The following is a 144,179-nucleotide window of genomic DNA, read 5'->3' as shown; positions in this document are numbered from 1 at the left end:
CGCCGGGATGTCCTTTCGTAGCTTGTTCCAAACTCTTGGTGAATCCAGTTATGATGGATGAATATGATGAAGTATGGGGCGAAATATATATTACGTCATGGGTCGTTAGCCGATGAAGTGTGTACAGGAATTAAGCACGCGCATGATGTTTTTCTTCTCTTTTTCTCTTGCTGCTTCGCAATGTCAATTATTTTCATATATGTCCTTGATGAATGGTTGAACCGGCGAGTCGGGCAAAATGTGGGCTATACGCTGCAACTTTCGGACACGGCCTTAAAGATACCTGCGTGTATCTAAAACTAAGGTGCCAATCGGGCTGCGTCTTTCAGTATAACAGTGCTATTGCACTGACACATTGGACGATTAGTGTGTTGGAAAGTTTTTTTGTTCGAGTTAACAGAATTTTCTTCTTTTTTAAATATTGCCTGTCACAAGTAACGAAATTGTACTCCTGAAGCTAGTTTACCTGAAGAGGCGGGCATTATTTCCGCGATATATCAAAATGCATAATCGATTAAACTGAAAGAAAAAAAAATAACTATTCACTGTTCAGATAATTACCATAGGGCACATTGAAATTCACGACTTGTAGACGGTGTGTTCGTTAGGCATATCAATTTGGAACGAACTGTGTTCACAAAGCGTGCGACTAAATGCATTGGTGTTCCAGGTATTTTTGCCCTGCAATGCATAAAAAGGTGTTACGTTAAGTAAGCGTAACAGCAGCGCATTTTACCCTCAATCTTGACGGCGCTTATCTCAAAACTGGTGCTTGTTTCCTAATTCTGTCCAAGCGGATGCACTTGAGTGCTTACCGACTTCAATTCGTAAATTGCAATGTGTACCCTAAATTAATTAGAGAAAAATTGATTAAATAACGTTTTCTAGTTAGTCATTACGCATTTCAATTTTTTGTGCAAGTTATATTCGCGTTTTTGAGCAATTGAGCTCAATGATTAGAATTGTGCTATCTGCCGCAGACGATAAAGTATATGGAATTTGAGCTCACACTGGCTGCGTTCTATTTTCTGCAGGCCCCAGTTAGAAAATTTATCTTCGCTAGCTTTTAGAGAGAGAAGCAAGTATGCCGTTAATCTCTAGGCGAACAACCTTTCGCATCAGGAAGCACGCTCGCCTACATTGACCCGCGTATGACCTGTTCTCGCGGCTCAGACATTTTTAAGGATTTATTAACCTTCGTAGGGATAATCGCGACACGTATTTACCAGAGGACCGATCGCGTTTTTTTGTTATTATTTGAAATGCTGTGGTAGCGGCTTCGCACATTTATGGATCCATGTTCACAAAAATTTCTTACGCCATGATTGTTCGTAAGAGTACACATACCAGTCATTCCTGTTTGCCGCCTGGCTTCGATAATAACATGTCTTACATTGGTTGGCGATCCCGCCTGTAGCAACATCACGTTTGCCTGACATACGAGCAATTCTAACATAAGGCCCTGTTTCTTGCGCATCCGTTTTCTATCTTGTTCGTTATCAGTCCAAAGAAAATTATCTCCACAAGCCCCCTTTCACCAGCGCACATTTGCACCAAGTTCTATGCGTTGTGCTTCCTCATTTGGCCTCTTCACTGAGAAACAATAAAGTTTTTAGTGTTTCTCATTTCTTTGACGTACACGTTACCGCCTCTAACGGGTATTTAGTTGCGCCGGAGTTTTCTTGAAACGGTGTACTCCTAGAGTACACGCTTTAATCAGCCTTAGCCGCAGGAGCGCTTGTAGTTTCATTTTTATAAATTTCTCCGCGACACCAAACTGCTGTCACGTTAAATTCACAAAATGCTTCATTTCAAATTACTACTCCTCAAATTTTGCCTCGCAATTCTTCTATTAATGTATTAAACCTTTCCTTCTAAACGCTTCACTAACGTGCCGCTTTACTTCGATAGTGCGGATTGTATGTAAGTCAAGTTTATTGCAGCAGTCATGTTCGAGTTGCATGGTAATAGTATTACAGCAGGAGGTTCCAGAGTTTTGAAAAAAAAACTGCCAGGGGGACCTCCTATGATTACATAAATGGGATTATTATACAAAAGCAGCAAAGAAGTACGGTCATGGGAACAACAATAATAATAATTAGACAAGTTGAATATGTATAACGGGAAATTATATAAGTTAATGGTAATGTTAATTATTCAAAAAACATGAAAAATAATCGAAAGCGTGTGAAGAAGCAGAATAACAACGAATATTAACGAGAATAATCAACCTGACATGAGATACCAAACTCGTTTCATTATCAATAATAATTATTACTTATACAAAAACAAAAGGTACACAGCAAAATGACATATATATTGATGGTTAATTAAGAAATTAAGATGAGTCGGTTAATTCCTGAATGAAATATTTCTTGGTGCGCGCGGAGAATGTATGAACGTTGTATGATGATTTTATTTCGAAAGGTAATGTATTCCATATTAATATTGCTGTGCCAGAGAAGAGGGCTGTGAACTTTCCGTAATTCGTCCTTACGACAGGTAAAAGAAGATTATTGCGCAGGCAAAACCGGGTACTGTTGTTAGTAATGTGTTCAGGACCAATACATTCAATGAAGATGTCGTGTGTGATGAACCTATATGCAGCTATGGATAGTTTCTGACAGAATAATTGTCGTAACGGGAGAATGTTGAGTTTGGGTAATAGTGACCTGCAGGACAAATCAAATGGGCTGAAAGTCATTAGTCTCATAGCTTGGTTCTGAAGTTGTTGCAGACGTTCAGGATGCGTAGAATACGTATTGGCTGACGATACACAATACGAAAGATGGCTATAAATATAAGAAAAATAAGTTCTTGTCTTGGCGATAATGTGGATGCCAAATTCAATCTTTTTCACAAGTGATCGGGCGTGTCCATGAAATTTTAGTTCAGTATCTAAGATGACTCCAAGGAACCGCGCTTCGTTCGAAACATGTATGAATCACCAATGTGAACAGAAGATGGGACGTCGATTGAATTTCGCTGGGAATGGAACACCATAAATGTGGTTTTAGTGGGATTAATGTGCAGATGATTACTTTGGCAACATAAAGTAATATTTTTTAAGTGGGTATTAAGGTTAGACTGGAGTGTTGCAATTGGTTTACTGGATGTAGAGATGGTCGTGTCATCAGCGTAAAGTATGCACTTGGTCTTAGCAAGAATAGTGGGTAGGTCATTAATAAACACCAAAAATTAAAGTGGGCCTAAAATTGATCCCTGTGGGACTCCTACAATAATTAGCTTGGATGATGAGAGATGGCCGTTAACCTGTACCGTATGAAACCGCTTACTCAAGTAGTCTCCAATAAAGTTATGTGGAGGACCATATATACCAAATGATTCAAGTTTAACAAGTAGTATCTGATGGTTTATCGTGTCGAATACCTTGGTCAGGTCGATGAATACAGAACCCTCAATTAAACCTCTGTCTATAGCTTGCTTGATTTCTTCTGTTAAAGTAATAAGTGCCAGTTAGCGATTAATAATTTCATTATTTCAATTTTAGTCATCTCAACATTTATACTTAATTTTTTTTTTTCTTACTGCCTGCTTCTTGACCAATCCTACATTGAGGGAAGTGACATTAATGACATCTGCCCACAATAGAACAAGAGGGAACCTGAAAACAGTACTGATAAGTGCGTGAAGTTCCATGATGAATATAGCAAATATATGTCTGCTGGTACATTTACATTTATGTGCGTATATATACGCTATAGGATTAAAACAGCGGTTCGCCTTACTGTGAATGGACATGCCTACCTGGTGAGGGTACTTATAGTTGCAGTGTAGCGCTATTTACCATGCCAATATCTTTGGCACGGATGATGTTATGACACCCAACCGGTGCCACCAGTGTTACGAACTTGTACCGCTGCACCACGATTACGGCTTTGTGGTCCCGTAGCGCTCGTCACCCGTTTCGTGACAGAGCGTTGGTAGCGATGACTCCGAGCCTGGCGTCGATGAGAATAACAAAAGGGACTTTATACATTATATACAGGTTATCATACAGGACATGAACGGGTCGGCACTGGGGCCGAGTGCTCACAACAAACGCGACTGTTCTCGCACGACGACGTCCGGCGAAAACGCGTTACACATCTCACCCCAGTCGGGAGCGACACTCTCTCCCGGTGGGGTCGGCAGATCCTGTTTTCGAGCGGCGTGTCGCTGCTTTTATAATCCCCGAGGCCCATTGTCACTCAAACGGCCCAATACAAAGTCAGCACACGACGGTCGTCCGAGGGGTCCAACCAGCGACCGCGCTGGCCACCCGGTTCAAAGTTCGCGCGCGCGGTGACCTCCAGGCAAGGGAGGTGCGGCGCCGGGCTGTCGGGCACACGCGGACACGTCAAAACACGCTGCTCGCCGAGGCTTCTCCCGCACGACGGCGCAGCATCTTGTCTTGTGAAGGGAGAATTATGGCGCTCGCAGGATAGATTCCGCATCTTGCAGATTCGGAATCCGGGCTTGTGGTAATGGCACAACAATGACCACACGGTCACGTTCTTCGCTCGTCCGTCTCTTTTCCTGATGCATGGTACAACGTTTAGACGCATACCTAGCGTTCGTTTTCTTCCTCTCCCACATGTACGTTATCATCTCTAGCCGTTATTTAGTTGCGGCGGTGTGTTTGTTGCTATATCACCTCGCATAATTACTCGAAACATGTTCCCTTCAGCGCTGTCCGGGACTTTCAGTACCTTACTAGTCGGCGTACATGGCCAACCCCATAGCTAGAGGTTGCGGGTTCGGTCTCGGCCATAGCAGCCACACATGGATGGGGGCAAAGTGCTAAAACGCTCATGCACTTAGATTTAGGTGCACTTAAAGGACCCCAGGTGATCAAACCTAATCCAGGAGTCCCCCACTACGGCGTGCCTCATAGACATATCGTCGTTTTGAAACGTAAAACCCCAGACCCCAAACCCCTTTTTTTAACGTCATAGTCACTGCAGCTACAGCACTTCCTGTCAAACAGTATATACCACCCCTCGAGTTATTTAGATGCTCCAAACGTTACATATATATTCAGTACCGAGAAATTGGCAAATTCCCTGTTCAGGCCGAGTGCATTTGTACTACTGAATGATACGCACGTATTCAGCAGTCCACATTGTTACTATCCTGGGAAGAGAGTGCCACATATTGCAGTGCTTTGCTGACGGACTCACCCTAACAGTCCTGATTAGCACGATCAGAAAGTAACGTCTCTGATAAGCATCCTGCGAAGCAGATTACGAAAATGTTGACGGTGTATGCGGCATAGAATTCGCGCCTGGAAACAAGGCCTGCATACCTTTGTCCCGCACTGTCTTAGCCTGCATAATCGACACAGATATAGTAAAATACACAGCAGTGGAAGAAACATTCACAAAAATAGAGCGGATGCATCGCAGATTCGCTAAAACGAAAACGTGGGCTGTTGCTATAGGTACGCGAGTACATGCTAAAGAGGGGACATCAGATTAGAATATTTATTTCTTGTTAACAATTGTGCCGCTCGTTTACAATCACAAATGGAGCGACAGGCACTTAAACTAGCCCAAGGAAATCAAATAGCGCTTATGAAACCATACTTCCATTTCAGCTACGAAGTTAAACGACCAGAATTTGTCACTAATGGCGCGGTCGTCTCTAAAGCATTGCAAAACGTCAGGTTTCGTTTCTTGACATTGTTCAGTGAGCTATTCTTTTTAATGACGGTGACAACAGCGACGATATTCCTAACCAGCACGACTGCTGCATTGTGCATTTGAATACAAGTTCAACTCGCGCATTCATCTCACCGAACGCCGCCAGAAAGTTTAGATCTTGTATCTTAGACCATGTACCATTCTTTATATTCATTATCGTTCAATATCTGCCGCACTCCCGCCAAATTCTATAACTATACCTGTTCTATACCGAAGCAGATTACCATTTCGTGCTAATTTATTTGTATAGTCACCTAGCGTACGTGCTTCCAGAAGCTGTGTGCAGGCGCTCCCGAACCAGTGACGTGTCTAAAAACCTAACGCCCTCTTCTCCTAGTGTGCCCTTTCCCTCAATGCTAGACCCACCTCGGCCCAAGGTGTCGCTTTGGTGCCTGGGTTGCAAAAGTCCGGCACGTGCGATACACACCGCTACAGCCCAGACTGACCTTTACGTTTCTTGTCTCCTGGAAAGAGGTGAGTTCCGAGACTCGGCTGTAGACACGCCAAAATGTCCCCAACCTATGGCTGCGAAAGGTTTCTCCCTTGAGGCGAAATGCCGGGCTTCATTGCTGCTCCTTTTAGACTTTAGATCGAACCGCAGTGCCGGGGCCCGGCGAGCCCCAACCTTCCTACGCGGTACCTAGATTCCCCGCAGACATGACCACGGAAGCCAAAACTTGAGTTGAAAACATCGACAATTCTCTTTTTTTTCGCGTCTCATGCGAGTCGATGCCGTTAATTTTCGGGCACATAAAAGTTTACCCTTGACAACAAGCTGTGGCAGGTTTGCCGACTCTGGTGTTCAATATACGATCAAAGGTTTACCAAAGTTGTCTCACGTGCGTCCTTGCATTTATTGCAAATGTACAGCTGCACAATTTTTCTTGATACGTCTCCCAATCATTTTGGAATATAAATTTCTTATATCTGGTTTCGCACGTTCTAATTAGAACCGTGTGATTTCACCACTATCGCGGATTTGCAAGGTCTCCGCGGCTCTATGAAACAAGACACTTAGTAGAACATCCGTGTCGTACATTCGATCGTTTTTAATCGACAAGTTTTTGAAACGGCCTCGAGAATCTCTCTGTATGTTTCGTTATCGAAACTAGCTGCAATGGTTGCAACTCGCTTGAAACTCCTGTAGCTGCCTTTGCTTGAGCATCTTGCACTCGAACCACCTTCTACAAGTTTTTCTCTCGTTTCTTTTTCGCACTGTCGTTGCAACTGCACAAAATCACCTGAAAAACGTTTCGTTGTGTGGGTGGTGCATCGCAGGTGCGATCGGACGTAAGGCAGGCCAGTGGAAGGCATTTTCCGTAAACCCTCTCTAAGTTCACTTATTTTGGGGTATGTTATATTTGTAGTTCGAGGAGTACAATATAATTTTTATTTTAAGTGTCAACAGACGAAGGAACACCTATGCACACCACCATTTGAACCACAGCAAGTGGCAACCCGAAAAAAAGGCAAGTTTACATACACGCATACATAAAAAACATATGCCACTAGCTTCATACGTGCATCTATCTTTTGTGTTGTGTATGAAGCAACAAAACCAACCATCGGTGTTCCCAAAAGCAAGGAAAATGAAGGCGCCTTACCTTTCTTCAGCAGCTGAATTAAACAGTTAAGAATTACAGATCATACTTTGACCCCCTTTCTCACTGCACATATAGGCTTAAATAATACTCACGAACCAGTCAAGGCGGCAAATAATTTTCGCTTTTCTGCTTCATGAACGCAGCACATTCACAAATACATGAAACGTGTTTAAAACAAGCTTGCCGATTTGTTTCCCGTTATACATCACAATGTGGCGGGAAGCAGTACAACGCTTGAGATATTTTGCAAGGTCATTCGTACACTTCAGTTAATCCTGAAGTGCAAAATGACAGTTCATGCAGTGTCAGGTCGAACGAGGCGTATACTACAATCAAGCGACAAACAAAAAGCGACGGCAGTGAAGTAAAAACAGCTCTTGAGCATAACACGCCCACGGAGAGGCCTAGACGTGACTTTTGATATCTGTATTCACATTTAAAAATGACAGGAGAAGTATGCGCTTTCCATCATATACGAGGTCGCACTTGAAATATACCACAGTTACATCGATTGAAGTAGTTTTGAATGGTACCATCAAATGCGACCTGGTACAGTGAAATAAACACCACTGACTGCGCGTAAACAAAGCTATGTTGCCCTCGTAGCCCTAGCGCTCTCTGCTCGCCCTGAAGCGCTCTACACAGAAATGGCGGTTTCCTCAGTGGTGCGGGCCTCCAGTGGCTAACCAGGCGTCAAGCGTGCAGCAATCAAAAAGAAAGAATGCCCGTTTTAAGGAGCTGCGAACACCCATATCTAAACGCACGGCCTAGCTTGCAAATGATAAACCCGGAATATTTGTCTCATTCTTAGATTTCCCTACAACGAGTAGCTGAGAATACGAGGCTCGAATGTACCGATCAGCAATAGGGATTTTCGTGCTTGGTTCCTCGCCGGTGAAATCGGCTTTCGCTTGATCGAGGGAGCGATTTTTTAGTTGAAAAATTAACCGATAACGCTGATCCCTTTATTTTTCGAACCACTACAGTGTTTATTTGCCAGCAACGAGTTGCATGGTGTACTGGTAAAGTTGTACTGCGCAATGTCCCCCATAGCGCCATATTGAATAGCCGTCTGGGGAACATCCGTTTCCCTAACTTTCTTCGTCCGTCGCTTTGTCCGCGTCGTAGAGCTAGTGCTAGGTCAAAATCGGTGAATTCTGTCGTTGAATCAATATAATCACAATTTTAGTTTACGACGCGGTATGTTTAAACATTTGTTGACAATAATCCAGCACCACTTATCAGTGTAACTTGTTAGATGGGAGCGGGATCGGGTGTGTCTTGCCGAGCTCGGAGTTTTGTTGCTTCATGTGAAATGTTTCGAGGCGGCTACAACGTGCTCGCGCGTTAGGGCTCATGGTGTGCCTGTGTTCATGTTGCTTTTCTTGTGCATTGATAGTGTTCTTTAATCATGTTTTGATGGTCCTACATCGTTTTAAGCGTCCACTCTAAACGAAATACAGTTCAGAGTGAACGTTGGCGGTGGTTGAACATTAGTGAGCTCGTGGTAAAACCACTGTTATCGTTGACTTCATTGTTATGTTCAACTGCGTAATGCAGCTTTCTTAAACTTCTTTCATGTAGTTTTCAGTGCCACTCGTAACGTATGTCACCCTTACAACGTCTTAAGTACTTTATATATTCTCATTTCTTCTCTTCTTTTTAGTTTGTATCGAAAAGCCCTCTTTGTTTGTTTGAGTTAGCCTGATTTACGTCTCAATCTTCGATATGAATAGCTATATGGTGGGTGAGAGAGTTTTTTTTTTTTGCGTGCATTTCTTTCTTTCTTGCTTGCTCCTGTTTTATTCACTTTAGCTGCCCTCTTATACCTTGTTTTATAAAAACAGAACTGTCTTTTATTTACGCGGTGTTGCTCTGCGGCAGTTAAAAATTTAGAGAAGTTGACATATCCGATAACGATGGCTAGGCGCCTATGTAGTGTAGTAAGATCGCCTTCCGTTACCGGTGTTCCTTTATACTTCCATCATTGTGCGAGAAAGCTGTGGTCAGCTGCTTGAAAGTTTGCCTTTGTACAGGCTCACCCGCTCAGCCGAAGCATAGAATAATTCGGCGCCGTCATATGGACTAGCTGCGATTAGCGAACGATAAATTTCACCTGTTACACTTGCAAAACATTTTCCCTTTCTAATGTGAGTTAAGGTTGGTGATACGGTGATGCAGAATTAACTTGCTTCTTGGAGTAATGCACGTGTTGTGTTGCCATTCGGTGTGTCACATTCTGGCTAAGAAACAGTATTTAATGCTAGAAAGACAAGGACGTGGTGGTTGTGCGAGATCTATATATGCATAAGCACTACTGCTGTGACCGTTCGTGCCATACGCTCGCAGCTCCAAGGTGTTGTCCATGGTGAACGCTCATTTGTCAACAAAACGCGCTGGATACGCTTGATATGTGCAGATTTTTTTGTAAATCTACAGAAGCACGCACATATAACTGGTTTGGTTAAGTAAGCTGAGGCCGTTATTTTTAATGGTTCGCTACATTTTCTATTCTCGCCCCTCGTCGTTGGCTAGGGTGCTACCGCGTCGCCGTTATGGCCGAGATCCATTCGATAAGAATTGGTGAAATTAAATAGATCGTTACGAAATACGGCCTTCTAGTGCCACTGTTTTTTCGTGCGTTGGAGTGCTTGTCACTGCACTATTCAACAGCAGTTATAACCATGCAGCTATTGAGCACACTTTGAGCAATCGTTAATCTAACGGCTTGACGATTTGTGTGTAGTGATGTTGAGGGGCTTCTAATCGCGCTTTTGTGTAGTGTTTTAGGTTATTTCTACAAGTTTCGCTCGTATGTTCAAATGTCACAAAGTTCAATTTCAAACTGTTGCGACGTGTGAGTCAGAGAAGCGTTGTAGTTAGGGTCTTGGTTGCGAATTTGTTCTGGTCATGCTACTAACAGTTGTGGCGGTGCATGAAGACGGTATTATTGTTGCCCAAGCACCTTTAAAGCTGTTCATTCTTATTGTTTATGTATGATGTTTACCGCCTTTTACGGTCGTTGTCGAGATAATCGTAACGCACTATATCGCCGTTCTAGAGATTCTCGTCATTTTACGAGCTAGCGGTGGATATCCGCGTACAGCTAGGCGGTCCGTTAACAAATACCGGCATGTCACGAAAAGCCAATTGTATAAAAGTGCCTCTAAAGTAATTCATGATAAGCGTTTTTCTGTGACGAGTTACTTGTGTTAATCAAATTTCTATCTAAAGATGTTCATGTCCTTATTTTGCAGTAAGTAGTGGATAGTAGTTAGGCTGACCGGCTGCTGCAGAGCGTATGAAACACCAGTGATCGCCCCTGGGTATTTGCGTTATTGGAGAGCACTTTCAGTAGCTCTTAAACTTTTATATACCCGCTGTGGTATTTCTATCTGTGTCAGTATTCATAATTTTTTTTTATACCAGATCGAGCACGCTGCGGAGGAAGCGCGGTTACATACATAGCAGACGACGGTTGTCTTTGCTGCGAAACTGTCGTTGAACGGCGGCGCTGCAGTGATTACGTTTTGCGGATCTGCGACTCGGCTCGGTCTAGCCTGGTCTAGCCACGTTGGGCCGTGAAATTGGGCCGTGTGTAGGCGCCATTTTGTTTTACTTGTTACCGTCTTTCCGGGCGTTGTGTGCCCTAGGGAGTTATGAAATCGCTAGCTCATTATAATCGTATATAATTTTTTGCGTGTGGGCGGGTGTGTCAGGTATGCCTTGTGATGTCACGGAGAGCCGCAAAAACTGCCACTAATCGTGTAAGTCAAACGTTTTCTGTCCTTCCGTTTACTATGTTGCGACTGGACGGATTGATCCAGACTGCGAGGAGCTAGGGAAAAAGTCGCTTTACGGGAGCTTTGTAGGGAATTGCTGGCGATTTTAGCTGCGCGCATGTTGTATGTTGTCACAGAACGTGTGCCAGTACATGGGCTGTGCTCATCGTGTTATAGCTGCACGTTTTCCTTCTTCAAACGTCGGTCATCAGCTGGGAAACTGTTAGTAGTGTTGCACTAAATATGGCGTCGCTGGGGCGGTGCACCGTTCGTTCTCCGCTCCAAGCGTCGGCAGCCTTCGAGCCCACGCATCGGACGCATGTTCAGCACACTTGGCTACTGCGCCGGATGAATTCGTTTTCAATCTCCTTTGCGTTCAGATTTATGTTCTTTCGACTAAGCTGATGGGTCGCGGCCACTTCTTTGCAGAGCCAATGGAGGAACAAGTGACTGCACTCTCGCCGCTGCACAGCAACCAAGTTGCTGAAGTCACGGCCGAGACAAGGACCGCCAAGCGCAAGTCAGGTGAAGCCTCTAACGCATCCCCGGGCATCAAGTGGTACAAGCAGAAGTTTAGAGACTCCTGGCTGCAGGACGAGCGCTTCAAAAACTGGCTGGTTAGCGTGCCGCACGATCCGTACCGTGCCAGGTGCAAATTGTGCAACGCCGATCTTAGAGCGGGCAAGAGCGAACTGGAGAAGCACGCGCGCACCAAGCACCACCGTGATACTGTCAAGGCGGTTGAGGACGTGAAGGCCTTGCTGGGCTTCGCCAACCAAGCCGAAGCGCAGACGCTGCCGGAGATAGTAAACGACATGCAGTCAGCTGATCAGGTGGGTCTTCAATCCATTGCCTCGCTGTTACTACTCGCAGAGCTTCCCGTGGTGTAGGCAGGCTAACGCGCTAGTGCAGTCTAACAATTCGTTCCAGGTGCAGGAGGAAGAACTGTCGCGGCCCGTGACCGCGCTTGTGCCACGGAGGAGGAGAATGTCAACCCCACCACCTAGTGAGTTTCTAATTTCTACTTGGCTTCACCACGAGTGTCGCGCCTGGATCTATCATGCCAGCTCATCCTTCCGCCGATGCCGACGCATTACTGAGGCTTTTTTCTTGCTAACTATAAATAAGGTAGCCGAAAGTAAGCGTTCACTTTGACTTTTCTTAATTCAGTCATGTTGACCATGACACTAATCATTCTTGCTCTTGTATTTTGTAATTTTCTTTTTTTTTTAGCAGAGGCTCCAGCACCAGCCGTCCGGTGTCACCTGCCGCCTTTGGGCATCTTGCCCCAAGTTCAGTGTCGCGCACCTGATTTCAAAGGGATAGCTGTGGTGGACAGCCAGATCCGGGAAATTCAACTGAGTGACTATGAAGGAAAATTCCTGTTGCTGTTCTTCTACCCTCAGGCCTTGTGAGTAAAGCTTGCTTCACAAACACACATTGTGCAGAAATTTCAAAGCCCCTTGCATTTCAAAGCCCCCTTGCATGTAACCACACTTGACATCAGATATCTATGAGATGTTTTATTCAAGTAAAGCCTCACTGGTCATGCTGTGCACCAGCAACGCTATACTCCTTTTCATACCAAAACTGTAATGCTGATGAATCTACACAAGGAGTTTGGTCATAAAAATATGTCGCTCTATGTGCTTTTGTGGTCAGGTGTTTTAGACAGCCAGCTTTGAATTGAAAAGGCATGGGTTGGACAGCTTGCATAGGCATAGATAGCTTTTCTCTCTATTATCTTTAATGGATTTTAATGGAACTTGGATTTTTTTTTTCCTCCAATGAACTTTTTATGGCACCTTTCGGGCATAACAATTGAGATTTGTGAGATCACACACCATACCTTTGCTGCATGTGCACAGAATCAATCATACGTTGCCTCCGATCACAGTGGAAGAATAGACAGGTGTCTTAAGGGCACCCTCTGTCAGAGCTAGCGGACTACGACTGTTTGTGCTTCTTTCCTTGGCCGGCAGGAGCACTACGGTGTTAGGGTTATCATTTTATCATTTTCTGTCCTCTGGTACTGGTGCGAGGCCCTGTGCTTACATATTTCACTGCAGATGCCCTTATAATGCACAATGTTACTTCTTCTGTGGTACTACTAGCTCTTGCCAATTCTGTGGCCGTATTCTGAAACAATCCACTTCGGCGTTAGTCACATTCAATAAATCAACCGGCTGCTTACCCGTGACAGCAGCATGCACTACGGTGCTCTTGAATGCTTCACAGTGCATGAGAGTGCACCGTGTGAGTGCAGAGCGGCTCGGGTATGTTGTTTTAGAATGTAATGGCCGCAGTACAGGTCCTGCGCACCGGGTATGGTTGGCCATGGCCGCTTTAGGTAAAATAAATTTAAAATGGAAGTGTGAAATGGTTTATTTTAATGAATAAATTGTGCTATAACTCACGCAGTTGCGAAACACATTTTTATTTATTTATTTACCCTCAGGGCCTTTGGGGCGTTACAGAGGGAGTGGGTACATGGTTCAACAAGAACAGAACCTAAAGTTGCGGATGAAATCAAGAAAAAACAAAGCACACACATACAAAAAGCACGTAGTGCAGGGCTTTAAAAAAATTTATATGTACAAAGATAAGCTGACGTGTTTAAGCTGCAAATGCAGTAAATTTTTCATCGCACCTTCAAATGCCACAGGACCTTCTACGCAGGCAGTGAAATTATAAAGCGACACACTGTTTCTCCGTCTGTGTGTCAACCATAGTGCACCGCCAGAATGGCATCGTTTGACTTGTCTCTGCTACAGTTCACCACCAACTGGTTACCACCAACCACGCGAGCGACGCCTTGTTTATGGTGCCGCTCCCAGCTGTTCCAAGACACTGTCACCGAAAATTGTCACTTACGCAAAGCAACACAACGCCATGGCCGATGAACAGTCAACAAATATCGCTGCACAAGGCTACGTGCAAACTGCCATCAAAAGATACTATGAACTACCAACACTCTTGTCTCTACTACACTACGCCAGCATCCGACCACCCGAAGATGCAGTCGTTTACTCAATATATTGTCACGTACGAGTTTGTGCCGCTGTGAACAAAATGACGTCGGCAGGTGAAGAGGAGAGTGAAGTGTCTCGAAGATCGGTTGATGGTGTTACCCTTGTCACTGAGCTACACCCTTGTAACTGTATATAATGTAAATACATATATTTTCTCCCCGTAACATTTTGGTGGACGTGCTGGCTAATCTCGCCACAAGCCGGCCCTGGATCTTCGCAACGGGCGTCTCATAGATTGCGCTGTTATGGCTACTGACGCTGCCTCCACCGCTCAGACACCAGCGGAAGTAGTGCTAACCAAGCTACGTCACCTGGGAATCTTCATCGGCACTGGCAAGGCCGACGTCGAAGACTGGCTGACGTTGTATGAGCGCTTCGGTAAGCACAGCAAGTGGGATGCCACACTTATGCTAGCCAACGTGATATTTTACTTTGAAGGAACCACGAAGGTATGGTTCGAGACTCGTGAAGCCAACATTAGAAGCTGGGACTCCTGCAAGGAAAAGCTATGCGATCTTTTTGGAAGACCTGTGGGATGTCAACTGGAGGCCAAGCAAGAGCTAGCATCTCATGCCCAAACATCAACCAAATCGTATGTCGCGTATATTCAAGACGTTCTGGTGCTCTGCTGAAAGCGGACGCGGACATGCTGGAGGCTGATAAGGTCGGACACATCTTGAAGGGCATCGTGGACAAGGCGTTTAACCTCCAGCTTTGCAGGAACTGCTCAACCGTCGAGTCCACATTTAAGGAATGCCGGAATTTTGAGCAAGCAAAGAGCAAACGCATCGTACAACGCTTCGACCGACTTCCAAATACGGCTGCCACTTTCTCCTGCAACGGCCTTCCGGCGTCACATCCGCCTACAACGCCAAGCTTGACACAGGTCATCCATTGCGAGCTTGAGACTATGGCTCCAAGTTCTCACTGTCCCCATACGCATGACCATATGACCATCGCTCATTCAAGCTGTTGTCCGCCAAGAAATTGCGAACATGGACATCCAGTCTGCTGTCCGCCCACGTCCCACCCCTACCGCTCCTGTCATTGCCTCTGCTGCCCCTCGACAGTTGTTCCAGGATTGATATCAGAATCCCTCTGAGTGGCGAACACTGGATGACCCGCCATTGCCAGATCTCCCGCCATTGCCGTAGTAGCCGCTGGTACTCCTTGCCTTGACCATATGCTGATTGCTGCTTCAACCGAGACCCTCGGCCTCTGTCGCCCCTCTCTCAACCATACCATGCCGGCCTTCTCTCTCAGGGAAACACTACAAGGTGCTCGCCCTGGCTGCAATGCCGTCGATCCCGCTCATCTACACCTCTATGTCCCTCGTCCCCGTCCTACGCGGCCCGCTTCTCGGGAAACTAAACAATGCAGCCCCCGGAGGTGAGGCTACATTGATGGCTCGAGCTGCAAAACATCTGCTGAGCCCTGCTGCTTGACCAAACCTTGTTGAAATTTTTGTTGATGATGTACCCGTTCAAGCCCTCATCGATACTGGTGCTCAGGTGTCAGTTATACGATCAGATCTTCGTAGCTGTCTCCGTAAAGTCCTGACACCTGCCCAGTCGCCTGCCGTCCGAGTAGCTAATGGCAGTACAACAGCCATGATGGGAATGTGCGCCGCCCGTGTTACCATTGCCGGCCGTCCAGTGTTAGTCCACTGCTGTACACTGTACAGTGTTAGTTCACTGTACTTACCGAGTGTCCACACGAAGTGATTGTTGGAATTGACTTTTTGACTGCCCATTCAGTACTTATTGACTGTGCGACCGGCACCCTTCGCCTTGAAATATCCCATTACTTTGCCATCCCAACTGACGACCACAAGTCGTGACTTCGTTCTACTAAATTTGTTCGACTACAACCTGATGCTACGAATTAAGTCCTCATGTCACCTTCTCCACCACTTTGAGATAGTCCTTACGTGGTGTCCCCACTTTGCGACGTCCTCCTGGCACGACAAATAGCACTACCAAGCTCAATTGTAACTCTTGCCAACAATCGAGCGTGACTTCCTCTTGTGAACTTTGGTTCGTGTCTGCAAGTGCTTCCTGCGGGTGTATCGCTCGCTATGCTATCCCCTTTGGAAGACTGTGGAGTAGCTGCTCTCACGCTCGAACCACGCTTCGACACTGCTGCAGCTTCTTCCCCTCCTACTTCACGCAACAACAAGTTTACGCCAATGATCGCTACTGATCTATGACCTGCTTACGCTGACGCCCTTCGCTCCATTCTGATGTCCTATGAAGACATCTTTGATTTTGCCAATCGCCCACTAGGTCGAACCCATGTCGTCGCCCATCCAATCCACACTGGTGACACTCCTCCTATACACTGGAGGCCCTAGCATGTGTCTGCGGCTGAACGCCAGGTGGTCCAAACGGAGGTGACAAAATGCTCTCCAAAGGTATCGAGCCATCCTGCAGTCCGTGGGCGTCACGTGCCATCCTGTTTAAAAAGAAGGACAACACCTGGAGATTTTGTTTCGATTACCAAAAAGGGCATGTATCCGCTTCCGCGTTTTGATGACTGCTTACACTGTGCCAGTTATTTTTCGTTGATTGATTTGCACTCTGGCTACTGGCAAATCGCAGTGGATGAACGAGATCGTGAAAAGACCGCTTTTGTCACCCCAGATAGTCTCTACCAATTTTAAGTGATGCCTTTCAGACTGTGTAATGCCCCTGCTTCTCTTTTCTGCGTGAATTCAAATGGACCACATGCCTCTGCTACCTTGATGACGTCATTGTTTTTTCACCGACTCTCAGCTATCCTTGCTGTTTTTCGATGAGCTGGCCTACAACTCAATTCTGCAAAATACCATTTTGGCCACCGCCAAATGTGAGTACAGTACTTGGTCACTTGGTTGACGCTGCCGGCGTCCAGCCTGATCCTGATAAAGTTCATGTTGTTGGTGAGTTTCCTCTTCCGCGTTATTCTACCGATGTCCAATGTTTCCTAGGGCTGTGTTCCTATTTTCGGCGATTTAGCCAGAACTTTGTCGAAATCGCTCACCCTCTCACAAACCTCCTCAAAAAGGACGCTACTTTTCTGTGGGGACCCTACCAGGCTGCAGCATTTTCCATGCTTAATCACTTGCCTTATCAATCCACCCGTGTTGGGTCATTTTGATGTGCATGCCTACACTGATGTTCGCACTAATGCAAGCGGCCATGGCATTGGCGCTATCTTGTCCCAACGACAGCGGAACACCAATCGCGTGATTGCGTATGCTAGCCATCTTCTTTCAGCACCAGACCGCAACTACTCCATAACAGAATGCGAATGCTTGGCCCTTGTTTGGTCCATTGCTAAGCTCCGCCCTTACCTGTTCTGTTGGCATTTCATCGTCATGACAGATCATAATGCCTTATGTTGGCTATCCTCACTCAGAGACCCGACAGGCCGTCTTGGCCGCTGGGCTTTACACCTGCAAGAGTACACCTTTTCCATGTCCTACAAATCTGAGCGGCTGCATAAGGACGCCAACTGCTTCTCCCGTTATCCTGTCGACCCACCCGATGCCACCGAAACCGATACAGACACCTGCGTTCTGTCAATCTCTGACTTCTCACGCATCGCCAACTAGCAGCGTCGTGACCCATATTCGCGATACATCATCAAACACCTTACCTTGGAGCAACAGGACATTTCCCTCCGCATTTTTGTTCTCCAGGATGGGACTTTATACTGACGCAGTGTGCATCCACATGGTGCTGAACTGCTTCTTGTCGTTCCCCAGCATCTGCGCTCGACAATTCTCTCGCAGTTACACGATGTGCCCACCGCTGGTCATTTGGGTGTCTCCCGTACGTACGACCGTGTGTACAGGCGATTTTTCTGGCCTGGGCTATATCGCTCTGTTTTGAAGCTACGTCGTTGCCTGTGAACTTTGCCAACGCCGCAAGAAGCCTTCATTGTCTCCTGTTGGGCACGTTCAGCCTATAGATATCCCCAGTGAGCCATTTTTCCGCCTCAGCCTGGACCTTCTTGGCCCATTTCCAACTTCATCCTCAAGTAACAAGTAGGTGGCCGTTGCGATGGACTATACCATGCGTTATACCATAGTGTGGGCCCTCCCTACGAGCTGCACAATTGATTTTCACCTCCATGAAGTGATCCTACATCATGCTGCCCCTCGTCAGCTACTGACTGATAGAGGCGGCTGTTTTCTTTCTAAGGTTGTCGACGACCTTCTTCGCTCTTGCTCAACGTCCCACAAGTTCGCGACGGCTTACCACCCACAGACAAACGGACTTGCCGAGCGTATCACCGGTACACTCACGGACGTGCTCTCCATGTACGTGTCCGATGATCACCGGGATTGGGACTGCTCCTTACCCTTCGTGATGTTTGCGTACAATTCGTCGCGTCATAATATTACTGCTTATTCTCCATTCTATCTACTATATGGCCATGACCCCCTCCTGCCTCTTGAATCGCTGCTCCCTTCCGATGCCAACACTTCCACGTTCTACGCTCACGACGCCATTGTTCGCACGGCCACAGCACGTCGCATTGCCCATGATCGTCTTCTGGCGTCTCAGACTATCCAAAAGCATCGTTATGACAGTCATCGCCGGGATGCTCATTTCAGCCCTGGGTCACCTGTCCTGCTTTGGTTACCCTCCCGTCGCGTTGGCCTCTGCGAAAAACTGCTGCTGCGATACATTGTGCCGTACCGAGTTCTTTGCCAAGTCACCAGCCTCACGTATGAGATATCACCTGTGACTTCAGCGTCTTCTACCCCACAAAGAACTGATATCGTGCACATTTCGCGACTCAAGCCCTATAACTCGCATGCTGATACGCCGCCCTAAAAAGCATCGAGACGATGCTTCTGCCGCCGGGGGGTTAATGTCACATTTAAGTTTGTTCTGCTGTGGACAAAATGACATTGGCAGGTGAAGAGGAGATTGAAGTGTCTCGAAGATCGGTTGATGGTGTTACGCTGGTCACTGAGCTACACCCTTGTAACTGTATATGTTGTAAATACATATATTTTGTCCCTGTGACATTATATTGGGCGCACCCACTAACACCATAGGCCGGAACTACTAGACGGCGCTATTTATTTTGTGGTTTTGCTAAAAAGCTTGCGGTGTTGGCGGAGGCGTGGCCAAGGTGATAGTACTGGCAAAGTGGATCGTTTCAGAATATGGACCCTGTATTACTATTTCCCATGATATCTGTGAAGAAAAATATGATATACAAGAAATCATCTGCTGAATGCCTTCTTGGACATTGATTTGTAGTGGGGTCGTCCAGCTTCATACGTCTTAGTTAGAATGCTTTTCAGTTAGTTTTCTGCCTGTGCATATCTAGATCTGCTTGTGGTGTGTGTCAGGTGAAAATTGCTGCACTGTTGCCTTGATTGTGCATCAGCATGCAGGCAGTGACGGAGATGTATTGTGTGGTAAAAGCCGTGCACATATTTCTGTTTGGATTACAAGAGCCTTCAAATTCTTGATGTGTGATTACGGCTCCACAGAACAGTACTTTTCTTTATCACAAACCACTCTAACGTTATTCTAGCGTTTGCATGCTTCATGCAGACATATTTATCGTGTTGGGCTTGTGTTTTCTTCCTTTTAGCCCCAGTGCACAGTGTTAACATTCGATAGACAATTTGGACTCTACTCTGCATAAATAAAAAATTAAAACAGAGTAACTTGAAATTTATTCTAAATGTAAACGAGAAGGGGGTTAACCGAGGGGCCCAATTTTATTATTCATATCATGAAAAGGATCTCGAATCCGGCAACATCGATGCCTTCAGGTAGCATGTGTGGGTTTATTGACTAGTTGCCTTCATCCAAAAAAGATCACGTTCTCGTGACGCCTGCGGCAGAAAGGACGTTCTACGTCCGCCACTGAGGTCTGTGAGTGGTGGTGCTGGCTAACACTTCCAGGGTTCTGCTAGGACACATAAATACCCTAGAAAGTGGATGGGAAAACGGCGCCGCAGTAGCTCAATTGGTAGAGCATCGCATGCGAAATGCGAAGGTTGTGGATCGTGCCCCACCTGCGGCAAGTTTTTTCATCCACTTTCATTTCCATTAATTTATCGCTTCTTTATTTCATTTATTAAGCGCGAGTAATTTCCCCTATGTTTTCCTTGGTGTCAGTGTTTGTTGGCTTCTCATGATATGACTAATAAAAATTGCGGCCCTAGGTTAACCCCCTTTCTTCTCGTTTATTACATAACGAGGGTCTCAAATTCGGCAACATTGATGCCTTCAGGTAGCATGTGTGGGTTTATTGACCAGTTGCCTTCACCCGAAAAAGATCACGTTCTCGTGATGCCTGCGGCAGCATGGACGTTCCACGTCCGCTGCCGAGGTCTGCTAGTGGTGGCGCTTGCTAACACTCCCAGGGTTCTGCTATAAATACCTAAGAAAGTGGATGGGGAAACGGCGCCGCGGTAGCTCAATTGGTAGAGCATCGCACGTGAATTGCGAAGGTTGTGGGATCGTCCCCCACCTGCAGCAAGTTGTTTTTTCATCCATTTTCATTTCCATTAATTTATCGTTTCTTTATTTCATCTATTAAGCACAAGTAATTTCCCCCATGTTTTCCTTGGTGTCAGTGTTTGGTGGCTTCTCATGATAATTCTAGATATAAGTAACTTGCATAGTTAGCATGCATGCTAAATTGCACATTGTTGCATTCGGTAAAGCCACATTCCCACACTTTGTTGGCACAGCTTGAGGAGTCGAGCAGTAGCTCTTTTATTCCTCCAGTGCATGCATTTTGTAGAATCCATGCACTTTAATAATTTATTAAATATACCTTATAAACAGCTATTCAGCATGCACTCTCACACTTAAGGAAAGCACACCGTGGAGTACTATTGTAGCACATACAGACGAGGGCGCATGAAGGCACACGGAAGACAGACACGACATGGCTTTATGCACGGCCCTTTTCTTGCAAGCTCCCTAGGATTTTGCCTCTTAATACATGTCTTACAGGACACAGTTTTCATTTTTGCATCGTGCATTCAGTGCTTTCTAAAGCCCATGATATTAACAACAGATGCTGCTCATGTTATGTATTAACAAAAGTGCCAGTTTAAAATTGTGAGCAATCATGCACATGAAAGGGCGTCACAATTCTACTGATCTCTTATTTTCTCAATTTATGGTTTTCATAATTGTAACCATGTGAATTGATTATGTCAGTGAAATCGAATCCTACATGCAAATCAAGAAACAATGAAAAGCACTGAATGCGTCAAGCAAAGGGCGCGGTGTCATGTCCCACCAGTTATTGCATTTATTGCAAAAATTTCTGTGTGCTAGAAGCACTTGCACTTGTCTTAGAGACATGAAACACATTCAGGACATCACCGAGAGTGGCAGATTCAACACGTAAACTCCACTATACAGACAAAAACACTTGCAAGAAAACACGGCATCAGCCCATATCGACCTGCGCAGAGTGGCCATGTCTCCCATCAACGATTTGCCATGCTGTGTACAGGTGGCATGGCGATCTCGAACTTCACTGCCTATGTATTTGTGCAAGAGCCACCTTTTTTTTCCTTTTTTGCAATATTGACAAGCAGTGGCTCTTACTCGTAAATGAACCATTTCAGTCAAATTATTTTGGGCGTGTGTAATTGTTGTCATTCCTCTGTACCAAAAATGTGAATTCTATTGTTTTCATAAAGCATTTATTTGTTCATGCATGCACTAGGTAATGTTCAATAGCCTGGTAAGAAAAGAATTTATGATTAGTAGTCAGCCTCTATAATTTGTGCAAGAGTATGAATATCAGGCCAATTACCCAGAGGAGACACTGACCATGGTAAATAAATTTATGAAAGGGCAAAAAATGGTTTCGAGTGCATATGGCTGGCATTACCAAATCATGACTGGCATCTTACCACTATTCTTTAAAAGTGTGCAATCATTGCATTCTATCAGTACTACCATATTTGGCCGAAACTTGGAGGTTACCAAAGAAATTTTAACCTTAAAGGGACACTAAAGTGAAAAATGATTTCTTCTGCATCAGTAAATTACAGTTCTACAACATCAAAAACACCACTCTGGCAACGATAAGACGTTTGGCAAGCCAGAAAAAGCACAAGAATGAAATACGGGTGGCGACGCCTACTTAAGTTCCCGCACCTGGGGTCTGTGACGTCTTGGATTTTGATGGCATCTTCTAGGGCCTACTTATTATATAAAGCGGTACAGATTGACTACATTGTGTTATAAAGGAACCAAATATTAAACATGGCCAGTTTTGGGAACCTTTATTCAGCCAATGCGGCCCAAATGCGAAAACATACTTTGGAATTCCTGATGTCACGCTGATGTACCGGCACTGGGGTTTCGGCCCGAAATTCAATTACTGGTATTTTGACCTTCATTTTCTCACCTAATAATCAAACTGTTTTTTTGAAATTACTGCCTGCAGGGTTCTCAAACAATGCTTCATTAGTCTAAATTGATTTATTGTTTCGCTTTAGTGTCCCTTAATGGAACAGGAAAACAGTGGTATGAATTAGAAAGCAAATAGGGGTGGCCAATGTTCTAGTATAGTTAAAAAGAAAAAAAAAGGGGGAGCTGGGCAGTACAACCAGTGGTCTATTAGAGTGGGCGCCAAGAGAAGGGAAGCGCAGTCAAAGGCAGAGAATTGCGTGGTGTGACGAAATGAGGAAATTCAGTCATAAGATGGCATCAGCTGATGCAAGACAGGTGTAATTGGAGATTACTTGGAGAGGGCTTCATCCTGCAGTGTACATAAATAGGATAATGATGCTCACGCGCACCTCACGCAGCTGGTACGTGTCTTGCCCTCACCACTGTTGCTCTTGCTGCTTCTCAGGCTTGGTTTGGCAGCGCACTCCTGGATAGTCTTCCTGGTGTGGCATCCACAGCATTAAAGCATTAAATATGCCGGTGCCTGTGACTATAAAGCTTTTCATAATGTCCGAAGACTTCTCAAGCCGTGGACCCAGAATCAGTGCAGCTACACTTCTTTTTTTCCACCTTTTCTTCGTTTCTCTCGCTCGCTCTCTCCCTCCCAATTTGGTGTGCCAGATAGTTTGATGCCAACTTGGGTTACTGGGTATGTGCTACTTGGAATGTGCTGTCTACAGTGGTGGAAAAGGCCCTTAAGTTTCTCTTATGCTGAGCAGAATGAAACCCACGTCACAAGTTCCTCGACAGCAACCCAACATATTAGCAGGCTGCACCACGGATGCACTGGGTATATGCCACTCTTCAGTGAACCTCGTTCCAACTAGGGCCGCTGAGTATGTACCACTGAGTGTGCAGTAAGCAAGGGAACAATTCTAAGCATTCACAGGCACCAGCGTACTGCGCTTCTAGTCTTTGAGGCCACACGATAACTTCTTGGGAGTGCCACTAGGTGAAGTGGCAGTGGCACTAGAAATGAGCACCAGAGAGGAGCCCGGTTGCCACATTACATGCTTCTCGGTGTTCACACGCATCTGCGTGCCATGCATTTTGGAAGCCACGCTCAGGTATTGCAGCGGTGGTGCTAGATGTCCCCGAGTGTTCTTGGGAAAGTGAGAAAGAGGAGTTCTGCTGCAGTACACACATCATACATCACTCATTTTTACAGCGGCAATACATTGTGTCACTATATTGATTAGTGCTAGTGCATTACTGTCGACAGACATTGAAATGGTTTCTGCCACACTTTTTTGTCTATAAATGCAAGCACTGCACAGAGTTGCTGTAGCTTCCACAGCATTGCACCCCAAGTACTAAAGGGCCCAGCACAAGGTTTTGCCATTAAAAACAGACAAAGTGTAGCATGCAGACCATGTAGTGGAAATCAAGTCCGCAAAATATCAAACTTAATGCAAAGCACTAAAACAGCTGAAATTTAAAACAAATGCCTATGCACCCTTCCTTTTGAAGGAGCCGTGCTTCCAGCCCAATCAAGGTCACACACACGAATACCTTTACGTAAAATGCACTGTCTGCAACGTAGTTGCCTATGGCTCGTAACTTTGGTAAATCATCTAAAGCAGGACATGCAATACAGCACGTCCTGCATTGCATGTCCTGCATTGGAATTGAAAGGCATGGAAGGAATGTTGCTTGTGGATGCTAGTCAAGGCTAAGAGGGTTGGCAGTGAAGCTTATTTTTTGGCAACATGGCAACGCACCATTTCAGTTCCTTCTGTCTCTTGTAATAACGAACCAGTTTCAAAAATTCTTGCGATAAGACACTCCCCAGATGGCGCCTTACAACTTCCAGGGTATAACTGAAATTTCCAATGAAGGGGCCTTTAAAGGGAGTATAGCTGCACATGTAACCAGACTTGTGTAGTCCACTGTCAATGATCACCACTTTCTTGTGTGTGAGACATACGTAGATATGACACAACGCTACCGTTAGCATTTTAGTCAAGAATACGACGGAATAGCATCTGGTAAGGTAAAAGCATTGTTAGAAAATGAAGCAGGTCACTGACCAAGGTCAAAATAAATTTAAAATAAAATAAGCTTTGTTTCTATTTTCACCTTGGTCAGTGACCTGCTTCATTTTCAAACTACCATTAGCATTTGCTAGGACCCAGCTTCAGTGCTGTCTTTGGCAACTGCCTGGAATTGCCAATTTAGAAATAACTGCAGGTTGCAATAAAACTTGTTATAGTCAGTACATTTCTGCAGTTCACTCACTTTAAAAGAAATATTTGTTGTGTACGACATTGTTGGTTAGGATTAATTTTGTGTACTGTTTCTAAGACGGGGACTGGAAACCGAATCAAATCCGGTCAGAACTCAGATAAATTCTAAATAAGGTGATAATCCGAGGGAGTAGCCGACATATTCAATTGGCGATATTCTAGGTCTCACCGAAATTGTCCTATCATCTCGGTGATATTGCTGTGCCATGAGTAATTATTGTCATGGAGGGCTAGTCAAAAGATGAGACTGAAGGCCCTCCATACTACTACTGCTGTAAGTTAAATAGCACTAAACCGCTATCCACCTCCCCTTTTCCACCTTTTCAGTCGACGGAAGCGGTAGTGCTGCAATGATGTTTCCGGTGGCCTTTCCACCGCTGCGCCCATGGCCGCGTCACCATCACTTTCTCCGCGACTGTATTGATGGTCATAAACACATAAGCTGAATAGTGATTGTTGTATTGCTTCAATGAAGCTTTGTTGTGCCATGATGGTGCTAAAGGTGTGCATTGTGTGAGGTTAATTCATGCTACATTGGGGGATGAATGAACACTGCGTGAAAAATTAAGATGATGAGTGGCACGTGCACAGCATTGTAGAAGCATAGAGCAAAACTTATTTGCTCCTTTGGTGCTCAGGGACAGCCTACGAATGTATTCACGCTCAAGATACATGGAAGGGTGCGCATTGCTTAAGTTTGCATTTTCTCGGAGAGTGCGGAAACAACATTTAAGGCCACAATGGAAGAATTCAATGCAGAAGCATCCTACTAGAAGCGGCGGCACCGGAAATAGGCAGTTGCGAAACTGGAACTAGGCTGCAGTGGTTCCTCAAAAGTTGGTGCTGCTTGAAGAACCCCTCACCACTCCCCATAGCAAATTTTGGTTATACGCTGGAAGTTGTTACGTGTTCTCTAGGGAGTGTTCTGCCGCGAAAATTTGTCAAATCGGCTCATTAATAGCCGAGATAGAAATATTTCGGTGCTGCGAACCCGTGATTTCAGCAGGCGGGCTCCACTGCCGAGCAAGATGCTCTCTCCACTTGCTCTGTCTAGCCTATGCAAGCGAAATTACTTCCCTCCATTCTCCCATACCGGACCTCTAGGATTGCGTGACGCATACGTCACAGGCCGCGCCTTCAAATTTTTTCCGGCGCTACACATTTCCACCGACAGCATCGCGTGCGAGCTGTTCGTTTTGTTCGTGCAGCACACGATTTAGCGCACTGTGCACAAGGAAACATGACTAGTGGTATAATTCAGTGCTACACAAATACTGAGGCAGAACAAGTGGATTGCAGAGCATGATCATGTGCTGGAACACGGTAGAAAATGGCATAGTTTCGGTACCTGCGCACATGACCGCGCAATCGTGGGAACAAGCAGAGGAAGCGGAAGTACATCTCTCTTGCGTCGGTGCGAAGGAAAACAAAAAATGTGCAGGCATTCCATTTGTGTGTTTTATTAGTTCTCTAAACTTCAATTCGTCAATTCAAGCAAGAGATCGCACAAATAACAGATGTTGTCTTGAATAATTCTCGAAGTCACATGTCACCACGAGCGATGTCACACTGTGGACACGATTACGTCACCGTCCGGTTTGGAGCGTGGCGGCCGCGAGTGAAGAGGGAAATGGCGCGTAGCAATGTAATACTTTGCAGACACGATTGTTATCGTGCATTGTATGCTCTGCACTTGTCAGCTCAAAATGGCCAGACCTGGTGAGGAGCCCTTTAAGAAAAGCATAAGCTGATGAGAGGCTCTAGATGAGACATGACATGGGACACACTATAGCATAGCTTAATGTTACGACAAATTTCCTCCTGATGTTTAGTTACATGTTAAGGAGGCATTGTACAGTCAAATGCCTTTATGAAGAAGTGCTTGGGGTCTCCGAAATAATTCGTTCTACAAGTCACTTCGTTGTAAGGTCACACACTGCACAGTTTAAAGTAGGACCGGGACAGAATTATTCCTTCGTTATACAGATCTTTTCATTGTAGAGGCGTTCGACTGGATATTGCAGGTGGGATATAGGCAGTATGAGTACCATTCCTGGTTAAATAAAGGCTTGAAAAACGAAATGTGGAAAATGGAAATGTGACTAGACAGGGAATCCCCAATGGCAGTGTTGTCATAGCAGGTACATCTGTGTCACCACATCAATCAATGCACGCAAATATATTGCTTTTTCAATGTGTCTTGGACAATGACGTCAGCTTTACTGTGGTTAACACATGGAAACAGCACAACAGAGGCAAGGTTAACCAGTGAGCCCATATAAGAGGGCTTGGCAGAAAAGGTAGCCAGACGAGGGAAACGAATGTGCCCCATCAAGTTGGTGGAGCCCTAAGGTCCAGTTTCTGAAAAGTGATGTCATGGCCTCTCTCATGTTTGTTTCCTGTTTTCATAATGGGTGGCATCTCAGAAAGTTGCTTCTTAATATTGAATAAATGGTTTGTGCTGTGTTTCTTGTTGAGTAAAACTTAAAAATTATTCTTTTTTTCCTTGCAGCTCTCTCGCTTGTCCCAGTGAGCTTGTTGAATACAGTGATCGTGCTGCTGAGTTTCGGACCCTTAACACAGAAATCTTGGCAATATCCACCGACTCCTACTGCACACTCCTTGCCTGGACTAACACCCCTAGAAAGGTAAACTTGATGTCTACGTTGAGCTAAAAGACTTTACTTTGTTATAATTACATATCTTATGTTGTGTAGACAGGTTGGCTGGAATGCTAATATGACGGGTGACTGAAAAGTTCTGTGCCCCTACATAATTCCCTACTAAGGCATTACACATGTTCTAGGGGCATTGCAGCACCCTTACTTCAGTTTTTAAAAAAGTAATTGTAATGTTCTCTCTTAAGAAGACCTCAGTGGCATTGATGTCACCGTCCTTTGGTGAAGCATAGACCACCTTGTAATGGCTCTCTTTGTGAATGTCGAAGATGGGATAATCTGGTAAATGCGGTGGTTAAGGACCATGTTTGAACAGCAGCTGTTGATGTTTGGACTATAATGTTATTTGTTGTGATAGAGAACTCCCCTGTTTAGCATTCCTGGCCAGTCTTCAAATTTTTTCTCAGAGACACTTCATAATTTTCACCTAATACTCCTTGCCGCTGCTTTGATCTCTCTAGAGCTGGAATTCATAAAAAAGTGTCATTATATTACCTTCCCAACTGGAGGTTGGACTTACACTTTCTTCGAGATATGTAATGATACTTGAACTTCGAAACAGCATGACAGATGAGGACGCAGGAGAGGCACACAACAACCACACGCAGTGCTGACTAACAACCGACTTTATTGAGCCGAAGAACATACCTGTAAATATGCTAGAAGAAAGAATGTGAAGATATGGGATTGTCACCCTTACAAGATGCTGTGTACGCATGGTGAAAGCGTGTCTCTTGACAGGTTAGCCAATTAATGCACAATTCCTTTGTCAGATAGTAAAACAGATGGTGCAATCACACATTTTTCATTTAACACTGCAATTCTGTGGGCCTCGGGGATTTTGCGCGTCACTTGGTTTCTGTCTTTTGGCTAAAACGTCACATTCTTCAATTCAGGGCGGCACCCACACTATTTACAATGAATGCCTAAATGGCCACTGACGGCTATAGTTACATTGTAATGGCGCTCTACATGGCTGTTACATTGTAATGATGCATGCTACCATCGCTACTATGTTCCCCCCACCCCCTTCAGCCTCATAATAGTGGTCCTGGCACTTTGCCTGGTAAGATGTCAAGCTAGAGCATTGCCTCTTGTGTCTCACAAAAATCTCCAAATTTCTGAGTGACATGGTGTGCCAAGAGTGCTTCTGATCAGGAATTAGATGACATGGGACACATTGCACAGAAGCTCATCTGATATGAAGATCAGTTCTTACAATATAGTCATCTAGCCTTTATGAGATTCCCTACGTTGGTACATACAGTAAAACTTTAGTGATACGAATCACAAGGGGTAGCGTAAAATATTTGTATCACCTGAAATTAGTATCACCAAAAAACAAATCAAATTAGCATGTTAAAGAGCCAGAAACTCATATTTAGAAATTTACCCCCGTATGCAGAGATGCAACTTAAGTCGAAGCACATGCTTGACTTGTATTAGATGACGCCTGGCGTTAACGTGCCCAAAGACGCTCACTGCTTTTCCTTCGGCGCGTTTCCGATAGGCGTCACTCGGATCAAGTCAAGCATGTGCTTCGACTTAAGTTGCATCTCTGCATACGGGGGTTATTCATGATAGAAGAAGCCCCGGATGTCCTTCTGGGTTTTCTTCTTCGCCAGGTCAACCATCAGCGAATTCTGGAAGTTGTATGCAAACTTCACAAGACCATCTCCGCGAGAACGTTCGATGTTGCACAGTGCAAGTTTCACGAGCGGTGATACGTGGGAGAGACAGCCAGTGCCAAACCGTTTCCACTTCGTTCAGTGCATGCAGTTGCTGCTGTCTTATCCCACCTTCTGTTAGCCTCCCCCACGCTGCGGACATGGAAACGGTCCGCCTGCCAACCCACCTCGCCGTGCTTGGTGCAGCCTCCTCACCATTTTGCTGCTGACGGTTGCGGCCGTTGTGGCTCTCTCATTCGTATCACCCAAACCGGCGTGGGGTAGCACTCGGGACATCCGAAATGTGGCTTGTAGTGTGCAGCGCGCTTCAGCACGGGAATTGTACGAGTTCATATCACCCCGAAATTCATACCAGCTGTGATCAATCACCGAGATTTCACTGTACATTGTGCATTGACATTAGGCAACAATGCATGATCATATTTAGGAGAGTTGACATTTTTTTGCTGGTCTTGGCAGTTAATGGTCTTGCTGATCTCAACCCTTCTTCAATATAACTACCACAACTGAGAGCTTGTACCTAATGTTTGTCTATGGCATAGGATGGAGTATTTTTATGTAATTATATATCATATCTTTGTGCGTTTCATATGGTGGTGATATTGAAATTGGAATGGTGCGATTTATGCATTTTAAAGGGCCTCAAAAAGTAAAACTTCCGACCCAGAAATGTGAACACTGCACATGTTAGTAGCAAAAGTTGCGTATTATTAAAAAGAAATCGGCTTTCAATATTCCAGCGGCTCTCTTTCTGTGTTAGACTCGGAACTTTTCAGTCGCCCTTTGCAATAATAATGCTACAGAAGACAGTCTGATGAACTTGCCTATTAGAGCTGTGCTTGGGAGCAGAGATAGCTGTACACATTTTAATAGTGTAATCAAGTGCAAAATAGTGCATCCAAGCGTCTGGCATGCTCTTGTCACCTTCCAAGTCGTAAAAGTTTTCTGGTGCTGACAGAATGTCTAATCAGAATGAAGAATTTAGGCCTTTTTCAGAAAGCAGAGAGCAGCACAAAGTGCACTGTATTCAGAGAAAGGGATGTGTGTGGCCCATGAAGCATTCAGCGTGTATATATATAAAAGAGCTCGCACTGTGGTGACAGTCAAAGGGGGGCTAAAGAAACGCCTTACACATCATTATTTTAGATGGGCCTTTGCATTTGACTCCCAAAATGTAAACCAACTTTACAATAGCTGGATTTTGTAGATGTCTATTCATCTTGGCTACTAGGCGCAAAAACATGCATGACACAAGGAAGCAGACGGGACAGAGCGCCTCCTGCTCCTGACATTAGATCCTGCCATCCTGCTCCTGCCATTAGATGAATTGTGACCAACTCGCCCAACAAGACATCCTTTTATGTCTATTCATACTTTCCCAAGAAAATTGACACTTGAGGGCACCTGTGCTTAACTAATCTTAGTTTCATCATCTATAGACACTTCATAGTAAGTAGTTCGTGTGACTGAAAGCAGGTGGCACCAACAGTCTTTTGGGCACTTAAGGCCATTTGTGTGTAAAAACCAAAACCACAGGCCTTGGCAATCAGTCGTGTTTTTTTCTACTGGCTGATCTACAGAAGGATGTGTTTACTGAGCTAAATGTGAGGGTAAGCGTGTGCTGGCCAGAAGCTTTGGTGGTTGCACTATAGTGTGAAATTTGTTAGTGTCTGAGAGTGCATTAGCTTTTATTGCATTTTATGCTATCTGCACATTGGTTCACTCAAGGCAAATGAACAAGTTTGTCTAGCAGTGCTGGATTTCAAATATTGAGATAGGACTTCAGTATTGATGCATTGGACTGTTATTGTTATTGCGCGTATAATGAACAAAGCATGTGGCTTCTACCTAAAAGCTGTGTTTCCAAATGAAAATGAGAAAAATGAACTCTAACATAGGTACATTCAAGGTCAAGTAATCAAAAGAAGTTGCTAAATTCTTTCTGCCATTATTGACGCATGATACGTACATACTGCTGTAATGCTGTTCAAGTGCATTAGCAGGGTGTTACCCGGCAGCAGCCTAGGCACTTTGGCAAATTGGTTTGTAATTATATTTGTGAGTAAGCTATAATAACAGTGAACTAGAAAAAGGAGGGCACAGTGAGTCAGAAATAAAAAAGGGGGTGAAACAGTGCTGTTTTGTGTCCCTCGTTTCTGGTTCATTCTCCTCCTGACTAGAATATAGCTTTATCATATGCCAGTGGTTTGGGTAGTTAGGAAAGAAGGTCTTGCACCTTATAATGTGCTTATGATATACCATTATTATTGCTGCACAAAGAATAAACTGCTCCATCACTTTAGGAGGAAGAAAGTCTTCAGGGAAGTAGGATGATGAGTGTGAGAAGGTAGAACTGAGAGGATGTCTTTCATCATAAAAGGCTGAAATGAGTCTTTAACGAAATAAACTATTCTTTCAAAATGCAATAAAAAAATTGTGCTATGAGGTTGATTATCAGAAGAAAGACTGAAGGTAAAAGTTGAATGTCTGAAAAAAGTGCAGTCACTGGTGATGTGGACGTGGTGTGATGAAGTCTGAACTTGTTCTCAGCATGCAAAAACCATAATGCCAGGTCTTCGATTCACCACTACAGTTGTGTGATGCGAGCTGTAGCACTGACAACATTTGTGGGAGGCCTAGAGTGAGCATTTGCAGTGGTGTTGGTGGAGGTAGTTGCCTCTGCAGTGTCCCATAGATCCATGGCCACTTAGGTTCGACATAGGGTCCCCAGTAACTGTGGGCTGGTGTGGTCTACCTGTACCTAGTAGACCACACCCATTCTACACGCTTGTCAGTCAACCATTGCAGTGTTGTGGTTGAACAAATATGAGTTCTATCACCATGGCAATATAGACTGTTCTTGAGGAAAAAAACAGAGTGGTGACCTGTACCACCTTGTACCCTACATGCAGACACTTATGCTGCTCCAGAAGCAGTTTGCAAAGTCTGTCCTAAAATTTCGTGCAGTATGTTTAAAAAAAATCAATTTCACAAACTTTCAAGTGCATCAATGTGTTCACCTTCAAAATACTCTTCATTAGACACTATGCACTGGCTCCACCTCTTTTTCTATAGCTGGAAGCACCCTTGAAAGTCTTCTTCTGTTAAGCGCTTCAGCAGCAATGTCATTTCTTTTTGGATTGTCATCACATCACCGAAATACTGTCCCCGGAGCACCAGTTAACATTTGGGGAACAAAAAGGTTGTAGGGGGAGTAGGGAAGGTGTTGCAGCTCAGTGATGGAATTATGTGGCAGAAACTTGTGCACTATAAATGCAGAGTGCTCAGCAGCATAATCATAGTGCAGAATCTAGTGCCCCACTTTCGACAAATTTGGTCCATGCAGCGCACACAATCTCTCAGGTGGAAGCATGACTGCTCAGTAGTTGACATAAGCAAGAGACATGTAAAAGGTGGAAAAAAGAGAAGCAAAAAAATTGACAGATCTGGTGTCATAACAGGCATGAGTTACTGTGCACTAATAGAGATAGAGGTTTTAACGAAGAGAGAAAGGGTCAAGGAGATACTGTAGGCAAATGCTTGATTGCTGTACATGTACCATATTCACTTGCATAATGATCGCACTTTTTTGTAAAAAAAAAAAATGATGCAAATTCAGGGGTGCGATCATGTATCCCTATGTACCCCTATGTAATACCCCTTCGGGGGCCTTTAGGGGTATTATGAAATAAACAAAATTGCGCGGGTTAAATTTCCTGCAAAAAGAAAAAAATTTTTCATCTCGAATTTGCTGCGGGATGACAACAGGTCAACAAATAGGCGGCTACCGCTGTATGTAGTGTGGGACACCAAAACGAAAATGGCGGCCGGCGGAGCAAGCTGAACGTGCCGAACGCTATTTTTTTTTCTTCTCGTGAGTGCATTACGTGCATTGAAACAGTTTCTTCCGTATCAGTAATGAACAATATCGTTAATATTGGCAAGTTTGCGGCAATAACGTAGCCATGTGCACTTTGAGGTGACAGAAACAGATGGGCGTACTTAGCTGCCAGTGACATAGGAACACATGGTGGGCATGCTGCGGAAACTGCGGCATTTGTCTTTACTAGTATCCTAATACGGCACGTTTCCGCTAAGGGTGGGCGAATAACTTAGCTGTGTTACAAGCATGCGCGTATGAATAGGGTACACTTCTAACATATCAGTGTTAACGTGGCTGCTATCTGTCCGCTCGCGATTCGTTACGTGCCCACGAATGCAGACAAGAAGAATCGAAAAGCTCCTTTTTCGTTGTTGACCACAACCATTATAAAGCCTACACATAATACAGGCAAGTTTGGCTGTAGCTTCTTTTTTGTCATGGGAGTGCGGAAAGTGACGAAAGGAATGAAATGGGGCATCTGCTTAAGAATGTTTGGTGCGTGCAGACCGCTTGGTTTGTCTTGAAGAGTCGTTCATGTAGCATTCGACAGATGGTAAGCGCGATCATTATTAGCTAGACTTGGCACACGACATATCGCTGCTGCTAGTTCGGGGTGCGATCTATACACAGGAAATTTAACAAAAAGCTCATTTTCATGGCAAAATTTAGGGGTGCGGTCATTACGTGAGTGCGATCATTACGTGAGTGCGATCATTATGCGAGGAAATACGGTATATAATAACTGAGTAGCTCAAGCAGGCTAGGTGACTAATTTGTTGCCACGCTGTTTTGAAGGGGATGGCAAGAGACATCACCATCATCGCTCTTCAGAACCTTCACATAGAAAACTGGTTTGAAAGTTTTTTTCAGGCACAATTTGTGGTGCACAATTCTGTGGCAGTGAAAAAACACAATGAACATGACTTCGATTTTTGACTCATTCTTTCACACTTTGTTTTGGCCTTGGCTCAGCTGTTTCTTTTTTTTTTTTTTGCCTTCTTGCTTTACGACTGGCTTGATGTCGTATTTGTAAAGTTTTGTCACCGAGGACAACCTGTTGAAAGAATTCATCGTTGTCCCCTGAAGTTTTCCATTCATTGCAACATTCTTTTAATCATGGCTTTTTAAAAATTTATTTATTACATACTGCAGACCCTTAGGTCCAAGCAGGTGGGTAGTTTTAAACAACAGTCATAATACAAAAAACGACAGTACAAACTGTTTCAAGAAATAACATAGTTAATGAAGCACAAAATGTCAACAATGGAATCTGTTTAAAGATTAGTGTAAAAAGATATAATACAACTGAGTACAAAACAATGACGGAATCTGTTTCTAGATTAGTGCAATAATAGCGCTACAATAACAGATGTGAAATGGTGCAACAGTGATACTTCGGTGTGGTAGGAGAGACTTAAAAGATGTCTGGATTAATTCATTCCAATCTAAGACCGTGCGCGGAAAATAGGAATACTTATAAGTGTCAGTTTTAGCAAAATAAGGTGTTGAAGAGTTAGGCTGATGGTGCCTTGTGGGTCTGGTTAGTAAAGGTGATAGATACGGTGATGGATCTATTGCAAGTTTATGGTTAAGAAGTAGTGAAAGGAAGTCGATTCGGAACTGTTCTGGGCGCGTTTTAAGAAGGGGAATGTCATTGGCTATCATTATTTTGGATGGAGAGTCAGTTCGTGAGAATTTGTTATAAATAAACCGGACTGCTTTCCTCTGTATTCTTTCAAGACACTTAATGTTTATTTGAGTATACGGGCCCCATACTGCACTGGCGTATTCTAATTTGAGTCTGATTAAGGAATAATAACTTAGTAGTTTAACATTGCTTGGGGTGGTTCGAAGTTTGTTTCAGAAAGCAGAGCTTTCGAAAGGCAGATGAACAAATATTGCTGACATGTATATTACAGGATAAATTAGTTTTTCATGTTACACCTAAGTATTTGTAATTGTCGACTTTTTTCAGTGACAACGGGCCAAGTCTGTAAGTAAAAGACAGAGGTGTTTTTTTTACGTGTTATAGGAAAGAAAACAGTTTTGTCGCTGTTAAAAACCATCCCCCAATCTTTGCACCACTTCATTATGTTATTCAAGTTGTTATTGAGCTCAATCTGATCATCGGAAGAAAATATTTCTTTGAATAAAACACAGTCATCTGCAAACAGCCGGATTTGCACACCAGGAGTTATTACATTTATAATATCGTTAATATAAACCAAGAAGAGCAGGGGGCCAAGTACACTACCCTGTGGTACCCCTGACATGACTGGGAGACTTCCAGAAAGCTGTCCTCCAATGTCAGTGACACTGACATTGCTTCCGTTGTCAGGTACGCGGAAATCCAGTTGACATCAGGGATGCCAAGGATTCTAAGCTTTAAAATTAGTTTATCATGCGGGATCTTATCAAAAGCTTTACTAAAGTCAGGCTTTTGCTCAGGGGTCGGCAGTATCAGCATCATCTTGGTACTAACCTTTTTGATATCCAAATTTTCAGTCAAAATCTAGCGGACTGAGAGCTTTCCCGAGCAAAGTTCTTCTGATGTCATTCTAACAGTCATTCGGCAGCCACTGTGCACAAAAGAATGGCCACAATCTATATTTTACTTTCGCATGAGGTGAAGGGCCGTCTTGGGGTGGTATTTTCGAGCAATCACTTTCAGATATAGTTTCATTTTCATTACATTTTGCATGACTCGGCACTGAACACGTTCATGTATAAGGGCGACAACGTTTCTGGCTCTGTGCCAAGATCACTCTCTTCGCACTATGCCAAAAGGATTGTCGGTCTTATACTTTGACGCGTGAAACTATCTCCGAAAGTTATTGCCCAAGAATACTGCCCCAGATCCTGGTTCATCCTTGGTGTTTTCATGGCCTTCCTGAATATGCTAGGCTGGGGTAGCTTGTGTACGATATTGCAACAGATAATGGAAGCATTTTCAACATGGAATTATTGATTGCACAAGCAACACAATGTATGGTACTGCGGCATGAAATGGACACTATTTATTGGCGTGCACAATTGAAAGACCCTCTTTACTTTGCTTTTGCTAGCTTGTCAATTTGTAGCATGGTTGCACTTAAGCTAACTTCACGTCTGCACTGACGTTAAGCAAGTTGTGATACTTGCTTTTCAAGTAAGCAAGTCTTGAAATTGCATGTCCGCATGCATATGTAGTCAAAAACTGTTAACAGCAATCCTATAGCTTTTTCATAGAGCAGGGGAAACATTTCGGTTGTCTTCAGTCAAAATGTTTCGACATCAGCAGTGGCAAATTTTTCCTTCACAACAGCATATTCTAGGAGCTCCATCAGCTCATTTTCAGCATCGGCACTTTCATGAGTGAAGCAAGTACATCTGCCTAAAAAGGGGCCACAAGCTATGTGTCTGTAGCAGACCCTGGGAAGTAACTCATTAGGCACCTGAGTGTGCTCACTTGTGTCATTACTGTATCTTTGTCAGCTGCGGATATTGTCCCAGTTACTGTGAAGTCACTCAGCAACTTAAACGGAGAATATTTACCTCTTCCCACACGACTTGGCCAACCTTAGATGCTTCCGACAGAAGCCCTTCACTTTGTCGCCGGACCATACAACATTACTCCCAACCCCTTGCATGCTGGCCATAGGTGATTGAGCTGCTCAAACATGTCACATTGATAGGCAAGCTTAGTGAGTAATAAAGGGTTTTTAAAAGGCTCTCGCAACCCCTTTTCATCTGATATAAAAATGCTCACACCCTCCCGGAACTCAAAAATCTTGGCCAGCACTTTTCCGCACGGCAGCGAACATACCTCCATGTGTAGGAGTAGGTGTTGGTGTTCTGAACTCACCTTTTCGCAAAGCACTTCGAAAAGGTGACTGGCCTTAGGCCTTGCTTTGATGCAGTTCACAACCTTGACGACATTCTGCATCATGCTCACTAGCTCTTGCCTCAGTTGCTTTGATGACGATACCTCCCTGTGCAGCATACAATGCATAAATACAACTGAACTAGTGACTTTCTTGACAAGGACTAGTTAATATGCTTATCAGCCAACCATTATCTAGGCACGATTAGTGCAAACTGGAACACACAAATACTCACTAAATCCATGTTGAACAACAACAACAAAAAAAGAAACTTTTAAAGGTGGGAAAGAAATACCGTAAACAGCCGTGTTTAATACGAACCCGCATATAGGTTGAGGTGAAATTTTGGGGACGCGAAGTGGGGAAAAAAAGTTTTATCCGCGTATAAAACAAGTTGGGAAAATTGAGCAAAACATTTAAATTGCACTCTGCACTTCAATCACTGTCTTCCTCAGCTGTGCTCTCTTCAGATAGTTCCTTGTTGGATATATCTTCCCAGAAGTATTCATCCTCTACAGATTCGACCGCGTTCGAGATGTCGCACCTCTTCAATGCGCGCTGCACAAGATCCTCTGGTAAGCTGGCCCATGCATCCACAATCCACTTGCATAGCATGGCTGGCGAAGCCTGCTTCAGCCGCCCGGTCGGCGTCACTGCAGGCTCACCTGAGCGCATCCAATGTGCGTAACACCACTTGACTGCGTCCTTGAACAGCTTGTTCACGCAAACATTTAAAGGCTGCAGCTGTGACATCCTACCCGGGATAACAACGAGTTCAATACCGGATTCGCGCAACAACCTCTTCTCTGACTCGGCCAAATTGCAGCGAAGTGCATTCAAAACGAGGATGGACAGGAATGACAACAGGGCGCAAGGCTGCCTACACAAGATGGACTCTATCCAGTCGAGCACAAGATTCTCGTTCATCCAGCCTTTTTCGTGGCATCTCACGACCACATTTCTTGGCAGCTTCTCACCTTTAGGCACTGTATTGCACTTGGAAGACGACATAGAGCGAGAGCTTGGGTCTGTCTGCCGTACATGACAATGTGACGGTAACTCGCGTTTTCTCATTGCCAGTGGACCAGACATAAACTTGTTTAGAGCCCTTTTCGTGCACGTTGAGGGGCGTTGGCATGTCCAGGTAAACCGGCGTTTGGTCAGCATTGCCGATTTGCCCTAGCTGGTAGTTCTTGGACTTGCGCAGTGAAATAATGTGGCGCTGGAAAGCCGCAAGCAGCTCTTCGAGCGATTCATGCAACTTTTGCAAAATCGGAGTTCGGCGGCGTAAGGAAAATCCACCACGGCACATCTAGCGATAAATCCAGTGCTTGCTCGTTTTGAAGGCGGAGCTCGGTAGCCCTTTTTCTCTTGCAAGCTCCTTAGCTTTTGCCTGCATAAGCTCCACGCTCACAGCCAGATGCGCGGCTAGCTGTTGGCGTACGAACTCCGTCAGGGCGAGTTCGATTTCCAGAAATGTCCCACTCTTCGGGCCGCAAAAGCTTCTTCACGTTCCGCTGCACATGAAAAGGGCTTCCTTCTGTCGATGCCATCCACGAATGCTTCCCTCGTTGACGCCAAACTGCCTCCTGGTCGCGCTGTTGCCGATGTCCTGTGTGGCTAAAATAACCTTTCTCTTGAAAGCAGCTGAGTACTGTTTTCATGGTCCGGACATCTTGGTCCAATGCGGAATAAAAAAGATGCACTTCGCGAAGCGTGGTTTGCATGTGTGCTGCCAAGGTGCGCACTCAGCAATAAAGAAACGATGCTGTAGTCACGCAGCAATAACGAAACCAAAACTTCTAGCCCAAATTTCTGGCTGAAATTTTTGTTCAGATCTGCATACAGTACGAGGCAAAAATTTGGGACGCTAATAATAGGAAAAAGAGCCTTGTATTATACAGTTGACTCCCGTTAACCCTTTCAGGCGCCACTTGCAATTAGGCATAGAAAAAAATCTTTTTATATATAAACATTATTTTTGGGACCTAAGAAACACAAAACCATCGAATTCTTGAAAGTTATCATGAAACTTTATTATTTGCAACATCGTACACAATTGTGTACACAGCGCCTCGGTGGTCACAAAATTCACTTGTGGAATGCGAGGAAGCAATTTCTCTCTTTCGTCAGGCACAGTGGCATGGCGCATTTCATGCAGAATATCCGGGCGCCTCGTATGCACTTCTCGAGCTTGCACCTAATTCGCCCCTTCTGGTCGCGGGATTCGGGCCAATGGTCAAAGGAGTCGTAGTACGCGTCGGTGCAAGGAAGCAATATTCTTGCTTTTTTGCCCTATCTTTGGTTGTGGGGCTTGGATCTCTGCAAGAGAAGGCCTTCCACGCTTTTTCTCGGGTAGTACCGACTTAATTAATGCTTCGGCAGCTTGCAAGCGAAAATTCATCAAATATAGGAGTTTAGCTCTAGGCACCGTTTGATTGTCGCGGTGGTAGTCCAGCAATTAAGTGCAGGTACCCAGGTTCACAAAAGGAAAAAGCACTCTCAGTGTCCACTTCTTCAGCTTGCGTTTCCCCTACAGCAGCATCTTCCTCTTCTGTGAGGTTGGTGAACGCAGCTGCAACGCAGGCGTCGGTCGCTTCACACGTGGCTTCTTCTTCGTCACTTTCCCCGATGTCTGAAACATTTATCAGCAATGAGCTCCAAAAGCCTTTCAGCTGTCTTTTGGGTTTTCTTATGCTTGTAGAAAGAAGAACGACGAATGGCCAAAAAACCTGGAAAGAAAATCAAAGCAACTCTCAGCGTTTTTCATTTCTGCAGCGACCACGGCGCTTTGTACACAATCGTGTACACATGCGCGTGCGAGCGTTAGCGTTCGGTCATCTCCTCAGAATGGATGAAATTATCACTCCTCGGTACTTCATATGATGCACAAGCGCGTCTAATTTTTTTCGCTTGCCACAATAAAAAAAGCGGCTCTAAAAAAAATAAGAACTTGACTCACCGCTCTTTGCTGCTCCAGCGTCCGCCATTTCTTGTTTTGATATGAACATCTTCACCGAAATGTGACAAATGGCGCCCAAAATGCACATGGTTGTCAGTTTAAAGTTTGGGAATGCGCTAAAGCCAACCTATTAGAAAATTGCGCGCCCTAAACGTGAAAAAAACACCAGAAATACAATGTACACAATTGTGTACAAGGCGCCTTAAAGGGTTAATACAAAGTTCACGGGGACCGCTAAAAACTTCGAATTAAACGAACTTCCAATTAAGCACAAAACACAAAAAACAGCACTTTATTTGTGGCGAAATCGAGTATTTTCTCTAAGAAAAATAGCCGGTCATCTTGCTTTGCTTCTTCTTGCCGAATTGCGCTGCTGAAAGCAAGTTCTGCAGGCTGTAGATGTGGCGGAACGCTTCTTCCGCGTTACCTTCAGCGGCAAAGAAGCGCTCCGCGAGAGCAAGGCCCGCAGCTACATCGGCAGCCTTAGGTTGCGGCTTGCCTTCAGCGTCATCGTCGCTTTCCTCGGTCGCTTCCTGGGGCTGAATAATCTCTACAATTTCGCTATCCGTCAGCGAACCGCACGTTTCGACTGCCTTGTCTACGGTGACGTAATCTTCAAAATTGACATCCCCGAGAGCATCACCAAAATCAGTGCCATCAAGCTCGCTTGTTGACGCTTCCTCTGCTGAAATTTCAGAGGCATCCTCCGAAGAAGCTGCCACAAAACCGCAAGCCCTGAAGCAGTTTGCGATTGTTTCTTGCTTCACACGATCCCAAGCTCGCGCCAACATGTGGATGGCACTAAGTAGGCTCACCTCGTGCTTTGTGGAGCTATCCATACACAAAATCATGCGCTCGAGGAGGTGCCGCCTGTACAGGACTTTAACATTCTTGATGATGCCTTGGTCCATTGGCTGCAAAACAGCCGGTGTGTTTGCAGGCAAAAATGCGAGGCGTATTGCACTCAAGGCTGGCACATTCACGTGAGCACTGCAGTGATCGACAAGGAACAACACCTTGCGGTTCGAAGCAGCAAACTTGCGGTCCAATTTGCTTATCCAGCTCTTGAAAATTTCGGCCGTCATCCACGCTTTTTTGTTCGCCTCATAGTCTACAGGCAGAGTCTTCACGCCTTTAAAACATCTCGGCTTCGCGGCTTTCCTGATCACAAGTAACCGACATCGTTCCGTGCCAGTCATGTTTGCCGCGATCAGCACCGACACTCTCTCCTTGCTGCGTTTGCCCCCAGCACAGTCGTCGTCCTTGAATGTCAGGGTCTTCTCTGGTAGAAGCCGATAGAAGAGTGCAGTCTCATCTGCATTGAAGATGTCTTCCAGTCTGTATTCGGCGAGATATTCACGCAGCTTTCCGTTCTTCCACGTGGCGCATGTTTCCTGGTTAACGGACGCCTTTTCACCACACTCGCTATTGAAAACCAGGTCATGGCGATCCTTAAAGCGCGTCAGCCATCCATCTGACGAAACGAAGTCATCGATCCCCAACATTGCTGCAAGCGTTCGAGCTTTCATCGCAACGATGTCTCCGCTGAGAGGAAGTTTGTTGCTCCTGGCCTCCCTAATCCAAACCAGCAGAGCCTTCTCCAACTCTGGGTAAGCGCCGGTGCGCATTCGCTTCCGAGAAGTCTTGAACTTGTCGTTCTCAAATGCATCCATTATTGTGCGCTTGTTCTTGATGTAGTTTGAGAGCGTGTTAGGCTTGATCCCGTACTTCCGCGCTATGTCTTGTTTGGCGGCACCTCCCTTCTCAACTTCCTTCAAAACCTCGACTTTCGTTGCCAGGTCGACCGTGCGATAAGAGCCACGGTTTGCCGTGGCTATAAACTGCGCGACTAGGTACAGTCAATTCCGAATCACCCGTGGAACAACCTAGCCTACGAGCTTCCCGCACAAAGGCGCTCGACCAACACATGCCTCGACATACGCTGCGCACGCTGCAAAACTAATCTCGCAAAATCTCGCCACTGCCAGTATGCAGCGCTGCGTGCACCTATGGCACCCGCGTGGCCTCCGCGATCAGCTCCGGCGGGAGCCGCTTCGCCTCCCGCCGGAGTTGATCGCGGAGGCCACGGCAGCCGTAGCAATGAATAATCGCGCCGCTCCAAGAAGGATGGCGTTGCGGGCGGCTGCGGTGGCGATGACACCAACGCGGAGCACGGAACTGTTGCAACACTTGAAAAATTGCACATTCTACCAAAGAATGGCGGTCACCTCGAGGATCATGGCTGAAAATTAACTTCCAATTAAACAATATTACTGGATGAGGACTTCGAATTATCGAGCGATTTCTTGTATAGGATTACATGCAAAACTGACGGGACCAGCACTTCACTTCTAATTAACCGAAAATTCCAATTAAGCGGCTTCGAATTATCGGGAGTCGACTGTACATGGGTTTTTACGGTATTGCTCTTTAAGCATCATTTTGAGCTCTTTTCACAAAAGCAACTTTGGATGATGACCAAGTTGTCCATAAAATTCACAATAACGATAAGGTGTGGGCTGCTAGACATGTCGCAGCTCTCATCCACGGCAAGAGAAAACTTGCCGGTGAATTTCAGTGTTTCAGTTATCTGGCTTTGCACATAAGGCACCTTTTCACTCACTCTTCATGCATCCATGTCATTTGAGCATAGTATACTTTCGAATTTTTTCACGGTGCGTGTTTACGATGACGGTGCCAACAACTTGTTTCATGCAAGGCACGATCAGTGTCTCGCAGGTGATGCGAGGCTTCATCTGTTTCGCTACATGGTATCTAATGATGTAGCTTGCTTTTGCTGCTGCTGAAGAGCTCGCCAGTTGGATGAATAGAAGTTTCGTGCATTAATGTCTATGAAAATGACTCGGGTTGAATGCAGCAACAATAAACAGTCTGCAGGCACGTTCACAATGGCACTTGGCGTAGGTACCAACAGTACGTAAGGCACTAAAGCCGCAAAATGGCCAATTAACAAAACATAATTTTACAATTCTACACCTGCTAATGCACCAGCTGTCATAATCACAGCATGCGGGAAACTAGCAGACTTGCCACTGCCACTTGACGGATAAAGCAAAATTTTTGGCAGCCTCTTATAAAACTGGCCAACTATAGGATTTTTTGGGGAGGTTATCCAGTTCGTCTGGCTCCAGTTTCAGTTTCTTCAAGGAAGTTGAGGTCCTCGTCTTGATAGGCCGGCTGCTTTCGCCAGAGGTGGCAGGCTAGCTTGGTTGGCACGAGGGAGCATTGTGCAAGTGCTTTGCTCTACAGAATGCATTGCAGCTTGCCACTGATTTATACAAACCCAAACGTCAAGAAACTATCTTTGTATTCTCGTACCTTCGACATTGCAATGGCATGTGGTGTGTGTCACACCATGCGCTAGCATAACAAGATTGTCAACATGGACCTTGTTAACACTACCAAGAGGAAGGGGTCTGGGTATGTGCAGAGCGCTTTATGGCCAGTCGGTATGGCGTCGTAGTAGCAGCAGTATTAATGATGATAGTGGCTTCCCTTCTGATTTGCATGGTGGCAAACGCCACCTTGCGTATTGTTGCGAAAGGTACGATGCGCCGCACACTCTACTTTTGAAGTCAATATGGGCGCAATTTGCAGTAAGCGCACGTGAGGTTTGCACATAGAGTTTCTCACTACATTACCTAGAGGGAAATCTGGCGCTGCTGCACTGTGGTATGCATGGGAATGCTGGTATATTGTGACTTTGGATTGGCATCGTTCTTGGAGAGCCAGTCAAGCACCATTCCATCTGTCACAATGATTAATTTTCTACTAGGACAGCACATAAAAAGCTGTTTTAGCTTTAATATTGCACAAAAACATGTTTTGTTTAACTATGAAAACCTGTTGTTGCATGTAGAATTATATGAAACATAAAAAGTATCAGTGGGCCGCTATAGTTAGAAGACAGACAACAAGATTCGTGCTCACTTTGGAAATGTTTGTTGTCTGTTCTTGCTTTTCTTCGCTTGGTTATGCATTGTAGGTGAGTAAACTTCCCTGAAAGATGTAATATGCGTGAATGGAAACATTTGATGAAGATTTTACTTTAAGAACGCATTATTTTTGTAGCCATATCCATGTTTTAGATGAAGCCTCTTACAACACCAGCCAACAAAAGCCTCGCAGACACATATACCGTCATTCCCATGATGGCAAAGTGCCCCTTAGGAAATATAGACGGTGGGGTCAGATTTCCCTCTAGGTGTTATAGTGAGAAACTCTATGGGTTTTCAGTAAGAACCACTGCTTTAAGACATCCTCTCCTAAGGCCTTTTGCAACATTTGATTAATTTCTGCACCATTCTTGCTAAATTTCATAAGAAATTTGATATTGATCTTTTGTTCCGTCTGTTCGTCGATCTCTATTTCGACGAAGACTAAATATGGTTGCACAAAAGGTGCATGTATAAGATTCTGCCTTATCATACAGCAGCCTCGTACCAGAGATCAGCTGGGTACTTGCGAGTGGAGAGAGTGGTGCCACTACACCTTGTCCCATTTTTTCGCTGACTCACTGCATGCACTTTTGGTACATAGCTGTGTTCTTGCTAGCACCCTTCTAATGGAAAGTTAAGTGTAGCTGTCGCAAGCCACTGCAAGGCAGGTACATGCAATTGTATGTGCACTGCGCCATATTTTAGCCTTAGTCTTCACCATGGAACGAATTTTCACTCTGCAGTGTGATGAATGGTTATGGTTCAACATTAATAACCATGAGAGTAAATACCCTGAGCGTCTTTTCTGAAGAAAAAAAAAAAGTTTTACCTCCAATTTCAGTGTAGCCGTCATTGTATGCCACTCAAATATCTCACCCATCTTTTTTCTGAATTGCACAACACAGTGTGGGTCAAACCATTGACCATTTGGGTTTTAGAATAGCAACACAGCTGCAGTGACATCACCTTTTCCAAAACTGCTGCTTGTTGTTATGTTTTACTTTTAAATTGAGGAGTCTCCTAAACTTTCACACTAGGAAGGTGACAAACTGTTAGTGGGCATGAAACAGTAGTAATGAACTTGAATGCTTCTTCTTTAGCTGGTAACTTCTCTGCGCAATTTCCCCAGGTACAGGAGGAAGAAAGAAACGCCAGAAAATGTGGCATCAAAACCTGGGCAATTTTTGGGCCTTGTTGGGATCCTTTGGAAAAAAACGAAGGTGGAATCATGGGTTTTGAGCCAACTTGGCTTCATTCTGCATATCCCTGACTCTTGCTAAGGTGGGGCAGTGAGTGTGGGAAGGCATTTGATGTTGAACAATAATTGTTTATCAAGATAGATGCTTGGAATTTTTCAGCTTGGTGGGCTTGGCAAGGTCAATGTCCCTTTGATGTCAGACTTCACGAAGAAGATCTCAAAGGACTACAATGTACTGCTCGAAGATTCTGGAACTGCATTGAGGTGGGTCTCTTGTGTGCACAGATGTTGAAATAAAATGATTGCATTTCAATTATGTAAAGACCTGCAGTCATAAACTTTCTTGGCTATTAACTGTGCCCCACTTAAATGTAGCCACGAGGGTGATCTCCGGCAACTTCTCAAATAAAGAAGGTCCTGTGATAATGGGAACTGGATGCTGGCCTGCAGAATGAGAAATGGATGTCCAACCAACTTGGCCATGGGAGGTTGCCAATAACTGCTGTGAAAAAACTTTTGAGAACCTTCCTGGAAGCATCGCTTAATGTCTGGCAAACTAGAATGGTGATGTTCCTTCCTCAAGTGTGTCTCTCACGCTTAAAAATTTCACGGCCTTGTGAGCCTGCCAGAAAGGCTGTTTATTTCAAGTGCTGTTGAAGGTATTTCTCATTTTACATACCTACCAAATATAGCTTATTTTGGGGCTGCTGTGTTGATAAATTAGACAGCTTATGGAATATTATGTTCATGATTAATACGTGCTTTTCTTGCAGGGCATCTTTTATCATTGACACCAAGGGCATGATTCGTCAGGTTACAATCAATGATGTGAACTTGTACAGATCAGTGGACGAGTCGCTTCGATTATTGAAGGCGCTGCAGTATGTTGAAAAGCATGGTGCAGGTGAGACTGCTTCTTTTTCTTTTTACTTCTCTCTTTTCTTTTCCTTTCTTTTTTGCTTTTTGAGCTTTTGGGTGAAGGGCTTAGTTCCTTTGTGCCAGTGTATTTAGAGGCTGTCAAATTTGCGCCTGGTGCTAACTTTGCAGAAAGGACGTGTCTAAGCCTCCTTTAAACTTGTACACAGAGTACTATCATTGACATATTCTCACTCTGCGGGATCGAATCCCGGCCATGGCAGCCGCATTTCAATGGGGGCGAAATGCGAAATCACCCGTGTACTTAGATTGAGGTGCACGTTAAAGAACCCCAGGTGGTCGAAATTTCCGGAGTCCCCCACTACGGCGTGCCTCATAATCGGAAAGTAGTTTTGGCATGTAAAACCCCATAATAATTAAAAAAAAGGACGTATTCCCACTCTTTTTTTCTTTAATAGGTAGCCTAAAAACCGGACTATAGGTCGGACCGGAATATAGGTCGATCCCCCAACTAACGAATTCTAAAAATGAAAAAATATCTTTTTCAATGGCAAAGGTACCGAAAGGCACCCTTACCTTGAAACAAATGCAACTCATGCGCAATAGTGACAGTATTTATTTAAATGCTGCTCGCATGTGCACCCGGCCAATTTTTAACAGTATCGCGTGACCATCGACCCGCGTGCTTGTCAGCACCTTATTAACGGCGCTGAGCGGCGAAACAAACGAGACACGCGCACGTGTACACGTGCGCTTACTTTCGCTATTTCACAGCTCTGTGCCGTGATGATAAGGTGCTGACAAACATGCGGGTCGATGGTCACGCGATACTGTTAAAGATTGGCCGGGTGTACAGTACACAGAAAAGCACTAAGTGCGCAAGCACTAGTCCGAGTCAGAGCAACGTCTTTGGTCAGAGTCTTCCGAACTAGAGTCGGATGACGAGTGCTTCTCACTGCCCAGTCTAGAGGCGTGCGCGATCTCTATCGCTTTCAAACGTATGCATTCGGCAGTCACAGGCAGCGATCTTGCACGCAGCTCTTGGACGAACTCCGCAACCTTGTCTTCCAGTTTTGCGGTCCGCCCACGGAATGATGTTTTCTGTTGGTTTGCTGCTTCTGCCTCCGCCAGTACCGAATGCTCTTTTCGGATACTCCAAATTCATGCTGTGCCGCGAGGTTGCTGTGGGGTTCCGCGCACTCAATCGCCTTTTTCTTGAAGGCGGCAGTGAGTTGCTGTCTGCGTCCGCTCATTTTGAAACAAAATGTGAAAAGGCAGCCTTTAACCAATATAACTTTGCGACAATGTTAACGCAAATTGGCGGTGCCACAATGTCGCCACGCCGCCACAGAACACCTATACAAACTTACAACAAACTATACAAACGCCGCGCTACTGCTGATGGAGAGGGCGGCTCTTTACTTCCTCTGCCCATTGTTGCAAGACTTGCGTAGTTTTTCTGCCAATGTCCGGTATATAAGACGAGGGTCGACTTTTCGCAATGGTTTTTTGAAAAAAAGTTCGACTTATATTCCGCTTTTTACAGTATCATCCAGTGATAATGGTATGAAGCTCCAATTTATGCAGTGTACAAAAAATAACTAGCTATATCTTCTTATAATGGAACCTGTTCCAAATGTGTGCCGAGTGCAGCATGCTTGGTGCTCAGTGACATAGTGGTCAGAGACGCTGATCACATGGTATCACAATTTTTGATGCGTTCACCAGTATCGGACAGCACTATGTCGCTAAAGCCATGCAGACATCTCCTCACCACCAGATCGATAATTTCCACACACCCCATTCTATATTTCCTTGCACTCTACTCTAGATTAGAGGGTTCTTCTATGTTGTTTCTCTGGGTGCGTAGTGTGTCCTCTTCCTTATTTGCCTCTTCCTAGTGGCTTCTCTTGCCCTACTTCAAATGCTTGATTAACCATTTCACTATGTGCTGGCCTTTCCTTTGTTTTCTTGGCTAAATTTTGCCGAGAGCAGTCCTCTGTGTCATCCTGCTCTAAAATGGCATTTTAGGGAAAAATTGCACCAAGCCTGCACAGAAGAAGCATAAGGGTTGCCTCGCTAGTAAAACATTAAGCCGTTAATAAAGTGGGCTATCATCATCATCATGGAGTGAACCAAACGGATATAGTTGATGCCATCCGTCCTCCATTGGCGGTTTTCGCCCTTTTGTTGCATTTCTCTCTGGTGGAGGTTCTAATGTTCTGCCTCTGTGTGGTCTTGTTTGTACTGCTTGTGGTGCAGTTCTGTATTCCTCGTACTACTGGGGCGCTGTGGCGCGGAAATCACTCAAGGAGCCTGTTAGATGAAAAAGCATCTTCAAATAATGTTCAATTGCACATTGTTTAGCATTATTGTTGGCAGTGCTACTTTAGAGATACCTTGTAATGAGCACACTCAGCCATTGGCTGGGAATAGAAGGAAGAAAAAGAGGGAAAGACAGGGAGGTTAGCAACAGCTGGCTATTGAGTTGCTATTGGTGTGGATCTTCCTTTCAAAAACCCTGCAAAATAGGAAGAGCAGATCCCATGGTTGTTTAAACAGATTTCACATGACCCAATGCACAATTATGCAGGAGATACTTTGCATGTTAGGAGTAAAAAAACTTAAAACGTCTTCACTTTAATTTGTTTAGTCAACACGTCCTGTAGGGCATGGTCTTCCTTAGACGTCCTTGCTTTGCGATCTTCTTTTTTATTTTTTGCTTGCTTGAAATGCGGGGAACATGCAGACTCCTGCTGCAAGTTCAAATAGTAAAAGCGGCTTACACTGCGATATGCGCGCACAGAAAGGCAATGTATTAAAAATTCATGTAACTTTTGATCCCGAATGCTGCATTGTTACTCATAAAGCTGGCTATGCCATATTTGGTGACTGTTTCATTTAATGTTGAGTCCATATGGTATATAGATAGATATATGTTCTATGCTGCACCACATCAGCTTTTTGCGTGCACCAAAATCTACGCCGAAAGGTCAGATGGCTGTTCTACCACTGCATTATGCCGTATTCAGCATGAGCACACTGGCACTTGTGTGCCTGACAGGTATTGTGATTTTGTCATAAATGACCGATCTTAAGAGCTTGTTTACAGTTGTTGAATTGACGCCAATAATTTTATGACTTTTGATTTACATCCACTTGAGAGCACAGTTAATTTCAAAAGAATACAAATGCAGTTGGAATCATTTTCAGAGGCTAAATTATTTGAACGTGCTTAAACCACCACTCGCTCTTTAGAACGAATTTACGTGGGCTATTATTTTTTTCAAGGTCTGATAGGTCGCAATACGAAAACTAGAGTGAAAATCAAAACAGTTTTGTTTGGAACATGTGGATACTTTCCAGCTACTTCTTTACATAGTCACTACTCAGATTGAGACATTTGTCGTAGCGTGGGACCAACTTTCCTATACCCTCATTATAGAAGGCAGCCAGCTCTGCTTTCAGCCTATTCTGTACACTGGTCTGCAGCTCGTCTGAGCCAAACTCCTGTACTCCTAGCTATTATCTCATGTGAGCAAAAAAATGGTAACGTAAAAACCTGCGTATAATACGAGTGTTTTTTTCCTATTTTAGCGTCCCGAATTTTCGCCTCAAACTATATGCGGATCCGAACAAAAATTTCAGTCAGAACTTTGTGCTAGAAGTTATGGTTTCGTTATTGCTGGATGACTGCAGCATTGTTTCTTTATTGTTGAGCGCGCACCTTGGCAGCACACGTGCAAACCACGCTTCGCGAAGTGCATCTTTTTTTATTCCGCATTGAAGGTCCAAGATGTCCTGACCACGAAAACTACTCGGCTGCTTTCAAGAGAAAGGTTGTTTTAGCCACACAGGACATCGGCAACAGTGCGACCGGGAGGCAGTTTGGTGTCAACGAGGGAAGCATTCGTGGATGGCATCGACAGAAGGAAGCCCGTTTCGTGTGCAGCGGAACGCGAAGAAGCTTTTGCAGCCCGAAGAGTGAGACATTCCCGGAAATCGAACTTGCCCTGACAGAGTTCGTACGCCAACAGCGAGCCACGCATCTGGCTGTGAGCGTGGAGCTTATGCAGGCAAAAGCCAAGGAGCTTGCAAGAGAAAAAGGGCTACCGAGCTCCGCCTTCAAAGCGAGCAAGCACTGGATTTATCGCTACATGTGCCGTGGTGGATTTTCCTTACGCCGCCAAACTTCGATTTCGCAAAAGTTGCGATTGCCTGAATCGCTCGAAGAGTGCGGCTTTCCAGCGCCACATTATTTCACTGCGCAAGTCCAAGAACTTCCAGCTAGGGCAAATCGGCAATGCTGACCAAACGCCGGTTTATCTGGACATGCCATCGCCCCTCAACGTGCACGAAAAGGGCTCTAAACAAGTTTATGTCTGGTCCACTGGAAACGATAAAATGCGAGTTAGCGTCGTGTTGTCGTGTACGGCAGACAGACGCAAGCTCCCGCCCTATGTCGTCTTCAAGTGCAAGACAGTGCCTAAAGGTGAGGAGCTGCCAAAAAATGTGGTCGTGAGATGCCATGAGAAAGGCTGGGTGAACGAGAATCTTATGCTCGACTGGATAAAGTCCGCCTGGTGTTGGCGGCCTGGCACACTGTTGTCATTCCCGTTCATCCTCGTTCTAGACGCATTTTGTTGCCATTTGGCAGACTTAGTGAAGAGGCTGTTGCGCGAATCCGGCACTGAACTCGTGATTATCTCGGGTGGAATGACGTCTCAGCTGCAGCCTTTAGATGTTTGCGTGAACAAGCCGTTCAAGGACGCGGTCAAGTGGTGTTACTCAGATTGGATGCGCTCAGGTGAGCCTGCAGTGACGCCGACAGGGTGACTGAAGCGGGCTTTGCCAGCCACATTGTGCAAGTGGATTGTGAACGTATTGGCCAGCATATAAGAGGACCTTGTGCGTCGCGCATTGAAGAGGTGCGACATCTCGAACGCGGTCGAATCTGCAGAGGATGAATACCTCTGGGAAGATATATCTGACAAGGAACTATCCGAAGAGAGCACAGCTGAGGAAGACAGTGATTGAAGTGCAGAGTGCAATTTAAATGTTTTGCTCGATTTTTCCTAGCTTGTTTTATATGTGGATAAAACTTTTTTTCCCCACTTCGTGTCCCCAGAATTTCACCTCAAGCTATATGCGGGTTCGTATTATACACAGGCTTTTACGGCAATCAGAGGGAGCCAAGTCTAGCCTATACAGTGGGTAATCAAACACTTCCCATCAAAAACACTGCAAGAGCATCTTTGTTGCAGCTGCATTGTGCAGCCATGCATTGCCATGGAGAAGGACAATGCCTGATGACAATATTCCTCTTCTCTTGTTATGAGTTGCTTTCGTAGGCATTCAAGAGTCACGCTGTACGAGGCTGCAGTAATGGTTGTGGCACGTTTGGTGAATTCCATCAAGAGAACACCGTTGCTGTCCCAGAACACAGTAGCCATATACTTTCTGCTGGAGAAGGTTTGCTTGAACTTCTTTGCTTTCGGGGAATCGAAATGCATCCACTGTTTAGATTGCTCTTTTGTTTCTTCAGTTTCGAAAGGGACCCATGTCTTATCCCCTGTGACAGTTTTATGCAAAAGATCTCCTTCATCATGGTAGTGCTGGAGAAATGTTAAGGCTGCACCCTTTCGCTGTGTTTTGTGGTGGTCGGTCGGCATCGCAGCTTGAGAACTCGCCTCGCACAGCGTTTGCAGTACTGGAGTCTTACTCACAAGGTATAGAGAGCTGACCGTGAAATTTTGGGAAACGAATCACTCAACACAGAAATTGTGAACCGTCGGTTTTCTCGAATCGTCTGATCCACTCGCTGAACAAGATCATCGGATGGCACTCACTTCCTTCCCTCCCAATTGCGTCATGAATGTCTGTGCGTCCTGCTTCGAAGTTCCTTCACCATTGCCGCGCTTTGCTGTCCCTCATGAAAGTGTTTCCATACACATAACTCATTCCTCGATGAATCGCGGCTGCATTGCACACCTCAGCATGCAGAAATCCAATGACAACACGCACGTCACACTTAGCAGGAGACTCTATTGTTTGAGGCTTGTTTATGTGCTCACTGCTCGCACAGAATTGACAACTGCAACTTCAAGTGATCGATCGGCAAACCACTGCACAACACATCTGCAATTTCATTTTTCATTTCACTACCATTTCAGTTTTCATTTCACTACCGATCGGACCTTCAAAAAAAAAAAAGTTACCCTCGTAACAACGTAGCACCGTGCATGGCCAAGAGTGGTATGAACACAAAGAAGCCTCACTGCACAGACACCCACAGGAATCTCATCTGTCAACGAACACACATGCAGTAAGGTACAGCAGCAGTACTCTTGGGCGATCAGTTTCAGAGATAGTTTCACTTTCGTGTGACTCGGCACTGGGCACTCCGAAATGTGCAGCCGACTGTGCTTATGGCACAGCCCGGTAGTGCTGTCATCTGCATACTCAGACAAAGTCCGTGCCCAGTCAAGTGAAACCTCGTGAAAGTGAAACTGTTTCCACAAGTAATCGCCTGATAATACGTCCTGGGACATTGATGCGCTGCACACAAATTGCACAGGACAATTGGCAGCACGCCGTACTAGGGGGGGAGTGTAGGTGTCCACTAGGTAGACACAGACACCACCACCCCCCTTCCAGATTACTGCATTTCAGTGAAGTGGTGTCGGTTTTGCTGAGTAGCAGATTACTACATATGCACACTTCCCCATCAGGGAAATTGGGATGAGTTGTCCACACAGCTGCCATGTCTACTGCTGTGTTCTTTGCCAAAGTTTCAAAATGCTTTGGTAACGCGTTTGCTCTGTCACACGGTCGTGCAAGAGAGCCATAATTTGTTCAGTGCATTGGAAAAAAAAACCTCGTAGTGAATATTTTGCCAGACATCTACTGTAGCATCACATTCATTTCTTTATTGATAGTGGCAGCACACGCCAAGAGAAGTAAATGTGTACTTGGCAGTTTGTGCATACTACTGTTTCGTGTGCAGTTGTGCCGTGTTGCTGTCAAGTTTGTATAATGAGCTTCACTGGGTTACTCCTTTTTTGAAAATGGAATCCTGGGGTTGCCACTGCATACTGAACTTCTGTAGCCTCTTTATGCCTTTATCTGTTGCAACTGCCATGTTTCTCTACGACCATGTGATCTACGTAGACATGATCATTCCTGAAATACCTTGCTCATTGCCTTTCTTTGCATTTGAAAAACTGCTGCAACTGAAGTTGCACACTCACCCTGACAGAACAGTCCTTTTGGTGTGTTAACGAGAATATTCTTCATCTCTTGATCCAGCAACAGCTGATTATAGGCATATGCTTGACATTCTGAGAACCGTCTTGCCGGCAAAGTTCAAACAACTGCTCATATATGTTGAATGCTGCTGGCAGTCCCATTTTTATGTTTGGATTCACAATCTAAGTGTGGTATCAGAATGGTTTGCTGGTGTATAGTGCAGGCATTTTTTGCTGTGCGGTACCAGTCCACTTTTTTCTGGCAGCATTGCAGTACTTTTCATTTCATAAAGAATGTTGAGCATGCAGTGGACACCTGCATAAAGGTTGTTGCAGATGTGTCATTCCATTGACGTAGCGGCATCTGCAGACACATGACAAGGAACTTCTAGTTCTTAAATATTCAGAGCAGTTCATTTTAACTTTTTTTACAGCGAAGCTGTATACCTCTACCGTCCAATGAAATTTTTGTGTTGTTGGCGTGGTAAGCAAAAAATTCCCCACACATGGGCTGATCCCGGAAATAGTGCAATGCCGGGCCAACCCACGGTGGAGGTGAAGCAGGCGTTAGCACTCCCCATACGTGGGCCGATTCCGAAGATAGTGCAATACCGGCCCGACTCGCAGCAGAGGTGAAGCAGGCGTTAAGCACTCCCCATACGTGGGCCGATCCCAAAGATAGTGCAGTGCCGGGCTGACCTGTGGCAGAGGTGCAGTTCGCCATTAAGGGGCCCATATACACAGCTTCGCTGGTCATCCTTCTTCACAGAGTGAAGGGTACTGATTTTTTTTGTTTTAGGAACTCCAGCTTTGTGGGTGTGTTGTCATGAACGCCTTCACATTCTGACACTTTTTTCACGTGATGACAACTGAGGGATTCAAAATTCGATGTTTTTTCGAATAAATGCGAATAAATTTTTTTACAGCAAGTGTTTTTTTGATTTTATCAGATTAATTCGGGAAGCAGAATGCTATATGTAGGATATAAAGCAAGTGTGTCCGATCTGTTGTTTTTAAATGTTGTTTAACTGTTGTTTTTAAAACCGTGCTGGTTTTCATGCACAGTTGTATCGTTACTTTATCAAGAATAAAATGCTGCTATCACAGTGGATTTTATGTATAGTGATATAGGCCTTTAAGGCTTATCTGCTTGGTGCACAACTGATGTGCAGCACGAAAAACTGGGCATGAGACTGCAGTACTGTACTTTCTTTTGCATGCGCACATATTCAGTGAGTGCACACTTTTGTGCTAAAACATTGCACAGCTACTTAGTGGCATGCAACTCCACAGCTTCATGCACCTTGAATGGCCATGCACAAGTTTTGGTATTGTCATGAATGCTGAAATAGGGTCTGTTGAATTTATCCTACACATTGTGACCTAGTTTCTTGCAGTTCAGTGCCATTTTCATGCTTGTACACAACAGGCCCGGCACTCCTGCAAGTGCAGGGAATGCTGTGAACTTGGTTTGCACGAAGCCTGCACTAGGTCAAATGAATGGTGACATGCAGACAATGTCATATTGCACTGGTAAAACAAATAGCTAGGTGCAGCACCTCCTGAACTAGCTCAAGCGCTACAGGTGAATGAAATGGGCCTATTGTGAAATTGACCACTGCAGGGTCCATGTCTTCGTGAGGTTTCGGTAAATATTTGTTTTCAGCTGTCTGAAAAGCAAAAAAAAAATATATTGGGGACAAAATGTATACTTACAACATATTGTAAAAAATTGAAAGCAGTGAGCATGTTATGGAGTTCGCTATTGCTTTTCTCCTTTTCCACAGCATTGATAGATAGTGCTTACATGTGTAAGCGCACTACAACTGTGGAACTGTTAGCATTATGAAACATGTATCTTCGTAAATATTGTAGAGTTTAAACCAAGAGCAATATCTGATCTGTGTTTTTCAGCAATCTGCGCTTCGTGGGAACCTGAACCTTCCATGGCACGTGGGGGTGAGCGCACTAGGGCACGCAGCAGAGTGGATAAGTGAGGCCTGTTGCCTGGGACCTTTGTGCACCATCCAGGGTCATCACTGGCCGCCTTGTGGCAATGATTGTTGTCTCCTTTTATGTAATGACATATTTTGTTTCTATTTTCTCATCTGTACAGTACTTCACCCGCACTGTAAATATTTGAAGACAATTTAAGCTGCTGTTGTAGTGCTCTCTTAATTGTGTCGCCTGAAGAGAGCGTTTTGGGGCATGGGGGATGTGCGACTTCTCTCATCAGTACTGTTTTGCTTCTTGGGGTAGGTGCTTTTGTTGTCAGGCTGGAGAGCCTGTGATGAATTGCTGAGTGCTGTCCATTGTCACTAATTTGTGTCTTTATGGTTATTTTCCTTTTGTGTACATTTTAAATTATTTTTAGAACAACCTTTCCTTTTTAGAAAGAAAAGACACGTGCATGCATTGTGTAGGAGCTTGTTTACTTTGGCAATATGGATCTTGATGTTTTGTTTGCACCCAACTCCGTCTATTACATGAAATAGTGCCAACGAGAAATTAGGTTGCCTTAAGTTTCTTTTATTTTGTGTATATCTGCAGTACTGTCTCGGAATATGCACTTACATGCCTGTTTCCTCAGCAAAATAAATGCGGTTGTTCTTGAATTTTGGCTCTCTGTCCCAATAATGAATCTCTGCTGTCATTAAATGAATGAGACAGCCAAATGTTCTTTTTTTTTTCACAATTTTGGAGAGGTGCGGCCCTTACACAGGACCGATCGTTTTCTTGAAAATGGTGCTGGCACAGCCTTGACTTTTGCACATTGCATCAGAGGTCGACGCGCAGATATTGCCATCAAGTAGCGGCATGCAGAAGTACGAAGCAAACGAAAATCTGCCGATGCACACACGGCACCAGGGTACCAAATGCGCTTACTTCTCCCTTGAAATTTTTTCCCTTAAATTTTGGGTTGCCAAATTCGGGGTGCGACCCTTATACGAGTCTATGCGGTAGTTTAAAAAATGTATATGTGGAGTCTTTTCTTTTTTTGCTGAAGAATTTTTTTCCCCACTTTGTCATTTAAAGCCATGCAAAAATAAGATGACTGCCTGTTTAATCCTTGAAAGTGTGTCAAGGCTGCAAAAGTGTTTTCAAATGAAATTTCAGCACATTTTTGGCATCATAGACATAAACAACACTTCACAGCATCTACTTGAAATTCTCATAATCAAATAGGTGCACCATGTAGATTATGTAAAAATGAGAACTGGTATAGTTATGCATGTGGACACTATGCATTGAACATACTACTTGAATGATTGTGTCCACATTGCTAATGTTGTGATCTCGTTGAAACTTTACATCAGTAAACCTGGCAGCAAGCATTATAACCTACCGAGCAGCATTAGCAAAATATTAGACAACTGCATGAAGCAAAGTTCGCAGTTTTATCAGCTGTATAAGTTGCAGTAAAGATTCGCTTAGTAATCAAATTAATAGCGTGATGTCACATGTGCACAGGCATTCTTGGACAGATTTCACTCAATAACAGAGAACACTTGCTGTCACAATGCTGGCATGATGAAGAGTATAAACAGAAAGGAGTGAACGTTTTCAATGCATCTCTGAAGCTTGAGATTACGCAATCTCCAGCACTAGGCTTGCAAAAATACAGCACACATGAAGCTATCACCCATCTTGGCTCACCCAAGCTTTGCACCCACCGGATGTTACCTCCAAGACAAGGACGTGTGGGCCGTGTTGACAGCCATGCATAGACATAGCCAAGCTAGTGGAGCAGACGCACCCACCTGCACCCCCTAGCACATGCTTGATCCTGTGACCTCCACCATTGTGCACACAGGAAGACTGCACTCGCCAAGCCACCTTTCTTCTTAGATCACCCTCGCACATTTTCCTTCCCACCCACAGCATACAATGCATGGGGCATGATAGGATCTTATCGCACCTGAACTTTATACGAAATATCATGGTGGCGATAATGGTGAAAATTTGCCTTGATTGTCCTTATAATTGCGCAATAAAAACATCTAGATTCGGCAGCCATGAGTCAATTACTGCGCCAAGCAATTCCACTCCCAAGCCAAGGAAAGCATTGAGTAAGTTGGCTGTGTTTGAAAATGAAATATAGAGATTAATGAAGAAAAGGAAAATGAAAGTGGATGAAAAGATAACTAGCTGCCAGTGGGAGCCAAACCCACAACCTCCGCATTACGCATATATTGCACTGTCGATTGTGCTACAGTGACGGCTTGCGCCACTAATCAATACATTCATTATGGTGACGGCTATCAATCTGGCCACTATCTTGGGCACTTATGTGTACTAGGTTTAGCCCTGGGAGTCTTTATTGGACCGTGTACATGTACTAGATTTAGACCTGGTCAAAAACTTCTTCGGAATTGTGAACCATCATATCAGTTTGTCCTTATCTAGTTGTACCTTGTGTAAGTTAGCTGTGTGACTGTTGATAAATCATTAATGAAGGGAAAATCAGACATCACACTGTTCATAGCAATTGCTACAAAGGAAACCCATACGGGTATCTCGAAAGAAAAGCCTCCCAGTTGAAGAAAAATTCGTCTTGGTCCGGGACTCGAACCTGGGACCACCGCCTTTTCGGGGCAGCAGCTCTACCATCTGAGCTAACCAAGTGGCTAGCAGTTGGCAGGGCGAAGTCAAATTTGTCAACGCGAAGCAAAGTCAAAAGTTTGATGTAATCGCTCTCCGGAAACCCGCAAGGTGGAGAGAAGTAATTAATAAAGGGAAAATTGGACATCCACCCGCTCATAGAGATTGCTACAAAGGAAACCCATACGGGTCCCTCAAAAGAAAAGCCTCCCAGTTGAAGAAAAATTCGTTTTTTTAATATACAACCTAGAGCAATGAAATTCTGGCTGTATATGTAGTTCCTTATGTTGATTTCAAATATAGAATTGGTTTTATAGTGTGTAGCATAGTTTTCATTTTGTAACACGGCAATGTTGAAATGTAGGTCTTTCTGCTTCCACTTTTTCTATCACTAAACTTCCATAATTATGTACCATTGATGGCTAATATTCATCCACATCAACTGTAGAACTGCTGAAAACTAACTAGGAAGTGCATACAAAATATGTTAATAAAGGTTAAAAATTAGAAACTGGCAAGTCTAAAATCCCCTGTAAGTGTTACTCGAAACTTGTCTAAAATATATAAGTTATAGTGGGAAGTTTAAAGGAGATGACAGTACTCGCACCTTAAAAGAATATACGGGCAAAATTTCACCCAGATCCAAGTATCGTAAGTGCCAAAAACAAGATTGGCAAACTCGAAAAGTTGCCAAAAATTGCATTGCAAGAAAAGCACATTTTACAGTTCAAAACCCAGATGCAGTGCTTGGAAAACTCAACAGAGACATTCATTTTAAAATTATTTCTTGCTCTGTGGCAGCTCTGGCAACCATGGTTACTTCAAAAATGCAACTTGGCTGATCCACACATGATCTGCAATGGCGAGCGGCCATGCTGTGTTGGCTGCAGGACGCTAGAAAATAGTGCACTTTCAGGCTTAAACCACCGCATTTTGCTCTTTAAATGTGATTTTAGCTTATTTCAAGTTTAAATTCAGCTTTGATCTTTATTGTCATAAAAGCAGAGAACATAAACTTCACAAGATTTAGCTTCATGTGTCTGCATTACAGACTGCAAATGAGCCGACTGAGTGTCAAATTTGATTATGAATATATTGGAACAGATGCACTCCAGGAGAATCAAAGGGAAGTTGTCTTCAAATATGATTGTACAATTATCTTGACGTTTGAAATATAAACATATGCCATAATCGTAATAGCAAAATTATGTGTTTGGTGACACTAATTTCTCATGAAAATTGCATCTGCCAATGTGCATAGACCACCTGTGCAAGTAGATTTTGCAAAACTAGCATAGTTTTTTAAAATTAAATTACTGTTTAACTTTGAAGACCATGTATATACAAAGGAAAATCAGAAATTCTTTGCCCCTATATTTTATTAGCCAAAATAGGATACATGCAGGTAATTACAAATACTGTATAGACTCGTGTAAGAGCCGCACCCTCCAACTTGGCGGCCCGAAATTTGAAAAAGGAAAAATCGAACGGAGAAGCAAGCGCTACTAAATGGCAAGAGCTGCACGTTGACCTCTGATGCAGTGGCGCATCCTTTGGATCTGGGGCGTGTAAAAGTCAAGGCTGCGCCAGCACCATTGGGACCAAAAGGTTCAGTCCCATCTAAAAGCTGCATCTTGTGAAAAGTGTTATGGCGCTTACTCGAGTCTATATGGTATACATACTATTCTGCGTACCTTATGCTATATTCTACATAGTCCCCACACCGGTTCAGACATTTGTCCCATCGCAGCACTAAATTTGAGATGCCCCCGTCGTAGAAATTGTCCGACTGTCTGTGGAACCACCGGCTTCGTTGTTGCATGTCAATCACTGTCCTGCCAGGAACTTCTTCAGCGGACCAAAAACATAGAAATCACTGGGGGCGAGATCTGGACTGTATGATGGGTGGTCCATACACTCCCAGTGAAATGACCGAAGCTTGGTGGTTGGCGACGCATGTGGCATTTCCGAATGCTCATTGTCGTGCAAGTCTTCACAGCCTTTTGTGAACTAACACCGCCACCTCACATTTCTCAAAGTGAGACACCTTTTACCATACGTGGGCTGCATTTCCCTGCGGATCCCAATGGGCGTACGTCCCTTGCTCCATAGAAAATGAATCACACTTCACTGCTTGTACGCCATGGACAGGTGAAGCCCAACCGCCATCTTCAGCAACTGACTGCAGCGCCATGCCGCAGAGCTACCAGCAGATAAGGCAGGATCAGTCGAAGACAGGTTCACCACTGAGAATAGATATGTTCACTATGGATATAGAGCCATAATTTGGCTAATAAAAAATAGGGGCAAAGACTTTGTGATTTGCCCTTGTATAAGCACCTTTCCTGTGCCTTTGTCTGTATCTTCCTCATGTTTTTCTGTAGTTTTCTTGCTGCCGTTCCACTAAGCAATATCATGGTGATATAAAACATTACTTGCTAGAGTGCCCAGTATTTATAGAAGAGCGCAACATTCTCCTTGATGAACTAAACCATAAGGTGGCTGTGTGTGCTGCCGTGGAGGAATTGATCTTTACACAAGGACACTGGATTTTCTGGAAAGGTGCTTCACTAATTTTTTTTTAAGATAGCGACATATTCAACAAGTGGTGAAGTTTAACAAGTAATGATAAACATCACCAATTCGTAAATGCAGTTGATAGTCTCATTGGATATGGGGTAAACCTGGGCAAGTGGTAGAGTTCTACATCTGTATGCTGTCATAATCTGTTGATACCTATACCTGCATGTCTCCGCACCTTAAAAGGAGATGCTCAGGTGGAAAATTGCTAGCATGCCTCTACAAGGCCACATCCAGCCGTTGCAGCACCATCCTTTTCCTTCTTCACTTCTCTGTAGCTGACTTCTAAAATTTCTTTTTTGCCAACTTCACTTTTCTCTTGTTATGCTTGTCTACTCAGGCACCTGACCAGTGGTATGTCACCATTCTTCAGGATTGCTCAAGAATCTATTCAATGCTGCATGCCCAGTTGCATATATCCAGCTGCCCAAGTTGTCTATTCAGACATACGGGGTGACTCATGCCCATTTGTATATATATCCAATGTCCGAAGTTGTTTATTTGGGCACTTACCCAGTGGCACATATCCAGTGCCCATGTTGTATAATTGGCAAGACACCTGCAGCCAATCTGCAAAGGGGAAGGAGAAGCAAAAAAGGTTTTGCTTTAAAACAAGGTGTATATTACACAAATGCAACCAACTCACTATTATTACTGCCCTCTTCAGTGACTCAAAGTATATTATATTATAAACTTGAGAGCAATAAAAATTTGACAACTCTAAATATTGCTTTGAATTCGAAACCTTCAGATGAAAATGTAGAGCATATTGAGCAATATCCAAATAATTTCTTTCCTTTATGATAGCTGCTGGGATTTTAAATTTTCGGGGCTTCATAGAAAGCATGTGAGACATGAAAAAAGTGGACATGACTAGATGCATCTGTGCAGCAACGTAGTGCCCTCAAACAACCTGCTGTGGTGGCATAGTGGCTTTGGCATTATGCTTCTGAGCCCGAGGGCGTAGGATCGAACCCCGGCTGCAGCGGCCGTAATTTCATGGGGGTGAAATGCAAAAACGCCCATGTACCATGCACTGCATGCATGTGCATATAACGAACCCTAGGTGAACAAATTTAACCTGAAGTTCCTCACGATGACGTGCCTCACAATCGTATCTTGGTTTTGGCATGTAAAACCGCAGAATTAATTTTTTTAGTGCCCTCAAACATGCTTTGAATGAATGATTCATGCTGTATGCAGACAGGATATATGAACAGGCTGTGTCCAATGGAGGTGAACTGGAGACAGTGGCCTTGGCTTCCACTTTTGCCATGATAACTTGTCTGATGGCGCAAATGGGGCCATGGGATATAGCAATAAATAGTTGATATGACAATTGTTTTTATTTTTGCTGCCGAGAGACTGCATTAGCAGTGAAGAGGTTTTGGCAGCAGATGACGATGCATTCAAGTTGACTGCTGCGGCTGTCGTTTCGGAACCACCACTTTTGCTTTTGGTCTATTCATATGTTCCGACTCTGTGCAACACAGATACTCCATTCAAAACTTGTATGATAACACAGCTGTGGTTGCTTGTAAGCGCTTAGTGACTAATGTGGCGAATTGGGCATGTTGGTACATATTTGAAAAGGTGGCATCACAAAAAAGAAAGACACGGACAGAGGCAGGATGACAAGGACAAGCGCTGATTGTTTCAGGTCTCTCACAGATCTCTCATGGTTTATCTTTATGGAAAGGAATTGTATTGATATTTTTCCATACATCTACAACTTTTTCATTGATAGTTTAGTGTTTAAATCAGTACTTTAAAGGTTGGTGATCTAATCCTTTAAATTTGTCTTAATTTGCCCCTCAGATTTGGCCATCTTTAAAAACAAACTTAGCATATACTTGGCACACTGACGATCATGTCTGCCAAGTATAATGGCACTGCATGCCACAAAAACAGCTGAAATTTGAAAACAAACACCGTGCTCCTTCACTTTTGGGGCAGCCCACTCCCAGGCACAGAGTCACAGTGACATGCACACATGCCTATTCACAGTATGTGTTTCGTCACTCACTGTGACCAATCATTCAATGCGGAAGGCGCAACGCTGCAAGAAACGAGGCAAGGTTCAACGCTGTGGTAGGCCCCTCCGCTCTGGTCAGGGAGAAGGCAGGGAAGGCGCACCAATAGGGAACGCTGCTAGAGGCACAGGGAGACTGTCTATTGACAGTGACACTCACGTCCTGCCGGCATGGTAACAGGACAGTTAATTTATTGCATCTCCAACAACGAACTGACTTGAAAAATTATTGCGGTAAAATGCTTCTTAGACTGCTTTACGGTTTCCAGTGTATAATCGAAATTTGCTACGGGACCTGGTGACTGGCCCTTTAAAAATGCAGAACAATTAATGTTTTACTTCATTTTCCAGAGTACAGATGTTGCCTACTTGAGTAAGCTTAAATGTTGACCAGTAAATAAAACCTACGTTGTATTCCAAAGAAACAAATGGCTCAATCTAGCAAGCTTTACGAGCACTTTCTTGCTCCACTAGAATGGCCCTAAATTGAGAAAATACTTAGAAACCCAGAACCTTGTACTAATACATGCTGGTGCTGAGGTCCTGGCGTGACATATTAAAGTGAAGTTTGGTCTTAATCTTTTCCTGTTTTGATTTTTGTAACGCTTACCTTAAAGAAAGATTGAAAGGAACACTTCATCAGTGTTAACTTATTTTGTGCCGCTCTTTAGTGCCCTCGTTTTTTCTTAATCCAATGCACAAACTAGCCCAACAACGTGTTTTACTTCCTGTTTGAATGATACACTTGAACCGACATAGCAGCATAAGTCCCAGTTGCATGTTCGGAGGACAGGACCTTTTCATAGAGAGATAACTTTAGTGTTTGGCTCTAGGTCAAATAAGTGGCTTCAAATGGGTGCTTATATATTCTGCTAGTCATACACAAGCATTTTTTCAAAGCAAACTCCAATTAATTTTGTATGACCCACTGATAGAAAAAAAGTCTTTATTTTAATACTACAGTGTTAAAGTGGGCAGAATTTATATGAAATTGGAAAGATATTTATTTTGCTTTCAACAAGGATGAACTGTGTCTGATAGAGAATAAAAACAAGCAAACATAATATGAACAGACAAATTTCCGGCAATATTTTTGTGTTAGTTTACATAATTATGTCAACTAGTGTATGTATCCTGGACATGCCTATTTATGGACAGCTAACGGACGTTCAAAACGGGATGTCCCATGGACATCCCGTTGGGATGTTTTTCGGACATCCAAACAGGATATGGACTTCTCCTGTACGTCTCATGGACGTCCGTGTTGGATATCCGGATGGATGGACGTTGGGACTTATGTTGGACGTCCCACGGGTATCCGTGGTTACTTGGGCTGCAAGCGACGATATGTGTCATAGTGGCCCTCAATATATCTTTTATTGACGATATATATGCATGGCACACCCCTCCCGCAACGGAAGCAGCCGACTGTCGTTATGGCGAGGCGCGCTTTGTTCGCGAAACCCAGCATTTCACTACAACTTCGAATTGAAACCATGAAGTAGCTCTTTACAGCTCCAATTACAATGTCTGTAGCATACGCGAGGCACTGTAGTGCTGCTTACACTGCCTCCACTGCATCGTGCCTCAACATGTCTTGATCCTGCGTTGTTTAAGTACACAAACTATTTGCTTCGTCAGCGCATAAAAGAAAACCTCGCGTACCCGCCTCTTAAAGAGGACACCACAAGTCTCACATGAACACTTGACCTCCACTGGGGAACATGCAATGATACCTTGAATATGTGCAACACTACTAATGAATGGGCCTTAGGCTTCTTTCTGGCTGCAGCTAACCGGTCCAAAAGGCATATTTCACTCAAATATTTGACCGCAGCAGCCTCTGTCACTTCTCCAAACAGATTCATCACGCCTGTTTCTCAAGCAAGATCGAAGCACCAGTAAATTGCTCAAGTGTGTTGAACGTGTAGCACAGAAAGGGAATAAATATTGGTACATTCCTTTCTGTGTGCTGCAAACAGCTGTAAACCGCAATCAGCCTTGGTTCAAGTTACCGCCACTTAAATTTAACCGATGAAGAACGCGGCCTAATTTTGAGAACCAGTTAAAAACGCAAGTGGTGCAGGCCGAATCTAAACTGCAGTGGTAGTTAAGTCCTCGTGTTATTGCCGAGGGTTTCTGTGAAGAAATAGAAAATTCGATATTATGCCGTGAACTATTCGTCGTGAGCAAACATGTTTTAGCGGGTTAAAATTAAGATAAATGTTATAGAAGTCATATATATAGTCAGCGTTTATTTGTGACACGCATATATTGCATCATGGTGGGTATGGAACCTTAACTATATTCTTATGTGCTGTGCTTTTGCGTCTATGCTTTTATTATGCACATGAGCTACCACTGGAAAGTGTAGATTCGCGCATGAAAAACCCGTAATGGGCTGGTCTGAGCTCCCTCGGGTGGCACTATAGCGTTGCCTTCGAGAAATATATTGTAGTCTAGGAAATAAGCTCCTTGATTACATTTTCGCGAACGAAGACATCGTAAAATATATATTTGAGAGGCCCGTCATAAGTATACAAGCATTGGCGACGAGAGCGAACAAACAGAAACAGTGCAGAAGGCGTCCGGACAGCGCCCGAACTGCAGCAGACGACAGGCGCGAGTCCGTGCCCTGACGACACGCGAGCGGCGCTCGCAGCGTCCCTCTAGGTCGTTCTCGGGGTTAATAGAAAGTGAAGGCAACTTTGCATTTTTTTCGTTAAAAATCAGCCAAGTAAGTGTTATATTGAACGACGCAGACTCCAAAATGCTATCTTTCTGCGAAATTTGAGCAAGGACAACGCAGCGTTACCCGCAAAATCTTTTTTCAAATATTTTTTTTTATGCACGTTTCTGTACGTGAGCCGAGCCTTGTGTTATATATCGGCTCAAGTCATAGAGCCGTTGAATGAATTTTATGTTAAATGACGAAAGTGGCGTTTCACTGGTTCAGATGCATGGTACTCGTAATAGTTTTGAAAGAGTTACTCAAAGTGTAGACGTGTAAGTTGTGTGGTGGCGCGCTGCGCGCGTGATGTCATGACGTTCATGACCATGTGATCACAACAATGGCGAAGGAATTGACAGGTATGGTTTCGAGCCAATTTTGCGAACGCGTACATATCGACTTATACTATCCTACAGACTCTTTCTCGTGCTTGTGATGAGCGCCTATCTTTCTTGCCTACTGATGCGATGTTTTTCTTAATTCGGTCATTTATTTATTTCTTTAAAAATCAAATGATATTGTCAGCTTGAACACGAATGCAGACGATAGTTGCTTTCTATCTAAACCTCTACTGAGCGAATACAAGTTTGTAATTGGTAATGCAGTCTTGATATATTGCATGTGGCTACTGTTTGTTCGAGCTCCGTACGTCCTCTATATTTCAGGAGATGAGAAAGAAATGCTGCGGAAGAAAAATCAGAGAAAAATGTTAAAACAGTTTTACCAGGGCTCAGCAGAAGCTGCTGATGCTGGTTTTAACCCGTACGACATCAACGGATCAGATTTCAACCCTGACTTGTACCTTAACAAGGTAACACCTTCAACATACGTTGCTAATTTTTCTCCAGTATGATATTAGGACTATATATATGGACGTCACTTGATGCGCATGAGCTCTATACGTAGGTTTGTTTCTCTCGGTAGCTGTTGAAAGAGTGTACACTGACCGATTTGATGGATAAAGAACAAGAGATTTACAAGCAGATTCAAGCACTGGACGGGGAAATGCAGACACTCGTGTACGAGAACTACAACAAATTTATTAGCGCTACAGATACCATTCGCAAGGTAACAACAAAATTTCTAAAATATTTGAATTTAACTTTACCAACTTGCATCCCTTAGATGGCCACTCATTTTATTTTAACAGATGAAAAATGATTTTAAGAGGATGGAAGAAGAAATGGACCACCTGTCATCGAATATGGCGACAATTGCGAAGTTCAGCAGCAGTATTGCTGGAACATTGCAAGGAAGAAGAGAGCAAATGATCAAGCTCTCGAGCACCCATTCTCTTCTGAAGAAGGTAGTTAACCAAGTTTGTGTTTTTCAAAGTGTGGAGCATGCCGTCCTTTTATTTTTTATATTTCAGCTTCAGCTGCTGTTTGAACTACCACCACGACTGAAAGCCTGTATTGAGAATGAATCCTATGAGGAGGCAGTAACGTATGCTTGTTGACAGAGTCTTGTGGCGGTATGTTAATGCCTGCAGGCACGAATTGTTTTCTTTGCAGATACTACACAAAAGCTCAGAAAGTGCTTAAGCAGTACAAGCACATGCCGTCATTTTCTGGAATACACGATGACTGTGCTGCTATTGTAGAAGTGCTCAGGGAGCGTCTGCGAAAGAAGTTCCACCAACCAGAGGTAATTACATTTAGTGATATAGCTGAATGAAATTTTTGACCAAATTGTTTCTTTGCAGGTTACCAGCAGAGAATTGTCTGGTGTTGTGGAACTTTTATTTCAGCTGCGTGAGCCAACAAGCTCTCTGTGCACTGACTACCTCCTAAAGTATGCTTTCTCATCACAAAACTTTTGTTCACTTCACTAGATTATTGTCCATTCTGACAGAAGAACATTTGCAGTGCACGTCGCCCATTGGACAAGGACATCAAAGAATTGCAACGTCAGGTGCAGATGTTGGTAGGCCCTACTACCCAAGGAACAGTAGAAAGAAATGGAAAAGATGCATTGCTTGATCTCCCCATGGTGAGCCATAGTATCACATGAGAAAAAAAATACTTTTGTTTGTTGTGTAGTTGTAACTGCACATGCATTGCATTCTGTTCCAGCAATCTGCTTCAGCTTACTGAGGCTTGATGGATTGTTTGTGATAGTCATATTTTTTGTGTACCCATTGGAAGAAAGTTTTATATGTTGCCCACTTCACTACATTGGGAAGCTTGAATTTATAAAATGCGCAAAGTGACGGGGCAGCATCTTGCAAGAACTCCATCATGCAGGTGCCACAAAAATTTAGCAGCGGTCTTTGAGGTTTGTCTGGATTGAGCAAGTGCCAACAGTGTAGCTTCAAAAGATTCCACACTCTGTTTGTAGTACATTGCACTTGCTGCCATTTCTGGCATAGCTTTTGTGGATTGACAACCAATCAGTAATGTGCTTTGTGCAAATTTGTTCTATACATTCTGCAGAATTGTACTTTGTCAGGCCATGGTCCCTTGTTTCAAATGCAATACCAGGGTCTTTTGTAAGGGTTCTTTTCCTCCAATGCCGTTCTTCCATTGCATCTTCCATTGGATTGAGTGGCTGATCCTTGCAACAGCCACAGCATGGCTTCTGCGTGTCTCTGCTAACTAATGGGGCTATGTTGCACTTCAGTGCACAAAGTATTCCTCCTCATGAAAGCTTTACTGAATGCACTACCATGTTTAATTACATGTTTTCCACGCTACCTCATTCCATTAGCTTTGACAAAGGGATTGTTTTTCCATTCTCACAATACCTGCAGCCAGTAATTAATTTGTGCACATGCTTTGAAATGGTGATTCATTTCTTTTAATGAATAAAGGTGACATGATTGACTTTACACTAAACTGAGATTTAATAATTAGGAGAGCAGACTAGAACTAATGTAAATGGTTATTCTAGTGAAATTTTTTGTTAGTAGTCTGTACCAGTGTGACATAAATTTATGCAACATGTTTACCATCTGTCCACCATAATTTGTGAGAGAAGGGGACATGAATACAAGCTATAGGGGTCAACAAGGATGCATATCTTTACAAGTTTTATGCAAAAATAATATATCATCATTGCCTACAAGATTGCTCTGCAGCTTATTTAAAAATTGTGGGACACAACACTGGTGAGAAGTTGTTTGGAAAGCATATGTTTAATTAGTTTATTTTTTAATCTTTTTAAGGAATAAATTTAAGAGCTAAGTACATATTTCTTTATGACAATTATAAACAGCAAGGAGCTGAGAAGCTGAGCAGGTGTGTTGTCAAGATTGTAATTTGCATAGGTAATAAAATTAACAGCCTTTTCTCTCTCTTTCAGCATATACTGGAATTCACAAATATGGCATGCAACTGCATCATCACTGGATTGTGCAACATTATTGAATCCTACACTGACTTATTCATCAACCGGTTGCCTCTGGAATACTATGAAAAGTACGTCGAAAAGCCATTTAGTAGATTACAAATGCATAAAATGCGCTATTGTTTCATGTATTGTTGCTTTTCTTGGGGTCCCACAGCATATTTAGTGGGTTGTACTAGCAAGACTAACTGTTACCAAGGTACATTCACAAACTAGAATGTTTCTTATGGGTGCACGATCACAGGAGCTTCAAGCCATAGAACTGCTCTATAAGGACAGGAGTGTCCTCTTCTCAGTGGTAATCTTCACCACGGCACATGTGCCTTTCCTATCGGGTTTCTGAGATATGTAGGAAAAGAGCTCTATGTTTTCCTTTTTAATAAGTTCCAACTGTACAGCCATAGGCAAATGAAATGTGAGCAAGAAATTACAAAGTACAGGGTGCAATAGGTATTAGAGCACAAAGCTTAAAATTGCCATAGGCCTTAACATTGTCATTCTCTCTCTCTCTAGGTGCATAACTTCAACTCTTTTGTCAACTCATCATCATCGTCATCAACCTATTTTAAGTCCATTGCAGGATAAAGGCATCTCCCTCTAATCTCCAATTACCCCTCTGTCGCGCTAACCGATTCCAACGTGTGCCTGCCAATTTCTGAATTTCATCACCCCACCTATTCTTTTGCCGTCCTTGACTGTGTTTCCCTTCTCTTGGCACCCATTCTCTAACCCTAATGGTGGACCATTATGGTTAGAGAATGGGTGCCCTACACATTACATGCCCTGCCCAGCTCCATTTCCTTCTCTTGATGTCAATTAGAATATCGGCTACGCCCGTTTGCTCTCTGATCCATACCGCTCTATTCCTGTCTCTTAACATTATGCTTAACGTTCTTCGTTCCATCGCTCTTTGCGCGGTCCTTAACGTGTTTTCGAGCTTCTTTGTCAGTCTCCAAGTTTCTGCCCCATATGTCAGCACCGGTAGAGTGCACTGATTGTACACCTTCCTTTTCAATGATAATGGTAAGCTTCCAGTCAGGAGCTGAGTATGTCGGCCGTATGCACTCTAACCCAATTTTATTCTTCTGTAAATTTCCTTCTCATGATCAAAGCCCCCTGTGAGTAATTGACCTAGGTAAACGTATTCCTTCGCAGATTCTAGAGGCCGACTGGCGATCCTGAAATCTTGTTTCCTTGCCTGGCTATTGATTGTTATCTTTGTTTTCTGCATATTAATCTTCAACCTCACTCTTGCACTCTCTCTGTTAAGGTCCTCAATCATTTGTTGTAACTCGTCCCCAGTGTTGCTGAACAGGACAATGCCATCTGCATTTCAAAGGTTGCTGAGATATTCACCGTTGATCCTTACTCCTAAACTGTTCCAATTTAATAGCTTGAATGCTACCAAGCATGCAGTGAATAGCATTGGAGAAATTGCATCACCTTGTCTGACCCCTTTCTTTATAGGTATCTTCCTACTTTTCTTGTGCAGGATTAGTGTAGCTGTGGAATCTTTGTAGATATTTTCCAAGATATTTACGTAAGCCTCCTGTACTCCTTGATTACGTAATGCCTCTATGACTGCTGGTATTACAACTGAATCAAATGCCTTTTCGTAATCTATGAATGCCATGTAGAGAGGCTGATTCTACTCTACAGATTTTTCGATTACCTGATTGATTACATGGATGTGATCCATTGTACAGTATCCCTTCCTGAAGCCAGCCTGTTCCCTTGGTTGACTGAAGTCAAGTGTTGCCCTTATTTTGTTGGAAATTATCTTGGTGAATATATTATACAATACTGGAAGTAAGCTAATGGGTCTATAATTTTTCAATTCTTAAACGTCTCCCTTTTTGTGGATTAGTATAATGTTGGTATTACTACTGAATCAAATGCCTTTTCGTAATCTATGAAAGCCATGTAGAGAGGCTGATTCTACTCTACAGATTTTTCGATTACCTGATTGATTACATGGATGTGATCCATTGTACAGTATCCCTTCCTGAAGCCAGCCTGTTCCCTTGGTTGACTGAAGTCAAGTGTTGCCCTTATTCTGTTGGAAATTATCTTGGTGAATATTTTATACAATACTGGAAGTAAGCTAATGGGCCTATAATTTTTCAATTCTTTAACGTCTCCCTTTTTGTGGATTAGTATAATGTTGGTATTACTACTGAATCAAATGCCTTTTCGTAATCTATGAAAGCCATGTAGAGAGGCTGATTCTACTCTACAGATTTTTCGATTACCTGATTGATTACATGGATGTGATCCATTGTACAGTATCACTTCCTGAAGCCAGCCTGTTCCCTTGGTTGTCTGAAGTCAAGTGTTGCCCTTATTCTGTTGGAAATTATCTTGGTGAAGATTTTATACAATACTGGAAGTAAGCTAATGGGCCTATAATTTCTCAATTCTTTAACGTCTCCTTTTTTGTGGATTAGTATAATGTTGGCATTCTTCCAATTCTCTGGGACCCTTGAAGTCGTGAGACATTTTGTATAAAGGGCTGCAAGCTTTTCAAGCATAATATCTCCTCCATCTTTGATTAAATCAACTGTTATTCCATCTTCTCCTGCCGCCTTTCCTCGTTACATGTCTTCTAAGGCCCTTCTAACTTCCTCACAAGTTATAGAAGAAGCCTCTGTGACCTGTTCACTACTACTTTCGAGGGAGGTATCCTGGCTGCTCTGGGTATTGTATAGGTCTATAGAATTCTTCCGCTGTTTTCACTATATCTTCAAAATTGCTGATGATATTACCCTGCTTATCTTTCATTGCACACATCTTGGCTTGTCCTATGCCGAGTTTTCTTCTCACTGATTTCAAGCTGCATTCTTTTATTACAGCTTCGTCAGTCTTTCTTACGTTGTAATTTCAAATATTGATATGTTTGATGTGGTGATGTGAATATTGATGCAATAGATGTGTTTTGCTGATTGCGATGGGTTACACACTATAGAATGATTTCTAAATGGTTCTTGCCTCGTAGTTCCAGAATCTCACATATGCAGTCGACTGTGAACTTGGCTAGGTAAAAGGCGTTTCGACCAGCTCTGACACCGCATAAAGTGAGAAGGGGCAAAATAATGGTGGAACTGATCGGTTCTCTCACCCAAAAGGCAACGAGACATGGGGTACCTCCATCTTGTGCTGCTTTGAAGGTCAAGCCAAGGAGAAAGAAAAAGCTTCTCTGTCACATACATATACGTGTATATATGGGGAAACTTTCGCTCACGAGTGAATCGGAAGACTGCGACATCTTACAAATCTTACATCTAGGGCATTATTTCAAGTTAGTCACTTCCAGTCTGACACAGGAGGTAAATCTTTGTTGTAGTCACCTTATCTGCCAACCACGTTGACTTGGAAACCACCAACTTCTTAAATATGACAAAATCCTTTGTTTTCTGGGTGAGACTGGAGCTTATGGCTAATTGTGATCTGTGACAAAGAGAAACAAGCACTTCCAATGGGCAGACATCACTCAAGCGTTTGAGTTTTTCATGCAGTTAGAGGACGTGATCAGTCAGAACTCTGAAACGTCAATGATGGCTATTGCTGAGCAGCAGCTTCAGAGTGCAGAGCCAACAGTCAGGATTTTTGTGCACGAGGTTATTAGGTGCTATTTCTAAGTAATGAATTTGCTTCCCCCTTCAATGTCGAAAAATTCCACGAGTAGGTGGGTTTGAAATTCTGCAAACACGTCGCCCTCAATGTGGCATACTAGTGCAGTATATATTAACCTGCTATGTTTGGTGGGCGACACTAAGAGTGAGGTTAGTGAACAACCACGCAGTGCTAAAAACTTGCTAAAGTCCGGTTATTGTGCAAGTTCTGGCCAACATCAACATGCAATATCATAGACCGCTACCATATCAAAGCTGCTACCATAGACAAATTGAAGGTATAGCTTTATTGGGCCCTAGGAAGCAATGTGGAACAAATTTTTGGACAAACGTGAGTTAAAGGCAAAGTTCGAAGCGACGCTACCAACCGTAATGTTGCATGCCATAAAATTGACGAGGAAGGATGTACAGGGAGCCGAGATCGAACCGGAGAGAGCATAGCGGCGTGCACCCCCCTTTCCCATCCGGCTTACAAGGTGCAAGAAAAAGCCCCCTAGCACACGCTTAATCACATTACTGCTCACCCATGTCTTCCCTCCCCCCCCCCCCCCCCCCCCGCCCTCCTAGCATGTGCATGATCACATTACCACACACTAGGAGTTCAAATGTAAAAGTTAAAATTAATATTGTAGTAATGGCTTAGTTAGTAACTGGTAACAAGGAAGGAAGCTTTATCACGAGGGAATCTATTGACATAAGCGAAACTCCACCATTCACACATTAATCCCACAAAGCTGAACACTATTTCACCCAAAATAAAATAAAGAAAGAACTTATTCACCTTTAATTTAGGCCATTGAGAGTTCATTCGTATCTGAGTAACAATGAAATGGTATTTGGATGAGTTAGTATGGTAATTAATTAGTAATAGGCTCGCTGAGCCATCTACAGCTGAAAATTCACTTCCGTGTCATAAGTGCTACTATGTGTTTTGTGTTAAGCTTCTCACGCTTAAATCAACATTTTGAGCTATGGCAAATCAGTTCTGTGAAATCCTGCAAGGTAGAAGAAGGTTCATGAATGGGAAAATTGTCATCCACCCGAATGTAGCACGGAGCTAGAAAGGAATTCCATACAAGTTTATCAGAAAGAAAGCTTTGCAGTTGAAGAATTTGTCCTGGTCTGGAATTCGAACCTGGGACCAACGCCTTTCTGGGGCGGTCACTCCAGAAAAGTGGAATTCCGCTTGACTGATTTTCCATATTCAGTGGCTATGTCCTTTGAGCTGTCGATTAATTTGCCCTCGTGCTGCAATCTGCTAGCCTCCTGATTAGCTCAGATGGCAAAGTGACTGGCCCTCAAAGGCGTTGGTTCCAGGTTTGAATCCTGGACCAGGACAAATTTTTACTCAACTGCGAAGCTCTCTTTCTGATAAACCTGTATGGGTTTACTTTGTAGCTCCGTGCTACATTCGGGTGGATGACAATTTTCCCTTTCATTTTGAGGTATCGAACTTGGTGTATCTGAAATGGTGCGTTATGAAGTGTGTGGTTAACAATGCCACACTTTTTTTTTGTTCAGAGTAGAGTGCAGTACAGGGCCTTGGTTTAAAGCTGGGTTGGCAATTTTAGTGTTAATAAGACTCCAAATATTGAGCATGCGTTGGTGGGCTAGTTGGTTAAGCATGATTACAAAGACAGCGCCGAATAAAACAACACACGAAGAAGGGGGACACGAGACAGTTGTTGGTGCACCTACGTGCTGTCTCGTGTCCCCCTTCTTCGTGTGTTGTTTTATTCGGCGCCGTCTTTGTAATCCAAACATTTGTTCCATTTCACTCCTAGCTTGATGCAGTTGGAGATCCATTTGCCCTTATTCATGTTTTGTAGGTGAAAGAAAACTCTCTTGCTTTGCATGTTATATTCAAATACGCTGCATCACACATATACAGGTTTACTCAAATGGACTTTCAGAACTAAAGACGAGACAAGACCACGAGCTCTATATGCACTATAATATTTAATAAAAGCATCACCTGGGCCTTTGTTGCCTACATGTGTTGTTTTTTGTTGGTTACCCTACCTTTTTACAAAATCTCTGAAACACTTTGTTGAAGCCGTGAAAACCATTTGAAGTTAAGATAGACTATTTCAGAAATACTTGGCAGCAGAAAACACTTCATTGCATTCAGCAGAAGTGGAAATATTGGCAATCAAAGATCACCCTTTAAGAAGGTCACCTGACTGATTAACAAGTTATTTGTTCTACAGGCTTCAGTTTGTAAGAGTCAATCACTGCTCTTCTGCTCACATGGTTATACAACAAGTTGTTCCCCAGGTATCAATTTTGGGCGCATTATTATTCATGGTGTATATTACCAATATTACTAATATTCCTGACTCACCTGATTTTGTCATGTATGCTGATGACACCAGTCAATGCCTTTTTCACTGAATGTTCCTTAACTAAATTAGAAATAAGGGTCCATGATTATTTAAATAGGTTAAGAAATTGGTTGATGGCAAATAAGCTAAGTTTGAATCTTACTAAAACTGCACACGTAATATTTAGGCTGATCAATACTACTGAACGATGTAGTGTAATTATTAAATATAAAAACAATATCATAAAACAAATTTCCAATCACAAGTTTCTAGGTGTTTAGTTTAATGAAAACCTATCGAGGGTGCATGATCTTAATTTAGTAAAAGATTTGAGGAAAACTATAGGATGTCTTTATAAAATTACTAATTTAATAGCTATATGGCTCAATATTTCAGTGTACCATGCTGTTTTTTCTTCCAAAGTATCATATTGTATTCATGTGTGGGGAACCACTTCATCTGGAAACTTAAATAGGTTGCTTGTTCTGCAAAAAGAAAAAAAAAAGGCAGCTCTTAGAGTCACTGAAGATCATTATAACAGACTGTGGGATTTGCCTACAGAACCCTTATTCAAGAAATATACTATTCTACCAGTACATCAAATTTTTTACTATCGTTTATTGCAATGTATTCACCAAAACGAACTTTATGCCACTCTACCTGATGGGCCGTCTGTAATGTACCATTTGAGAACACGCAGAAAATTAGTACCTATCACTTTAACTACGGGAAACAGAAATTAACCTTTCAGGTACCATTTGTCATTAACCAAACTTCACCAGATGTGGAATGCTTGGCTTCAGCAAAGATGTTTAAAAAGAATATAAAGCACTATTTGAATTAATATCCTATGTAGTGGTACATGCTGGGGGACTCGCTGTAGGATTGTACAGGCTGTAGAACAAGTTCTTGTTTTGCTATCTTTTCGATGTATAAATATTCAGTTCTATTGATGCATCATCATAGTTTTCTATGTACATAACCTATGTATTTTCTCTTATTTTATATCAAGTTGTGTATTTGATTTACACGCGTATTTTGTTGTTTTATATGCACTGAATGTGTGTGCTGCTGTCTGTAACAGAGAGCCAAGGCCCAGTCAGGCCTACAGCTTTTTGCCTTGGCTTCCCCTTTCGTTTGAAAGAAATAAACACCAAATCAATTCGAACCTTTGATCGCCTTCGCAGTGCTCCCTTTCCTTCTTCAATGCCTTGCACTGCAAAAACTATGGTGCAGCAGGGCATGCCCACAATGCTCCGCCTATAAAATGTGACCGTTGCCCTCAGTTCAAATATTACTTTGCATGTTTACGAAGATGCCACTATTACAATTTTTCCACTTACGACACGCCAAACTCGGAGGCTATCCTTCAACTTGCGTTTGAGTTCGTGGTGTCTCATCCCTTTGCTGTACTACAGTGTACTAGATAGCTACGCATGGCTGTGTTTTCTTGCACCGAGTGACCAGTAGCACATTTCCTTTCGCACTTGTCTCTGCTAACATTTTGAATTTGCATCCATGTTGAAAAAGAACAGAATAGCAAACCATTGCTTGCATAGGGCAGTGATACTTGGAAACTAAAATTTGAACAAAGCTCTGAAAATGGTGCTTGACAGCAACAACAGTGAGAGAGGTGCGATTTTGTAGGTGAGGTCAGTGTCTTGGCAAAGACACGGCAAGGGCCAGTGTAAGATGATAGTAGCTTTTCCGAGACTCTGACCTAGCACGTTAGAGTCCAGAGAATTATGAGGGAACCTGGCAAGAAATGAGTAAGTCGGTGCTGCTTATCGTAAAGTGTCTTCTGGTTGCAATGTCGCTAATTCCTCATGGGCAACCTGGCAGATGCGATCAGCTGAGGCAGTGATGTGGGTATAGTCACTGGTGGGAGCAGCGGAAGGCAGGATCATGACCAAACAACAAATAGAATGCAGATAAACCGGTCAAATCATGGCATGATGAATCATAAACAGACATCACGAATTGCAGGCTCATGTCACAATTGCAGTGGTTGGAAGAAACATGCATTGACAACATGTCTGTGAGCATGTAATTCAAGCGTTTTGTTAGCACATTAGTCTGGGGGGGTAAGCTGTGGTGAGCTTGTGCTGGGTCATGCACGATCCAAGCATGTTGATGACCACTTTGGAGAGGATTTACGGGCCCCTGTCCATAAGGGGTTGTTTAGGAGCACCATGTTGAAGGGTGACGTTGTGCAACAAAAAGTGAGTGAGGTCAGTAGCACAGTTAGTCTGCGTGTGATGGCGTGTTATCACATAATGTGTGGTATAATCTGCTGTGGCATTGACTCACTCGTTAGCAGAGTGATACACCAGGGATGGGTCAAGCAACTCAAGGTCAACGTGACAGAAGGGCACATACGAGATGCCCCAGAGTTGAAGGGGACCCCTAGGGAGTAGAGAGGACTTGTTCCGGCATTTACAGAGATCCGGCGAAGCAACATAGTGGTGCACATGCCGGTACATGGTAGGCCACTAAAAGCTGCAGCATGTGTGGTCATATGTGTGAGAAACTTGGAGGTGACCTGTTGTTAGTGTGTTGGGCAGTTACGGTCAGCTGCAGATGTTTCAGAATCGCAAGGATGAGTTCTGGGCTCTAAGGAAACATACTGTAGCAGTACAAGATGCCATCTGAGAGTAAAAACATACGAAGGTTGGCATCAGGGTATGAAGAGTTTAGCCGGGCAATGAGTTGCCGCAAGGTGACATCACGCTTTTGATTATTTCCGATATGACTGAGATGCAAGATCTGCATAATACAGGCTGTATAGTGTTACAGGATTCACAGTCATGTGGATCCACGAGGTTTCAGTATCAGTCTCAGTTTCAGTTTATTATTCTTTAAATACAATGAATGGGTAAGAGGCAATATACAGACGAACATCCCAAAGTCAAAGACTGCAACAGGACCCTCTGTTAATAATAGCAATGGAGAGATGTATTAAAGATGAGCAAGCTAAGTAAAAGAAACAAACACAATCGCGAAAAATATGACATAGAAAAATTAAATCAACGAAAACACAGGGCAAATGGTCCACATGCTGATGTGAGTGGCCATATTTGCAGACAACAAAATAAAAGTACTCTTGAGCTTGCAAAGCTCTTTTAGACCGTCTATTTTAGTCTATTGTGTCCGCAATGATGTTGCGCAAAACAGTGTCTATGCCATGGGCACTGGTGTTGGTGCAGACCTCCGTGGGAGTGTAGTCATCAAAGTGAACCAGAATAGGTGAGGATGTAAGCATAGTGTTCAGCTTGATGAAAGCTGCAGCTTGTGGTGCACCCCAGGAGAAAAGCACATCCTTCTTAAGAAGCTTGGTAAGCAGTTGGGTGATAGTAGCAAAGTTCTTAATAAATCAGTGAAAATTCAAGTAGAGGCCAATGAAACTACAAACATCATGGACAGACTGCAGTATGTGGAAATCCGCAACAGCCTGAACTTTTTTGGTGTCAAGTCTGACACTTGGGGCATTAGAAAAGTGGCCAAGGGCAGTATTTGAGAACCACTGAAAGACATTGCAACTGGCTTGGAAAGGTAGATGAGAACACAACAGGTTGTTGAGGTAACAGAGGCTAGTTGACTATTTTAAACTGAGAAGAATGGAGTCCATCATTCGTTTGAACGTCGCTGGGGCATTGCACAGACCAAGCACCATGACTGAGTTGAGCAAGACCATCTGGTGTTGTGAAAGTGGTCTTCTCCCGATCACTGTGGTCCAGAGCAGTTTTCCAATATCCTAAGCAGAGGTTGATGGAGGAGAAATGCTCCATACCTTGGAGAAGATCAAGCAGGTCATCATCTTATATTCATCTTTATTGAGACCTTGTTCAGGTAGTGGTAGTTCATCAACCATCTAAGCATCTTGTCCGCTTCTTTCTGAATGACGTAGTGTACAGCCGCAGGGATCCAGTGTACTATACTTGTTGCATGCAACTTGCTATGGGGAGGGGGAGGGAGGCTGCATTTACTGAACTGATACATAGGACTGCTGACAATGCCTAGCACCATGTTTAGTCATTAAAAGTACAGTATAGTCTACTTTTAAAGGGAACATGCAGTTAGTATTCTGCTATCAATTATCGCTGAAGTAAAGGCACAAATTTTTTATGTATGATGCATGCCCAATTGATTATGTCAGTCACTTCATTGCAATAAAGGCGAGGGAATGTTCCAGCTAAATTGTCTGTACTACTGGTTAAGTGTTCCCTTTAACAGTGGATCATACCATACACTTATTTAAAAAAAAGCCTGGATAGCATTTCTTATTTTTCTTTCTTTTCTTAAATGTATCGTATATCACTGTGAAAATTGAAGATTCTCAGTGATCAACACAGCAGGGCAAATGGCTTTATTGTTTACTGCTCCGTTTATTTATGTATATATTTGCTTGTAAAACTTCCCTTTTGATTTGGACATCTTTTGGGTAAAGAACCCAATAGATGAAATCATCTCTATTTTCTGCAGTATTGAGACTGTCACATCGCACTTGCACTTGAGTATAGAATGTCCCAGTTTAAGAATTAAAAAATAAATATCTGTTGGTGAAGATGAATCAGGAACACCACTTTTTGTATTGTACAACCATGCAAAAATAGCTAAGTGCATCAACAAAAGGAAAATGAGACATCCACCCAAACGTAGCAAAGTGCACTTTGTGCACTTAGCTACGTTTGGGTGGATGTCTCATTTTCCCTTTATTGATTACATCAAACGCTTGCCTTTGCTTCTGAGTTGTTGATAAATTTGAATTCGCCTGCCATCTGCTAGCCACCTAATTAGCTCAGATGGTAGAGCGGTTGCCCCAGAAAGGTGATGGTCCCGGGTACGAGTCCCGGACCAGGACGAATTTTTCTTCAACTGTGCAGCTTTTCTTTCGAGGAACCCATATGGGTTTCCTTTGTAGCACTTAGCTATGTTTGGGTGTATGTCTCATTTTCCCTTTATTGACTGGACTTTAGTCAACCAAGGGAACAGGCTGGCTTCAGGAAGGGATACTCTACGATGGATCACATCCATGTCATTAATGAGGTAATAGAGAAATCCGCAGGGCACAATCAGCCTCTCTATATGGCTTTCATAGATTACGAAAAGGCATTTGATTCAGTAGAAATACCAGCAGTCATAGAGGCATTACGTAACTAAGGAATACAGGCCGTTTACGTTAATATCTTGGAAAATATCTACAGAGATTCCACAGCTACCTTAATTCTACGCAAGAAAAGTAGGAAGATACCTACAAAGAAAGGGGTCAGACAGGGAGACACAATCTCTCCAATGCTATTCACTGCGTGCTTGGAAGAAGTATTCAAGCTATTAAACTGGGAAGGCTTAGGAGTAAGGATCAACAACAAATATCTCCACAGCCTTCAGTTTGCAGCTGACATTGTCCTGTTCAGCAACACTGGGGACAAGTTACAACAAAAGATTGAGGGCCTTAACAGTGGGGTTGAAGATTAATATGCAGAAGACAAAGATAATGATCAATATCTGGCAAGGGAACAAGAGTTCACGATTGCCAGTCAGCCTCTAGAGTCTGTGAAGGAGTAGGTTTACCTAGGTCGATTACTCACGGGCAACCGTTGATCATGAGAAGTAAATTCACAGAATAAAAATGGGTTGGAGCACATACGGCAGACATTGTAAGCTCCTGACTGGAAGCTTACCATTATCTCTGGCCCCGCCGTGGTTGCTCAGTGGCTATGGTGTTGGGCTGCTGAGTACGAGGTCGCGGGATCGAATCCCGTCCACAGCGGCCGCATTTCAATGGGGGCGAAATGCGAAAACACCCGTGTACTTAGATTTAGGTGCACGTTAAAAGATCCCCAGGTGGTCGAAATTTCCGGAGTCCTCCACTACGGCGTGCCTCATAATCATAAAGTGGTTTTGGCACGTAAAACCCCATAATTTAATTTAATTATCACTAAAAAGGAAGGCGTACAATCAGTGCATTTTACCGGTGCTGACATATGGGGCAGCAATCTGGAAACTGACAAAGAAGCTTGAGAACAAGTTAAGGACAGCGTAAAGAGCGATTAAACGAAGAATGCTAGGCATAATATTAAGAGACAGAAAGAGAGCAGTTTGGATCAGAGAGCAAACAGGTATAGACAATATTTTAATTGACATTAAGGGACAAAAATGGAGCTTGGCAGGTCATGTAATCTTACGCAGGTTAGATAACCAGTGGGCCAATAAGGTTACAGATTGGGTACTAAGAGAAAGGAAACGCAGTCGAGGATGGCAGAAGACTAAGTGGGGCGATGATATTAGGAAATTTACGGGCGTTAGTTGGAATCGGTTGGAGGCACAGGACAGGAGTAATTGTAGATCACAGGCAGAGGCCTTTGTCCTGCAGTGGACATAAAATAGGCTGCTGCTGCTGCTGCTTCTGATGCTGCTGCTGCTGCTGCTGCTGCTGCTGCTGCTGCTGCTGCTGCTGATGATGATGATGATGATGATGCAATTCTGTATATTGTGATATTTGTGCGAGTTTCTGCAAATGGTGCGAGCTGAAGAAAGAAGCCCTGTAAGGCTCCTGCTGGAGCCTTTGGCTCTTCCAGCAAGGCCTGAAATTAAGGGAAACTTGAAGTTAGATAGAAAACTACTAGCAACAGCAACATGAGAGTAGGTGTGAGCCCTTGATTCTGTATGCTGCTTCATGGCCAACTGCACTTTCTCCATTTACAGTGGTGAGACGGATGCCGCTGTTGTGCAGAAGTTGAAGGCATTCCTGGATGAGATCATGCTGCAGCTGCTGGATGTGATGGAACAGAGAGTGGCTGCAGAGGTGAGCATGTCTTGGAACTGTATGTTAGATGTTTGCATTGCTCTTACACCTGCATGTGTTAGTAATGCATGCACTCATTTTATTCTTCTCTCCTTTTTACATCTAGTTTAGGGTAAAGGTAGGTATTGAGCAGCATGTTATATATTATTTATGCATGCATGCGTTGGACATTGCTTGCCTTTTGTGGCTGTAGCAAATGTGTTATGGATGCAGCAGGTTCTGTAGTACCTCAGGACTAGAGTAATTGGGCAAAAACGGGTGCTAGACATCTTTTGTGTGCTTCCTGGTGTTGTCAATCTTGGTGTGGAGCCATAAGACTAATCCCATGTGTGCTTGCAGAGATGTGGTTTGTCTAATAAAAGAAAAAGTTCATGGAACATGAAGCACTCACTAATTTACAGCACAGCAACACCCAGTGGTTCTGCTGTCAAGCCTATGCTTGGCTTTTATATAATGGCTGCTGGGAGCTTGCTCAAAGGCATTTAGGTGAAGCTGTTTTGTATAAAGTTGCATGAAGTGATGCTTGAGATCTGCCATGGTGCACTCCTGCTTCACTCCATTGTAATGAGTCATGAGCTTGTTGTTCTTTTTCTTTTTATTATATGCCATATTTCTGGCAAAGTTTTCTGTGGCTTGGCATGGCTGGCACTCAACTTATCATTTGTTACTGGTGATTGAGAGCAGCATCAAGTGCATTTGGGATTGGCTGTAGATTTTGCAGTGGCGTAATTAGGATATAATGACAGTGCTACTTTCTGTTACAAGCTTGAGGTGAAAGCAAGCTCTAAATTTCATGGCTGATAGTGATGTATAAGGAACTCTAAGAACTGACAAAGTAGACATGCTACACTTTGATCTTAGGCGATAGGCCGAATGTATGTTATGAACACCAAAAGAATAGGTAAACACTAATCAAGACATACACAATATACACAATATTATTGTGTAATCAAGACATACACAATAATATTGTATGCTCATTGTAACATCATAACAAAAGAACGAGGGAGATATGAGAGTCTAGGTCATTGCAGAGCTGAGTGAAAAATTCTCTCAGAAGGTTAGTCTGTCATGAAGCAGACAAAACTTCTTGACTCATTGGAATGATGACTAATTAAGTGCATTGTGATGGTTGCTGCACTGTCAGTCATCATAACCAACTCTAAGGAATGAAGAAATGTCGTGTGAGAGCTCTTGTACGGGCATCCTGCCAGCATGGAACGATGTACCAAGTGCAGTGTTAACAACAGACTGGTTGCTGGGATGTTTGGTATTGCACTGATGAAGTTCAATGGATGCTCCCAAGCTTGAATAACTTCTTTCTCTGCCTACACATTCCCTGTCATTTATGTAGAGTGCAAGTAGCTCATTGTTGGACACTGATAAGAGAACAACAGCATTTAAGATTTTAAGTTGCGTACTTTTCATCCAGGTGTGCATAGAGCACACCATTTCTGTTCTGGTTCCAAATGTTCTTTTACTATTGTACTATTTTACGATATTGCATCTATTTATAGGTCCACAATACCCTTGACTAATTTGTAGCTCTCTATCACCAAACGAAAAAAAAAAAGGAATTTTAGTGTATTCTGGCCATATATCTATAAATGAGAGCCTCTAGAGAAAATTGTATGATCTTCAGTCAGCCATTGGTTACATAAGGGTGTTTTAGATTTTGCACACCCAAAGTTAGGGAACGCAAACAGCTGGGCATTCATGAGTATGCAAGCACGGCATCAGGTTGCAGGTAAGCAAAGACACTTGGGTTTCCCTATTTCTAAAACTCCCTATTATGTGAACTTTTTGAAGTTAATAGTGCAAATACAGAAGCGTGATTGCTATTGCTAATTACTTAGTGGGGTTATGCAGAGCCGACGTGTCGACAACAGTGTGCTGGTGAAGGCTCTGGACCGGTTCTGCCAGAAGCTGCAGGCGTTGACGAAAATGATGCCTGCTGCCGATTACAGCCAGCAGTCAATCCATATCGTGGAGCGGGCAGCACGAGACCAGTGTGCATTTTCACTGCACACACTGAGGCACTTTTTTGCAGAGCGACTGACAGATGTGCGGCACAACCTGGCCCTGCCGAGAACCGTAGGACAGGACAGTCTCAGCCTGGCTGACTTGCATGCCGGCTTGCATAACCTGATCCTTGACCAAGTGCAGTCATTGCTCAGGGGTCTGAGGGTGAGTCGACTTGAAATGAAGCATTTAGATTGAACTAAAAGTTAAAAACAAGTACGAATTTATGGGGACAAGAAAAGGCATAGAAGAAGTCTTGAATGTAATAAAAGTGCTCTTTGGAACTTTTACTGGTTAGGCTTAATGATGGGGTAGTAAAAATTTATTATAATACGGAGTGTAAAACAATTTTGGTTCTCATTAGAGACAGTCATTCTCAGAGCAAATAAATAATTTTTCTTTAGTTAGTATATTGGCCACGAGGACATAACAAGTGTCACTGCCTGCTGTCAGCACCTGAATGATCAGTAAGTTGGATTACGTGATGGAGTGTCTGGTTCAGCGCTGTCAAGTTCACCATTTTTCGTTGTACTGCTGTGGAATTTTGGTTAATGGCAGCTTTACACAACAGCGCTTGTTTTTTGCCTTGATTGGGAAGTTTTATATGCTTTGTCAGAATATCCGGTGTATCTATGTGACAATATGTCCCAGGTTTTCTCTACGCACTATCGCAGAAATAGAAAGCACAGTAGCTTCTACAGATGCCCAATGGTCGTTAAAACTTGGTGGCACATTTTAAAGCATGCATCGACATGTAAGAAATAAGTTTTATTCACAAGTGTGAAGCATTTTAATATGTGAAGTGAGATAAGCATGACTAATACAGCCAGTCATGTGTATGGCACAGCGATATATCCCATAAATGTTTAGTTGGTTTGAAAATGTGAAGGGATCTTTTTGTAGATGTTCCGGATTTATTGGAATGTTTTATCATCATCTAACTTTATTGCTTTCACCATGTGTGCACATGCCAGTATCGCATCGTTCGGTTCAATCAGACCGTTATCTTTGACGGCCTGCGTATCACAAAATACAGCTTTATTATGGGCATCACCTTATGCTGCAAGTGTCTTCGTCACTTAATTTATGAACAATATATTTGGTCGATAAATCTTTGTAGTTGCTTCAAGTTTTATTGCCTGTACAATGCAAGGCCTTTGGGTTCAGCGCGCAGCTTTATTAATTTCATACATAAGCGTGGCGTGCCGCTTAGTCGTGTGTCGTTCACATGAGCCCAAGTGCATGATGACGGAGACTATAAAACTTGCTGTAATTTTCTGTTTTTTTTTTTTGTAAAACGTGAGCAACTAAAAAATTGTGCAGAAACCATCAACAATGATTGTCAATGTAAGTGTATAACCAAACGATTCAAGAAAGCTATTCCCCTTATTAAAGGAATGATGTGCTTGACGACGTATGTTAGTTGCTGTGAGGACATTTAGGTAGTGTTTGTTGTTTAATTGAGTAATTCCATAGTGTTAATAGAACCAGCACATTTCTACTGGTACTATAGGTGGACAGGACGTGCATCTCAAAGAGGTGTGACAGTTGGCATTTGGCAATGAATCTGCTCTGCTATACAAGCACCTATGCTCTTTGCACTGGCGCCATTGTTCCTACCTATGACTAGCAACCTCCGACTGCTGACCACAAAAAGAAACAAGATAGTTAAAGAAAGCAAAAAAAAAAGTGAAGTGAGGTGGAGAGTGGCCATATTTTTGTTTTGTACTGTAAAATTTGCATCATTTTATCTCTTTATTATATCAACATCTTTATTTGCGATGCTGATTAAAAGACCTGTCAAATGCTCCTTCATTTTTTTTTTCTCACTATGGCTAACACCATCACCAACTGTAACTCTGCTGTGTTTTGAATGCTCACAATACTTGACAACTGCAGCAATTCCTTCTTATAATGAAATCACTTTACTCAACATATCGCTTTATTCAAAATTTATTTCGTTCCCGACCCAAACGCATACATTTTAAGCCACATTACTTGAAGCGCACGAAGAGCTTGACCCGCTTAGAGTGAAGTGGCGAGCGGAGGCATCGCTGCCACCGAGTGGCGGCAACCCTTTTGCACATGCACTGCCAAGTTAATACTGCCAACGAATGAGTCTCATGCAGGCACAGAACAGGCCACAAAAGTGCCAAACTCACGACCGATGACTGCCTAGTAACGAGTACCAAGCGACTGCTGAGTGCTCCCAGCTGTTTTCTGCGGAGCGAATGAAAGCTGTCAAATTCCATGGTGCAGCGCCCACGAACTATTAATCTCGGACACAACCGCATCGCTGGTGTCCTCCGTGATAGAATCCACGCGAAAATAAAGTTTTCATGACGTTTTGCGATGCCAGAAAACCTCTTGGATGCCGAAAAGTGGCGAAAAGACTGCAGGCCGACTTGTACTGTAGCATTGCATGGGGTGTGCTCGATGAGCGAAGTTTTACTGCTCTAAAGAGAACTTCTTTTGCTGAAACGTGCCGAAAAGCACAAAAGAAATGTTCCTATGAATATAAGTGCCATGTTTGACGCGAGAAGCTACGTTAATAAATCAGGAAGACTACTTTGGGGAAGCTGGTCTAGAAATTTGTTTGCCTCTCGCCATAATCAGCCTGCATCACAATAAAACACCGCCCCTAGCTTCGTTGCACTTTTGACGGTGCAAATCAATCGATAACTTTCTGAAAAAACGAAAAATTCGAGCGTCCCCAGCGGCGGGTCCGGCTGTCAACATGGCGAGTCAGTGCAAGCTGGTGTTTCCCCGGCGATTTTCTTGAGCCGGTCATGCTTGATTCGTGCCATCCGACTTTATACAATTGGTCTAAATGTGTGGTAGGGTCATTGAATTTTGTTCCTAGACATTTGTCAGTGACGCGGATGCGACGGTGTGTGAACACCAGCACTCGAACTGTAGAATTAGCACAGTGTCGTCGACAACGGTGCGCCGAAAAACTCTCGTTTTGGAAACTTCACAGCTGCACACTTCGGGAAAAAGTTGCCCAGTGATTGTGCAAAGCCCCTTCTGCAGAACCATTCAGTTTTCACGTTCACGCTGCGTACCCACAATGAGTGACTAATCGTTTTTTGAGTACAACAGACATAAACTCAGACTCAAGCCCTGGCATTTGCGGCACTTTCCAGCATGATATTCTCGCAGTCTTCCGTCACCTCCGCACCCCCCCTATAAAAGCAGCCATTGCCTTCCTTTCCTCATTCGCTCTCCAGTCTGCAAGCCGTTTGGACACCAGTCGCTCCTCTCACTCACCTTCATGTCAACTGCCTCCTCACTGCCAGTTTCGACGTTGCTGCACCTGCAAAGCTGCCCTCTTCCAGCCTGCCTTCCTGAGCACAATGTTCCACCAACAGGTGCCCTTCCACGGTTCCTGCTTCTTGGTCTCCACAACTCCCATTGTCGTTCTTCCGCTACACGTGAAGCCAATGCCAAGCCTGCCATTGCAACCGTCGCCATCACCAGTGTGCACTGATGAAGAAAGCGAAATGCCCTGGCGACATTTTGAAGCTTCTGCCTTCTGCATTGCCGGCCACATTCTGTCACCTTGGCGCTGATGGCGCATGCGTTTGGATCTGTGCTGCAGGCCATGTGACTGTGTCTTATTCGGAGTGCTTCGTTAGGCATGCCTTGCAGGTGCTTTTATGGTCTGCAGTGATAAATGGCTCCGTCAATATCCGGGCGAAAGTGTCTGACTTTGGAGCAGAAAGTTCTGCCAATAAAAGAATTGCAAAAAGATGGCCAGCAGAAAACTGACATCGCGAAGGAATTTGTAATACCACCGTCTACTTCGTCAACTGCATTGAAAAACAAGGAAGCTGGGCTGGATGGCTTTGAAAAGAGCCTCTCGGCGAAGCGAAAGAGGAATCACGGCTCGAAATACCCCAAAGTGGAAGGTGCACTTCTATAGTGGCTGAAGAACGCCAGGAGTGCAAATCTTCCTGTATATGGACCTGCACTTGCTGGAAAAGCCGAAGCTCTCACCCTCTAAATGGGCCATAAAGATTTCAAGTGCAACAATGGCTGGCTTGAGCAGTTCAAGAAACATTGAAGACCTCGAAGTCGATCATTGGCGAAAGTACAGCCATGAACCGTGACACTGTAGACATATGGCACCAACATTGGCTCCAAGCTCTACTTGAAAAGTATGAAGACAAAGACATCTACAACCTAGATGAGGCTGCATTTTTACAAGATGCTACTAAATCGCACGTTCACTACCACTGGCAGATCCTCATCCAGAGGAAAACAGAGCAAGGAGTGTGTCACCGTGCTGTTTGGTGCCAATGCTAGCAGGCGAGTACAAGCTTCCCTTGTTGATACTGGGGAAGGCGGAGAAGCTGCGGTGCTTCCGAAAAGCATTTATTCTCAAGGAATGCATCTACAGTAGTAACAAGCGAGCATGGATGACTGCTGCTTTTATTTAAAACTATGTGAGCCTTCTGGATAGATGGTACAATGCAAAGAATTGGCAAGTGCTTTTCATAACTGACAATTGTCTGAGCCATGGGACGATCGACAACCTCAAGGTGATCGATGTGGAAGTTATGCCTGCAAACACAACCGTAGTACTGCAACTGATGGTCCAGGGCATCATTGAGACCACCCGGAAGCTGTATCGCAAGGCTTTTTTGCAGCGCATGCTCACGGTGTATGAGGCCAGCAAGAGGTACAACATTGGTTTGCTTGGTGTGATCTATTTGCTGAACTTTTCATGGAAATAACTCGCGCCTTCGAAGGTCGGCAACTGTTTTGTGCACGCTAGCTTTTCTCACGCCGTTGTCAGCGACGCTGACAATGCCCAGCCTGATGATGACCGGACTTGCAGCGATCTGTACAAGGCTGTTCATAAAATTGCTGGCCAAGAGGTAGAAAGCGACTTCGAGACATTCGCATTGGCTGATGATGCTGCTCCTGTGGTCGCCCCAGCGACGGATGCGGAGGTACTAATTGACACTGTTGGGGTCCCCGACGAGGACAAAGAGCCGCACAACGAAAAGCCATGTGAAGTGCCAACTATGGTGCAGATGCGGGAGTACTTGCGCCTGCTGTGAAATAAGGTTGAATGCATGGGCGGCGACCACCACCTCATGCAATGCTTGGTCAAATTAGAGCAGGCTGCACGTGCCCGGTAAGAACTTGAAACAGCCAAAGCTCACTGCTTTTTTTGCACCTGAATAAAGTTTTGCTTCACTGAATACATTGTATTTTGACTTCCCCGCAGTTGTGACACTATTAAAGCTCAACTGCTGTAGCTTTTCTCGAGTGGTCGCTTATATCGAACCCTTATAACAAATTTTTTTACCATCCCACTGACTTCGTCATAACGAGGGATTACTGTAGTTAACTTGCTGATAACGAAATTCAAAGAAGGAATCTTCAGCCCATTCAGGCTGTTGAAAAAATCTCTGACCATTTTACTTTTGCATAGACCATGTCTTGACACTGCATTACAAATGTACAATCTGACCAAAAGTCCTGGCCTTGGCTAGATACATATACAAGGATGAGCATATTGAAAAATACCTAGAAGGCACCAAGAAACATTTTTCTGTTCTAATATTGTATCCAGTACAATTAGACAACAAATGGCAACATGAACAGTCAAAGTAAAATAAACGTCCTAGATTGCAATATAAAATCGCTGGGCGTGCTCTCGCTTAGGCAAAGAGATGTCTTTTGATCCAACTTTTAACATAAGAACGATTGTGATGCAAGGACAATTCCAGTGGTGGCTCTTGCATCCTATATAAGTGTAGCAAAAAAGCCATTTGTTCACATTTGTTGCATAGTTTAGTAGGGACATGGACAAAGAATAGCAAAGCACTGCGAGTAAAATATACTGATGGGGAAACGTACGGACAAATGCACATGCAGTGCCTGTAAGAAAATGTACAGAATGGTAGACGTATGAATACTTGGACGTTTGTATGTGTTTGTGCATTTCCCTTTCTGTCAATGTTTTTCATGCTCCATTACCATTTATAATATCTATCTAAACCAACCAACTTAAGCATTCATGTACAAGGAAAGATCATGTGGTGAAAGTATACACAGTAGCACATCACTTGGGCATTTTTGTGACACCTCAAAGAAAAAAATGCATTAGGTATGTGAACTCATTTTGTATTCAGATTAGCAGGTATTGCTATCAGATTTGTGTTTCATTTGTCGGGATGCTAGTCGTAGCACTATTCACTTAACTGGAAGCAAACTGTAAAAATAACATGATTTGAATATTTGGTTTGCAGATATTGAGGAACAAAGCTAATCTAATTTGTTACAGAGCATTAGCACTTCTTGTGGTATATATTGTATCATAGTGTAGACTTAGACCTGGCATTCTAAATGTCATTGAACATGGATATCCAGGGAAAACACTGGAAATGTGGGAGATGGAAATTCAAGGTGAAGAGCAAAACGACAACAAGGTAAAAGCAGGAGCTAACGTTTAGACCAGTGGACTTGTGATTTTCAAGGTGACATATGCTTTCCTCAGCACAGTATATATAGGTAGGGACACATGGCTGGTGACATGGACATGTGTCAGCCTGCGATAATTCAGTTCCATCCCACCAAATAATCAGTTGAGTCAACAGAGGTAGAGGTTAAAATGGCCCGTGAAATTTATAAAGTCCTTTATCAACACAGTGCTGTTAATTTCACAAAGTAACATTGAAAGGAAGACATTCGTGACATGTTGTTGACTCATTAGAATATTTTTTCATAACGAGAAAAAGTGTGATAAAGAAAACACTACAGCAAACAGACTTGTTTCCAATTTCTGGAGGCATTCAATGGCAAAACGCTACAACAGTGGCTCATATTCAATATGGCAATAGCTTGGATCAGTCTTAAAAAAAGTTTTGTGGAAGAGGTTGAAACATATTGTCTAGCTAGTTGATTCATTAAGGCAGCAAACGGCAACAGAGGACACGGAAGACAAGCAAGAAGACCGAGATGATTGTAAGGATTGTCTTGGTCTTGTCTTGGTTTAGTTTGTCTCGACTTGCTTCTTCCTTAGGTTCTCAGGCGACGTTTGCTGCCTGTGGAAGAACATCCATAATTATGGAAACTCTTCACCGGCAATAAATTTTTGTAAGGACAGCAAACCACCAAAAGTAGTTTTTCTTCTGAAATTATGATAGACATTTTAACCCTGTAATGCCTATGCACAGTTCTACATCAAGAAAAATAGAAACTAGTTGTTCACCTTGATTTCTAGTCATGGAAAGTACATCTGTACAATAAACAAACAAACAGTGAAATGTTCTTTGACATAATAATAATAATAATAATAATATTTGGGGTTTTACGTGCCAAAACCACTTTCTGATTATGAGGCACGCCGTAGTGGAGGACTCCGGAAATTTTGACCACCTGGGGTTCTTTAACGTGCACCTAAATCTAAGTACACGGGTGTTTTCGCATTTTCGCCCCCATCGAAATGCGGCCGCCGTGGCCGGGATTCGATCCCGCGACCTCGTGCTCAGCAGCCCAACACCATAGCCACTAAATGTTCTTTGACATATAACTTCATTAGTATAGCACTTATTTAATCGGTAATTTGTTTGTTAAGCTATCCATGGCTGGAACTTCTTTATGGCATACCCAAACCTCACTGTAAACTTTGCATCAAGTTTGCTGCACATAAATCAGCATTTTGAGGCATTGAATTCAGTGCAGTACATATGATATGTTGGGCATTGCAGGATTAACTCCGTAATGCCCAATGCAAATATGTGCTACACTAAGTATGATACTTTAAAATAGCCAGATTTAGGCACAGACAAAGTCATTACAAAGCTGTCATTTAAGGCATACTTTCCTTTAGGCATGTGTAGTCTCAATTAGTAAAAAATTCGACTGTGAATCAGAGGATAAATGATGATTTAGTGAGGAACACAGCCCATTAAACCTACCTGTTTTCTGAAATTCAATTTTTTTTCTGTATAAAACAAAATGAGGCAAGTTGCATAGGTTACAAAATTTATCTGAACTGCAGTGACTAGATACCATCAGAAAAATTGTGAGAGCAGTGACAAACAAGCATTATCTTAAGTTTTTAGGGTTTCATGTTGAGCCGTTTTTCACTGAGTATTGGTTTGTACACAGAAATGGAATGTTCAACATCCTCTGAAGTTGGCGGTGCATATTTTTACTTCAGAACGTTGGATGATCCAATGCCCTCTGGAATGACAAAATGTTTGCTGTTCAGAACCTTTGATGAGATTTTGACATGGGATTTTGGTCTGAGACAGAAGTTTCGAATGAACTCTGGCAGCAACAGGTCTATATGGGATGGTGGCGAACCTTCCTGGATGTCTAAATTGAGCTCCATATATGTCGGATCAGAGTTTCACTCGAGCATTCAAGTTTCTCGAGGATGGCTAAAAACGTGCGCGCGCGTACGCTAACCCCCTTATTTTCAAACCATCCTCGACTCCACTCCACCGAATTGAGCAAAGCGCTGCCCCTCAACTACATTCCTCAACAGCTGCAAAGCGTTGTCAAGGGGCGGCATTACTGTCTACTTTCTTGAGTTGAGGTCGAGTGTTGAGTGGAGAAGAGTGCTAAAATATGGGGGTAAGTCACCTTCAAGGGTATCGTCACGTTGAACAGTTTCAGCCCTTCTCACAGTGATGCTCTTGTCTACTGCAAAACTAATAATGACAGCCTTTACTGCAAAATGTTTGTGGTATTAATCAGCTGCCTTCAGCCAAGTTAGCAGCGGGTGATAACATTAACAAAAGGGAGAAATTGGCATTCACCAGACTGTAGCACGAAGCTACAAAGGAAACCCGTATGAGTTTCTCAGAAAGAAAGCTTTGCAGTTGAAAAAATATTCTTACTGGGCTGGGATAACATTATGATAACATTGTAAAAAAAATAAGGCTAGGACAAAAACACAGAAAAAGGCATGTATAGGCTCTGAAAACCCAATATAGACACCAACATCGAATAGGCATTTGTAGGCATGATAAAGGTGCGGTTAGAATGTTTCTAGGCCCATAGTTCATGCTTATATATGACATGGGCACAATAAGTACATAAAGGGAAAATAGGCATTTGCCTAAAGTTTCAGTCTTTAGTTATAACAATCACATCTTTTTACTTCATGCCATTATATGTGAACTGAATTTCTCTGTTTACTCAAATTTTTGTGCATCATGCACCTAAACCCAAATGGTCTCTGGTGTCCTTTTGACTCCACATAGCTACCCTGGGACCTAGCAATTTGACTTGGTAATTTGCACATATGTGGGAAAATTTTTGCCTAAAGAAGCTGTATTAAACTCATTTCCAGGCTTTTGTTCAAGCTGAGGTTGAATTTGCAAAGCGGGCCAACTTTCAAGATATGTTTTGCATGGAAGTGCATGAAGGCATTGTTGTGGCTTTCATACGTGCAATAAACACTATATCCTTGGTAAGTGCAGCTATTTTTGCTAGCCATGTTTCTTTAGTATTGTCTAATTTGTGGTTAATTTTGGTTGAAGCATGATTGTTCTTACTTTGTATAAAATTAGTAGAGCATGTCAAAAGTGAATATGAGCTGGCAGATTTTGTTAATGTAATGATATAGATGACAATGTAATAAATGTGTTAAAAGATGCGCTTTCTATTTCTTACTACAAGACACAAAGACACAAACTGCAACTAAAATATCGTGGAATTGTAATACCTATGACAAAAACACTCTTAATTTTTCAGCAAAACCAGAAAAGTGATAGTATCTGCAAAGGTGTTTTTTTGTCATTTCAGATACAGCTATGCATGCTTTGAAGTGATTTGAAAAAGCAGGTGTAAGAAATAGATACAAGAAGAATAAAGATGAAACACAAATGCTATTTTCATTCCCCTTGTGCACATTGTTTTTTTTACGCCTGCTTTTTCTAATTGCTTGTCCTCGTGAACATGCTTGGCTTTCTGTTGTTTGATGCTTTGAAGTGATGCTGTGCTTGCTTTACTGTGCAAATTTATCTATATGATCTTATGTAAAACTGTAGGAACTAAATAGCTAGCATAATTGTTTGATATGTACTGGCTCATTGTAATATTCTGATTATTATACAGTGAAGAAAAGAAATGTGCTTCGACTAGTACTGCACTCATATTGCTCTATATCTTCCAAATATTTTAGATCATTTGACAGTAACATCTACTTTTGCATCCCAAAACCAATTGCAGGAGTTCTGTGAGACTGCTGGTGAGAAGAGTGGTGGTACTCCTCCAAGTTTGTTGCTACTGCTGTCTCGATTCAGTGTTGAGATGAAGAACACACTTGTAAGCCAGCTGGTAAGCATGCCATTTGTGGGAAGTACTACAGGCCATGTTCCTTCTTTGACATGCATATCATGACTGGTCTGAGTTTTTTTTTTGTGGTTGTTGTTGTTGCAGCTTGGAATGGCTGATGAGCAGTTTGGAATTCCCGATGCCAAAAGTTTGACACCAGCATCACAGTTGATACAAGAAACCAGCGATGTTGCCCAGGTGCTTGACATTTCTCACTTGACATCAAGTTGAGGGCACTTGGACAGCCAGATTTTCTATAAGTAAACAACTTAGTTTAATTCTTCAGCTAACAGTGCGAATAACGGGACACAGAAAAGAGGCACACAACACAGGCGCTGCCTGCCTCTTTTCTGTGACCCGTGATTCGTGCAGTTTGCTAAAGAATGTGTTCACTATTCGGAAGTTAGTTTAATGGCAAGGGAACACTGCAATTCTTTTCTTTTAAAAGAAGCACTGTTATCTATATTTTGTTTTTAAATAACCTTTAAAGCTCCCTTGCAAGGTTATCACACATTCGGAGGCTGGGGAGGAGGCATAGTAGAATTAAGTTCATTTATACATACAGTAACTTAATGCTATGAGAGTCAAATTTTTTTTATTGAGATTTAAATTCTTCAGAGTGGCAAATTCCAAGGGAAAACAGGCAACTGATTTTTTAGCTGACAATGAAGTGGTCATTTTTTTGTTATATCTGCAGTTTTATGCATGATCATGACTCGCCGTGGTGGTGTAGTGGCTATAGTGTTGCGCTGCTAAGCATGAGGCCATAGGATCAAATCCCGGCCACAGCATCTGCAATTCGATGGGGGCAGAATACAAAAACGACTATGTTCCGTGCTTTGGGGGAATGTTAAAGATCCCCTGATGGTCAAAATTAATCCAGAGTCTTCCATTACGTCATGCCTCATAACCAAATCTTAGTTTTGGCATGTAAAACCCCAGAATTAAACTAATTAATTTATTGAGTACATAAATAAAATAGCATAATTGATTTTTTAAACATGTGATATTCACATAACTTATTTTTATGTTTTAAACAGGTTTGACGCAACTACGGCTCCTATTTCGAAACATACTAGTTCATTTTTCAAATTTATCATAAGTTGCGCCGAGCATGCGATCCCAGTGAGTCTTGGATGGCAGTATGGAATCCTCCAAATCATGTCCAAACCAACAACAAAGGGTCATAAAATGGGTAAATGAAGTGGATTGTTAGAGAATATGGTCCCAGGCCACATGGCCATAACAAAAACGAGGCGTGCCACGTGAACACTGTAGGGGTTGAAGGACGGACTTCGGGATGAAAACAAACTTGGGAGATTTATTTTACATTTTATACAGAGAGGTGAGAGTCAAGTAACAGTCGTACAGTCATTACGTGCCGGCAGCAACTCGGATGCTGCGGCCCGCGGCAAGAAGTTCGAGAGAGGTCAATCAGGGAATGCTCTGGTATCTCTGAAATGCTTCTTTTAAACCCTTCGAGGACTGGAAGTTGCGTCATGTTCGGCCAATGGGAGAGTCCGCTCAGATGACGCCATTTTCGGCCAATGGTAGGCGCCCGTGCGGCGGTGTCACACCCTGCGGCTCTCTGCGGTCTTGCCTTGCTGACTTGCAATGCGTTCTTCAAAGGCGGAGAAGGGGGACGCTTGGGCTCCATTGTCCGAGGGCCCACCTACTCCCGGCAATACGGCCCCGCTGTGGTGGCAAATGCCTTCTTCAAAGGCGACCGGTGCGACGCTGCCAGGCCTTCCCGGTACATCACAGCCGTCCGGCTGTCACGGCGCATTACCGCCGTCAGGCCGTCCCGGCACAATACTGCCGTCTTGGTTTGGGACCCACTTTACTTCCAACAGTGCCGGGCTATCCCCTCGCTTTCTGGAAGAGTCAAGCAGTGAATAGCTACCGGCGGCGTACGAACTTGTTTGCACGTGAACTTGTGGCCTTCAACTTGTTTGCTCGAGCGCTCCTCTGGAATGTGCTTTCCGCGTGTCTGCGCTTCTCAATTAGTTGTGCTGCGATTCGATGTGGTCTGGGGAACTCGAAGTAGGCGCAGGAAACAGCCCCATATCTAACAACACCCACAAGCAAACTCAGTGGCGTGGACCACCAGAAAAACTAGGCGACTGAGAAATTTGCAGTCATCAATTGTTAGATTGCTAGAAGAGATTCAGTCAGTTTTCACAAGTCTCTCTCTCTCTCTCTAAAAAAAAAAAGAAAGAAAGACGCATGTGCGGCAGTATCAACGGTTTGCACGCACCTGCCTATAAATAAAGTAATCGTAGGCAGGCATCTCGCATTACCGGCTTGAGCTATAGGAAATGAGATAGAAATCGATTCTCCCGATGGCCGCAACTCGAAATGACATGTAGAGAATATCAATTATAAAGCGCACGAGCACGGGCGTAAGCAAATGGCAGTAAAGTAGGCTTGATGGGAATGCTCTCAGAGTACTATGGTGGCAACCATCATAGAGCAAAGTGAAAAATTAGTTTTGGCGAAAGTTGAGGGGGGGAAGCACAGTAACAATTTTTTCTAGAAGTCACGGAAGGTTACGGCATCTGCAGAGCGATGCTTGGCGGCAGTTCATTCTGTAAAGGTTTGTTTTTTCATATGTTTGTTCTCTTCCATACATGTGTGGCTGTGACCACTTAGGATTTGTTTCCACTGCCATACAATTATGGCGGTGATCCTCAAAAGGTTAAAGAAACACAAAAACAACACAGGCATGAATCGGCAGTTAGGATCAGTGCAAGCAAAAATACATGGTAACACTATCGAATACAGGCTCTAGTTATTTGCAGGTCAAGGAAAAAGAACAGACAGCTGGTAGTCACAATTAAAACAGCTGCAGTTTCGTCAGACAATAAAAATGATGTGTGCCTGTTCTCTGAAGATAGCCATACAATGAAGGGAGAAAAAAAAAATTATTTACAGGTGCTGCACACATAGCTATGAAATTGATCAGGATCAGTTTCAGTGACTGTGTATATGTCTGATGGCAGGTTATACCAATATGGTTATGTGAAATGAAAAACCATGCAGAATAGTGTGAGTGACACATGAAAAGCTTTATTTCATGTGTGATCGCATCGAGAAAATATTACTAATAGCTTTTTGAAAGTCGCCTTGATGAAGTGATGAGTAATAATAAAATTTATGAAATTGCACTAGGTATAACTGATTGCAGATCCTCCAGTTTGATACACCCTTTAGTTCTGTTATGCATGAATAACGTGTATTTGCAAAAGATTGATAAAGCAGCACGGTGTTGCAGGGCTTCAATTTTATTAGTTAGGTGCTGACGGTACTATATCGCAGAAGCATATTCAATTTTAGGGTGAATTAGGGTTAGGTAAGCTAGCCTGCTCAGGCGAAAATGGGGTATGTTTTATGCTGTACTTCAGTAGACTGTGTGAGCAGTTAGCGGAAGCTGTGACCTATTCAAAATAGGTTTTTTTATGTTCAATCAGATTTTAAGTGAGCATTGGAGTACTTATAAGTAAACACTAAGGTAAACACTCAGTTAAGGTTTTATTAGTGGCATAAATAATCTGTTATGGACAAACACACTTGGTGAACGACATAACAATAGTGACATTAGTGAACGACATAACATTAACAATGACATAGATTATGTCAAGCATCCTCTGGTCAGTATAGGCTGGACTGTAGTCGTTGATTCTCAGTGCTGCACAAAAGGTACAGGAAATTTCAGTGGGCCTTACAATTACTTTGCTATATCCCCTAATTTTTTATATACCACTTTTGTTTTAGTGAGGTTTGACAGTATATATTGAAAAGACTAAAAGATTAAGTATGCTACCTTAAGGTAATCTTCATGTGATGTGATGATTAGGCAGTCTGAAATTATTAGCACAAATTTACTGTAGTCAAATTTAAAAAAAGTGCTGGAGCCATGCAAGCATGCTTGTGTCAGTGTTTAGTTCCATGAGAAGCCTCTGGTGGGGAACACTCTAAATTACCTTGAATGTACACAAGGAAAACAGTGCCACCTTGAAAGCTAAGATGTAGCGATATGTGAGTGTGAATAAATCTCAAGTGAAAATTTTTCTTATAAATAATTTTTGGTTATTGTCGAAATTGCAATTTTTTAATTATTTACACTGTTAGTGAATACAGTAGCCACTTTAATGTATTTTATTCTACTCTGTTTTAATTCTGTCATTTTGCATTACTTTTGTTTGTGAATTCTGCAAGAAGACCAGTATCTGTTATTTTCCTACCTTCCTATAATTCTGAACAGGGATTCTAAAGATAAATGATTTTTTTTTTTCCTTATGGGAGCAAACTAGCCTTGCTAGTTTCATGAGTGAATGAACCTTTTATTGGACAAGGTAGCAGTTTGTCGTTGTTAGGAATATTGGAACTTAGGTATGGGTAGTAGGTGGGTCACTGTCAAGACTTGAGGGCAGTCATCTTGAAGCCACCTTCTTGGCAGAATTTTGGGCAAAAGTACAAAGCACCATGGAAGCAACTCTGTTTTTTTATCTTATTCAAATACCAAAGCCAGGCACAAAGCCATTATGGTGTTTGTTACCTCAGTTGGTTGTAGTTGGATGTTCCCAGCGTATTTAGTAAAGTTTGGCTGATTGTTAATCATGCATGATAAATAGGTGAGATAGCAGTCTGTGTGGAGCGGCTTCATTGTGCTTGCTCTGGTGTACTCGTTAGTGCAGTGGGCTGCTTCAAATTTGTGAAGACTTGGTTCTAGTTTGGTTTGTTAGTGCATGTCACATTTTGGGTATATTAAGAGGAACCAGAAGGAGCACCTTGCCATTCCAGAAGTGGGAAAAAATTATGACCTGCCCATGTTAATCAAAAGCAAGCAGTTTGTGGCTCTTGCATGCATTTTACTCTGACTAGTACAGAGATTATTCTTTTAGGATAATTTAACAAATACTGTAAGAGTGCTGTTGTCATGGCTTCACCAAATTCTGAGCTCATTACCCTCCATGGAATATAAATCCACAGCTAGATAATCACCAAGTTATATTTCCATTACTTGAAGGCATTGCTGCAGTGTTATTTGTTAGCCATGAACAGCCTGTGTCAAAATATGCTAAATGTTGCACGAAGCTACTGAAAAAGATCACCTCATGTTTCAGTACCCACCAGGCCATTGCTGTTTCTCCTGCAGTGATAATGAGAACAAAGCTGCTCATACAGCACATGATGCAACCCATTCTGTTTAAAATTATTTTGTCTAAAATGGATGCAACAAGGCACTTGAGCAAGGTTGTTTGTGGTGTTTCTTTGTGGCTATGGCATTCATTTGATTTCACTCATCCTCACTTGCACTCATTTGACTTTTCTATGCAACTGCACCTGTTACCTGGTATTTCCCGATCTGAAGCAGTAATGCTTAAGACTGCTTCATGTATATGGGCATTGCCTTCATTAATACTTATTCATCCTTGATTGGAATGGAAGACAGCACTGATTCGCTGTGCCTGTGATTGCGAAGGGATCATTTAGCACCTCTTATGTGACTGCCATTCCTTTGAAAATCATACTTGCTTTCTTCTACACTGCTCTTAGCCGGCTAAACAAAAGTGCTTTCTCTGAGAGCAAGGTCTTGTGACGTGGCCTCTTATCATAGCTGCAGAAAGCTACAAGAATGCTGACGCAATTTCTGAAGTCCAGACTGAGTGACCGCCTATAAGGCAGTGTTGAACATTCCAGTTGTTCTCTGTCTATAGAGTGCCTGAACTGCACCCTATCTCATCTTTCTTATTATTCTCCGCTTGCTGTTTCCCCAAGCGTAGCATTAGTCAAGCACACTTAGATTGAGTTAACTTTACTTCCTTTCTTTTATATCTCTTGTTTTGTAGACTGTGCTTCTTCTTGTCTCACATTATGAGCCCATTGTGTACTTGCCCTCCACTTGCTGCAGCAGTAGTTATGTGTCTAGTGTGAATTAATTGAATTTGTTATGGCATACGCACTAGTACAATGGGATTCCTACTCTAGTGGTGGCAGTGCTGCACAACACAGAGCCAAAAATAGCATTTAATCACAAAAGGCTGACCAGGTACAGCAACTATGTTAATGAATATATGTAGCTGACTTTCATAATGATGACGCTGCAAAATTGTTATTGATAACCTGCCTCTGTGCACAGATAAATTTGAGTATAGGAATGCATATGTTTGCAAGTTTCTTGGCACCATGTTCCCAATCATACTAAATGAAGTCATAGGTGCTGTTTTAAGAACTAGTCCAGAATGCAGTGTATGCCAGTGTGAGTCACAGTTGCAATCCACATGGTCAGGATTCCATGCTGATGCCAAAGATTTTCCCTCGAACTTATAGTGGCCACTCGAGATTTATTAACATTTTGACTGAATTAATACCTTTAGTTGCTCTTTGTGTTGCTCTTATTTCCACACTGTTTTTCTTCCCCTTGTCTTATGACTTGTAAATAGGTTTGAATATGTCACAGTATTTTTTAGCTCTAGGCAAAATTTTACCTTTCTTACTGTGTATTATAAGGCCTGTCAGGGGATGCATATTTGAAGCTTGTGGCATATTTGACCTATAGGTAGTTGTGCAACTTTATAGGAACTCCGGTGGTCTTTGCAAGAAAGAGTAACTTGTGCCTTGGAAACCTTAAAGTTGAACTAACATGACAGCTTTAAAAATTTTTTTCTGAGTGCTTCCTGGTAGCAGAGAAAGAAATTTAATGGTCATGTTTGTGATGTGAATATGTAATTCAGTGCGATATTGTGACCAAATTCAAGTTCTTCATGTACATATATTTTTTCCACTGTTGTAGACCCTCATCGACCAGTTTGTTCGTGTTCAGGGACTACTTATTTCTCAAGTGAGTATGGTATTTCTTGTGCCTGACCTTACTGTTGGTACTTCCATGCAGGAAGTAGCCACACAAGCTCTTTTTCTCTCTGTGGAGTAGGTTCATGGCCTCCAACATGCTCCTTTGTTTTTATTGCTGCATAGTTCCTCAATGCACATGTTAGACAAAAGGTGAGCTTTGCACGTTGCTATTGCTCTGAAATTTCTGTTATGAATCACTGTGAGCCATGAACCACAAAACATTCTTTGTTTTAGGAAATATGGCAAGAAAAGTATGAAAGCCTAGCAGATTACCTGTAGTAATGCATATATAACCATACTTTTATTGCTATATTTTCTAAGACAGTGTATGCTTTCTTGTTTATGACTTGCAATGACCCATTATGCAAATTTCAGAGCAATGGCAAAGCTTACTATTTTGTTCAAAGTAAGCAATGAAAAACTATGTAGCAATAGAAAGAAAGAGGCATGATAGTGGTCATGAAGCTACTCCACAGGCAAAGAAGGAGCATTGTTGTGGCTGCACTGTGATACATTCTTATGGAAGTCTGTGGATGGCAACAACATCAGGTTCAATGTGCACTTTTCTATCAGATTTTCATCAAAGCACAGGCAATAATAGGTGTACTAATTCAAAGGAGATTGATAAATAGTAGTCAAGTACTGTAGCAATAACGTGATATATGAACAGTATATGCTAACTTACTTTGCAGTTGACATATTTTTTTGGCTTGAGAAAGTTTCTAAGATTGCAGCAGATGCAAGCCTCAAGGTAATTGCATACAGGAGCTGTAAATGAGAAGAGGACAATGTTTTGAGTGGTGGAACAATGTATAATATGGTGCAAGCTCATCACGCAAACTGAAGAGCACACTGGCAGTCTGTTTATGGATGACTGCAGCTCTATGTGTGATACCGTACAATCAAACCTCAATATAAGGAAGTTGCATCTAACATGAAAATACCTTCATTATATCTGGTATCTGTTGTAAGCCTATATTCATTACATGCTAATATCACTGAGAAAAATTTTAGGTTTACTTTGTTATACCTCGTAATTCGTTATACCAAGATTCAACTGTAATTAGTTCCCTGTACCCGTGTGTCACGACTAACTAGTAGGTGGCACAACACACCTGAGGAAAACCTTAGGTGTGTTCTGACCCGTCGGTGAGTCATGCACCTTTGCATCTTTCTCTGCCTCTATAGAGAGGTTCTACTGTGCTTCCATTTGGAAGCAAAAAACATTTTTTCATCTGTGTTGATTTTTCACCAAGATACCACTTCTGCACTAGAGGAAACGCCTGCCTCTTCATGCTCCCTTAGGGTGAATAGCTGCCACGGCCATTTCGTGACTCGCATTGCAGCGAACCTGTTAAATTCACTATTCAGTCATATCTATACGAGTGTGGATTATTTAATAACTGTTTAAAGGATGTTTAAAATTACAAATAGCGACTGTCTGGGGTAAGGACCAATGCAAATAGCAAGGTATTCAATTTGCTATTTGAAAACTTTGAATATTTGCATATTCCCAATGCCTAGTGGTTGTTGTAAGAAAAGAAAGAGTGATGGCAGAACTGCCTCATTTCATCCTTAGGGAGTGTGCTAGCTACACTGGTCAGCATAAAGCCAGCCTTCTGTTGAATAAAAATGTACTCTTTACACTGTCTCCAAGCATGTGCAGTTTAATTAATCAGTCAGAACCATTGCTTATAACGTGGAGCTTTCTTTACCCATCATGGTTTCACATCCATCCATTTATTGGTTAGTCGGTAGGTTGGTCAGTATCTCACCAGATGTATTTGCAGACGATGAGCAAAATGAGAACAAGGTGAAAGCAGGAGCCAACGTTTTGACAAGTGGACTTGTCTTCTTCAAGGGGCCTTGAAGAAGACACCTTGAAGAAGCCGCCTTGAAGAAGACAAGTCCTTTTGTCGAAACGTTGGCTCCTGCTTTCACTTTGTTCTCGTTTTGCTCATCGTCTTGAATTTCCATTGCCCGCCTTCCCCCTGTTTTTCCCAGATATATTTGCAGATATATTAAATATAAATGTTACATGTGCAAACTGACTATTTACGAACTGCATGTTTACCTCCAAAGTACTACAGTAAAAGCTCATTAATTCACAACTCATTAATTCAAAATTTTGGATAATTCGAAGTAGCCGCCGTGATCCATCCAGCAACGTATTAAAAGCATTATCTAACACATCCTGCTAATTCACACTGAAATCCACCCCGTCACCGATAATTCGAACTCCGTGCCATCATGGATGTGGTGAATGCTAGCGTACAGGAGGACGTTGGTGATGCTGTCATCGCCATGCCGTCCGCGCGGCTTTGCTTTTTCCATCTGCGGCCCTTTGTTTAGGCCTGACTGGAGAGACACGCATTTGCGCCTGGCCAGGCTTGGCCAGCACCTCTGTTGCAGGCAGCTTCTCTCCTATGAAGTTCCGTACAAAGCTCAAGGGCGTCAAATTGTTGCCGTACGCTGTATCCTGTATCTGCGAGTGAAAGCTTGCGAGGGTGAGCTGGCGTACATGGCTCAATCTCGCGTGCGCGAGCTAGGAAGGTGGGCGGTGGTTGCGTGCGAGGTACATGGGTGAGGCAGAGGGAGGGGAACGTTTTTCTCCGGCGGCTGCTGCTTACGACGTGGCTATGTGAGCGTCATATCTTGAAAGCGATCTGCGACATGGCCAAAGTGTACGCCCGCGTGGGCCTCAGCTTCAAAGCGACCTGCGATGTTTGCAGAGCGCGCATAGTGCCAGTAGCTTCGTATGCAATGTGCTTTCTACGTTTCGTTCGCGTTTAAGTGAGAGCTGTACGAAAGTCAATGCGCTCGCTGCTACTGCCGCGCTTCCTCACTCCAGCGTTTTTCAGCGAGTTTCCACAGTCATCGAGCGAGATGTGTTCATGTTTACCTGTGCGTGCGTGACACTGTGCTTGTTAGCAAGCGAATGTTTACAAATTTATACGGCCGATAAAACTGCTATCCTAACTTTGTATAGCTATCTACTAATTTGCTATCGCAATGGATGCTTCGCTTTTCGGGCGAAACCGCGACATTATGTTTTTTCTCCGTGCCAGTCGGCGCAACGAACGCGCAGATGGAGCAAGAACCATCTCGATGTCGGGCACGTCGGACCGCCTTTGCTGCGTCCGGTTACGTTGGCTGCGCCCGTGCTTCGAAGTATAGACGTTGTAGTTCATGCTAACGTGACATAGCGTGTGCTCACGCCACGTCGGACTATATACGCGCCTTAACCAAGTGATTTCTTTCTGACTTTCATTAGTTCAAATTTTGTATAATTAAAATTTTTGCAGCATCCCCACGGAATTTGAATTAACGAGCTTTTACTGTACCAGTTAGTGCACCTCTGTTGTGCATTATCAAACAATCTTTTGTTTGGCTGTGCAACCAGTCTTGCATTGCTCATTGTACCTCTTCATCTTACAGAACTTCTTTGCGCCAGTGCCTCCTTAATTAAGCGGTTCAAAATGTGATAACTACTCGGCGCAACATCTGGTGGGTAAGGGCAGTGTAGCAGACGGCCAAAACTCTTCAAAACCTTCAATGGTTGCAACTGTTTCATAGGCAATATAAAGACGAGCAGTGTCATGCTCGGGCATCACAACTTGATGTGCTTGATTTGTGTGACGAGCATCTTTGACAGATGTTGCACCTGTTGTGAATTTAGTGTTAAGCATGAAATGCTTTTTGCTCCCGTTGTCGACGACCTTCAAGTGACCTTTAGCCAAAAGCCAGAGCCGGGCAAGTTGCGAGAACAAGACGAGATACCCCATCCTTTGTACAGGACTACATTGCATACGCTAGTTACTCCCAAACAAGTTGCGAGAAATATTGGTTCCAAGTTCTTCCTAATGTTTCCTAACTATATCACTCAAGCTGTAACATCTGGTATGCTGAAGTTTTATTTGTCATTTCCAATAGCGACATTCAAAAGGCAAATACAGGACACCATACACTCCAATTTTGAGAAATGGAATTCTTGGCAAGCAAATGTTCCATGAAGCCAGCCCTTTGCTCAGTGGCGGCCCAACACGTGACCTCTTGTGTCTAGATCACGGAGCAAGAATCGAGATTTGCTGAGACATTTGGTCGTGCCTCCTTCAGGCACTTTTCTTTTACAGCGAAGTTGTTCAGGGCTAGTTTTCTCAGGATTGTGTCCGTCTATCCACGCAAAACTCGAGCCTTCTCCTCCGGCGTCAATGTCACACGCCACCTGTGCTCGTGCCATCGAGTATGCGCTGTGATTGACGTGGCCCTACTAGAATAAAACATCATTATGAGGGCCCATCCCAGAGATAGCGCAATGCTGGGCCGACCTGCGGTGGAGGTGAAACAGGCGTTAAGCACTCCCCATACGTGTGCTGATACCGAAGATAGTGCAATACCGGGCCGATCCGCGGTGGAGGTGATGCAGGCATTAAGCACTTCCCATGCGTGAGCCGATCCCAAAGATAGTGCAATGCCGGGCCAACCTGCAGCGGAAGTGAAGCAGGCGTCAAGCACTTCCCATACGTGCGTTGATCTTGAAGAGAGTGCAATGCTGGGCCGACGCGCGGCGGAGGTGCAGTTCACCATAAAGGGGCCCACATACACAGCTTCGCTGGTCATGCTTCTTCATGGAGTGGAAGGGCACCGAATTTTTCTAGATGGTGTAAGAGTTGCGGTCAGGCAGGTCAAAAGGGGTAGCTTGCCCATGTCGTCGTCTGACTTATCCACGCTAAGGATATTGTTGAAGGGAGGAACATGTTCTCATCGAGAACGAGGAGTACTGGCTTTATTTACAATATCTACGTGAAGAGTGGAAAATGTTAGGTCTCATCAGTGTAGCATGACTGAATTGAAGCACACTGGGAAGCTGAAAATGTCTGCTTAAGTCCCCTCTGTTTTCCCTAGATCCTTAGGCCAGGGAAATATGCTGTCCCCCCCTTTGTCCAATCGGAGCATCCACTGTTGTCGAAGGACCCGCATTGAGGGTGAAGGTTCACGCAATCACTCCCGCACTTTTGTTCACTGAGCACATAGAAAGGAGTGGAGCTTTGTAGACAGGGATTGTCACGCTTGACTCAAACTGGTGCGTCTTGCTTCCTGGGATCACCCAGCAGTTAGCTGGAGCGTCTGTGAAACGACCGTAGTGGTTACTGAAGTTTGTGAGAAAATGCCATAGAAAACCCATCAAGGAATTTCTTGCTCTTATCGTCTGTGACGGCAACAGTAAACCAACAGACAATACTTGATATGCCAAACGTGTCTTTCCTTATTGTCGTCACAGGTCTGTCTGAGAGTGACGCATTGTTAGCATCATGAAGTGATTCACCGCAGTGGTGCAGGAGAGGCTAGAAAGTCACTACTCTTGTTGGCCAATCGTAACAGTGGGCAGTGCGCTCGGTCTCCCTGGCGTCTTTCCCTACGTGTCGTGCCTTCTTCAGCTGCTTTTCTTCTTCTAGCTGGGCAGCCTCCATATGGACCAGTGCACAGTATGGTGTGGTGCGGTATGGTGTGGTGGGGTATAATGTTGTGAACATGCACTACACCCATTTTAAGATTGTGGCTAGCATCATCTCCAACCAGTCTTCTTTGCCAGTCGCCATTCCATGCTTACATCTACTCTCGATTACGAGAGAGCCAGCAAGTTTTTCAATTGCACAATGCTGTGACAAGCATTCATTACCACGCTTAACTTTCTTCTTCAGGGAATTTCAGTTAGTTTTACTCCTTCAAGGCTGTTTAGCATGTTGCAACTGCAATAAAAAGAAAAGTGCACCCGCATTTGTCGCAATGCAATATTTTTATTTTTTGGAGAGCCCTCTTTACACGTCAGTGGCATGAAAATTTGAAATTTGACAACAAACTTAAAGGGGGATGTGTGTCTTAGACCAAAAATGTTTCAAATCTTTATTCTTCAAGGTATAGGGATGAAAACTTGTGCATATATGTAATGTTGTGTGCTTATTTCGAATATAAGGTCCGTTTTCGTTTATCTCCTTTGGTTCAAAGGGTATGAAAGCTTCCTTTAATTCACAAAGATTTGCAAAATATCTGTTCCTTAAATTTGCTGAATAGGGGTATCAGTGGCTTTTGTATGATTTAAGGAATGCAATAAGACCAACCTTATTGCTCTGCCTTACATAGAACATGAGTTGCAATGTATTCAATGCAAGTGCTTATTTCGAATATAAGGTCCGTTTTCGTTTATCTCCTTTGGTTCAAAGGGTATGAAAGCTTCCTTTAATTCACAAAGATTTGCAAAATATCTGTTCCTTAAATTTGCTGAATAGGGGTATCAGTGGCTTTTGTATGATTTAAGGAATGCAATAAGACCAACCTTATTGCTCTGCCTTACATAGAACATGAGTTGCAATGTATTCAATGTAATTGCAATGTAATCCGGAGGTTGGAGCCCTTTTTCTCTTAGGGGAGCTTGGTCCAAAACACATGTACATTACTGTACATGAACAGGGAAAGTGGAAAGCACAAGGACCCTGTCTCCAGCGCGGACATGGCAGTTTGAGCTGCTGTCAGGTGATGTGAAGGAATGTCCCCCTCTTGGCAGAGCACCTCTTGGCATAGCTCAACTGTTTGCCGTGAATTGCTGCAGTTGGGGATGGCTCTGATGAGGTCATCAGCTCTTTCACCATTGTCGTATCCTCCACGAGTGACTGGTTTTGTGGGGCCAACGGCTGATCACAACAATGTGCTTGTGTGGTGTGCATCATGTTGGACTATTTGCTGTCAAGCTGTCAAGAAGGTGTGTTGTTCTTATGAACTTGGTGTTATGAGCTAAGTCGGTGCTTCTGTCTGTTCGAGTTGTTTAGTGCAATAGTGGGCTTAGCGGAATAGCGGGATCAAAATGCGCATGCGCAGAATGGCTAAACGACATACTGTTTAGCATATGCACGCTATTTCTCAGACTTGATGTTACTGTCTTTGTAAGGTTTACGTAGTTTATGTAAAACATGGCGGCGGTCCCGGCCGCCCACTCTGAACTGAATATGGCACTGTTTTTCTAGAATTCACTTCGTTCGTAGCAAGTGAATGTGTATACGGCTTTCGCTTAGTCTCAGGCAATATTCTCAGTAATGCAATAGTGTCCCACAAGCAAACTATGCTATTAGGCTATACTAAAACTTGCTTTCTGCAGAGTTTGTAAGCGGAACGGCAACACTATTTCCCTCAACCCCGCTATTATACTAACATTAAACTAAAAATGTCTACTTACCTGAAGCCGCTCGTTCTGCATTTCTTATCATTAAACTTTGTCTGTCTGTCTGTCTGTCTGTCTGTCTGTCTGTCTGTCTGTCTGTCTGTCTGTGTGTCTGTCTGTCTGTGTGTCTGTCTGTCTGTCTGTCTGTCTGTCTGTCTGTCTCTCTCTCTCTCTCCCTCTCTCTCTCTCTCTCTCAGGGGAGAAAAAGAGAATTGGTGATCAGGCATGTCCTGCCATGTTGTGGCTCGAACAGGGGAAGGGCTTGGAATATCGGGTAGTTGTGCCACAGCCGAAAACATTTACAGGAGCTACCATTCAAAACGTGTCTAAATCATTAGGAATACATACAACCGCTGCAGTTGTGATGTCTGAAAACGACAATCCTGCACGTGCATTTTGGTGCTCACCAATAAACACAATGTAGAATGTTGAAAATAAGACATCTGCTTATGATGGTGTAGTAATACATTTCATACTTACATCTGCATGTGGATTAGGGATTTTTTTTTTTTTCTCTGTGTGTGTATATGGTCAACAATGTGCAACGCAAGCTATTGCAAGCGAAATTTTGGAGACCGCAGCAGCAGTGAAAAACTTCAATTTTCTTCTGGTATGGCTGTACAGCCTGGATTAGAATGTGCACTGCATTGGTTGAACGTGGACACGTGAGTTTCACCACGTGGTTTGATGCTGCATGCCTAGGCTGTGAAATAAAATTTTTTCATGCCTCTAGTGGTTTCTGAACATTTGCTTGCGATTGTGCATTTCATTCCTTACTTTTCGCACCTAACTGCAATGTGGACTAACATGTCAGCACTTTGCGCAGTGGCAATTTCACATCTGGATGGGTGTTCATGCAGATGCTGCGGAAAAGTGTGGAAGCAAGGGACTGGATGAATGCTCTTGAACCTCGTAATGTGCGAGCTGTGATGAAGCGTGTAGTGGAAGATGTGACAGCTGTGGACGTACGTGTGGGCCAACTGTACGAGGAAGGTGCTCGCAACGAGCGGAGCAGTGATTCAAGCCGTCGTACCTACCCCTACAGTGCCTCAGGTCGGGCCCACTGGAGTGCCCGGTGGCCATCAAGTGTTGATCACAGCTTGTTGAGCAATATTCAAAAGCTCTTTTCGGAAAAGATAGACATCTTCACCACAGTGGAGTTCTCTCGTGTATCTGTCATGACAGGCATCATCAAGATTGGTCTCAAGGTATGGTTTAGAGATCAAACTCCTTTATGAGATTTTGAAGCTTATTGACTATCCTCGCATCTTGTTTTGTGCTTTAGCAACATCCTTTGCTGAGTGTGGGAACTTTACTCATATCTTGTCCCATTTTTGTTATGTTGCTGCATTTTCCCCAGATTCAGTAGGGTGGGAATGTGAGACTCAGGTTGCTGTAGTAGTTGTGTATTGCTTCACCTTGCAACTGGAGGGAAACGAAAGATGTTTAACCCTTCGACGGCCTCTCCTCACATAACCCGGGCACTCACCTTAGCAAAGCCCCTGCCACTACCGAGTACAATTGTTTTGCGTTTTCAGTGCACTCCTGGCCTCTCCAGAAGACACTCATGCAAAAAATAACATTGTGTACCTTGTTGTACCATCTATAGAGAAGTCATCTAAACACACACAAACCTTGTAAAATAATTTTCTTACTGCAGCTAGAGCAAATGTCTTAGTGCTCTGTCTATGAGAACCAATGTCTATGTAGCATCAAGTGTTCACTGAGCCAACAACAGGAAAAAAGATAATAAAAATTAAAAAATCGGTCCGAAATGTCTGTCCATCTGGACTATGACAGATGAGGGAATTTATGAACTGTAGATAGTGCTCAAAGTTGGGCGAGTAAGTAGTTATGCATTGTTATACTGCAACACTTGTTTGTTACCTTTGCCTTCTGTCCTCGTTTGTTGTGTGCGCGCTGCAGTATCCTAATGAATTTGTGAACTGTTCACAAATAGTGAAATGGGAAAAAACGGCGACAAAAGAAACAGCTTCTATTTAGCATGAAATGTCCACTGAACCAACACATGAAAAAAAGCCGCCAGGGGCCGTGTAGCAGTCGGAAAAGGAAAAAAAAAAAAAACACTTGGCAGTCAAAAGGTTAAATAAGAGTAAAAAAGTGGATAAAGTTTCCAAAAGTTCTTAGCTGTCATTTCGTCTTTTTTTTGTTTTTTATTCCTCGTATATATAAAACTATCTAACAACCTTGAATAGACTGAAACAAAAGTATTTATGTTTTAGATATGTTATGTTGGCTTATTGCAGTGGTGTCGGTACTGGTTGGGAAGGGGAAAAACAGCATTGCTAAATTATTAGGATTGCAAATGAACAATAAATAAAATTCTTGGGTTTTAAGTGCCAGTAACGCAATCTGATTATGAGGCCCGCCATAGTGTTAGTCTGGAATAATTTTGACCGCCTTTGGTTCTGTAACGAGCACCTAGATATGAGAACACCAGCGTTTTTGCATGTTTCCCCCATAAATCTACTGCCTCTGTGGCGGGGATCGAACCCATGACCTCGAGCTCAGCAGCACAATGTCATAGCATTAAGCTACCGTGGCAGATGATTGACAGGGAGAACACTTCAAATTCAAATCAAATTTATGATTTTAATTTGAAGTGTTCTCCCTGTCATAAGTTGTGGTGTTGAAGATGAATCATTAGGAACTTGCCCAATTCGCAGTCTGCAATCATCTGCCACGGTAGCTTAATCATCACACAGAAGTTGAGGTGCACAGACAAAAAGCTTATACAAAGTCTTGACTAGGGGCCTGTGCCCCCTACAGAAAACTTGGACATTGTGGACAGCATATATATGAAGTAGAAAAAAAAAAGCAAGAAGGTCTATACATACAGCTCACAAATAAATAGAAGTTTACACAATAGTCAAGTGAAAACAAAATGCAGTAAAAACAAAAATTAGTGCACATGACATGTGCACCAATCAAATGTATACAAATGGATGCAGATGGAAAAAGTAAACAGAGTAATGATAGCTAGTAAGAACCGGTGTTAAAAGTAAGAAAGCATTACAAATACAAAATATATATACTTAGTAAGTTACGAATGTACCAAAGGTATAAATGACACATGACAAAATATATAGCACTAAGCAGAACCAATATTTTCTTTATTAAATATAGGTTTCCTTTACTCTTGGAACATGTGCTGTGTTCTTTTGCTTGACTCTGTCATAAGTAGGGCTGTTGAAAATGGAGCATTGCTAACTTCTGAGCAGACACACAGGGCACAGTGTGTCTACTCGTTTGTCCTGTTCGATGCCCTGTTACACCTTACTTAAATCAGCAGTGACATCCATTATCTGTTGACAAAACTTGTTAGATCTATCATCATTTTTGCCCGTTATTATCATTGCCAGGATATTTCTGACTGTTGAAGCCGCGTTTGTGCAGTGCAAGTTGTGAGCAAAATTTCTTTTTCATTAGCAGAAATTTCATTCACATTACTGTTTTAGCCGAACAAAAGCATGTATTATTTGCAAAATAAGTTACCACTTCAATTTCTGTTTAATAAGTCAAAAACTTGTTTCTTGATCAGATAATTTAATTCTTTATTTATAGCAGCTTGAAATTATAATCCTTTCCATCTTGTTAAGGGACACCGAAGTGAATTTCAGTTTTGGATATATGTTATAGATATCACTAATGCACCTATTTGCCAGGGCACTAAGCTATAGTTGACTTATAATATACACGAAGAGAGGAAATGGATGGCAACTTCAGTGGTGCTGTTGTGAGCTTTGACTCAAGTTAAATGACACATATGTGTTTGGTTGATACCATTATACTGCTACATGCATTTTGCTCGTTTCTTTCGGGCAATGCCTGTGGGTGTTTGAACTAGGAAAGAACAGCACCAACTAAGACAATCATGAGCGGGAGAACGACACAGGACAAGCGCTATCTAGCCCAAATGAATGTTGTTCGGAACTTACGGGTGCCTCAACGAAGAAGACGACGAATTGCTCCTGGGTCTCGAGCTGTTGGCTGAACTGGCCAGTGTTGCAGTTGTTTTGTGAACATACATTGTAGATAGCCTTCAGAGTTTAATCCCTCGTTAGTGTGACATTTTGGTGGACGCTGGTGTTTCCTGTCTTCGCCACAGAGCTTCGCAGCGGCTGCACTGTCAGGCTTACCGCCATGGCTCCCGGTGATGACACCTTGTATGCATTTACACCTGTGAATCCAACAACAACATACGTCACGGTTACCAATCCCTGCGGTTCTGGAATATTCTCTGGCCAAGATAATGTTGACCATTCATGACTGGCTCAGCATGTATGAGCACGTTAGCCAGAACAACCGCTGGTATGCTACCATAATGCTAGCAAATGTGATGTTCTACATGCGTGATACACTACATGTCTGGTTCCGGACACATGAGCAGAAGCTGTATAGCTGGGATGCCTTCAAGGAGAAGCTCCATGATTTCTTTAGAAACCCGACTGGTCGTCAACTGGCTGCAAGAAAAGAGCTTGCGATCAGAGTGCAGTCTTTCACTGGATCGTATGTCTTATACATACAAAACTTGCTCGCCCTTTGTTGGAAAGTTGACGATAAAATTGCCAAGGTTGACAAAGTAGGCCACGTCTTCAAAGGAGTCGCAGATGACGCGTTCAGCTTATCGACCCACAACAATGTTTACACCATCTATTTCATCTTCAAGGAATGCCACCGCTTCGAGCTGGCTAAAAGCTGCCACGTGATTCCAGAGTTCTCCTGTCTTCCTAACAAGGCTGTGACATAATCCTGTGTCAGCCTCACTACTTGCACCCCTTCAATGAGAATGTGATGCATAGCGTTCACCGCGAGCTTGAGGCTGCAAGTCCAACCCCATTCCATCCACGCCTGCTAGACTGCACCACTGACCAATCAGCACCGTTGATCTCCCTCATTCAGGCAGTTGTGCAGCAAGAATTTGCCAACCTTGGTTTTCCTGCTGCCTGCTCTGTCTCCCGACCCGACGCCAGACTGGTGCCAACAGCTGTCCCTTGCAGCGACCTATATTCTCCCAGATTCCACAACCCTACTGAATGGAGAACTCCAGACTACAAGCCAATCTGCCTCCGTTGCTCCTGAATTGGCCATGTAGCTTGCCACTACCGCACTTCCTGGATGTCCAGGTATTGGAGCTACTTTTCCCCCTCTCTTCGCCCATATGCCTATTTTCACTGCTACTTGCCTTGCCGTGTATCTCCTACCTCTGACATTCCTGTTAGTGGCACTCATCCCGCTCGCTTGCCGTCACCTCAGTGCCATCGGTCCCTGTTGCCCCAGCCACGCTGCTATTTGTCCCTGACCAATTATAGGCCCTCTTGGATGGAAAACTAAACCATGCAGCTCCTAGGGGTAGAGCTGCATTATTTTCGTTGTGCCATAATCCTCAATTAATACTCCCAACAAACCAGAACTTGATGTTCATGATAATGGTGTCTCTTTGATGGTGTTAATTGATACTGTAATACAGGTGTTCATAATTACTGCTAACCTCCGTCGCCGACTAAATAAGGTTCTCATGCCTGCTACTACACAAGCCGTATGTGTCGCCGATGGCAGCACTGTAGCCGTTACAGGAATGTGTACTGCCCATATAAGCATCATCGGCCACTACGTTCCACTTCTTTTTACAGTGCTGATCAATTGTCCCATGACCTTATCCTTGGACTAGACTTTCTTATGGCGCATTCTGCTCTGATCGACTGTTCTGCCGGTACCCTCTGCCTCGAACTTCCTCTTCTTCTGCATATTCGTGCCGAACTCCTGGACAACTTTAGTACGACTGCCTTCGTCCGTCTGTTGCCTAAAGCCATGACTTTCATAGATCTGCTATCATCTTTCCCTGTGCCTGATGGTGATTATGTCAACACACCTGTTCCTGATGTCCTTTTGATGCACAATATCACTGTGCCCCACTCCATTGTAACCATCACTGATAACCAGATATGCCTTCCCGTTGTCAATTTCGACCTGACAAAGCAAGTTCTACCCCAAGGCTTATTGGTTGCCATGCTGCGTGCTGTAGCAGATCAGCACATCAAAACTTTTTCAGTAGACGTCTGCTCCAATTCTTCACCACGTCCACAGGATGCAATTTGCCTTGACACAATATTTAGTCCCATGATTGCTGCGGACCTATTGCCTGAACAAGCAGCAGTCTATGCCACCTTTTGGTTTCCTACTGCGGCACCTTTGACCTCAACAATCGATAACTGGGTCAGACTTCACTTGTTAAGCATGACATAAATACTGGTGACGCTAGTCCCGTTCATCGCCGCCCATATCGAGTTTCTGCATCAGAGCGTAAGGTTATTCGAGATGAAGTGAACAAGATGCTTGCTAAAGGCATTGTTGAACCCTGGTAGAGCCTTTGGTAGTTGCCCATTCTGCTTGTTAAAAAAAAAGATGGCACATGGCATTTTTGCATAGAATATCATCACCTAAACCGAATTACCGAAAAGGACGTCTACCCCTTGCATTGCATTGACGGTGCCTTCAGTTGTCTCCACAGTACCAACAACTTTTTATCAACACACCTTTGGTCTGGTTATTGGCAAATTTCTGTTGATGGAAAGCGCCAAGAGAAGACTACATTCATCACCTCTGATAGTCTATATCAATTCCAAGTTATGCCATTCAGTCTATGCAACGCCCCAGCAACGTTTGAATGTATAATGGACTCTTTGCTTCAAGGGTCAACATGCCTCTGCTATCTAGACGACATTCTCATATTTTCCCATACATTTTAGACACACCTTGAGTGCTTATCAGTTATTCTTCAAGTATTCTCGAAGGCTGGGCTCCAACTGAATTCACCGAAGTGTCACTTTGGTCGCTGGCAGATTACAGTGCTGGGTCACCTCATTGACGCTTCCGGTATTCGACCAGACCCGGAGAAAATTCGTGCTGTCACATCTTTTCCTGTACTTAAGTCTCTCAAAGACGTCTGAAGTTTTGTAGGACTATGTTCCTACTTCCGACAGTTCGTGAAAAATTTTGCAGTGATTTCCCAACCACTTACTGACCTTCTGATGAAGGATGTGCTGTTTACGTAGGGTCCCGCTCAAGCTACCCCTTTTTCCCACCTCACCACCGTTCTCACCACGGCACTTATACTGGGCCACTGTGACCCGTCCTCTTCTACAGAGGTCTGTACTGATGCCAGTGGTCACGGGATTGGAGCCATTTTAACCCAACACCAATGGGAACAAGACTGCTATCGTCTATGCTAGCTGCCTCCTCACAGCAGCGGATTGCAACTGTTCGATTACAGAGCGTGAATGCGTGGCCCTCGTCTGGATGGTTTCCAAATTCTGCCCTTGTTTGTGTGACACGCACTTTTCTGCAATCATGGACAATCACACACTCTGCTGTCTTTTGTCACTCAAGGATCCTACCAGCTGGCTTGGTAGCTGGGCTCTGCAGCTGCAAGAATATTCTTATGCAGTAGTTTACAAGGCCTTCATCAAAACACAGACTGTTTATCACATTATCCAGTAGGTGAAGCATCTGCCGTCCCTGCACCAATGCTAACTTGTGTTTTCTTTGTTTCTCAACCTCTCCATGTCGCCGTCGCGCAACGCCATGATGCCACCTTTCACATTGTCACGGCCTGTCACCCGTTCGCCGTCGGCGCGAAGTCGTCGACGGTGTATACAAGTCGGTTGGTCGTTCTGTACTTAAGCGAACACAGTGAGGGAGTCAGAGTCGGGAGAAAGACAGAAAAAAAATATATATTTATTGACTGACAATGACAAAAAGATTAAAAGAAACACAAAAAAACACAAGAACACTAACACACATGCACTTAATCGATATCAATGATGAATACAAAAGAAATACAATGAACAGTAACATTAAATATGGAGATTAACACTACACAAAACCCACTGGTGGTCAACTAAACAGAGTTCAAAAGAAAACAAATGATGGCATATGCATGGCCGGGCACCAGCAGCAAGTCCATAAAGCGTGGAGTTGATGGCAGAGCTTTCCTGAAGAACGTTGGTGAGCCGATCTCATTGCGTTGGATGCGATTGCTGGGCTGGGTTTCCCGGGAGTCTAGGTCTGATGTCTTCCCTCGAGCAGGTTGAGCTAACTTGAGGGGAACTACCGTGAGCTTCGTTGCAGACATTGGTTTGTCGTCTCTTACGTCAACTAGTAACTCGCAGTTCAGACGCGGCTAGGTGGCCCAGGCGATACTGAACGCACTACAGTGGAATCTCGTTGATACGATTCTCACGGGCACCGAAAATAAAAACGTATTATCCAAAAATCGTATTATCCAAAACGGACTCCAAAAGATCGCGAATAATACATACTTGGCACAGAACTTGCTTTTATTAAAGCACTTTAAAATAATCCGTCATTTTGCACTGCACTTTTTGCTTTTCGAGGTCCTGCAGGAAGCTTTTCTGGAACTCGTAAAAACGAGTAGCTGACTTCCCTTCGGCAGACTTCCCTTCGCCGGAAACGGTTTTATACGACAGGCCATGCCGTGTTTTAAAACGATGGAGCCACCCGCCCGAAGCTTTAAAATCTTCGATGCCCAACGAGAGTGCTATCTCATCAGCTCTCTCGCGAACAACTGTCCCGTCCACGTTCACGCCCGCCGCCCTTACTTCCCTGAACCATGCCAGAAGAACCTCTTCCATCTTGCCATGCTGGGCGCCCCTTGTTTGCTTCACGCCGGCGCGGAAGACTTGAATGTTCTTCTGAATTTCTTCTCGCTTGCTGACGATTGTGTTCAGCGTGGAGACAGGCAAACAAAGTTCGCGTGTCAGGTCGACACGTTTCTTCTGCGGATTTTCGTCGACTTTTGCTAGGACGTCGAGTTTTTCTTTCAGCGATAACGCTTTACGCTTTCTAGACATGGTGAAGCGCACGGGTGAAACGCGGCACCAAAACAGAAGAAACGATAAGGGCGAAGTGCAAGCTGAACGCTCGAAACACCAAAATGGCAACGAGAAATGGCAAGCACAAAGCCAACAAAGCCTACAGCATTGTCAATGCATGCGCTAATCACTGCTTCTTGGTCACGTGATTTTACCGTGAGTACTGTGTCTTAGGATAGATGGCGCTAAAAACCTTCGGTGTGTTTGGTGTGCGAGCTTGCGAAAATTGCTCCCAGAGGCCGCCACACTGCTGCAGGCGCTGTGCAGAAGCACGGCCGGACTCTAGCCGAGCCGAGCCAGGCCAAGCCTCGAGCATACAAAGCGCGCGTCGCCGCGTCTTTAGTCCGCCGTGCCTGTCGTTTCGCTCGATGTTAATTTCAGTAGCTCTGCCCACCCGCTTCAAAGGACTGGCTCTGATGTTATCATCATACAGAAGACGTTTCCGGGATCGTATTATCCAAACCGACGTGGAAATACGATCGTATTAGCCGTACAAAAATGCATTTACCTCTATAGAGCATCGGCCGGGAACGAAAAAAAAACGTATTATGCCGAAAAACGTATTTAGCCGAATCGTATCAACGAGATTTCACTGTAGCTCATTGACGCTATTCAGCTGGTTGTAGGCTCGGCTTCTAGACTGCTTAGCTCGGTCTAAAACCTGCGTTTAAATAACTTCTCCTTTCCCTAGTTCCCTGTGTTGGGGAACGGCAGATATTGGTGACGATCCAATCAAGTTCGCCCAGTTGGATCCTGGCTACTCCCAAGGTGTTGGCCACGCCCCTTTTATTTAGGGGCGAGGGAACGGGTGATTCCCCTCTGCATTTAGAGGTCGCGCACTCGTATTGCATCACACGCACACCCTTGAGTCCATGGTGGGCCTGTATTGTTCATTCACAAACACAGGAGAAACGACCGCGGCCGGCCACATGGCGCTGTTGGCACACATACACTGTCAGCAATTCATGGACATGGAATTTCACAGACACACCACATATTTCAGAGTATTCACACCCCCGCCTTCTTAGTAAGCTTCTAAATGCACGCGTGGGGTAGAGAATACGCAGGGGTTTCTACAAAAAGCTGTCGGGGCGTCACGGTCGCGCCGACGACAAAAAGACAATAATCTCTAAACCTGCCTTCGACTTCTTTCGGCTGCTTGCCCGAGTAGCTGGCAATACCCATTTTACTCGCCGGTCTTTATTTCCATGACCTTTTGGCGGCCGTTGATCGGTGCTTCGTCGAATCGAATAATGCTGCATCGTGACACACATCATCATTGATCACTTGGAATCTTCGCCTTCCGAATTATCGCATCACTTGTTTGTCTTACGGGATGGTGTATTATATTGCGACAACGTTCGCTCTGACGGTCTTGCCCTACTTCTCCTCATTCATAAACATCTCCGGTCAGCTGTTCTTCATGAACTTCTCAACTTTCCAATTGCTGGTCACCTTGGCGTATCCCGCACTTTTGACCGAATTTTCCAGCGCTTCTTTTGGCCATGCCTTGCCCGCTCCGTCTGGAAATAAATTGCTGCATGTAAGAAATGTCAGTGCTGAAAAACACCATAGACGCTTCCTGCCTGGTGCCTTCATCTGCTCAACATCCTATCGGAGCTGTTCTTTTGCGTTGGTTTGAACTTACTTGGCCCTTTCCCTCTATCAACATCTGGCGACAAGTGGGTCGCTGTGGCGACAGATTATGCCATGCGCTATGCAATCACCAGAGCACTCCCAACAAGCTGCGCCACAGATGTCGCCACTTTTCTTTTACACTATGTGTTTTTATAACAAGGAGCTCCACACCAACTGCCCACTGACCATGGCCGGTCATTCCTTTCAAAAGACATCACTGACATCCTGCAGCCCTGCTTCACCAGGTACAAGCTGACTATGTCTTATCATCTACAAACTAATGGTTTCATGGAGCATCTTAATCAAACCCTGACAGATATGCTTGTAAAGTATGTCTCGTCCAGCTGTACTGATTGGGACCTTGCTCTACCTTTTGTCACATTTGCACATAATTTCTCGTGCCATGATACTGCTGGTCATTCCCACATTCTTTCATTTGTTCAGCTGAGATGCAACATTGCCACTGGACACATCCCTTCCATCCTCTGCAGCAGAGGACAGTGAAGACACACTTGACGCCATCACCAGGGCAGCCCAAGCACGTAAAATTGCCCACACTCGCCTCCTGACCTCCCAAGAGAACCTGCGGTGTTTGTATGATCGCCAACACAGAGATGCGCACTTTTCACTTAGATCTCTGGTATTGTTGTGGTCCCCGACCCGTCACATTGGGCTGTCAGAAAAACTCCTGTCTTGGTACACAGGCCCATACCGAGTGCTGTGTGCTGTATCTCCACTGACATAGGAAATGGCCCCAGTCAATACCAGTGCTTCACCTGCCCCGCATTCCACTGACGTACATGTCACATGCCTGAAACCATATTTCTCTTTTGTTAACACTGATATATATAGATGCACCGGGACAGTGCTTCTGCTGCCAGGGATAATGCTGCATGCATATTGCTTCTTTCATTTGAAAAATGTGCGTGCGCGCATCGATGAAGAAGACCAACTGCTTCTGGGTCTCAAGGTGTCGTTTTGTAAATAGCCTTCAGTGTTTAATCCCTCACTTGCATAACAATATTTTTATTGACAATGCTGAAATTCAGTGCAGTTGTGCTTCATTTCATTTTCACAAGGAGTGTACTTATACCTTGTTTGTATCTCTGTGGTTTCATAGAGAAAATACAAAGTCAAGCAAACTGTGGCACCAATATTCACAAGTAGCACACTTATTAAAGGGACCCTGAAATGATTTTGACAATTTTGTCTAAATGTGCTGAGTTGTTATGGTACGTCCTTCTGATCATTAATTGGCGCATCTAAGTGCTCCGAGTAAAGCCTGTAATTTATTATGAGGTTTTAAAAACGTACATCACTACCGATCACAGCACTTCACTCAGCTGAATTTTCAGCCGCCCCTGGCCATTTGACGCAAGTTGCCCTAATGATGCCAGTAGGGTGAGCTATCCGATTGGCTGCCCAGGGTGCAGCATCGATAATTTTTCTAATGTTATGGTGAACAAATGTTGTTTGTAATGGTTGAAATGTTAGTTAATTAGTTTCTATAAAAAGAAAGTACCAGAAAGAAAATGCATAAGGACAATTTCTCACTACACTTTAAGCGCTTCTGGCACAAAGCAATTGTCGTCTGCTTCTGTTACAACGTGATCCAGGTTGACGAGAGCTCCGCGGTCAGTGTTGATCTCGATCTTTATTTTCAGAAGAACTATGGTTCGCCCTTGTTACGTTGTGGGCCGCAAACGTAGTGACTCAAACATAGCGACTGGCAATATGTCAAGCTGCAACATCGTGTCCCTTTGCAAGGCAGCAGACGAGCGGAGTGGCTGCAGCGCATCGGACTGTCGCTATTCGATTGACGCCAGGATTTGCGCATTTGCGGCTGTCAATTTACGCCAGAGGATTACTACCACACTAGTGTTTTGCGTGTCCTGTATTCGGGTAAATGCAAGCTTAAGCGGTCTGGGCCTTGCAGGGGTTGGAGGACGGGCGTCGGGATGAAAACCAAAACTTGGGAGTATTTATTCTACATTATGTACAGGGAGGTGAGAGTCATGTAACATTCGTACAGTCATTACGGGCCGGCAGCAACTCGGACGCTGCGGCCCGCGGCAAGAAGTTCGAGAGAGGTGAATCAGGGAATGCTCCAGAATGCTCAGGTCTCTCTGGAAGGCTTCTTATAAACCCTTCGAGCACTGGAACTCACGTCATGTTTGACCAATGAGAGAGTCCGCTCCGATGACGCCACTTTCAGCCAATGGTAGGCGCCCGTGTCGCGGTGTCACACCTGGCGGCTCTCTGCGGTCTTGCCTCGCAGACTGGCAATGCACTTCTAACGAGGAGAAGGGGAGGGCTGCTCATGCTCCATTGTCCGAAGCCCCCTTCTAATCCCGGCGGCGTACGAACTTGTTGGCACGTGAACTTGTTGCCTTCAACTTGTTTGCTCGGCCGATCCTCTGGAATGTGCTTTCCTGCTTCTGCATTCCTCAATTAGCTGTGCTGCGTTTCGAAGTGGTTTGGGGAACTCGAAGGAATCGCAGGAAACAGCTCCATATCTAACAGCCTGGATGCTTGACCGTGCTATTTTACAGGATGAGCAGAGGCGCTAACATGAATGGTCTGCACGCTGCAACAACTGGTGGCAAGAGCTCAACCAAACACAGTAGCTGTAACAAAGTCTATTCTACTTTGCTGCTGGTGTAAATTTTCATCAGGAGTGTAATTAAATGTGTAAAATGCTTTACACTTAGTTAGCGCAATATTAGCTCTTCGTTTGACTGGTTAAGCTCAGTGCCACCACGTAGCTGGACCATGCAGACCGATTAGGCCGCCCATGAGCTCGCTTACATCTACGCGAAAGCTCCTTCATCAGCTTGACTTTATGCCTCCACCCATCTGTTGAAACGCCCATCTTGCCCGTGGTTACATGAATACCAGACATGCTCGGCACTGTGACAGAATGCTTGCAACACTTCGCTGCTTGCTGCTTCGATAGCTCATGCTTGGGGTCGACCGCCAAGCGACTGGCGGATAGGTTGGACAGGCTTTGCGTGCTACCAGAAGTATACGACACGAAGTGCCATCATGACGCAGAGCCAGTGAAGGTGGAGCTTAGCCACGATCAGTCGGCGTATGAGTTGAGGAGAAAATACATGGCTGTGGAGGAGGGTAACTTGTAATTGTCCGTAGCTCTCTTAATATGAGACACTTCACACAAATTATGGTATGAATGATTAACTGTAGCTGTACCCTACATGTCTACAAAATTTGTCTGAACTGTTTTTGGGGCCCTTAATTAGCTTTATGCAAAACTTTGCTTCAGCTCCTTTCAGTTCGGTCTCCTGTAGAGTACATTTCAGAGCCTGGATGGCACCTGAACTTTGTTCTGGGGAATGAGTTCAGAAGCCACGTAATGAGCCTTGGCATGCAGGGATGCGCAAAGGAACCTGCATTCATACACACTAGAATGAAATAATTTGTGCGCTGGCATCTTGCTTAGGTTGCAGAAATGTCACTCCATTTAAGATGCTGGCCTCCTGCGTGGACTCGGGAGAGACCTTGTTAAAAAAAAAAAAGCCCCATGATGATTGCTTCACCTGCAGGCATCTCCTATTTTGTGTGTTGCTCGCTAGCTGAGGCAACATAATAAACACCAGACCATCTGAAGGCACTGTGCGATTCTGCTGACACACTGTAATAAATATTAGCAACACTTCATTAACTATAGCTTCATTTTAAACTGTTATCAATAGAATGGGAAGTACAAAGGAGGAATTTTCGACCCTAATCCTTTAACAAACCTGTGCTTAAATGTGCATTGGACCCATGAAATGTGGTGTAAGGAGTCCGCGATCAAATTTTTTGGAAGCAAATGCACAAGGCATAACATCACTTGAGTGTAATATATATATATATGAGGTAGAATGTGCTACAGTGATTGTTACCTTGCTTTTTTTTTTTAAGAAGAAGAATTATTTTATTCACTCAAGAAAATAAAATCACAGTAACAAGATATACAGAAGGAGGTCCCAAAGCACGAGGCTGTAGGGGGACCTCCTGTTCTAATTAGAAAGATCAAAACAAATTAGGTTACAGCAAACGCAGCAAAGTATTAAAGTTGTCTACAAATAATTACACATGACAGCAAAAGAACCGAAACATATAGTACAAAGAATGGCGTTATGAACAAATAAAAGTAACAAAACAATTCAGGTTAATGCAAATACAGCAAAGAGGTAGAATTGTTAACATGTATTAATGCAAGAAAACAAATCAACTGAAAACATGGCATAACACTGTACAAAATTTCATCATGTACTGAATTAAAAACAAAACAAAACACGGGAAGTGAAATGTAGCCTATGAGACAGTGTTCTAACAATAACTGACACAAGGAAACAAGTGGACAGATATGATGAAATGTTGGTGAAATGGTGGAATGTGAAATGTTAAAGAGATATAATGGTTTACCCATTATGAAGCAAACAGAACATGTGAAAATTGCATTATAGCATTCACAAGTTAAGTAAATATGAGAATAAATGCTTTTTAAAGCTGCCTATACTGGGAGACAGCTTTATGTCCGTTGGAATACAGTTCCAGTAAGACATCGCTGTGAACGAAGAAGTGAATTTGCCAAAATTAGTTCTGATTTTGGGTAATAAGAAGTTGTTAGCTAATGCAAATCGAGTATTATTATGATTAGCAAGTTGTTCAGTGTTAAAGATTATTTGGGGAATGTTTGAGTGAAGGGAATTATAGACAAGGATTGCCATGTTTAATTGAAATAGTTTATGAATTGTGAGAATGCGATGCTCTTGCAAAAGAGCAGATGCACTACATCGAGGTGACTGGAAAGTAATAATGCGGATGGCCTGGTTCTGGACGTATTGTAAAGGAACAAGATGAGAGCTATATGTGTTGCCCCAAGTCGCAATGCAGTAAGTGAAGTGACTGTGTATAAATGCATGATAAAGAGATAGCAAGGTTGGTAGTCTAAAGTATGGACGTGCTTTTATAAGAATCCGGATACCGTATCCAATTTTTTGCTTTAGATGTGAAATATGGGTAGTGTACTTTAAGTTGGAATCGAGGACAACCCCCAAAAAACGACAATGACTAGAAGGTTTGATGGGGTAACTATCGATAGTTATGGTTGGAATATGTATTATTTTCTTTTGAGTGGGATGAAATAGCATAAAGACTGTTTTACTAGGGTTAATTTCTAAAGAGTTGCAACGACACCAGCGAATAATGTTTTCCAAATCGGTATTGAGCTTAGAAGTTAGGCCATTAATATAGGTGTCAGCAGTTAGAATCGTAGTGTCGTCCGCATAGAGATAGGTTCACAATGCGAAAGATGGGCAGTTAAGTCATTAATGTAGATAGTGAAGAGCAATGGGCCTAGTATAGACCCCTGAGGAACTCCCCTATCAATTAATTTGAAGTTAGAAAGATGATTAGAAATACTAACAGCCTGTTGTCTATTAGTTAAATAATCGCGAACAGAAGCCAGCGCCGGTCCTACAACGCCGATTGTGTTTAATTTAGTAATTAAAATATTATGGAGAATTGAGTCAAACGCTTTGGTGAGGTCAATAAACACTGCTCCTGCATATTTACCTTCGTCAATGTGGTGCTTAATTCGATCAGTGAAAGAAAGAAGTGCAAGATTAGTAGAGCAACCTGCACGAAAACCAAACTGCGTGGTGCAAAGAATGTCAAATTTTGTTAGATACTTAGTTAGACGCTTTTCAAAACATTTCTCTATAATTTTGCTGAACACGGATAATATAGCAATAGGGCGATAGTTAGAAATCAACCCTCTATCACCTTTTTTAAATACAGGTATTATTTTGGCTTTCTTAAGTTTAGATGGAAATACACCGCATTTAAATAAAAGGTTAATTACATAAGAAAATGGGTCAGCAACAATATCGGCAACATATTTTAGGTGCACTGGTTGTATTTCATCAAGACCGGCACTTGTTAGCTTTAGTTGTTGTATGACAATATATATTTCGTCCGGAATGGTAGGATATAAAAAAAAGATTGTGCATTGTCAAGCACCTAGTTGTTAAATTTTAACACTTTTATACTTCATTGATTTTCTCTTCTGTGCAGACATTTCTGGAGTGCGTGCGCTTGAAGACTTTTAGTCGATATGGGTTGCAACAAGTTCAAGTGGACACGCACTACCTCCAACTCTACTTGTGGCGGTTTGTCAGTGATGAAAAGTAAGCCTGATGTTTTGTACATTTTGTAGTTCAGTTGCACACTGTTATAATAAAGTCACGTCTAACACAGAAATACCTTCATCATATTCGATATTCATTGTAACCATAAATTTATTACATGTTGATATTGGCGAGAAACATTTAAGATTCACTTATATCTGTGTTCATTATATTGAGGTTTGACTGCGTATAACTGAAGGAAGGATCCGTGAAGAAATGTTTTTACTTGCTGTTTTAAAAAAATAAAGCAGTATCTCATATGTAATGGTTATTAGTAAAGTGGTGAAGTGACTTAGCGAACTGTGTTTCTCTTCAGCCTGGTGCATGTGCTGCTGGATGAACTGATGGGCAGTGCGATACATCGTTGCTTTGACCCAATGCTGATGGAACCCAGTGTGAGTAGCACTTCCGCAGCTTTGACCAGGCAAGAAGGCTTTAAGCTAATGGCATTTTGTCTGTTCTGTTCCCTCCACAGGTTGTAGAAGTTATCTGTGAACGAGGTTGAATGACTGTTCTATTTTAGAGTCACTGGACAAAGAGTTTACTAGGCTTAACAAATAAAAAAAATTTTCCACTTTATTGTTTTGGTCTTACTAAACTTTTTCTGTGATCACTGTGTGCAATCCTGCCTTAATTATTCTTCCTTTGGGTGCCTCTCTGTAATTGCCAAGTTTATGCTGTACACATAAATTTTTATATTGTGCAGCATTTGCTGTTTGTCAACCTACTGCTGATAACCTTACATTTGCGGCATTTAAATTATAGGTAAAATACCAGGAGGGAAAAAGGCTTTAAAGCGATACTAAATTAGTAACTGAAGAACATTAGGGAAGTGCCACCATGACATTCCTACTGCACCATTGTTTCTAATGTCTTCTTCAGCTGATCCTTTCGGGGAGCATTGTGTTTGACTGGACGAAAGAGACCGAATCGCTTCGCTCCCGCGTCAAGTGCTCTCAAGTGCTCCGAACTTTGGAGCACCTGAGCTTAGGAGCTTTGGTTAGAAGAAATCGGATGCTTGTTGTAGTCACGTGGTTTTGCCTCCACCATTTCCTCCTCTCACAAGTTTCACTTGTGTGCTTGTCCTCTGCCTCTGAGTTTGAGTGAGGCTGGATCTGCCTGGCCTCGATTTGGAAAATGGAGGTGACCAGTTGATTCTATAAGTAACCTTTATTAGGATTGAATGGATTGCAGTCTTTGGAATTACTCTTGGTGTATGCTGAGCTGCTTCCTGACTTGTGGGCCACCTCATAGGATGTTATGCTTACTGTGGAATGCAGAAAAAAACCTTTAAACTTGGCAATTATTGTGTAAAATATGACTTCGAAATGGCAGTCAAACACGCAAATGAGTGTGCACCTGTATCTTCCTGGCATCAGTATAAGATTGTTGCAGTTTTTTCCTGTATTGCAAATAGCACAAGGACATAGAAGAGAAACAGGGACAACACGGGAACTAACTTCGAACAACAATTTATTTCCGGGACGGATGCCACTTTTATACCCTCACTTTTTCTCTCGCTTTCTTTCTTTCATTAACACGTGTTTACTGACAAGGTAACAGAGCACATCATGGTATAACACACTTGCAGACTAGGCAAAAACTATTATGCTTAACACATGCACAGGAATTCCAACTCGTTCTTTGATAGTGACAGGGACGATTTGCTAACACAAGCATTACCAAGCTCTTCAATGCGAGCACTTTCAATGATAAGATGAGTTAATTTGCATTTGCATCTCCTGACAATAACTATGTTCAAAGCATAGTTAGGAAAGCAAGTATGCATAAGTATTGTACCACTTACTAATCTCCACGCAGCCCAGTGCTATTATCAATGTTACGAAACGTGATTCAACCTGCACAAAACCCTTATCAACCCTCATCATTCTTTATCAACCTTATCAAACATGATTTGTCCCTTATGAACCCTCATCGGTCATTATCAACCTGGATGTCCAGCGGAGCTGTTGCAAAACCACCACTACAATTGCTGAGGGGGATATGCTATGCTTTATTGATGGTTCGGATGCTTGCTTTGAGCTGGTTCTTTATTGAAACGTACGCTGTTCTCTGTGTTGTGTGGGTGATTTCAATGAATGAATGCACTGTTTGCTTCACTTTGCTGAGCGCTTGTAGCCTCTGCCTTAAATTGGCATGATCCATTGCATTTTTTGCTTGCTTACGATGGTATGAGCCATTGTTTAGGGGGGTGTAATCCATTGCATTTGCTTTACGTGATGGACGGACTATTTTCTCATTGAGTAGGCATAGAAATGCTTGTGCATTTAAATAACTTGGAGGATGCTTAAGCTTCGCCTTTAAGAGTGAAACGCGATAGCATTCAAAGATCCCTGACTGCTTTTCACGCTTCCCAGCAACTGCAGCTTTTGTAACTGTAACATTTATTGAGAAAGGCTATCGACGAGCGCCATGCACGAAGGTGAACTTTCTGGTAGAAATTCGGCCTCTTGTGTGGGCTGATCCCGGAGGTAGTGCACAGCCGTGCCAAGAAAATTACATCATTTTCAGGTTTCCGTTATTGTTTCGCACTTTTAATATTTAAGTCTGAAAAGGTTTAAGGGCACACACTTCTGTAAACAACCTTTTTTTTATTACTTGTACTAGAGGTTTGAAAATTCAGCTAATCATAGTTTTCTATGCAAATTTCAAATACATCATTGTGTTTTGTGTAGCTATTATAGTTTTTGAGTTATGGTGATACACAATGGCAAAATATAGTCATCTTTGTGGGCACTATTTTATCTACTAAATTTTCACAAAAGGCATCATGCTGTAGCTTGTTTAGCTCTTTGTAGAACACAAAGTGCCGATGTGTAGCCAAACAACGTGTACATTTGCTGGAAATGCAAAAGAATTAGAACATTTCAACTGATTTTTGTTTCTCAATTCCCGGAAATATAACCTTGTACTTTCACAACTGCTGCTGGGAGATATTGATAATTCAAGTAGGTATCAGCACTGTTTATATATTCAAGAGTATGTATGCTAAATTTCGTTAGTGTAAGACAATTATAAATATACAAGGTTCTTTTCATCGACTTGTGAAAAAAATGTGTTGAAGTCTCCTATTTTTTTTTTTTTCATAGTTGCAGTAATTGTAGATGCTGTTTGAATAGATATCGGTACTTAGCGGCCTACAAAGAGCTAAATAAGCTACAGCGTCGCCTGCGAGCTGTTGCGTTTGTCTCGTACGCGCAGCACACGATTTTGCGGGTTGTACACAAGAACACGTACTGACTAGCAGTATAAGCTAGTGCCATACTGAGACAGACACAACTGGTTCATAGAGCATGATCGCACGCTGGAACATGCTAGAAAATGGCATACTTTCGTTGTCTGCATGCGCGATTGCATAACATGGGAACAAGCAGACAAAACGGAAGTACGTCTCTCTTGCTGCGATGCAAAGTAAGGCAAGGACACGCAAGGATGATTTCACTTTTAATTGGAAGAGCATGCTAAGTATGCTTTGATGAGAAATATTACCCTCAAGAGAGCAGGACGGTGAAGTTTGGAAGGACGGTTCAGTGGGCAGGGAGAAGACGCTGTGGAAGTGGTTATTTAAATGGGTAGCAATAGTCTTGGGATCAGTTATTGGAATGCTATCGGGGATAATGTTTGTGACTGATTTATTTCATTCCGTGATAAGGTTGCATAACATCTGTGGACCTTCCTAAATTAAATTTGGTCAAGTACTACTGAAATAAATTTTTTTTTTCCTTGTGTAATGGTTTCAAGAAGGGCGACACAAGCACTGATTAAATTATCTGTAGCTGCAGGCCTTTCCCAAGTGTCTGGCTTTACATTTTAATTGAATAGTGCGACTATTAATCCATGATGCGTGTTTAGCTAGCTTTTTACGTTTGGTATAAATTGATCAATGCAGAATAAACGCATGGCTTTAAACTTTTCCCAATGCTGCAGGACGTCATTCTGGCAAAATTAAAAAAAAAATCGAGATGATCTGTTATTCTCACATCATCGGGCCTGCGCAAAATTTTTCACAATTGTAGGCGCATGCATGCTATGCGCGTGTTTAACATTCAGTGAGGAAGATACTACAATAAATTCATGGTCAGACAGCCCATGTTCAATGGATACAGAATAATTGGAAAAGGAGCGTACCAGAAAGACGAGGTCAAGAAGTGAAAACCAAGACTGTTTCCAAGTCTGGTAGGTTCACGAACTACTTGGAGAAGGTTGTGGCCGAGCTTATGAAAAAGCACATTTGCATCGGTAACAGAGCTGGCACCTGACATGATACAATCACAGCCAATGCCTGACAGGTTAAAATCGCCAGCTACCAGTAGCTTATTTCTATTGAACTGGGCAATGTGATCACTTGTCCTTAAATAATTGGGGGCAGAGTCTGGTGGCCTGTACGCCACACATAAAACAAGAACATGACCATAAATATTCAGTTTATGGGCTTCTTTCACGCTTGGAAAAGCACTTTTATGTAGCAAGTATTGAGCAACAGAAAGCTGTACTCTTTCATGTTGTTCTACAATTTTCTCATTGACACTTTTAATCTAATTATAATATTTGAGAAGTTGATTCATGAATTAAGCCTGATTATGTAATTAGGTGGCATGAAAAAAATACTCCGAGTATCTCCAAGCGACGGCAAACAGCATTACCTTGGTTCTGTCCAGCTATGTGGCATTTGCATATTTTAAAATCTTTGTGCACTCTATATATTTATCGTACCGCCTCACTTCTCCGGTGGTGGTACGACGAATTTTTTTTTAACTTCATTTTAAAGTAACTCCACAAAATATACAGTTAAACCTCGACATAACGAAGTAGGTAAAATCGGAAATTGGCTTCGTTACATCGAAATACCGTTGTAGTGAAATTCGACCTTTAATGCAAATAAGTACAGTAGCCGACGGATTTTTCTTACACGGAAAGGGGCCACGCAGTAGTTTCCAAATTATCGGGCAATCGAAAAATGCCAATTTGAATGAGAAAACAATTTAATGAATTAGGCTGTTGGCGACGAATGATATGGTTTCATACCACGTCGACTATACCTTCACATAGGCGGCACGAATTAAGCGAAGCCAGCCACGCTTTCGCGTGCACTCCACCCCCGCGGCTGACAGCGTCGCCCGCACTGGGACAACGCGCCGGCAGCCGGGAGCGAATACTTCGTCTGCCTCTCGCTCCAACGGGTCGCCGAAACTCTAGATTACGCCACCTTCACTACTAAATGCGCAGGAAGACAGCTTGCATGATGTCATGCCGTCTCGACACGCCCACTCTTTGCACACGCGGCGGATTACCTCACAAGCAGTTGAAAGCTTGCGCACACGTGTGTCTGTGTCTTTTTTGTCCTTCGTATAACAGTATAGCGCAGCAAGCATAACGACGCGCGCCAACTTACCCCCGCCCATCCCCCGCCCCTCGCGCGTGCTTGACTGCATTACCGCTAGCTCGCTACCCTCCCCCCTTTCCCTTTGCTCGCACAGGGAGGCAGCATTCGTGCGTGAAGCCACCACCTTTCTTTCTCACCCTCGCACCCTTTCACTCGCGCCTAAAGCACAAAGTGCGCATGGCGCGATCGGATCTTACCGCACTTGGACTTAATACGGAACATACGGCCAATACGGCGGCTTTACTTCGGCGGTCGCTGTTGGCGCGCTGCGCGCGGTTTGAGAGGTGCGTTTGAGAGCAGTCGCTTGTAATTCAACCATTTGACCATCTGCGTCTGCGGAAGTTTTCATTTATTGTTTCGGCATTCCTTTTCTGCGCAAGCGAAATTTCGTTATAATGAAATACTTCGTTATATCGCGAAGTTAATTATATTGAAGTTCGTTCTGTAGAGGTTTAACTGTACTAGAGTACATTTGTGCTGCGTAGCTGGGAGCATATACAGTTATAAATTTCAGAAAACATCGCTCCCACGAAAACTAAAATTTCGACCCGTCATTGTGTATCACGGTGACCGCGCTAGGTCAGCTGTATAGTCATATTATTATTTAATACTATTAATCCCACCTTGGAATGTTACAGGAGTGGGCTTATATACAAAAAACACAAATTACAATCAATAGTAAAATCAGGTGTAAAAAGACAAATCAAAGCATTCATAATTGGACACATCGAGTGCGGAACATGAGAGACGGAAGAGAGCCGCCAACTTTGGTCATCAAGGTAAGCGTTCATACACATCGCAAAGCGTTCATTCATACATTCATACAAAGAGTACATATCGAGCAAGTAACGACATAATCAATGACAGACTGAAGGTGGTTATCAAGTCTAGCTTGTTGACAGGACTGATGCAGCCGTGAGCTCAATGAACTTTTTTTAAGGTACCCTGCCAAGTTGTGAATTTATCAAAGGTGTTACATTTCCGTATGGCTCGGGGTAAGAAAGAAGTAATAACACAAGATTATTAATTTATCGTAAAATCAATTCTGACGCGTTTTCCTATAGAACGGTCAAAACTAACGTAAATAGCAGGAGCCATGTTGAATGAATTATGTATTAAATGATATAAGAACCTGACTCTATGAAGTGTTACGCGACTTTGTAATGTGTCTAGGCCTGCGCGGGAAAACAGCGCTGTGAACCGCTTTTCGTTGCACCGATTTGAGCATGTGTATATCTTTTTGCATATACGGAAACCAGACGATGTTGGTGTATTCTAAGATTGGACAGATAAGAACCTTCTGTGCGAGTAACTTGTATCTGATGTTGCAAAACGCAAGGCGTGCTTAAGAAACCACGAACTGTTCATTGTTTTTTTGGTTGTGTTTTGCACTTGGGTTTTTGAGCTGAGGTCATCAGAAATAATGACACAAAGGCATTTCTTTTCGGTAACTGTTGTAAGAATGCCATTGCCAAAGCCATAGGGAAAGCTAAGCTTTGATTTCTTATTTGTCTATTTTCAATACTGCCACTATCAGTTGAGAGCTTATAGCAGGTGGGCATTACAAAGACAATCATGTTTAAAGAATAAAAAAAAAAAACTTAAAGAAAGGAACGACATTTTGTAAACATGCGCTTTGTACAAACACGCACGCACGCACAAAGGAACTACCGAAGCACTTCCGCCAGGGTATCATTAAACTAAATTATGGGGTTTTACATGACAAAACCACTTTCTGAGGCACGTTGTAGTGGAGGACTCCGGAAATTTCCGCCACCTGGGGTTCTTTAACGTGCACCTAAATCTAAGTACACGGGTGTTTTCGCCACCATCGAAATGCGGCCGCCGTGGCCGGAATTCGATCCCGCGACCTCGTGCTCGGCAGCCCAACACCATGACCACTGACCAACCACGGCGGGTGGGCAAGGGTATCATTAAAGCAATAAATGTGGTCTAAGCAGTTTTTCAAGCAAGAACATCAATATTGTAATAAGTTTAACAGTGCACAATCAAGAACATAGTGTTTAAAAAAAAGAAAACATTATTCGAGAAAAAAGAAAGAAAGCAAGTTTCTATTTAAAGCAAAGGTCACCCACAAATTCAAATTAGCATGTCGAAAACATGCATGCTGCGCACACGAAATGAAGCGCGAGGAAGGATTGCAACCAGTTTTCCAAGCAAAGAGAATCAACGCCTTATGGGTCATGCGCGGTGTGCAAACACCACGAAATAATACTGAAAATAAAAAAGCGAAGCACAACCAGGCACGGGATTGCAATCTGTTACAAAAATGGGAATGGAATAAAGAAGCAAGCAAGCGATAGTACAAGAACAAAGTTACGTGCAATAGCATAAGCAATCGCTTTCACCAAGAAACCGGTACACATTTCATCGGCCATCACCAGCAAATATTAGGAATGGAAATACATTGTATAAGTGCAAGAATCTAAGGAAACGGAACTAGCGTTCAAATGAGAGAGTGTGCGCGGCAATGGCGATGGTGCTAGAGGTTAGATGTGTGTTCTAACTTTGCAGTGAAGGCGGACACTGTTTCGGCTTCCGTGACATCTGGATTTAATCGATTCCATTCGCGTATCGTAAGTGGGAAAAAACGATTGCCCAAACGAGTCATTGTTGAAAGAATATTCAGTTAATGTGCATTTATGCTTATGACAAGTCTGGCGCGTCTGTGAAAATGCGACGTACTTAGACACATCTATCTTATAGATGTCATGCAGCAGTTGGTACAAAAACTTGAGACGTGCCTGCTTTGCCCTTTTGGCTAGTGTCCTAATACCAGAAGCCAGAAGGTTAGTGGGAGAGTCCGTGCTTGTATACTTGTTATGCACAAATCTTATGGCTTGGCGCTGTACTGACTCCAATTTTGTTACACTAGTTAGAGAATGAGGGAACCAAACTGTGTTAGCATATTCTAACACTGGTCTTACGGATGTAGTGTATGCTAGTACTGATATTGCGATGGATATTGCGACAGGGTGCGTTGTTCTAACTTCGCATTCCGACTAGAAGGGTCTTACTACTTCCTTGGACGCAGGTTTCCAACCAATTCTATACCAACATAATTGGCCATCAAACGTGGCCCGGCCGCCTATTGCCGACAGATGACTGGCTGAAAAAATCGGCAGCCACTCTTTCCCAACGTTTTGCCAATCATCATTCATCGACCAATTACATGTGGGTCATCCACTTGCCAAAATACTTTCGGCAGCCTTCCACACACCTCCGTCATGCAAGCCGCACAAGAAATTGGCATCAAAGACAACATGCACTTTTTTGTGTGTGCGTGTGTGTGAAGCGCAAACGTTTAACTGAGAGACAGAATGATACAACACCAACTAGCCCAATCAGTTACTACCGTGACATACTCTAAGAAGACGCGTCAACGGTCACAACTGAATCACTGCTTTGTACGACAGATAATACACGCAAAGCCTGGTTCACTTAAAGTGAAGGAAAGCCATGTACTCGCCATTTTCACTCCTGTGGAGTTCATTGCTAAGCTGCAAACCAATGTTACGACGTTGCATGGGGTCTTCGATTCCATCGGTTGCCATACAGTGGTATGACGTGGTAGGTGACTGAAGGAGAATGGCCATGACCGTTTGAAGCTTAGAGGTCGGGAAGAGACGACGCGCAACATTGCAAAACTTAATTTATTTACACCGTGAAAGTCAGATTGTGTAAGAAACGGGTCTTCGTTTATTATATATACCCATCGAGACACCCAAAGTGTCCCCTGCATGTTTCCGAGACGTGGCAAAACTTCGCGCACACCAGCGCAGACCGCCATCCTCTTGAGCTCGTAGGACATGCGCACGTATACAGAAGCACGACAGTTGGCATCTTTTCTAATGACTTGCTTCCTCCTATTCTTCCCTCAGGCGCGCTTCTACGAGGCTGCCAAGGAGCGGCTCGGGTAACTATAGGGTTATAGTCTCTTTGCTTGCTCGTCGAAGCCGGTCGCCAGATAGGAAAATACGTCACTAAAAAGGCAGAAAAGTCGCTAAATATAGCGAGAAAACCGCTAAAATGATAACACTGGTCGGAGGTGCGCAAGCGCAGTGACTTTTGGCTGCGAAAGTGCGATTGCTACAGGACAAGGTACACAGCCACCCGGAATACCGCTATAGTTGAGCGCCTTGCTCTCGGCCGTATATCAAACCGCGTCATCAGTAGTTTGAGAACAGATGGCAGGCGCGTGCAATCAAGTTCGTGGCTCTACTAATGAATAGCAGGCGCTTATAAATTGTAGCTGATTATCTAGCGTGTTTTCTAAGGACCAAAGGAAGGAACGTCCGTGCCACACGCGGTGCGCCTTACGCCTCGTGTGTGCAGCAAACGCTCAGTCCTACAGGCGATGTGCGCACAATATGGACAGCTTAAGGGGAACGATAACGTAAAGATAGCCCATCCTGATTCTATTCCATTTCCGCCACTAGCCATCCGCTACAGGTAAAAATGTTTTGGGCCGCGCCCACTTCCCTATCTAGTCATGCACTCGTCAACCGCGAAGATTCCCCATCTCAATATGACGTGTACACACTGATTATGCATGGTTATGCTGAGCAAAAGATAGAGTTCTTTCCGATCTATGCCTTTGTAGCCGTTAGCCCTTCGCTATATCAAACATTTCTGGGCCACGCCCTCTTCGTCTGTCTGTCACGCGACGTCACAAAACCGCGAGAACCCACTACGTGAAAGTGATGTTATGCATAATAATCTGTTATTGCGATAGCAATTATATGGACACTCCAGGTGCATTTCTGCCGTCGCCGTGATGTTCCGTATAAAGTCCAAGGGCGATAACGTTGGCGCGCGTCGTGTGCTGCATGTGCGAGGGAAAACATGCGAGGGTGCGCCGAAGATGGCGACCCAATCTCGTGCGCGCAAGGGAGGAAAGCGGGGAGGAAGCGCACCGTCTTCCATCGCACGCAAGGCACCGGAGGAAGGGGAGTAAGGGGGGCCTTCTACTCCGGCAGCTGCTGCGTAATGCGCGGCCGCGGGGGCCCTGCGTAATAGTCCCTGCGTAAGACCCTGGCGTAATAGGTCCTGCGCTCGGGCCCTATCTTGAAAGCGATCTGCGATGGGAATAGAGTCTAGGCGTCTAAGCACACCGAGGGCCGATAGATCCGTGTGTGCTGTGTTCTCGCCGCTTACCGCATAGACTCTTGTAAGGGCCGCACTTTTTCATCATTTTGGTGAGGTGCGACCGTTACACGGGCGCGAACATTTTCGTCAAAATGGTGCTGGCGCAGTCTTGACTTGTGCACATGTGCACGTACCCCGCATCCCCGGATGTACCAATGTATCAGAGGTCAACGCGCAGCTCTCGCCCTCCAGTAGCGGCAGGCGGAAGTACGCACCGAGCTAAAATTCACCGATGCGCGCGCGGCATCAGGGTACCGAACGCGATTGCTTTTCCGTTCATTCTTTTTTTTTTGCAAATTTGGGCTGCCAAGTTCGCCTTGAAGCGAGAAGCAACACGAAGGTCAATTCGCTCGCTCCTGCTGTCGTGTTTCTTGGCCCCAGCGTTCTGACAGCGAGTTTCCGCGGTCATCGAGCTAGATGTATTCATGTTTGCTTGTGCGTGCGTGATCATGCTTGTTAATTTAGTAAGCGAATGTTAACAAGTTTATACGGCCAATAAAACCATCAGAGTCCTTCAATGCTATTATCCTTACTTCGTATAGCTGTCTACTAATTTGCTATCGCAATCGATGCTTCGCATTTCGGGCGAAACTGTTACTTTTTTCTGACCAGATAAATCAAAGCTTTTAAGTGACGAGCGGTTTATCTCCAACATTAGTTGCACCACGCTCTATCATGTTTCGCAATCGCCAAGCACGCTTTACACTACTTTCTTGCAAGTAAATCTCATTACTACTTTCTGATGCAGAAATGTTGTTTTTTAGGTTTGCATATGACTATTTCTGCTCATTGCACTATCAGACTATACCGGAGACCACTCGGAAGACATCACTTTGTCAACGTAGAAATAAAAATATCGTTATGAAGAAAAGAAAACGCAGGAACGACTGTGAACAGTTTATTGCGCCTTTGTACGCCCGAAGACAGTGCAATACCGAGCCGAACCGCGGTGGAGGTGACGCAGGATTTAAGCACTCCCATACGTGGGCTGATCCCGAAGAAAGTGCAATGCCGGGCCGATCCGCGCCGGATGTGAAGCAGGCGTTAGTCACTGGTCCATACGTGGGCTGATCCCGAAGATATTGAAATGCCGAGCCGATCCGCGCCGGATGTGAAGCAGGCGTTAGGCACTACCGATACGTGGGCTAATCCCGAAGATAGTGAAATGCCGTGCCAATCCGCGCCGGATGTGAAGCAGGCGTTAGGCACTACCCATACGTGGGCTGATCCCGAAGATAGTGAAATGCCGGGCCGACCCGCGGCGGATGTGAAGCAGGCGTTAGGCACTACCCATACGTGGGCTGATCCCGAAGAAAGTGCAATGCCGGGCCGACCCGCGGCGGAGGTGAAGCAGGCGTTAGGCACTACCCATACGTGGGCTAATCCCGAAGATAGTGAAATGCCGGGCCGACCCGCGGTGGAGGTGAAGCAGGCGTTAGGCACTACCCATACGTGGGCTAATCCCGAAGATAGTGAAATGCCGGGCCGACCCGCGGCGGAGGTGAAGCAGGCGTTAGGCATACCCATACGTGGGCTGATGCCGAAGAAAGTGCAATGCCGGGCCGACCCACGGCGGAGGTGAAGCAGGCGTTAGGCACTACCCATACGTGGGCTGATCCCGAAGATAGTGAAATGCCGGGCCGACCCGCGGCGGAGGTGAAGCAGGCGTTAGGCATACCCATACGTGGGCTGATCCCGAAGAAAGTGCAATGCCGGGCCGATCCGCGCCGGATGTGAAGCAGGCGTTAGGCACTACCCATACGTGGGCTAATCCCGAAGAAAGTGCAATGCCGGGCCGACCCGCGGCGGAGGTGAAGCAGGCGTTAGGCACTACCCATACGTGGGCTAATCCCGAAGATAGTGAAATGCCGGGCCGACCCGCGGCGGAGGTGAAGCAGGCGTTAGGCACTACCCATACGTGGGCTAAACCCGAAGATAGTGAAATGCCGGGCCGACCCGCGGCGGATGTGAAGCAGGCGTTAGGCACTACCCATACGTGGGCTGATCCCGAAGATAGTGAAATGCCGGGCCGACCCGCGGCGGATGTGAAGCAGGCGTTAGGCACTACCCATACGTGGGCTGATCCCGAAGTAAGTGCAATGCCGGGCCGACCCGCGGCGGAGGTGAAGCAGGCGTTAGGCACTACCCATACGTGGGCTAATCCCGAAGATAGTGAAATGCCGGGCCGACCCGCGGCGGAGGTGAAGCAGGCGTTAGGCATACCCATACGTGGGCTGATCCCGAAGATAATGAAATGCCGGGCCGACCCGCGGCGGAGGTGAAGCAGGCGTTAGGCATACCCACACGTGGGCTGATCCCGAAGATAGTGAAATGCCGGGCCGACCCGCGGCGGATGTGAAGCAGGCGTTAGGCACTACCCATACGTGGGCTAATCCCGAAGATAGTGAAATGCCGGGCCGACCCGCGGCGGAGGTGAAGCAGGCGTTAGGCACTCCCCAGACGTGGGCTGATCCCGAAGAAAGTGCAATGCCGGGCCGACCCGCGCCGGATGTGAAGCAGGCGTTAGGCACTGCCCATACCTGGGCTGATCCCGAGGATAGTGAAATGCCGGGCTGACCCGAGGCGGAGGTGAAGCATGCATTAAGCAGTCCCCATACATGGGCCGCAATGGCGTAGCCAGGGGGGGGGGGTGGCTTGTGGGGCTTAAGCCCCCCCCCCCCCCCCGATAAATTTTTCGTGCTCTCATGCACCGCCGACCAAAATAACCCCCGTCGCCGGAAATCATTCTGGATTTTTTCTAGCATGTCTTTTTCATACTCGAAAAAACATTTCGGCGTGATCATTGCGAACTCTGGCTGGATTTCGTGGCAACGCCCATAAACCGGGAGTCACATAACGCAAGGAGCTCCATCCAAGCACAGAGTTTGAAGGGCCTTTCGATGGCGAACGGGCTCGTCGCGGCATCTCGCGGAGGCCGCGGAATCTACGGAGCGCATGAATTTCAATTTCGAAACTTTCTGATACAATGTTATTATAAACTTTTGATGCGAAAGGTACATTGCCATTTCCAAAGTCGCGCATTAGATTTTCGGTGCCGGAAATTTGTGGGTTTGATGTTGTTATAAACATTTGACGCCAAAGGTACATTGATTTTTCTAAAGTCGTACTCAGACCATACAACTAGACAAGCCAAATCAACACACTATCAGACAAGTCGACTATGTTTACTACTCTAAAGTTGATAAAGCACGCCAGCGAGGTCTGATGAGATGAAGCGTTGTGGTGGTTCATTTGTGCCATCATGTCACAGCGCATCATTTGTGCATCATGTCACCTGCGCCAAAGCATCCATGTGAACACCCTAAAGCCAGCAAATGTAACTACGTTCTTATTTATTTTTCTACTTTGACTTTTATTCGCGAGGACACATTAAACCTCTCAAATTTTTTTTAATTCTCGCTACCGTACCCGCGGGCTGCCAGAGCCAGCCAGAGGGCATGCGTTTTTATCGTGTTTCCCCGACCACCCCGCGGCGCACTTCAGTGCGCGTTCATTTTTCTCTGGCTAAATGGATTTTCGCCTGGAAGAGTTTTGGACGCTATCTGGCTAGCAGACGAGATAAAGAAACAATGGTCGCTCGCTGCCATCACTGCGGAGACTCGACGGATTGCAACGTATTCGCTCGAGCGCTACCTCTCCGGAAAGTCTTGTCTTCCAGGTGTACGATACCGAGTAGTATGCGTATGGTTCTCTGTGGACCAAGCGTCTCATGTTTTCTTTGATATTCCTTCGGTAGGGGCCCAAAGAGGCGTTCACTTGTGGCCAACATCCTTTCCTTCGCGTTTGTTTTTTTCATTTCGGTGCCCCCGCCCCACAAAAGAAAAAAAAAATTAAGAAAGACATTATTGCAGCACAGCGAATTGTCGCATGGTGAAAGTTCGATTTTGTTACTCCTTCTTTTGCGGAAAGTAATAGGCCACGGGACGCTTCATTTGCCGGATACTTTCATGAAATTATTGCGATAGCAATTATACGCACTCCAGGCGCATTCCAGCCGTCGCCGTCTCCCTCATGTTTCGTATAAAGTCCAACGGCGCTAACATCGTGACCGTGCGCCGCATGCTATATGTGCGAGTGGAAGCGTGGGGGGGGGGGGGTGGAAGTGGCATGGGTGAGCCGACTATGGTGGCTCGGTTTTGTGCGCGCAAGGGAGAAAAACGGGCAGGAAGCGGGCGCCTTCTGTCGCGCGCGATTATCAGGGGGAGGGGAGGGGGGGAGGCGGCGGGCCTTAGGATTCTGTGATGTGTGAATCTGTGATTGCGCAACATGTTTATTTGCCTTGTTTGACGCATTATATATAGTGACTTTTACTTAGATGCCTAGATTTATTGGAGACTTATACGTACATTCAAATTTCTTGTTGCGAGGTTTTATGTACACGTTGTTGTGAACTTTGTTTCCAGTGACACTCTTTTGCCCTTTATCAAGCTGTATCTTCGCATTTGTGTATTCCATTGTATCTTCGCATTTCTAGTGTACGAGGGCGATTGAAATAAAAGTGAGCCATCTCGATCACCCCGCGAAATAATGGTTCGGTTCATAATCTGCGAGGCATGCGCGTAGCACACAGGCATCTCTCATTTACAAACGTGACACGCAGGTAGGAGGATAAATGTTCTTTAATGCTCTCATACACTGGGTTGAACATGGTCACCTGACATAATGGACGCTCAAAAAGTTGGACAACGTGGTGTCGTGAGGTTTTTGACAGCTGAAGGTGTCTCTCAAAAAGAAATTAGTAGCCGTATGGCTGCCTTTTATAACGAACATTTCATTTCATTGGCCACTGTGAAGCGTTGAAGCAAACGGTTCAAAACAGGACGTGAAAGTTGCAAAGACGATCCAAGACCGGGCCAAAGCCACCGTCAACAATTTCAATCACCCCCAACACAATTTCAAAGGTTGATGAGCTGATTAGACAAGAACGGAGGATAAGCATCGATGAATTGGCAGAGCAACATCAGTCACGGTTCGGTTCATACGATAATTCATGAACATCTTGGTTATCGACTCTTGTGTGCGCAATGGATGCCCAAGATTTTGAACCACTGCCCAGAGGAGGGAGAGATTCGGCGCTGCCTTGACTCATCTGAACCGGTATCACAATGGGGGTGACGACTTTCTGTCTGCAATTGTGACCGAGAACGAATCATGGTGCCACTACTACTAGCCTGAAACGCGATGGCAAAGCTTACAGTGGAAACATTCGAATCCACCACCCCCCAAAGGAAGCAAAGGCCGTCATTTCCGCTGTAAAGGTGTTGTTGACTTTTTTTCGATCGTCAGGGGCCATTTCTGATCGAATTTGCTAAACCTGGAGAGTCTATCAATTGTTTCCGGTATTGTGAAACGCCGGATCGGCTGCGTGTCGCAATCAAGAACAAACGACGTGGAAAATTGGCGAATGGAGTCGTCTTGCTCCACGACAATACCCGTCCCCGCGTCGCTGATGTGGTTAATACAAAACTGGCAGGGTTCAAGTTGTAAACGCTGCAACATCCGCCATACAGCCCAGATCTGTCGCCTTGGGACTTCCACAGTTTGGGGCAATTGAAAAAAAAAAACAGTTCAAGGGAACCTGATTCGGGTCGGACGATGACGTGAAAAAGTCGGTTACAGACTTTTTGAAGCAGCAACCCAAGGAGTTCTATGAGACGGGAATCACGGGACTCGTTAGTCAGTGGGACAAATGTCTAAATGCTCATGGAGGATACTTTTAAATAAAGTACCCCGTTTTTCATATATTCGCAATGGCCCACTTTGATTTGCCTCGCCCTCGTATATTTTGCAAAAACTGCTGCTTTTTATATATGCTGTCTATTGAGACTATAATTTTGGTGCAATTACAATGCACGACCGCTGACAGCTCCTGCGCAATACATTGGAACAAGATAAAGCGTCATTGAGATTTTTCCCTAGCTGTTGCATATGTACAAAAATGTAAACAAGGTTCTTGAACGACGAAGTTTCATTTAAAATATTTGTCCTCAACTTGTTCATTTCATGGCTTTTACATTTTTCATGTCAGGAGCATGCACTGCTTCGCTGGTTTCGCACTGATATATTTCTAAAGTTTGTGTGACATTTGCTTTACTTCTTAAATAGACAAAAACATAGAAGCACTGATGTCAGTTATTTCGGGCACAACTTTTGGGACATACGAGTATATTCTTATATTAAAAAATACATATTTTACTTGTCTTACAGTGCGTAGCGTTCAAGAAGTCATTTATAGCATCTTTGGCAATGGCAATGAAGTTATTATTCATGTATTTGATCCATCGGCGAATTCTGTAAGGAGGAGACCAAGCTGCAACGTGACCCCCCCTCCCCCCTCCCCGAATGAAATTTCTGGCTACGCCACTGATGGGCCGGTCCCGAAGACAGTGCAATACCGGGCCGACCCGCGGCGGACGTGAAGCAGGCTTTAAGAACTCCCCATACGTGGGCCTGTCTCGAAGATAGTGCAATGCCGGGCCGACCCGCGGCGGAGGAGAAGCAGGCATTAAGCAGGCGTTAAGCACTCTCCATACGTGGGCCGGCCCCGAAGATAGTGAAATACCGGGTCGGACCCACGGCGGAGGTGCAGCTCGCCATTAGGTGCCCACATACACAGCTTCGCTGGTAATTCTTCTTCATAGAGTGGAAGGTAACTGAGTGTTTTTTAGCCAAATTATGGCTTTAAATGCGAAGACAACATATCCATTCCCAGCAGTGGGCCTTTCTGGACCGGCCCGGCCATATCTGCCGGTAGCTCCGCGGCACGGCGCTGCTGTCAGTTATTGGATATTGTTGAAGGTGGCGGTTGTGCTTCACTCGTTCACGGCGTACGAGCAACGAAGTGTGATTCGTTTTCTGTGGAGCAAGGAACGAATGCCCATCGAAATACACAGGGAAATTCAGCCCACGTATGGGGGAAAGGAGTCGCGCTTTGAGAAGTGCGAGGTGGTGGTGCGGTGAGTACGCAAAAGGCTGTGAAGACTTGCATGACAATGAGCGTTAGGGAAGACCGAATTCTACCACGGGGACATCTCAAATTTATTATTGCGATGGGACAAATGTCTGAACCGGTGCGAGGACTATGCGCAAAAGTGGTGTAAGGTAGGTAGAATATAGTGTGTATATTTGTATATGTACCTCAATTTGGCTTATAAAAAAATAGGGGCAAATACTTTCTGATTCGCCCTCGTAATTATTCGGTCAAGTAACAGCCAACCTGAACTTCTCAACTTTATAGTTTTTGTTTTAAATACGTATGACGCGCTTACAAATCAAAGTATATTGAAAGCGGTGATGTAAGCAAAGGTTGTCACCTGTTTTTATAGCGCTAATTCTTACCGCTGGACGCCGGAAAATGTGCTCGCTACCGATGGCAGGAGCAAAGAGAGAAAGGGTTACGCTGGGCCGACTAACTTGCAGGGGTGAGCTGTGTCACGATGGAAGTAATTCAGTTTAATTAAAGTTATTCTGCGAACGTCAGCACAGCAGCACAAGACTACGTAACTTTGTTTTCATCTCCAATGTTGTCCGCCCTTCTAATCAGACGTTCCCGATCGTATTTTGGGTCAATGCTGCTATATTGCATGCATTAACGCATCGCAGCGTTAACGCACTGCAGCGTTAAGTGGAGACCTGAGCAGCAACAAAATTGTAATGTCTGTGGCCAACGGAACGGGCAACTGAACACGCAGCACACGCTGAACAGACAAACGCAGTATTACAGCGCAGACGCAGTAGCTGAAGGCGAAAGGCTGCAGTTCATCGTCGAAAAAAGGGCCGACAAATCATTATGAGCGTGCCGCAACAACAGAACAGCAAAACGAGCAACCAACGCCGTGTACAACGCCGTGTACATCAGTGTGTACACGCTGTAAGGATTGGGAGGTCAATCCCATCGCTCGTAATCAGTTGTCAAGATTGGAGTCGGGCATGAATTAGATGGTAGCTGGCCCATGCCGTCGTCCAACTTATCCGCGCTGAGGACGTTGTTGAAGGGAAGGACTGCTTCTCATCGAGAACGAGGAATATGGGTTTATTTACAGTATCTACATAAAGACGTTGCAGTTCATCAGTCTAGCATGACTGCGAGAGAAATTGCACTGAGCAGCCGCACAACAGCGGTTTATAAACACTCGGGCCTCCCTCAATACCAAGGTAAGGGTAACGTTCGACCAGTCATCGTAAACGAGTCGCCTCTCTGCGGGCGGAACGCACACGCTCACACACACTTCTTTGAGCGAGATTCACGGTCCCCAACCGAGGCCAGACGGGCTTCGTAGAACTCGGGGCTTACATCAGGAGAGGTGCCTTTTATTTCCCGAGCTGACCCCCGCAGCGCGGCCGGTTGCCCATTCTTTTGCGTCTTGAACGAAGCGTGGGAAGGGACCTCGAAATACGTTCCCTCGGGGACTCCCTCTTTCACAGCAGACAGATTGGCGGTGGCGGGTTCTGGCACAAAGCCTGCTTCGTCGTACTCATCTTGGCTCCAGCGACGGAGAGTCGAGGACGCGCGTAATTGTTATGGGTTATTCTCAAGTGCGAAGGCATAGTTAACGATTTCTCGGAGCTTTAATTATGGGGTTTAACGTGCCAAAACTACTTTCTAATTATGAGGCACGCCGTAGTGAACGTGCACCTAAATCTAAGTACACGGGTGTTTTCGCATTTCCCCCCATCGAAATGCGGCCGTCGTGGCCAGGATTCGGTCCCGCGACCTCGTGCTCAGCAGCCCAACACCATAGCCACTGAGCAACCACGGCGGGTTTTCTCGGAGCTGTTATATATATATATATATATATATATATATATATATATATATATATATATATATATATATATATATATATATATATATATATATATATATATATATATATATATATATATATATATATATATATATATATATAGAGAGAGAGAGAGAGCCTCTCTCTCTCTCTCTCTCTCTCTCTCTTATATATATATATATATATATATATATATATATATATATATATATATATATATATATATATATATATATATATATATATATATATATATAGAGAGAGAGAGAGAGAGAGAGAGAGAGAGAGAGAGAGAGAGAGAGAGAGACGACCGAGCACAAATAAGTTGTATGGGAAGGTAGAGAAGCTATTGAAGTAGTGGGAATTCACCAAGGACTGAAGCAAGGGTGTCCTTTGTTTCAATTGTTGTTCACGCTTTATGTTATGGGCATCG

The 144,179-nt window shown here is 43.8% G+C and overlaps 2 protein-coding genes across 10 annotated transcripts; both read left to right on the top strand.

The window, feature by feature from the left end:
• Positions 1-6,043: 6,043 nt before the first annotated feature.
• On the top strand, positions 6,044-55,779 carry LOC135901039 (uncharacterized). Of its 7 annotated transcripts, none has more exons than XM_065430694.1 (8): positions 6,044-6,179; positions 11,521-11,924; positions 12,022-12,097; positions 12,328-12,502; positions 27,323-27,458; positions 45,202-45,305; positions 45,815-45,945; positions 55,079-55,779. In XM_065430694.1, exons 1-8 carry the CDS (start codon positions 6,059-6,061, stop codon positions 55,159-55,161), a joined length of 1,230 nt encoding a protein of 409 aa, XP_065286766.1. In that variant the 5' UTR covers positions 6,044-6,058; the 3' UTR covers positions 55,162-55,779. The 7 variants fall into 7 exon arrangements, with proteins under 7 accessions (XP_065286766.1, XP_065286757.1, XP_065286750.1 ...); XM_065430685.1 differs by having other exon boundaries at positions 12,325-12,502; XM_065430678.1 differs by having other exon boundaries at positions 12,004-12,097.
• A 9,575-nt stretch (positions 55,780-65,354) lies between these two features.
• Positions 65,355-124,945, top strand: Vps51 (vacuolar protein sorting 51). 3 transcript variants are annotated; one of them, XM_065430652.1, is made up of 19 exons: positions 65,355-65,468; positions 65,775-65,920; positions 66,034-66,177; positions 66,260-66,415; positions 66,482-66,555; positions 66,624-66,756; positions 66,815-66,903; positions 66,978-67,101; positions 68,413-68,528; positions 81,119-81,218; positions 83,088-83,405; positions 92,563-92,682; positions 93,444-93,551; positions 93,654-93,746; positions 100,345-100,392; positions 108,477-108,824; positions 124,254-124,366; positions 124,683-124,761; positions 124,842-124,945. In XM_065430652.1, the coding sequence occupies exons 1-19, from the start codon at positions 65,450-65,452 to the stop codon at positions 124,869-124,871; spliced, it is 2,358 nt and encodes a 785-aa protein (XP_065286724.1). In that variant the 5' UTR covers positions 65,355-65,449; the 3' UTR covers positions 124,872-124,945. The 3 variants fall into 3 exon arrangements, with proteins under 3 accessions (XP_065286724.1, XP_065286735.1, XP_065286730.1); XM_065430663.1 differs by lacking the exon at positions 65,355-65,468 and adding an exon at positions 65,481-65,497; XM_065430658.1 differs by lacking the exon at positions 65,355-65,468 and adding an exon at positions 65,512-65,705.
• The last annotated feature ends 19,234 nt before the right edge of the window (positions 124,946-144,179 follow it).

This window comes from Dermacentor albipictus, chromosome 1, assembly GCF_038994185.2.
Source record: "Dermacentor albipictus isolate Rhodes 1998 colony chromosome 1, USDA_Dalb.pri_finalv2, whole genome shotgun sequence".
Taxonomy (NCBI): Eukaryota; Metazoa; Arthropoda; class Arachnida; order Ixodida; family Ixodidae; genus Dermacentor; species Dermacentor albipictus.
Note: the sequence above shows the minus strand (reverse complement) of the source record. Positions and strands in the feature narration are given on the sequence as shown.

Coding starts and splice junctions, on each gene's coding strand:
- Vps51 (XM_065430652.1), top strand. Junction 66,178..66,259: donor CTACAGATACCATTCGCAAG/GTAACAACAAAA, acceptor TTATTTTAACAG/ATGAAAAATGATTTTAAGAG. Junction 93,747..100,344: donor AAACCAGCGATGTTGCCCAG/GTGCTTGACATT, acceptor CCACTGTTGTAG/ACCCTCATCGACCAGTTTGT.
- LOC135901039 (XM_065430671.1), top strand. CDS start 6,059: ATGCTAGACCCACCTCGGCCCAAGGTGTCGCTTTGGTGCCTGGGTTGC. Junction 27,459..45,201: donor GGACTAACACCCCTAGAAAG/GTAAACTTGATG, acceptor GGAATTTTTCAG/CTTGGTGGGCTTGGCAAGGT. Junction 45,946..55,078: donor TGTTGAAAAGCATGGTGCAG/GTGAGACTGCTT, acceptor TGTGTTTTTCAG/CAATCTGCGCTTCGTGGGAA.